Source organism: Phyllobates terribilis, unplaced genomic scaffold (genome assembly GCF_046119375.1).
Source record: "Phyllobates terribilis strain yellow unplaced genomic scaffold, ASM4611937v1 Scaffold_1__5_contigs__length_1240528914, whole genome shotgun sequence".
NCBI lineage: Eukaryota > Metazoa > Chordata > Amphibia > Anura > Dendrobatidae > Phyllobates > Phyllobates terribilis.
The window spans coordinates 773,290,653-773,434,831 of record NW_027362761.1 but is presented as its reverse complement, the minus strand read 5'-3'; positions in this window follow the sequence as shown (position 1 = coordinate 773,434,831).

Genomic DNA, 144,179 nt, shown 5'->3' with positions numbered 1-144,179 from the left:
AAGCTGGAGGAGGAGTCTTTCCGCCAGCTGAAGATGGCCCTCACGGGGGATGAGATCCTGGCCTACCCTAATTACGGCCAGCCTTTTATCCTCCACACCGACGCCAGTAACGTGGAGCTAGGAGCCATACTGTCCCAGATCCAGCAAGGCAGAGAAGGGGTAATTGCTTATGCTAGCAGAAGGCTGAGATCCACAGAGAGAAACCCTGAGAATTATAGCTCCTTCAAGCTAGAGTTCCTGGCAGTGGTATGGGCAGTCACTGAACGCTTCAAGCATTACCTGGCTTCTTCTAAGTTCACTGTGTACACGAACAACAACCCGTTGACACACCTGGACACTGCAAGACTTGGTGCCCTAGAGCAGAGATGGATGGCCCGGCTGTCCAATTATGAATTTACTATCAAATACCGGACAGGGCGCGCAAATGCCAACGCAGATGCATTGTCCAGAATGCCTCACTTGCAGGACGGGGGAGAGGATCCAGAAGAACTGGAAGAAATTGAACTTCCTGCATTCCACCATCATGGGATCACCCAGTGTTCCCATTGCGTAAAGGAGAGGTGCTCTGCCACGGCTACGTTCAATCCCTTACCCCACCACGGCTGGGCGGAGACACAAGATAGTGACACCGCAGTCCACCTGGTGAAAGAAATGCTGACCCAGGCTGATGCCCACCTTGATCCGGATGCTCCAGAAGAGACCAAACAGCTGTGGAAGGAGAGGAGCAAGCTATTTCTCTACGAGGGGAAGCTGTGCCGCAGGACCGTCAACTCTCGAACACACGAGCTGATCTGGCAGGTAGTGGTCCCAAGGCGGGATGCGGCTATGGTCCTAGAAGCATACCATGACGGAGCAGGGCACCTTGGATGGAAGAAGCTGGAGTTCCTGTTGCGGGAGCGGTTCTTCTGGGTAGGCATGAGAGGTGCTATAGAGAGATGGTGCAGAGACTGTGGCCCGTGCAACCTAAGGAGGAAGGACCGCGCCAGCCAGAAGACTCCCCTGCAGCCCATCATCACAAAGCAGCCCCTTGAGCTGGTGGCCCTGGACCACGTAAAGCTGGCTCTGAGCAGATCGGGATACATCTACGCCCTCACAATCGTAGATCACTACTCCCGGTTCCTAGTGGTGGTCCCTGTCAAAGACTTAACAGCTCAGACGGCCACCAGAGCCTTTCAGCAGCATATCTGCCGTCCACATGGGTATCCAGAGCAAGTGTTGACTGATCAAGGTCCAGCGTTCGAGGCTGAAGTCTTCCAGGAATTCTGCAACCTGTATGGCTGCAAGAAGATAAGGACAACGCCTTACCACCCCCAAACCAACAGGATGTGTGAGAAAATGAATCAGGTAGTAATAGACCTGCTCAAGACGTTGCCCCTGGAGGAACGCAGCCTGTGGCTTGAGAAACTGCCGGATCTGGTGGACTTGTATAATCATATCCCAGTGGGTTCTACCAACTGCACCCCAGCTTACCTAATGAGAGCAAGACTAGGTAAGCTGCCAATTGACCTGGAGATGGGAGTCCTGACACCCGAGGACACCTCACCAGAATCAGACTGGGACACAGAACGACAGCAGCAGTACCGGAAAGTACAGGAGAGTGTGGAGCGAAGTCTGTCTCGCGCAAGGGAGAGGCAAGAGAGGAACTACAACCAGCATGCTCCTGCTGCTCCCCTGGCACCTGGAGAGCAGATCTTGAAGAGGAAGAGACGGCTCCACAAGTTGGACGACCAGTGGGAGGAAGACCCGTACACCGTACTGACCTCAAGCCAAAAAAACCCAAAGGTATGTGTCATCAGTAAGGATGGAGGAGAGACCACAGCCACTGTCTCCAGAGACCACCTGAAGAAGTGTCCCGAGCAGCTGCAAGGTGCTGATGAAGACCAAGATAGCCCTCAACCCGCAGAGGAAAGGGAAGAAATGGTCTGTACAGTGCTCGGAGAATTTCCCCGGTCCTGGACACAAATCAACAACGCTATAGTGGTACCCGTCCTTACCTTTCTCCAGCCAGCCCCTCAAGGGCCTGCAGAAGAGCAAGTAGAGTTGGGAGAGCAACCGGCCCCAGAGGCAGAAGATTCCGTACCAGCAGCCCAGGTGAATCAACCCTCTGCTAGTAGTGAACCTGCCATGCCCGTGGTGAGCTAAAGAGTACGCAGAAAGCTGCCCAACCTACCCGTAACATCTGCAAACACCTCTAGTGCAGACGCGAGCACACCCAGTACACAGAGGATGGAAACAGGGGACCCGAGTAGAGTACCACCAGACAGTGGGTTACGTAGGTCCACCAGGAGCACTAAAGGTCAAATGCCCGCTCGCTGGAGAATTTAAATGCAAAGTATATATCTACCTGTATATTGCAAATGTTTTATGTTTGTTGCCTGGTTACTAATTATGTTTTTCTAGTTACCCGACACGGTTCGTGGACTAACAGGTTATGGACAATGAATAACCGGAACTGTACCTTGTACATAGTTGCACCTGGTAAGGTGCCCTCTTTTGAAGACGACCACAGACTACAAAACCCGTGGAGGTGGCTGAAGACGTGGTCCAGCTCGGGATCATCAAAGCCCTGTAGCCACCCCAGGGCCTACGTGGAGGGTTTGGGACGGGTCCCTCAAAGTGCATCTTGGGTGACAAGGACACCTGGTCACGGAAGCGCCGTGGCCTCTAAAGACTAAATTTCTTGTACATATGTTGTTGTATTATTGTTTATACCCTGTTTTGTTGTGTTTTTGCAAAATGTGTTTAGTCCCGGAGTACTAAATTTCACTAGGGGGGAATGTGGCACCCCAGGTCTGGTCGACACAGTGACAGCAATGTCATGTCTGAGAGCAGGAGGGAGGTTCCCTGGTTGGGGACAATTAGCATGCAGCACCTCCTGCCTCAGTCCAGGGAGGGGAGAAATCTGCCCTTTATAAACTGGATATGGGGCGGGGTTAGTGAGACCAGCCAGAGAGAGTTCCAGGAGTCCAGAGAGAGATAGGGACAGGTCAGCAGCAGGCTGAGGAGTCATTGTAGGCAGAGGAGGAACACGAGGCCAGGAGGGGAGCTAGCAGAAGCTCATCCTGGCTAGAGACTTACAAAGCCGGACACTGGAGTCCGAGGCTGCGAGGGTTATAAGCCCAGCAGCAGAAAACCACCACACAGGGGACTTCAAGTCCCCTGGCCCAAGGAAGCCGGGAGGCTCAGCCACACGAGAGGGACCACTACTACCCCGGAGGGGTGGAGGTACGGAAGGCCCGAGTCGCCAGTCATACGGGTGAGAACAACACGGTACACTCAGCGACGTGAGCTACCACCACACTACAGCGGGGTAGCCAAGAAAGAGTGAAGTCAGCACGGTAGGCCTACAAACTCCCCCTGACCGGCGGGATTTCCCAGTTGCTCTCAGACTGACCAGGCCTTCATTGTTAACCTGTATTCCGGACGGGTCCCTTAATACCACCAACAGTAAAGACCCTGACTTGCATGACAGACTCCATGTGGTTACTGCTGCTCCCGCGCACCATCACCACCAACATCCCTATTTACTGCCCTGAGGCTATACTCCTCCCGTGGGGAGTTGTACTATCCTCTGCTGCACCCACAACACCAGCCTCAGCGGTCTGCCTTGCAGCGGTGGTTCACTCTGACCGCAATCCACGGGTGGCGTAGTCGGACATTCAGCATACAGACTGCCATTTAGTTTGACCACCCTGAGCCACGGGACCGGGTCACTGCCACGGTGACTACAACCCCCAAGATCTACAAAAAGGCTCGGTTCCTGGTTCCCCACGCGGCCCAGGGGGCGCGTCACTTTTATGAGCTTGAAAGGGGTGCAATACAGTCCTAGGAGACCTCAGACTATTGCACATCTTTCTGGCAATTAGAGACTTTGTAGTATTGAAATTTGTGGCAGATCAATTTACAGGAAACCAAATTTTGGGGTAAAATTAATTGAACCCGGTGAATAAAAGTTTCAAAAGATTCTATCATCTTTACTGCCGGTCCTATTTGTTAATCCAGGGGCTCTCGGCTCCCTGAATTACAGTGACTGCACTCTGGAGCAACAGTGGTATGTGCAATAGGCATAGTGTGCCCCCTTTACAGTGTAACTATCCTTTCAGGTAAATTTGCGGTAGCATGCATGTCTCTGTCTCGCTAGCTCCCCCTTTCCCTATAGACCTACAGTGGGGAAAAAAAAGGATTTAGTCAGCCACCAATTGTGCAAGTTCTCCCACTTAAAAAGATTAGAGAGGCCTGTAATTGACATCATAGGTAGACCTCAACTATGAGAGATAAAATGAGAAAACAAATCCTGAAAATCACATTGTCTGATTTTGAAAGAAATTTTTTCAAATTTTGGTGGAAAATAAGTATTTGGTCACTTACAAACAAGCAAGATTTCTGGCTCTTACAGACCTGTAACTTCTTTAAGAGGCTCTTCTGTCCTCCACTCATTACCTGTAGTACTGGCACCTGTTTGAACGTGTTAACAGTATAAAAGACACCTGTCTGCAACCTCAAACAGTCACACTCCAAACTCCACTATGGTGAAGACCAAAGAGCTGTCGAAGGACACCATAAACAAAATTGTAGCCCTGCAGCAGGCTGGGAAGACTGAATCTGCAATAGGCAAGCAGCTTGGTGTGAAGAAATCAACTGTGGGAGCAACAATTAGAAAATGGAAGACATACAACACCACTGATAATCTCCCTCGATCTGGGGCTCCACACAAGATCTCACCCCGTGTGGTCAAAATGATCTCAAGAACGGTGAGCAAAAATCCCAGAACCACACGGGGGGACCTAGTGAATGACCTACAGAGAGCTGGGACCAACGTTACACAGGCTACCATCAGTAACACACTACGCCGCCAGAGACTCAGATCCTGCAGTTCCAGACGTGTCCCCCTACTTAAACCATTAAATGTCCGGGCCCATCTGAAGTTTGCTAGAGAGCATTTGGATGATCCAGAAGAGTATTGGGAGAATTTCATATGGTCAGATGAAACCAAAGTAGAACTGTTTGGTAGAAACACAACTCGTCGTGTTTGGAGGAGAAAGAATGCTGAGTTGCATCCAAAGAGAACCATACCTACTGTGAAGCATGGTGGTGGCAACATCATGCTTTGGGGCTGTTTCTCTGCCAAGGGACCAGGATGACTGATCCGCGTACATGAAAGAATGAATGGGGCCATGTATCGTGAGATTTTGAGTTTTAACCCCCATCCATCAGCAAGGGCATTGAAGATGAAACGTGGCTGGGTCTTTCAGCATGACAATGATCCCCAGCACACCGCCAGGGCAACGAAGGAGTGGCTTTGTAAGAAGCATTACAAGATCCTGGAGTGGCCTACCCAGTCTCCAGATCTAAACCCTAGAGAAAACCTTTGGAGGGAGTTGAAAGTCCTTGTTGCCCAGCAACAGCCCCAAAACATCACTGCTCTAGAGGAGATCTGCATGGAGGAATGGGCCAACATACCAGCAACAGTGTGTGCCAAACCTTGTGAAGACTTACAGAAAATGTTTGACCTCTGTCATTGCCAACAAAGGATATATAACAAAGTATTGAGATGAACTTTTGTAATTAACCAAATACTTATTTTCCACCAAAATGTGAAAAAAAATTCTTTCCAAATCAGACAATGGGATTTTCAGGATTTGCTTTCTCATTTTGTCTCTCATAGTTGAGGTCTACCTATGATGTCAATTACAGGCCTCTCTCATCTTTTTAAGTGGGAGAACTTGCACAATTGGTGGCTGACTAATTACTTTTTTCCCCCACTGTATAAGCAATAGCTGTCAACTGATTTCTGAGTGAGCTGAAACCAGTATTCACTGGAGACACATTTTACGAGTATATCAAAAAAATGATTATTTCAGGAGAAGAAAGGGGCACTTTTCTATAAAATGAAATACTACAAAGTTCCCTATCTGCACTTGTACGATTAATTTCTAAATATTAATTTAAATGCCGATTACTCATTTAAAGACTACACAGGTGTGAAAAATGCCAGAAAGATGACATCCTCATTACTATGCTAGTGCATTTGGTAACATTCTGGAGGTGTCGATATTGCCTGGTGTGGTACATTAAGACTCCAGAACACATGGTGAAGTCATTGGTGGGAATATGATAGTAAGTGATGTCATAAGGGATGCTGGCTCTATAAATTGAGCACTGTGAGTTATAATTGCTCAGCAGCTGCAGCCAGGAGCAATAGTGGTCCATGCCAGAGTTGGTCAAAACTATGGAGTTGAACATTTCCCCAAATCCCACCATTTTAGAAACCCACTATAGGTTTACTAGCCTGTCGTTGAAGCCTGGCTTCTCCTTGACCGCTGAGTAGTACCAATATGGGCGATCTGGCTTGCTGCATGAAAAATATTACAACTGCCAATGTCTTCAGTTGACAGTTGTAGTATTTTGTGACAAGTGGCTCATGCTTGACAGTCAGGTTGTCACAGACAATGAAGATTCAGGTCTCTATCGGTTGCCCATGCAAAAGGATCTGGTATTTCTTCCAAGGCAATAACACCATGTGGGCTGAAGTCAGTCCCTTGGTGATATCAAGTGGAGTTTTCAAATACATGCTGATTGGTCATCTGTAAGTTAGCTATGTTTGTGAGTGTAGTGCATGTTTATGTCATGTAGTGAGCTTACAGTGCTGGCCAAAAGTATTGGCACCCCTGCAATTCTGTCAGATAATACTCAGTTTCTTCCTGAAAATGATTGCAATCACAAATTTTTTGGTATTATTCTCTTCATTTAATTTGCTTGCAAGGAAAAAACACAAAAGAGAATGAAGCAAAAATCAAATCATTGATCATTTCACACAAAACTCCAAAAATGGGCCGGACAAAAGTATTGGCACCCTCAGCCTAATACTTGGTTGCACAACCTTTAGCCAAAATAACTGCGAACAACCGCATCCGGTAACCATCAATGAGTTTCTTACAATGCTCTGCTGGAATTGTAGACCATTCTTCTTTGGCAAACTGCTCCAGGTCCCTGATATTTGAAGGGTGCCTTCTCCAAACTGCCCTTTTGAGATCTCTCCACAGGTGTTCTATGGGATTTAGGTCTGGACTCAATGCTGGCCACCTTAAAAGTCTCCAGTGCTTTCTCTAAAACCATTTTATAGTGCTTTTGGAAGTGTGTTTTGGGTCATTGTCCTGATGGAAGACCCATGACCTCTGAGGGAGACCCAGCTTTCTCACACTGGGCCCTACATTATGCTGCAAAATTTGTTGGTAGTCTTCAGACTTCATAATGCCATGCACACGGTCAAGCAGTCCAGTGCCAGAGGCTGCAAAGCAACCCCAAAACATCAGGGAACCTCCGCCATGTTTGACTGTAGGGACCGTGTTCTTTTCTTTAAATGCCTCTTTTTTTTCCCTGTACACTGTATGTTGATGCTTTTTCCCAAAAAGCTCTACTTTTGTCTCATCTGACCAGAGAACATTCTTCCAAAACGTTTTAGGCTTTCTCGGGTAAGTTTTGGCAAACTCCAGCCTGGCTTTTTTATGTCTCGGGGTAAGAAGTGAGGTCTTCCTGGGTATCCTACCATAAGGTCCCTTTTCATTCAGACGTCGACGGATAGTACAGGTTGACACTGTTGTACCCTCGGACTGCAGGGCAGCTTGAACTTGTTTGGATGTTAGTCGAGGTTCTTTATCCACCATCCGCACAATCTTGCGTTGAAATCTCTCGTCAATTTTTCTTTTCCGTCCACATCTAGGGAGGTTAGCCACAGTGCCATGGGCTTTAAACTTCTTGATGACACTGCGCATGGAAGGCACAGGAACATTCAGGTCTTTGGAGATGGACTTGTAGCCTTGAGATTGCTCATGCTTCCTCACAATTTGGTTTCTCAAGTCCTCAGACAGTTCTTTGGTCTTCTTTCTTTTCTCCATGCTCAATGTGGTACACACAAGGACACAGGACAGAGGTTGAGTCAACTTTAATCCATGTTAACTGGCTGCAAGTGTGATTTAGTTATTGCCAATACCTGTTAGGTGCCACAGGTAAGTTACAGATGCTGTTAATTACACGAATTAGAGAAGCATCCCATGATTTTTCAAAGGGTGCCAATACTTTTGTCCACCCCCTTTTTTAGGTTTGGTGTGGAATTATATCCAATTTGGCTTTAGGACAATTCTTTTTGTGTTTTTTTCATTGAAGACAATTTAAATGAAGAGAATAATACCAAAGAATTTGTGATTGCAATCATTTTCAGGAAGAAACTGAGTATTATCTGACAGAATTGCAGGGGTGCCAATACTTTTGGCCAGCACTGTATATGTTAATCAATGGGACTTATAGCTGCCATTTAGTGAAGAGATTTATGCAGAAGGCATGGTGAATTCTATTTGAGGTTCCATTGCTAGTAAGGCATGATTCATCACCTTTACTTTTAAAGCTTTATTTTTGGTTAGGCATTGTGCATCCTCCTTAACACCTTAATGACTAGGCCTGAAAAGGGAAAAAGGAGTTGGTCCAGCACCTAAAATGCCCTTTCTAAATATCTACATTTACACCCTAACCTCTTTTGGAATTAGCTTTACGCCAGCAAATATCCCTAGATTATCAACAGCATCGCGGTAGGTAACTGACTAAATAGAAGACAGAAGTGGTAATAAACCTCTTCTGTCTTCTCCCCGAGGATTGCTACATAGCAGGAGCAAGCATATTAACTATGCAGCGTAAATTTACAATAGCGAGAGATTAAGGCCCAGGACCAGGGGCGGACATATCATTGGTGCAACCTGTGCCATCACACAAGGGCCCAAGAGTCAAGAGGGCCCACTTCCACCTGCAAAGCAGGTGGGATTGTGTATTATGATGATCTATTAGACTGCAAAAAGCTCATATATTGTTCTTAGACAGGGACCTTCTTCTGTCTGTGTCTGCCATTGCCCAAATCCAAGCACCATAAATTTACGACACTTGGTCGTTATGATTAATGGGTTATTCCCACAGAATAAGGGATAATTTGATGATCACTGGGAGTTTGACAGAGGGATTCTCACCCATCTCCAGACTGGGGAACTCAAACCCCATCTTTAATGGAGTAGAAGTGTGCATGCTCGGCCTCCGCTCCATTCATTGTCTATGATACTGCAGAAAATAGCCAGCATAGTCCCTTAGCCAGCATAGTTCCATAGACAATGAATAGAACAGAGGGTGAGCATACTCATCTCTACTCTACTAAGGACATATCTGCAAAGGATAGCTGGGCATCCCCCCAAGTGATCAGCAAATTAAAGTATAGTAAAAACACTAGTGTCCAAGGGGATAGGTACTGCTGAAAGCTGCTGACAGAAAAACGGGTCCTGTGTGGCAAACCCGGTGGAGAAAGGTAATCAGATAAAAATTGGATGCTGTCGCAAATTACCCCTATACTTTGAATAAGGGAAAACTTGTCCTCTTATGAATATCCCTTAGGCTCTGAATCCAGGCAACACAGACTTTTGCAATCATATTTACTAAGCTTTGTAGTAAGGTAGAGCTATACAGTGCTGCTGTAGGGACAGGTCTATCTAGCTTGCTTTTGTTTTCCAATGTTCCAATGTTACTATTTATTACTAAGGCCTCTTGCACACTGTGTATACATGTGGTATGGTTCCATAATATGCTATTCCTGTATTGTGGTTTCTAAAAAAAAAAGTGGCAAGCTCTTTCTGTTTTTGAAGTGCCTATAGTCTTGTAATAAGGAAGAACAGGTGTTCTTTTGTCAATTTGTAGGTGCCCGACCAAATAGTTCTAGAACGTACAATTTGTGCATTTTTTACCATTTTATTATAAATAAGCATTTTCGTTATACATAAGTATTTACATTTTAGAAATTATGCTGTTATTATGTTGAACTTTCATGCAAAATCTAAAAATAATTATAGTCATTCTGGCAAGAATTTTCAAAGTAAGTACACCAGCCACAAAGGGCAAAAAGAGCTATTTAATCATATGTGGCGTAAATGTTGCGAGTTCTGGTGGCAAATCCTTTTTAAATTGCCTATTTTAAGTTGTCGAGCTGGAGCTGCTAACCTGCAGAGTCACATTCTCTGCTTGATCTAGGTTCCTGAAACCAAAATATCTTATCATAAGCCAATTCTGAGGCTATGTGCCCACGATGCAGAAATGCTGCGGATTTTTCCTGAGTGTTTCTGCATCTCCCTGGCAGAAAAAACGCATGCGGATTGTACATGCGGATTGTACATGCATTTTTCCTGCCAGGGACATGCGGATGTGAAGCGTTCTTCACTTTCATTTCCGCATGCGGGTTGTCAGGCGCTTTCCAAGCGATTCTAGCATCACTTGGAAAGTGCTTGACAACTTGGTCACACTATATAAATCCATGCAAACGGCATGGATTTACATACTGTGACCGAAAGAATGTTTAAAAATAAAAAATAAATCTATACTTACCTTCTGATGGCCCCCGCAGTCTTGCTTCGCTCCGTCCTGGCTGCCGGCAGCGGTAAACTGAAGGACCTGCCGACGTCAGCGTCGCGTGACCCGTCACATGACTATGACGTCAGTGCAGGTCCTTCAGTCCATCGCGATCTGCCGGCAAGGGAGGACGAGCGCAGCAGGGGCCATCAGAAGATAAATATAATATTTTATTTTTTATTTTATTCTTTTTTGCTTTTACAGTTTCTATGGTACCTGGGTCCGGAGGAGAGTCTCCTCTCCTCTAGACCTGGGTACCATCCGCACATTGAACTCATGTAATCCGCATGTGTTTATCTAGTGAAGCGGAATCCATGCGTTCTAATTCAAGTCAATGGCGGCGAAAACTCAGCACTTCCACAAAATAATTGGTAGTGCTGCATTTTTTTCCGCAATGATAATCCGCAGTGGAAATTTCCGCAGCATGTGCACAGCACATGCGGATTATCATTGGGGAACATGGCAGGCCTTCTACCAAGCGTTTTTTAAGCGTTTCTGCAGCTTTTTTGCCGCTGCGGAAACGCTTAAAAAACGCATCGTGTTCAAACAGCCTAAATCCTGTGCATATGCCATTGTCTTCTAGTTTTTTGCATACTCAATGAAGCTTATGTACTAGCATCTAACATCAGAAATTCCTTTGTTTATGAGCTGGTGGCTTCTAGCACATGCGCTGTGCCCTGATGAAGCTGATGTAAGTACACATCATTTCATTGTGCATGCCAAGGAACTAAAAGACAATGGCACTGGAAGACAAAGTGCTTGTCATGTCAGGGATATCAATAAAATCAGAATGGGCATGTTTAGGGACAGGACACCAAATGAGCAGCCCCACGTACATACATGACTGTTTTATTTATTTTTTCATAATGCGTTTAGAGACTTGGTTAGAAAAGCTAATAAACTCTCCTATAAGGCAGTGGTGGTACTTTAACCCCTTTACCCTTGAGAGTGGTTTGCACGTTAATGACCAGTCCAATTATTACAATTCTGACCACTGTCACTTTATGAGGTAATTACTCTGGTACGCTTCAACAGATCCCCCTGATTCTGAGACTGTTTTTTTCGAGACATATTGCACTTCATGATAGTGGTAGCATTTCTTCGATATCACTTGCGTTTAATTTGTGAAAAAAAACGGAAATTTGGCAAAAATTGTGAAAATTTTGCAATTTTCAAACTTTGAATTTTCATGCCCTTAAATCAGAGAGATATGTCACACAAAATAGTTAATAACATTTCCCACATGTCTACTTTACATCAGCACAATTTTGGAACCAAAATATTTTTTTATTAGAAGGGAGCTGTAAGGGTTAAAAGTTGACCAGCGATTTCTCATTTTTCCAACAAAATTTACAAAACCATTTTTTTAGGGACCACATCACATTTGAAGTAACTTTGAGGGGCCTTTATAACAGAAAATACCCGAAAGTGACACCACTGCACCCCTCAAGGTGCTCAAAACCACATTCAAGAAGTTTATTAACCCTTTAGGTGCTTCACAGGAATTTTAGGAATGTGGAAGGAAAAAATTAACATTTATTTTTTTTCACAAAAATGTTACTTTAGACCCCAATTTTTTTATTTTTACAAGGGTATCATTAAAAAATGAACCCCAAAATATTTGTTGTGCAATTCCTCCTGAGCATGCTGATACCCCATATGTGGGGGAAAACCACTGTTTGGGCGCGCGGCAGGTTTCAGAAGGGAATTTGACTTTTTGAATGTAAAATTTGCTTGAATAATTAGCAGACGCCATGTTGCGTTTGGAGAGCCCCTGATGTGCCTAAACAGTAGAAACACCCTACAAGTGACCCCATTTTGGAAACTAGACCCCTCAGGGAACTTATCTAGATGTGTGGTTAGCACCCTGAACCCCCAGGTGCTTCACAGAAGTTTATAACATTGAGACATAAAAATTTAATTTTCACATTTTTCCAACAAAAATGTTTTTCAGCCTCCAATTTAGCATTTTCATAAGGGTAACAGGAGAAATTGCACCATGCAGTTTGTTGTGCAATTTCTCCTGAGCACGCCTATACCCCATATGTGGGGGAAAACCACTGTTTGTGTGCACAGTAGGGTTCGGAAGGAAAGAAGCACCATATGACTTTTTGAATGTAAAATTTGCTTGAATAATTAGCGGACGCCATGTTGCGTTTGGAGAGCCCCTGATGTGCCTAAACAGTGGAAGCCCCCCACAAGTGACCCCATTTTGGAAACTAGACCCCTCAGGGAACTTATCTAGATGTGTGGTGAGCACCCTGAACCCCCAAGTGCTTCACAGAAGTTTATAACATTGAGCCGTAAAAATAAAATGTTCACATTTTTCCAACAAAAATGTTTTTCAGCCCTCAATTTTGCATTTTTATAAGGGTAACAGGAGAAATTGCACCATGCGGGGGGGGGGGAACCACTGTTTGGGTGCATGGCAGGGTTCGTAAGTGAAGAAGCACCATTTGACATTTTGAATGTAAAATTTGCTTGAATAATTAGCGGATGCCATGTTGCGTTTGGAGATTCCCTGATGTGCTTAAACAGTGGAAAGGGGCTGTAACTAGTGCTCTCATTATGTATGCCTATCTCTGTCCTCTGACAGGTCACTGTGCTTTCAGTGACCTGCCTACTGTTTTAAATATTGCCTGTTTAATTTCTGGTCAAAAGTGAAAATTTACATCCTCCAATATGGCCGGCGGCGCCCGTGCATGCGCAGTAGCATCTTTTGGTTGCCGATATGCTACTGCGCACGCGCTGGTGCTATTTTGCTAATGGAAAAAGAAATTTACTTGCAGCAATATGGTCCCCGCCGCCCGTGCTTGCGCAGTAGCATTTCTCCATTGCCGAGAGATGCTGCTGCGCACGTGCGGCGCCATATTGCCGCACCTAAACGCAGTAGCATCTTGGCAACCAAAAGATGCTACTGCGCATGCTCGGGCGCCAGCGGCCATATTGGGGATGTAAATTTTCACTTTTGAACAGAAATTACACAGGCAATATTTAAAACAGTAGACAGGTCACTGAAAGCTCAGTGACCTGTCAGAGGCCTGAGATAGGCATACATAATAAAAGCACCAGTTACAGCCCCTCCCTAAAGTCCCACCCCAGAGCACGAAAATATCATTATGGCAGACATGAAAATAAAGATTACAAAAGAATCACTGAATGGATTTCATCTAGCAAGGTATCATATTAATCAGTATAACAGCGCCCACCTGACAGTGTATGTAGTTTACTAAGCACAATCCTGCTGACAGGTGCGCTTTAACAAATAACAAAGTGAATGAAATCTAATCAGTATTTGGTGTGACCACCAATTGACTTCAAAATGGCATCAAAGCATTAGTTCTAGATACACTTGCATACAGTTTTTGAAGTAACTCGGCAGGAAGTTTGTTCCAAACAACTTGGAGAACTAACCGCTGATCAAAGTGACAATCTGTTCAAAGTTATATGCGCATTTCAAAATGTACTGATGCACTGCTATGTATAGCACAAGTGATCGAATGATAAGGAATGATAACTATTTAATACAGTAAAAAAATATTTAAAAATATGAAAAAAGTACAAATCACCCCCTTTAGCCACATTAAACATAAAACAGTTTAAAAAATACACATATTTGGTATTGCTGCATTCGTAAAAGTCAGATCTATGAAAATATAAATTAAATTAATCTGATCGGTAAACGGCGAAACGAAAAAGAAAAAACAAAATCAAATCAATAAAAAAAACTATACATGTTTGTTATCTGCATACTCGTACTGACCTGGGGAATCTTATTGCCAGGTCAGTTTTACCATATAGTGATCATGGTAAATAAAACAACCATTTGTGGAATTGCACTTTTTTGCAATTTCACCACAGTTGGAATTTTTTTCCCTCCTTTCCAGTACATCACATGATAAAATGAATGATGTCATTCAAAAGTATAACTTGTCCCGCATAAAACAAGCCCTCATATGGCTATATTGACATAAAAATAATAAAGTTATGACTCTTGGAAGAAGCGGAGGAAAAAAAACGGAATTCGCCAGGGGGTGAAGGGGTTAATAGTTTAAAAGGGGTTAATAGTTTAAAATCATGTGGACAGGCCCTGGTCTAGACTATTGATGGTCTCATCGTATGGTAACTTGCCCTTGACGTCTATACAGTATATTTGCACTAATGCCTATCTTTTTTATACATCTGATACCATTTCATCATACCTTCTTTTTTTTCATTTCAGTTATGGGTCTTCATATTGAATGTTATTACTCACTGACAAAGTTATATTTGTTTTTGAGCTAATTTTTTTTTAAAAAAATTCTAATTTCATTTTTTATAGCTGTATGAATGATAGGAAGATAGCTGTTTGTGCACCAGTATTAAAGTTATATTTCATACCCCTTTTTTTTACTTTTGACTTTCTTCTGTACCTAGTGTACCTTAGCCTCAGTGAACTAAAACCATTAAGTTTCCTCCAGCATGTTATTTGTTGAGAGGGTTTAAGTTGAATAGTAAAAGGGAGTGGTTTTTGTGAATGGCCATTGTGAAGGGCGGGAGGCCATTCACCATATCTCCTCCTCAGAGTGTGGTCTGGCGGGTTTAAATATTCGGCCTGCAGAGGCATTCAATGTTCAGTAGGTCTGGAGAGAGGAACTCCAGACATGTTTGTGTTGAGTTGACCTGAACCACGTGCAGTTGCTGAACGCTGAGCAGGTGGATCCCTGCTACCACAAAGACTGTGCTTTGGGTTGCCATTTTGTTTTGTTTTCCTGTTTTGCCCAGTGGGTTGTGTTTTCTTTTATGAACTCATTGTTGGTTTATGCTGCATTTTAATAAACCAACCCAAAGTTTTAAAGAGACAGCGTACCTGTGTCTACCTCCGTGTGCAGCTGAGTGAGTGATCTACCACACTAGGAAAATCATATACGGCACTTCAGTAAGGAATGGTGAGGTGCCCAAGTACAGTTCCAATTTGTGAATGATAGTAATGCTACTGTCACACTATCAGTATTTGGTCAGTTTTTTTACCTCAGTATTTGTAAGCCAAAACCAGGAGTAGAACAATCAGAGAAAAAGTATAATAGAAATAAGTGCACCACTTCTTCATTTTTGACCTTCCTCGTTTTGGTTTACAAATACTGAGGTAAAACACCGACCAAATATTAATAGTGAGACCATAGCCTAAGGCCACGGCCACACTATCAATATTTGGTCAGTATTCGGTCAGTATTATTTCTCAGGAGTGGGAGCCAAAACCAGGAGTGGAACAATCAGAGAAAAGGTATAATAGAAACAAGTCACCAATTCTGCATTTATCACCCACTCCTGGTTTTGTCTCCTACTCCTGAAAAAAAAATACTGACCAAATACTGATAGTGGGGCCGTGGCCAAATACTGATAGTGGGGCCGTGGCCTAAGCCTAAGAGTAAAACTCAGTACTCAGTAGGAGGTATGGCAATAGATGTGATATTTATTTACAATTCAACCAGTCCAGAACATCAGCTTATGACGTTTCGGTCCAATACGGACCTTCTTCAGATAATTGCTGGGATGACATAGTATGCTGGTTGAGGTTCAATGGACTGTGTCAGCAGAGAGGATATCAGCGCCGTAGTATTGTGGCTATGTCACTATCTGGATAGGCACTATCCAGACAGCATTAGCCGAAGTCTACATCTACAGAAGATCTGTGGTTGTTTCTCGAAGATATTTGGTACAACCTCCCTGCCGAGTTCCTTCAAAACATGAGTGCAAATATACCTAGAGGAATGATGCTCTTTAATGCTGTTTTGAAAGAAAATGATGGTAATGATCACACAAAATATTGATTTTATTTAGATTTCTCTTTTGTCCATTTACTTTGTGTTTTGTTTCTTGATTGAGATAAGCCTTTAACACTTCTATTTTTTAAAACATTCTTACTCTGCAGCTTTTTTTCATACCTGTCTAAAACTTTTTCACCTAAGTGTATATAGTAAAAATTAGCTAATCGCTTCACACAGTTCTAGTCCACGGTCCAGGTCAGAGCTCTCTTGCAGTGGACAGTAGCTGCACAAATTTGCTGAACTTCCAAGTTGTTCAGTGTAGCGTTTGATTCGCTGGCCAGGCACGATGTCATCAGTACAGTGTGTTTCACAAAGGTCATACAGTAAGGAAATTTGCACAGCACTGACCTGGACCGGGGTTGCACTAAGATATCCAATGATCTTTAGTATATAAATACAGTGGCATGTAAAAGTTTCGACACCCCTGGTCAAAATTACTGTTATCGTGAACAGTTAAGCAAGTTGAAGATGAAATTATCTCTAAAAGGTCTAAAGTTAAAGATGACACATTTCCTTTGTATTTTAGGCAAAAATATATACGGTATATATTTTTCGTCTTTTACATTTTAAAAATTACAAAAAAGAAAATGGGACCCTTCCATGAAGGCCATATTTGTGCAACTGTCTCTGAATAGTAGAACAATGTACACAACTCCAGAGTCTGGAGGTCTTTTGCAGTCAAGTAGGGGTTCTGAATTACCTCTAATAATAATAATCTCTATTTATATAGCGCCAACATATTCCGCAGCGCTTTACAATTCAGAGGTTCATATACAACAGTCATATGTAACAGAGCTAAAGATAATACAATAATTAAAGCAAAAATAATGACGACCCTGCTCGTAAGAGCTTTCAATCTACAATGAGGTGGGGGTGACACAAAGTACAGGGGCTTATTTACAATGATGGTCCAGCCATCTTGAGGGGATGAGGGATAGATAAAGGCTGCACCAGCCAGTATCTGTAGTGCTTTTGGGTGCGGTGGAGTTTGGTGGAGGCTTATGTTTGGAGAAATAATGAATGGGCTATAAAAATATAAAAAGGACTTTGATTAGGGAACGTGATAGGCCGCCCTAAACAGGTGTGTTTTTAGAGAGCGCCTAAAACTGTGTAAGTTGTGGTTCGTCCTAATTTCTTGGAATAAAGCATTCCAAAGAATAGGTGCAGCTTGGGAGAAGTTTTGGAGCCGGTAGTGGGAGATACGGATTAGTGCGGATGTCAAAAGTCGCAAACGGAGCGTAGAGAACGGGTAGGCGGATAAACAGAAATGAGGGAAGAGATGTAGGGGGGTGCCGCACTGTGGAGAGCTTTGTGGATGAGAACAAGCAATTTAAATTGGATCCTGTAATTCATGGGCAGCCAGTTCACTGACTGGCATAGAGCGGAAGCGTCTGAGTAACGATTAACCATATAGATGACCCTGGCTGCAGCATTAAGGATAGACTGGAGAGGGGAAAGTTAAGTGAGGGGGAGGTCAATTAATAGAGAGTTACAGTAGTCATGGCGGGAGTGGATCAAGGCAACAATGAGGGTTTTTGTTGTTTCCAATGTGAGAAAGGGGCGGATTCTAGAGATGTTCTTCAGGTGAAAGTGACAAGAGCGGGCAAGAGATTGTATATGGGAGGTGAAGGAAAGATTGGTGTCAAACACAACGCCCAGACAGCGCGCCTGCTGGCTCGAGGTTATTGTGATGCAACACACGGAGAGGGAGATGTCAGATTTAGGGAGGTGAGTAGATGGCGGAAGCAGAAGAAGTTCAGTTTTGGAAAGGTTGAGTTTCCGATAGAGAGCGGACATGATGTTGGAAACTGCGGCCAGTGTTCTATAGTACAGGTCAGGGGATGAGATGTATAGTTGTGTGTCATCAAAATAAAGATGGTAATGAAAGCCAGATTTGCTGATGGTCTGTCCAATTGGCGCTGTGTAGAGAGAGAAGAGAAGAGGGCCAAGAACTGAACCCTGAGGAACCCCAATAGTGAGAGGAAGGGGGGAAGAAGTGGAGCCAGCTAACGATACACTGAAAGAGCGGTCAGATTGGTATGAAGAGAACCAGGAGAGAGCTGTGTCCTTTATGCCGATTGAGTGGAGCATAGAGTAGGAGGTGGTGGTCAACGGTGTCGAAAGCTGCAGAGAGGTCAAGAAGAATGAGCAGAGAGTAGTCACTATTACGTTTTGCTGTCAGAAGGTCATTGGTTACTTTGATGAGTGCTGTTTCTGTAGAATGTAGGGGGCGGAAGTCAGAATGTGATGGGTCTAGAAGAGAGTGAATGGAGAAGTAATGGGTAAGGCGGGAGTAGACCAGGCGCTCCAAGAGTTTAGAGATGAAGGGGAGATTGGAGACTGGTCTGTAGTTGTTTGTGCAGGAAGGGTCAAGAGAGGGATTTTTAATAATGGAGTAATGATGGAGTGTTTGAAGGAGGAGGGGAAGATACCAGAAGAGAGGGAGAGGTTGAAGATTTTAGTTAGGTGAGCAGTGACAACTGAAGAGAGAGACTGGAGTAGATGTGAGGGAATGGGGTCAGTGGTGCATGTAGTGGGATGAGAAGAAGAGAGGAGCCTGGAGACTTCTTCTGTGACTAGGTCAAATGTGGAGAGTGATCCAGAGGAGATGTGGGGAGGGATGGGAGTCACGGCACTTGGTGGATGGGAGTTGATTTCCTGATGGATGGTGTCTATTTTCTCTGTGAAGTAGGAGGCCAAGTCCTCAGCACAAATGTCCGTGATGGGGGCCTGCACATTAGGACTGAGGAGGGAGTGAAAGGTGTCGAAGAGTTTTTTGGGGTTGTTGGATAGTGAAGAGATCAGGGTGGTGAAGTAGGACTGTTTGGCGATGTGAAGGGCAGAGTTATAGGTTTTTAACATAAATTTATAGTGGATAAAGTTTTCTAGTGTGCGAGTTTTTCTCCATAGGCATTGGGCACTTCTAGAGCATCGCTGGAGAAGTCCGGTTTGTGGTGTGAGCCAGGGCTGTTTTACTCTGTGTTTATAGGTTCTGAGGGTGAGGGGCGCTACTTAGTCCAGGGTGCTTCTGAGAGTGTCATTGTTGTAATGTACAGCCAGATCAGGACAGGAAAAAGAGGATATTGGGGACAGTGATGAGTGAATGGAGTCTGTAAGTGTATGAGGGTTAATGGCTTGTAGATTTCTGAATGTGTAATAGGCAGGAGTGTGCTGGGGCGGGCGAGGATTTGTGAGCGTGAAGGAGAGAATGTTATGATCAGAGAGGGGAAGAGGGGAGTTATCTAGTTAGGGGATTGAACAAAGCCGGACAAAAAGCAGATCAAGGGGGTTTCCGTCTTTGTGTGTCTCAGAGGTTGAAAGCTGTGAGAGGCCAAGAGAAGTGGTTAAAGATAGAATCTGGGATGCGGATGAGGAGGTGAGGCTGTTTATGGGGATGTTGAAGTCTGCCAGGATAAGGGTTGGTAAATCTGAGGACATGAAGTGCGCCAGTCAGGCAGAAAAATGGTCAAGAAACTGGGTGGGTGAGCCTGGGGGGCGGTAATACGACCGCTATTCTGAGGGAGAGGGCGACCGCTACTCTGAGGGAGAGGGGATGGAAGAGCCTGATGGTGTGGACCTCAAAAGAAGGGAAGGAGAGTGATGGAACTGGGGGATGACCTGGAAGTTGCATTGTGGGGACAGGAGTAAGCCGACTCCACCACCAAGTCTGTTCGCAGGTCTTGGGGAATAGGAAAAATGCAAGCTGCCATGAGAAATAGCGGCAGGGGAGACAGTGGCAGAATCCTGGATCCAGGTTTCAGTGAGGGCCAGCAGATTGAGAGAGTTGGTCAGAAAGTAATTGTGCAGGAAAGAAAGCTTTTTGCATACAGACCGTGGATTCCACAGTGCACAATTGAAGAAGGGAGATGAAGGAGTACAACTGATGTTAATAAGGTTAGCAGGGTTTCGATGTGAGATGGGGGAGGGGTTGAGGTTGGCAGAGGGTGTACCGGGGTTAGAAGAGATATCCCCTGAAGTGAGTAGTAGCAGTAAAAAGAGAAAGAGCAGATAGTTTTTGGATTTGTGACATGGTTTCTTGTGCAATATCTTTGGATAAGATAGAGTGAGATTTTTCTGAAAATTAAAAAGAGCATGGGAGCTGTACATGGCAGAGGGCAGGAGAGAGGGGCAGATGTGGATGAGTGGTGATGGAGAGGGGATGGGGCAGTGAAATTGAGTGAAAAAAGGAAACAGGAATATGGACTCAGGAATAAAGTACATAATTAGAAGAGAGTACAAAGTGTGGGTTACCTATCTCCTGCCCTGAATGACTGCTATTGAAATGATTGTCAGACACTTGTCCAATAGGACACTTTGCTGAAGAGGACACGTGCATGCACCCCATACTGCTTGCACCCCTTATGATGCATCTAGATATATAGGAAGGACTATAGCATCAGGTGAGAGAGATTGTGGGAGCTGCTTGTGGATAAATTAGCAGCTGCTCAGCTCACCAGGGGGTGGAGAGCTGATCAAAGACTCTATGCCTGACACAGTATAACACCTTCCATCAGATAGAGTTTACAATGATGCAAGGACAGACATACTTCTCTAGCAATCCTACGAGCAACTCTCACTGAAATTTTGCTTGGTCTTCCAGACCTTACCTTGACCTCCACTGTTCCTGTTAACTGCCATTTCTTAATTACATTTCGAACTAAGGAAAGGGCAACTTGAAAACGCTTTGCTATCTTCTTATAGCTTTCTCCTGCTTTGTGTGCCTCCACTATTTTCATTTTCAGAGTGCTAGACAGCTGATTAGAAGAACCCATGGCTGCAGTTTTTTGGCACAAGGTTTGAGTTTCATAAAGCTGGGAAATTTGCATCACCTGGCATTTCCTAATGGTGATAGTGAACAAGTCATAATCATAACAGGCTAATTAAGGTCTGAAACCTTGGTCAAAGTTATCTGAGCACACAAATCACCTAGGGTGCCCACAATTTTGCATTGGCCCATTTTCCCTTTGTAGTTTTTAAAATGAAAAAAAAAAGACTATATGCATATATTTATTATTTTTTTTGCCTAAATTACAAAGGAATTATATCATCTTTAACTTTAGTCCTTTCAGAGATCATTTCATCTTCAACTTGCTTAACTGTTCACAATAACAGTAATTTTGACCAGTGTAGCCCAAACTCTAACATGCCAGTGTACATTATATATATAAATATACAATGGATATAAAGTCAAAAAACAAAACAGAAACAAAATAAATAAATATCCTGCTGTAAATAAATAATTAAAAGCAATAGTGCATATACAGTTGGTACGGAAAGTATTCAGACCCCTTTACATTTTTCACTCTTTGTTTCATTGCAGCCATTTGGTAAATTCTAAAAAGTTTTTTTTTCTCATTAAAGTACACTGCACCCCATCTTGACTGGAAAAAAAACAGAAATATAGAAATTTTTGCAAATTTATTAAAAAAGAAAAACTGAAATATCATATGGTCAATCAAACAACGCCAGAGATCCTCCCTGCGGAGATGCTGGGGGAGCTGTCTGGGCCCTGACAGTGAGTGGGACCCCTCTGATGGTCCAGGGCCTGTGATGGCCATCAGACACGCCGGCGGCCCTGCACAGCTGGACCGGACACAGGACAAGGGACAGGTAAGTGAGGCTTGTCGCCAGATTCCCCAATCCCCATATTAAATATATTTCTAATGTGTCTTGTGTGTATGACTGTGTATATATATATATATATATTTATGTCTGTTTTATGTGTTTTTAAGAATATGTTCAAATATGTACGTATATCTGTATGTGTACGTACAGTATCTGTGTATCTGTTTGTGTATGTGCGTGTCTGCGTAATGTATGTGTGCATATCTGTGTACCATGTGCATGTGTGTATGTCTGCTTACCATGTGTGTGCATGTTTGCGTACCGTGTGCGTGCATGTCTGCATACCGTGTGCGTGCATGTCTGCATACTGTGTGTGTGTGCACATGTCTGCATACTATGTGCATGTCTGCGTACTGTGTGTATGTGCATGTCTGCGTTCTGTGTGTGATCGCATGTCTGCGTACTGTGTGTGATCGCATGTCTGCGTACTGTGTGTGTGCATGTCTGCGTACTGTGTGTGTGCATGTCTGCCTACTGTGTGTGCATGTCTGCGTACTGTGTGTGATCGCATGTCTGCATACTGTGTGCATGTCTGCGTACCATGTGTGTGCATGTCTGCGTACTTTGTGTAATCGCATGTCTGCATACTGTGTGTGATCGCATGTCTGCGTACTGTGTGTGTGCATGTCTGCGTACTGTGTGTGATCGCATGTCTGCATACTGTGTGTGCATGTCTGCGTACTGTGTGTGTGCATGTCTGCCTACTGTGTGTGCATGTCTGCGTACTGTGTGTGTGTGTCTGCGTACTGTGTGTGTGTCTGTGTACTGTGTGTGTGTCTGCGTACTGTGTGTGTCTGCGTACTGTGTGTGTGCGCATATCTGCGTAATGTGTGTACACATGTGTCAGCGTACTGTGTGTGCATGCGCGCGTGTCTGCATACTGTGTGTGTGCGCGCGTGTCTGCGTACTGTGTGTGTGCATGTCGGCGTACTGTGTGTGATCGCATGTCTGCGTACTGTGTGTGCATGTCTGCGTACTGTGTGTGTGCATGTCTGCCTACTGTGTGTGCATGTCTGCGTACTGTGTGTGTGTCTGCGTACTGTGTGTGTGTCTGCGTACTGTGTGTGTGCGCGTATCTGAGTACTGTGTGTGCGCGCGTATCTGCGTAATGTGTGTACACATGTGTCAGCGTACTGTGTGTGCATGCGCTCGTGTCTGCATACTGTGTCCGCGCGTGTCTGCGTACTGTGTGTGTGCGCATGTCTGCGTACTGTGTGTGTACGTGCATATCTTCGCACTGTGTGTGCGTGCGTGTCTGCGTACTGTGTGTGTCTGTGTACTGTGTGCGTGTTTGCGTACTGTGTGTGTGCGCATGTCTGCATATGTGAAGGATGAGGGGACAGCCTGGGTCCTGTGTACTATACCTATATTTCTCCGCCGTATCTGTGCATCATGAATGTTGGTATGTATTAAGGGGCCCACTGAGACTCTTTTGGCCGTGGCCCATGAAATCCTGGAGACGGCCCTGGTTGAAAGCAATGATGGAGGAGGGAGCGTCATGTGACACTCCCTCTCCCATCATTTCTCCTCTGCATCTGACGCAGCGGCGTGATGACACGCCACGCTGTGTGAGACGGTGGAGCTGGCAGCTGCTGAGGTGATGAAAGAGACGAACTGCAGAGACTGAAGCAGCGGGGAAGGAGGAGCAGTAAGTATGTATTTATTTATTTTTAAATCAGTGTGTACTGATAATACTGGAGGACTGGGGCTGCATTTTAACCTATGGGGGGGGGAGCTGCATTTTACCCTATGGGGGGCTGCATCATACTGCGTACAGGACCATGGGGAGTGCCTTATAATGCGTGGAGGACCATGGGGTGCATTATACTTTGTTGAGGCCCATGGGGAGTGCATTATACTGTGTGGAGGACCATGGAGAGTGCATTATACTGTGTGGAGGACCAAGGGAAAAGCATTATATTGTGTGCAGGACCATGGAGTGCATTATACTGTGTTGAGGACCATGGGGTGCATTATACTGTGTTGAAGACCATGGGGAGTGCATTATACTGTGTTGAGGACCATGGGAAGTGCATTATACTGCGTGGAGGACCATGGGTAGTTCATTATACTGCGCGGAGGACCATGGGGAGTGCATTATACTGTGTGGAGGACCATAGGGAGCGCAATATACTGTGTGGAAGACCAAAGGGAGTGCATTATACTATGTGGAGGACCATAGAGAGTGCATTATACTGTGTGGAGGACCATGGCGAGTGCATTATACTGTGTGAAGGACCATGGCGAGTGCATTATACTGTATGGCAGATCATGGCGAGTGCATTATACTGTGTGGAGGACCATAGGGAGTGCATAATACTGCATGGAGGACCATGGGGAGTGCATTATGCTGTGTGGAGGACCATGGTGAATGCATTTTACTGTGTGGAGGACCATAGGGAGTGCATTATACTGTGGAGGACCATAGGGAGTGCATTATACTGCGTGGAGGACCATAGGGAGTACATAATACTGTATGCAGGACCATGGGGAGTGTCTTATACTGTGAGGAGGACCATGGCGAGTGTCTTATACTGTGAGGAGGACCATTGCGAGTGTCTTATACTGTGTGGAGGACCATGGCACGTGTCTTATACTGTGTGGAGGACCATGGGAACTGCATTATACTGTGTGGAGGACCATGGCGAGTGCATTATACTGTGTGAAGGACCATGGCGAGTGCATTATACTGTATGGCAGATCATGGCGAGTGCATTATACTGTGTGGAGGACCATAGGGAGTGCATAATACTGCGTGGAGGACCATGGGGAGTGCATTATGCTGTGTGGAGGACCATGGTGAATGCATTTTACTGTGTGGAGGACCATAGGGAGTGCATTATACTGTGGAGGACCATAGGGAGTGCATCATACTGCGTGGAGGACCATAGGGAGTACATAATACTGTATGCAGGACCATGGGGAGTGTCTTATACTGTAAGGAGGACCATGGCGAGTGTCTTATACTGTGAGGAGGACCATTGCGAGTGTCTTATACTGTGTGGAGGACCATGGCACGTGTCTTATACTGTGTGGAGGACCATGGGGACTGCATTATACTGTGTGGAGGACCATGGCGAGTGTCTTATACTGTGTGGAGGACCATGGCAAGTGCATTATTCTGTGTGGAGGACCATGGCGAGTGTCTTATACTGTATGGAGGATCATGGCGAGTGCATTATACTGTGTGGAGGACCATGGCGAATGCATTATACTGTGTAGAGTATCATGGTGAGTGCATTATATTTTGTGGAGGAGCATGGTGAATGCATTATTCTGTGTGGAGGACCATAGGGAGTGCATTATACTGCGTGGAGGACCATGGGGAGTGCATTATACTGTGTGGAGGACCATGGCGAATGCATTATACTGTATGGAGGACCATTGGGAGTGCATTATGCTGCGTGGAGGACCATGGGAAGTGCATTATACTGTATGGAAGACCATGTCGAATGCATTATACTGTGTGGAGGACCATAGGGAGTGCATTATACTGTGTGGAGGACCATGGCGAGTGTCTTATACTGTGTGGAAGACCATGGCGAGTGTTTTATACTGTGTGGAGGACCATAGGGAGCGCAATATACTGTGTGGAAGACCAAAGGAGTGCATTATACTGTGTGGAGGACCATAGAGAGTGCATTATACTGTGTGGAGGACCATGGGGAGTGCATTATACTGCGTGGAGGACAATAGGGAGTGCTTTATACTGCGTGGAGAACCATTGGGAATGCATTATACTGTGTGGAGGACCATGGCGAGTGCATTATACTGTGTGAAGGACCATGGCGAGTGTCTTATACTGTGTGGAGGACCATGGGGACTGCATTATACTGTGTGGAGGACCATGGGGAGTGCATTATACTGTGTGGAGGACCATAGGGAGTGCATTATACTGCGTGGAGGACCATGGGGACTGCATACTGTGTGGAGGACCATGGTGAATGCATTGTACTGTGTGGAGGACCATAGGGAGTGCATTATACTGTGGAGGACCATGGGGAGTGAATTATACTGCGTGGAGGACCATAGGGAGCACATTATACTTTATGCAGGACCATGGGGAGTGTCTTATACTGTGAGGAGGACCATGGCGAGTGTCTTATACTGTGAGGAGGACCATTGCGAGTGTCTTATACTGTGTGGAGGACCATGGCACGTGTCTTATACTGTGTGGAGGACCATGGGGACTGCATTATACTGTGTGGAGGACCATGGCGAGTGCATTATACTGTGTGGAGGACCATGGCAAGTTCATTATTCTGTGTGGAGGACCATGGCGAATGCATTATACTGTGTAGAGTATCATGGCGAGTGCATTATATTTTGTGGAGGACCATGGAGAATGCATTATTCTGTGTGGAGGACCATAGGGAGTGCATTATACCGCGTGGAGGACCATGGGGAGTGCATTATACTGTGTGGAGGACCATAGGGAATGCATTATACTGCATGGAGGACCATGGGGAGTGCATTATACTGTGTGGAGGACCATGGCAAATGCATTATACTGTGTGGAGGACCATTGGGAGTGCATTATGCTGCATGGAGGACCATGGGAAGTGCATTATACTGTATGGAAGACCATATCGAATGCATTATACTGTGTGGAGGACCATAGGGAGTGCATTATACTGCGTGGAGGACAATGGGGAGTGCATTATACTGTGTGCAGGACCATGGCGAGTGCATTATACTGTGTGGAGGACCATGGCGAGTGTCTTATACTGTGTGAAAGACCATGGCGAGTGTCTTATACTGTGTGGAAGACCATGGCGAGTGTTTTATACTGTGTGGAGGACCAAGGGGACTGCATTATACCGGATGGAGGACCATGGCGAGTGCATTATACTGTGTGGAGGACCATGGGGAGTGCATTATACTGTGTGGAGGACCATGGCGTGAGTCTTATACTGTATGGACGATCATGGTGAGTGCATTATACTGTGTGGAGGACCATGGCGAATGCATTATACTGCATGGAGGACCATAGGGAGTGCATTATACTGCATGGAGGACCATGGGGAGTGCATTATACTGTGTGGAGGACTATGGGAAATGCATTATACTGTGTGGAGAACCATAGGGAGTGCATTATACTGCGTGGAGGACCATGGGGAGTGCATTATACTGTGTGCAGGACCATGGCGAGTGCATTATACTGTGTGCAGGACCATGGGGAGTGCATTATACTGTGTGCAGGACCATGGCGAGTGCATTATACTGTGTGGAGGACCATGGCGAGTGTCTTATACTGTGTGAAGGACCATGGCGAGTGTCTTATACTGTGTGGACGACCATGGCGAGTGCATTATACTGTGTGGAGGACCATGGCGAGTGTCTTATACTGTGTGGCCGACCATGGCGAGTGCATTATACTGTGTGGAGGACCATGGCGAGTGCATTATACTGTATGGAGGACCATGGCGAGTGCATTATACTGTGTGGACGACCATGGCGAGTGCATTATACTGTGTGGAGGACCATGGCGAGTGCATTATACTGTATGGAGGACCATGGCGAGTGCATTATATTGTGTGGAGGACCATGGCGAGTGTCTTATACTGTATTGAGGATTATGGCAAGTGCATTATACTGTGTGGAGGACCATGGTGAATGCATTATACTGTATGGAGAACTATGGCGAGTGCATTATACTATATGGAGGATCATGGCGAGTGCATTATACTGTGTGGAGGACCATGGCGAATGCATTATACTGCGTGGAGGACCATAGGGAGTGCATTATACTCTGTGGAGTGTGGAGAGGTGTGGGGACCATTATACTGTATGTAGGCCCACTATACTGCATGGAGGGCTGTGTGGGGATCACAGTTTGGAGATCATACTGTGTTGGGGTCACCATACTTTGCCTTGGGAGTTGAGATGGGGTACAGTAGGGTCATCACACTGCACATGTGAAGGAATTCACAAGGGGGGGATCATACTGTGTTTGGGGGGCACTTTTGTTGGCATCTTACTTTATGGGGCAATGATAAAATAATCTAGGACTTGAGCAGGAGGAAAATTACTATGTAAAGGCTGGAAGGTTCTGAGATCTGCACTTCTGTGACCCCGACAATTATTTACATTTTTGTTTTGGGGGGGCCTAATTAGAACTTCTGCTATGGGGCCTCATGATTCCTATGTACACTCCTGGCGTAAAGCCAACACTATAAAGCCAACACTACCAAACCCACAGTGTAGTATGGTGAACGCAGCATTATACTCTGGGGCTCTTTTTCGGCAGCTGCAACTGGGGCCTTAATAAAGGTGGAAGGAATTATGAACAATTCCAAATATCAGTGAATTTCGCATCAGAACCTTCAGGCCTCTGCTAAAAAGCTGAAAATGAAGAAGAATTTCATCTTTCAGCATGAGACAACCATAAGTATACCTCCAAATCAACAAAAGAATGGCTTCATCAGTAGAAGATCAAAGTTTTGGAATGGGCCAGACAGAACCCAGAGCTCAATACAATTGAAAGTCTGTGGGTTGACCTGTAGTGTGCTGTACACAGGAGATGTCTTCGCAATCTGACAGATTTGGAACTACTGCAAGGAAGAGTGGGCAAAGATAGCCAATTCAAGATGTGCCTTACTGATAGCTGATAGACGCCTACTCCAAAAGACTAAATACTCTCATAAATTCAAAGGATTCTTCAATAAAGTATTAGATTACAGGTGTGCATATTTCTGTCATATTACTTTTTCCACCCGAAAATTTGTCAGTTTGTTTTTTAATTGAATTATACAGATACAATGTATGTGTGACATTAAAGGTGGAAAAAGTTCTGAAATTATTGTTCTGGATATGATTTTTTTTCCATGACAAAAACCTGGCATATTAACAAGGTGTGTAGACATTTTCTCACTATGGTATATAATGTGCAATCATTAGTACAGCTCATTGAGATAGTCACTTCAAAGTGACTGTAGTTTTCTGAAATGTTTGCTTAGAAAAGTGTGACTTTGACCCAAATAGATTTTATACAGCAAACACAACATACTATTGAAATCCACAAGCTAATTATTTCCTTCATGCAATTGTTGATGCTTTGTATCTCATGACTGGACTGAATAATGTGCTTATCAAATCTGTATTTTAAAGTGTAAAAGGCATAATTTAACAAGTTTTAGTTAGACGTTATCAGGCACTTTGGAAACAGTGATGTACCATAGAACACCCTAACAAACTTGATGTATCATGCAAGTATGTGCATCAGGGGCTATGCTATTATGGTAGCTTTCTGCACTGAATACTGGTTAGTAATTACTGTATAAGCTTAGTATTTGTACATATACTATTTATCATGTGTTGAAGCATGATATGATCTGTTTGTCTATTCTTTAATATACATTCTTATGTAACTATGTGTCATTTCAAGGTAATCACAATTCTGTCCCACCTCAACTCCACCCATTTTGGCGGAGCTAGGAGACACTTTTGTGAAGACAACAAAAGTTGCAAAATGTAGGCACCAGAATTCTGCCATGGCTTTGAAGAATATGACCCTATATGTTTTATTTTGAGGTATGCCGTAATTTTATTTAGAAGATAGAGGACCTTAGATTTATTTGTTCAATAAGTTTTAAAACTTCTTTGTTTAGTATGAAAATAAAGCTGAATGCGGTAAGCATTGGATCTAATCCAATGTGTTGGTGTGAAAGTTTTTTTTGTGCTAAACATCTATCCCAATAGATTGCAAACCTGAGAGCAATCCTGCCCCTCATTAAATGTTGTCACAAATGGACCTATAATGGACATTGTGTGAAAATAAAGATATTTAATATATATCCTTCCTTAAATTAAGTGGATAAGGAAGCTTAGACCATAATATGGTATTTTTTTTATGACTATTAACCACTTAACCCCTTCACGACCTTTGACGTACCTATACGTTATGGTCAGGAACGGGTTCCCGAACCTTGACATGTACACTGCTCAAAAAAATAAGGGAACACTTAACACAATGCAACTCCAAGTCAATCACACTTCTGTGAAATCAACTTGTCCAGTTATGAAGCAGCACTGATTGTGAATAGAGATGACCAAACCTCCCAAGGTTCAATTAGTTTCAGATCTGTGAACTTACCGTTGTTCTCCAAACAATTCGTCGAACAGTTCGACGAACATATCCTAATCCCATTGCATTTAATGGGAGTCAAAACCAAACTCATACACCTTCGAAGGGGCCCAAAAGCTGCCAAAACAACTCAAATTGAGGGCAGACACCAGAAAAAGTGGCATCAATTGACCCACAGTACAAATAGTATAATTATTATTTGTTATTATAGTGCCATTTATTCCATGGCCCTTTACATGTGCAAAGGGGTCACCGACTGGAACAGGAGGAGAGAGGACCCTTCCCGCGAGGGCTCACAAACAATCTACAAGTGATGGGTGAGGATACAGTAGGTGAGGGTAGAGCTGGTCGCCCAGCGGTATGGTGGAGCGAGGGTTACTACAGGTTGTACACTTGTCGGAAGAGGTGGGTCTTCAGTTTCCTTTTGAAGGTTTCCACAGTAGGCGAGAGTCTGATGTGTTGGGGTAGAGATTTCCAGAGTAGGGGAGATGTCACGGGTGTGTCAGGTGTTATAGACAGTCACAGGTTCTGGCTGTAGAACGTCACTGCTTTTGGCATTGCTGATGCCTTCTAAATCCTTCTCACTTTAAGACCTAGGGACGACCTCCCTCCTGTTGTCAATTAACACACCCTTGCAGGGGAGTTAAAAACCCTCAGTTTGCTGCAGGGAACTGTCGGTTATATTTCTATGTTCCTTGGTTTGGAGCGCTGGCAGTCGGCTGGCTTCTTCTGTGGTGCTCTTGGAGGACAGTTGGCGTTTCCCCTATGGTGTCTGCCCAAGCTAAGGTATCCCCTTTGTTTGTATTTCTTGTTGTATTTAGTTTGTAGTGGGGCCTGACCAGTGCTCACCCCTCCCCTCCCTATCTAGGGCCTAGCTCTAGGGATATATTATGTTTCCTGGTCAGCGATTGGTCTAAAACCAATATAGGGATGGTAGGGTAGGCAGAGTGTTATTAGATGTGCCTAGGAGTCTCCACTTCCCGTTTCCCTAGTGTTTGGGCTTCCTTCCCCTCTTTCCTTCTTGTCGCACTGAGTCTTTCCCACACCTTGCACATCTAGGAAAAAAAAACGTGGTTTTATTTGTGTGTGGGTTTTTTTTGTGTGTGGTCTTTTTTTTTTTCTCCCTGGGTTCATGGATCCTCTTGCAGAGCTTGCAGAGCAGCAGCGCAGGCTGTCTCTGGAGGTGACTGACCTCTGCTATAAGATTCAGCAGCAGCAACAGCGGCTTCAGGTCGCAAATGTTGGGGTCTCTGCAGTTAGGCCAGTCCAGCTTGAACCCAAGGTTGCCCTCCCGGACAGGTTTTCAGGAGATAGGGACAAGTTTTTGTGTTCAAGAAAGCTTGCAAACGGTAGAGGAGGAGATGAGGAGCTGCGGGTGGGAATTGTGATCTCACTGCCTCAAGATTTGGTTTGTCTCTAGTCTGTGGAGGGGTTTTTCAGGGCTCTAGCTCTCATTTCTGATGACCCTGACCTAATCTCCTTGGCTGAGTCCAGGCTGCGTCACCTTCAGCAGGGGAATCGGTCAGTAGAGACGTATAGCTCTGAATTCCACAGGTGGGCAACTGATACAAAATGGAATGACCCGGCTCTTATAAGCCAATTTTGTCAGGGGCTTATTGAAAGGTTGAAAGATGCTTTGGCAGTGTATGAGACCCCGGAGTCCTTGGAGGCTGCCATGTCATTGTCTATACGTGTTGATAGACGCCTTCGGGATAGGTGGGTGAGACCACCTTCTCCTGAGCCTTTTTTTTTGGGTAATGCTCCTTTGCTGGGAGAGCGGTCTGGCAGGGAACCAGTACTGGGGGATGTGGAAGAACTCATGCAGTTAGGAGGTCCCTTTGCATCTTACTTTTCCCCTGAGATCTGCAAAAAAAAGGGCGTATTTTTTTTTAGAAAAAAGGGACATTTTATTGGGGCCTGTCCTTCAATTCCTAAGCAAAAGGAGACTCGATTAACCATTGGTAGTGTGGAGTTGGATAAGCAACTGATGCATTTATCATCTACCTGCAGTTTTCAGTTTGTCCTGACAGCAGAGATGGTGCTAGAGAGCAAGACCGAGAAAATTTCTGTGTTTGTTGACAGTGAAGCTGGAGTCAGCATGGTTGATGCTGAGTTTGTGAGAACTCATGGCCTTGCTTGCTGTACTTTAGCTAAGCCCATTCCCATCTTCGCCATCGACTCAACGCCACTTGCACAGAAATCTGTGACTCAGATTGTTGATAATGTACGACTGAGGTTGGGGTCGGTTCATTGTGAGATAATTCCTTGCTATGTCCTGGACGGTCTTCCCACTCCAATTGTATTGGGTCTACCCTGGTTGGTGAAACATAATCCATTGGTGGATTGTCAATCCAGGGAGATCATTGAGTGGGGAGATTACTGCCATGAGAGCTGTTTAAATATTTTCCTTTCTACAGTTTCTAAAGATACCTTACCTGCATTTTTGTCTGGTTTTGTGGATGTTTTTTCTGACAGGGGGTGTCAGAATTTGCCTCCTCATCGTGCATATGACTGTCCTATTAACCTGACCACTGGAGCTAAACTACCAAAGTCCAGACTGTATAATCTTTCTGGCCCTCAGAGACAAGCCATGAAGGATTTCATTGCGGAAAGTCTGGAGAAGGGACATATCAGACCCTCATCTTCGCCCATGGTGGCAGGGTTCTTCGTTGTGAAGAAAAAAGATGGCGATCTACGTCCCTGTTTAGATTTCCAGGAATTAGATCAAATTACCATCGAGATCCATACCCTCTTCCTCTGATTCCGGATTTCTTCAGCCAGGTTGTGGAAGCTAAGGTGTTCTCCAAGTTGAATTTAAGGGGAGCCTACAAACTCAGCGTTCAATACCACTGAGGGGCATTTCGAGAGTCTGGTTATGCCTTTCAGTCTGACCAATGCACCTGCGGTATTCCAGCATTTCAGTAATGATATTTTCCTTCATTTGGTGGGCAGGTTTGTGGTAGTCTATCTGGATGATATTTTGGTTTACTCACCTGATTTTGAAACACATCGGGGGCATGTTAAACAGGTGCTTCAGATATTAAGACATAAAAAACTATATGCCAAACTAGAAAAATGTGTTTTCGCCGTCCAGGAGGTGCAGTTTTTGGGGTACCTGTTGTCATCTTCAGGTTTTTCAGATAGATCCGGAGAAGATCCGTGCTGTCCTTGATTGGGACCGTTCCGAGAACCTGAAGGCTCTCCAGCATTTTCTGGGCTTTACTAATTTTTACCGGAAATTCATCCAAAATTATTCAGTAATTGTGAAACCCCTCACTGACATGACAAGGAAGGGGTCTGATTTTTCTAAATGGTTGGATTCCGCCCTGCAGGCTTTTTCCTCCCTAAAGAGCTGTTTTGCCACTGCACTTATACTCAGTCAACCCGATGTTTGCCAATCCTTTATTGTAGAAGTTGATGCGTCGGAGGTGGGGGTTGGGGTTGTGCTGTCTCAGGGTCTGTCTCCTGGCAAATGGCGTCCATGCGCCTTCTTTTCTAAGAAATTGTCTTCGGCCGAGAGAAATTGTGGGTAACAGGGAACTTTTGGCAATCAAATTGGCGTTTGAAGAATGGCGACATTGGTTGGAGGGGGCTGTCCATCCTATTACTCTTATTACGGACCAGAAGAACCTGTCATATCTCCAATTGGCAAGCTAGATGGTCCCTATTTTTTACTAGGTTCAATTTTGTTGTCACTTTCTGTCCAGGGGTCAAAAATGTCAAGGCTGATGCTTTGTCCTAGAGCTTCCCTGTTGGAGGTAACCATGAGAATCCTGCCCTGATTTTGCAGAAGGGGCTTATTCATTTCAGCATTGTACCCTGAACTGGAGGGTGAGGTGTTGGAGGCTCAGAGGGATGCCCCTGCCTCCTGCCCTTCAGGGAGGTTATTTGTACCATCTAATCTGTGCCACAAAGTAATTAGAGAACATCACAACTCTGCTGGTCATCCAGGTGGTAAGGCAACTGCGGACCTCCTTTCTCATCGTTTTTGGTGGCCGGGGTTGCATCAGGATGTGGTTGAACATGTGTCTGCTTGTAGTATTTACGCGCGTTCTAAAGTATTGCATACCTGTCCGTCTGGTACTCTTCTTCCACTACCTATTCCTAGTAGGCCATGGACACACTTGTCCATGGATTTTATTACTGACCTACCGATATCTGTAGGCAAGACTGTGGTTTTGGTGGTTGTAGATAGGTTCAGTAAAATGTTTCACTTTGTTGCATTACCGGCATACCGAATGCCAAGATTCTTGCTCAGGTAATTATAAATCAGATTGTGAAGCTTCACGGGGTTCCCTCTGATGTGGTGTCAGATCAGGGGACCCAGTTTGTTTCTAAGTTCTGGAAAGCTTTCTGTTCTCGACTGGGGGTGCAGCTGTCCTTTTCCTCTGCCTTCCATCCTCAGTCCAATGGACAGACAGAGCGCATTAATCAGAACTTATAGACTTACCTCAGGTGTTTTGTCTCCGAAAACCAGGAGAATTAGGCATCTTACTTACCATTGGCAGAATTTGCTACTAATAATCATCACCAAGAATCTACCGGCAGGTCACCGTTGTTTGGTACATACGGTTTGGTACTTTTAGTGGGGGAGGGGCTCCAGGAGTTCCGGAGGAGGAACGTTTTGTTTCGTCGCTCTCCTATGTGTGGTTCTGAGTAATTTGAAAGTCATGGGAGACAGGTACAAATGTATGGCTGACAGGAAACGCTCACCAGGTCCGGATCTAAGTGTGAATGACTTTGTGTGGTTGTCTGCCAGGAATATCAAGTTGACGATTCCTTCTTGGAAGCTGGGACCTAGGTTTATTGATCCCTATAAAATTACCACCGTCATTAACCCAGCAGCATTTCGTCTTGACCTACCTCAGGCCCTTAAGATCCATAATGTGTTTCACAAGTCGCTGCTCAAGAAATATGTAGAACCTCTTGAGTCCTCTCCCCTGCCACCGCCCCAATCATGCTTGATGGTAATTTGGAGTTTGAGAATTCGAGGATTGTAGATTCTCGTCTTCAGTGTCGTTCTCTACAATACTTGGTGCACTGGAAGGGTTATGATCCAGAGGAAAGGATGTGGGTTTCGGCATCACAGGTGAATGCCCCCAAGGCTGGTTCGTTCGTTCCACACCTCCTATCCTGAGAAACCTGGTCCTGAGTGTCGAGAGGCCACTCATAGAAGGGGGGGCACTGTCACAGGTGTGTCAGGTGTGACAGACAGTCTCTCTGGAGCCGGCTGCAGAAGGTCACTGCACTTGGCATTGCAGATGCCTTCTTTATCCTCTCATCTCTTTGGTATTGTATCCTTCTTCCTTTAGGACCCAGCAGCTACCTCCACCTTCTGCTGCTGATTGACACACCCTTGCTTGGTAGTTAAAAACTCTGAGTTTCTCCAGAGAGGCGCCAGTGATAGTTCTATGTACCTCTGTGTTGGCTTGGAGCACTAGCAGTTGGCTAGTTTCTTCTCTGGTGCCCTTGGGGGACAGTTGGTGTTATCTCTCTGGTGTCTGCTCAAGCTAAGTGTATCCCCTTTGTTTGTCTACCTTGTTGTCTTTAGTTTGTAGTGGGGCTTGACTAGTGCTCATCCTGTCCCCTCCCTATCTAGGGCCAAGCTCTAGGGACATTCAGGGATTAGGTTCCTGCTCGGCGATAGGTGTGAAACCTATATAGGGATGGTAGGGTAGGCAGAGTGATATTAGATCTGCCTAGGGGGTCTCCAGTCCCCCTTTCTCTAGTGTTTGGGCTTCCTTCCCCTCTTCCCTTCTTATTGCACTTAGTCTTTCCCTCACCTTGCCTGACAGAATCACACTGCGCTAAAATGCAGACTAGTGGGCCTCGCTAGCCACTGGCTGCCCCATCAACCGCAACTGCTGCTTCTTTTTCCTCCGTCACTGTGACAAGTGTTCTCACACAGGTCTCTGGCCGCAGAACCTCCACTTGTTTACCTTCTACAGTCGGGGTGAGTGAGAGCCCGTCAGCTGTTATGGAAGTGTACATGCCTGCTGTTTTTGACCGATCTCAGACACCGAGCACAACACATCTTTTTCAATCCACCATAACATCTCCGCCTGCACTTCTCTCACAATCCAGCAGTTTGTCGTGTTCACCCTACTCCACCCTCTCTCAGCACAGCAGCCAGCCCTTGGTCCCGCAGTTGTGGTCACGTAAAAGATTGTTTCTTCCTACACTTGCCAAAGCAAAGAGCTTGAACTTCACCATCTTCAATCTGTTGGCCACGGAAATGCTGCCTTTCCACCTAGTGGATACAGATGGTTTCCGAAAGCTGATTGCCATCGCAGTCCTCCAGTACCAGTTGCCCAGTCGCCATTACTTCTCTAAGAAAGATGTGCCTGCGCTACACCAGCATGTTGCAGACAACATCACCCTTTCCATGAAAAAATCTATGTCTGACAGGGTGCATTTCACCACTGATACCTGGACAGCAAGTATGGCCAGGGGCATTACATCTTGCTTACTGGGCACTGGGTGACTGGTGTCTGTGGGGGCAGGTGGGAATGGGCTGCTCCACAAGTCTTGGAATCCCCAATGCTTACAGGGCGCTTGGGGATGGAGAACTAAACCACTACACACCAGAAGATGGAGAACTAAACTACTAAACATCAGGGTTTGGAGAACTAAACTACTAAACAGCTAGGGTTGAAGAACTAAACCACTACACACCAGAAGATGGAGAACTAAACTAATATACAACAAGGGTTGGAGAACTAAACTACTAAACACCTAGGGCTGGAGAACTAAACCATTACACAACAAGGTATGGAGAACTAAAACACCAAGTCTTGGAATCCCCAAGGCTTGCGGAACAAACCTCTGTATCTAACACTTCCTTCACTGCTTCTGCCTCCTCCACCGCCTCTAGGGCCTCCACCTGCACCCTCTGCCTTAATGAGACACGCATTCCAACAACGCAGAGAGAATCTCCCACACCTCCGTACTGCACAGCCAGGGCTCACCGCAATCAGGCAGTGTTTAAATTAATATGCCTTGGAGATCTCTGTCATACAGCTCAAGAGTTGTTGACAGTTATTCAGACCAAGTTTGAGTAATGGCTGTCTCCACTGAGCCTAGAGCCAGGGAAGGCCGTGTGCGATAATGGTGCGAACCTATTGGTGGCCCTATGGCAGGGCAACCTCACACACGTGGCTTGCATGGATTACATCCTCAACCTGGTGGTACAGCAATTTCTCCGCCACTATCCCGGCCTCAATGCGCTGCTACTGAAAGCACGGTCACTGTGTGCTCACTTCCGCCATTCGCAACCCACGGGTCAACGACTTGCATTGCTATAGAGATCTTTCGGCCTCCCGGTTAACCGGTTAATATGCGATGTGCCGACATGGTGTAATTCAACTCTGCACATGTTGCAGCGACTGTGGTAGTAGCGACGAGCCCTGACGCAGTATGTCATTTTGCATAGCCTGGGCCAATGCAGTACGCTGCAAATCACACTTGCAGAGTGGAAACAGATGAAGGACCTCTGCACCCTTCTGCACATGTTTGAAATGGCTACTAAGATGGTTAGCGCTGACGATGCCATCATCAGCATTACTATTCCGGGCATCTACATGCTGGAGCACACTTTGAATAGTCTGCGGGAGGAGGAGGTGGTCCCAGGGGAAGAGGAGGAAGCAGAGGAGGATGCGGAAGGATAACAGTATCTCTAAGTTCTGAACTGTTGTCGCACAGGCGGTTGCCATGGGAGGGTGTATTACAGTGATCAAGGGGGGCTCATGGTACCATACAAACTGTTGTTGAAGGTGCAGGAGCCAAGGAACAAATGGAGGAGGACACGGAGGAAGAGGTGATGGACGTGCAACAGTTAGGAGATGAAGAGGAAAATGATCCCCTCTCTGTTGTCCGTGATTGCCAGTAGGGGATGCAGGAAGCAAGCTTGAGTGTTATCACACCACTAACACACTATGGACTTGGACCTCATGAAAGAGACTGACCCATGAGCACCTTCTTGCAGCAGTATCTGCAACATGATTGTTGCCCATATTGTTAGGATTAGAAATAGCGCTGACTACTGGGTTGCCACTGTTCGATCCACGGTACAAGAATAAATTTTGCCAGATGCTTTTCCCCCTGGAAAGGGACGTGCCCATGATGGAGTATCAACACATGCTTGAAGACAATCTTGAGAGTGGTTTTCCCCAAGACAGCAGTGAGGCACACAGTGTGTTATAGACCTCAAACCCCGGGAACATCGAGTCGTCAATGCAAAAAAAGTACAGGTGCTTCTCACAAAATTAGAATATCATCAAAAAGTTAATTTATTTCAGTTCTTCAATTCAAAAAGTGAAACTCATATATTATATAGAGTCATTACAAACAGAGTGATCTATTTCAAGTGTTTATTTCTGTTAATGTTGATGATTATGGCTTACAGCCAATGAAAACACAAAAGTCATTATCTCAGTAAATTAGAATACTTTATAACAACAGCTTGAAAAAATGTTTTTAAAATCTGAAATGGCACCTGTGCACACTGCCATGGCTATTAATATCAGCCCACAGTTGTCTAGTTTAGCCTTTGCTGGCTAGATTTTATAGGGGGATCCCATGTCAATTTTTTTCTGGGGTTCCCCTGTAATCTAGCCAGTAAAGGCTAAACAAACAGCTGTGGGCTGATAGTAATAGCCATGGAACATTGTTGGCTAATGGCCCCTTCCGCGGCTACTAATATCAGCCCCCAGTGGTCGGCTTTCCCTCTGCTGATTATAAAAATGACGCGGGAGCCCACGGCTTTGTGCCCATAATTCAGACGTAGCAGTGCTTTGGACGCAAATTTTTGCTGCGTCCAAAATGTTGCATTCTATTGAATGCAGGTAAATCCACATGTGTTCACTGAACCATGCGGATTTACCACATTCAATACTTTCTAGTGGTCAAATTTCTGTTGTGGAGACTAACGACTCCGCAAGACAATTTAACATGCTGCAGTCCTGAAAGACACATCGTATGTCAGTGTTCGCGGGTGATTCACAGCCTCAGATGCACGCATAGCGGACATGGGATTTCTAGAGATCCCATCCACTATGCTGTAACCTCTGGTCGCTGCGGGTTTGATGCTGTATAAACATGCAGCATCAAACCTGTAGCGGCTACTGACCATGGCCACGTACCCAAACTCACCCGCAGCATGTCAATTTCTGTAGCGGACACGCTAGTCTCCTCTGCAGATTTTGACCAATTGAAGTGTCATTACAGTTATATGAAAAAGTTTGGGCACCCCTATTAATCTTAAGCTTAATGTTTTATAAAAATTGGTGTTTTTGCAACAGCTATTTCAGTTTGATATATGTAATAACTGTTGGACACAGTAATGTTTCTGCCTTGAAATGAGGTTTATTGTACTAACAGAAAATGTGCAATCTGCATTCAAACAAAATTTGACAGGTGCATAAGTATGGGCACCTCACCAGAAAAGTGACATTAATATTTAGTAGATCCTCCTTTTGCAAAAATAACAGCCTCTAGTCGCTTCCTGTAGCTTTTAATGAGTTCCTGGATCCTGGATGAAGGTATTTTTGACCATTCCTCTTTACAAAACAATTCCAGTTCAGTTAAGTTTGATGGTTGCTGAGCATGGACAGCCCTCTTCAAATGATCCCACAGATGTTCAATGATATTCAGGTCTGGGGACTGGGATGGCCATTCCAGAACATTGTAATTGTTCCTCTGCATGAATGCCTGAGTAGATTTGGAGCGGTGTTTTGGATCATTGTCTTGCTGAAAGATCCATCCCCTGCATAACATCAACTTTATCACTGATTCTTGAACATTATTGTCAAGAATCTGCTGATACTGAGTGGAATCCATGCGTCCCTCAACTTTAACAAGATTCCCAGTGCCGGCATTGGCCACACAGCCCCAAAGCATGATGGAACCTCCACCAAATTTTACTGTGGGTAGCAAGTGTTTTTCTTGGAATGCTGTGTTTTTTTGCCGCCATGCATAACGCCTTTTTGTATGACCAAACAACTCAATCTTGGTTTCATGAGTCCACAGGACCTTCTTCCACAAAGAAATTGGCTTCTCCAAATGTGCTTTTGCATACCTCAGCCGACTCTGTTTGTGGCGTGCTTGCAGAAACGGCTTCTTTCGCATCACTCTCTCATACAGCTTCTCCTTGTGCAAAGTGCGTTGTATAGTTGACCGATGCACAGTGACACCATCTGCAGCAAGTTGATGCTGCAGCTCTCTGGAGGTGGTCTGAGGATTGTCCTTGACTGATCTCACCATTCTTCTTCTCTGCCTTTCTGATGTTTTTCTTGGCCTGCCACTTCTGGCCTTAACAAGAACAGTCCCTGTGTTCTTCCATTTCCTTACTATGTTCCTCACAGTGGAAACTGACAGGTTAAATCTCTGAGACAGCTTTTTGCATCCTTCCCCTGAACAACTATGTTGAATAATCTTTGTTTTCAGATCATTTGACAGTTGTTTTGAGGAGCCCATGATGCCACTCTTCAGAGGAGATTCAAACAGGAGAACAACTTGCAAGTGGCCACTTTAAGTAGCTTTTCTCATGATTGCATACACCGGGCTATGAAGTTCAAAGCTCAATGAGGTTACAAAACAAAAAAAAAGTGCTTTAGTAAGTCAGTAAAAAGTAGGTATGAGTATTTAAAACAAGAAAATGATAAGGGTGCCCATACTTATGCACCTGTCAAATTTTGTTTGAATGCAGATTGCACATTTTCTGTTAGTACAATAAACCTCATTTCAAGGCAGAAACATTACTGTGTCCAACAGTTATTACATATATCAAACTGAAATAGCTGTTGCAAAAACACCAATTTTTATAAAACATTAAGCTTAAGATTAATAGGGGTGCCCAAACTTTTTCATATAACTGTATATGCGGTGGATTCACATTTACCAACAACAAGTGCATCATTATAACTCCGCGTTTTGGACGCAACATAAATACGTTGTGTCCAAAGTGCTGCTGAGTGCTGATCGGGGGATGTAGTGGCTAAGGAACCAGCTGAAGATGTTAATTATGGCCAGGGAAAATGTTTGCCTAGTGGCACATTTCCAGGCTAAAAAAACAGCTCACAGCAGTCGCATAAATGACGTGAATAGAAATGCTAATAAAGATTGGGTGAATGGGACTAGCTGACAGCCAGCTATTTGTTTGGTGATGTCAAGGTGTCAATCAGACCTTTTCATGACCAAACAAAGTAAAGAAACACACAGACACAGTGTAAGCATTTTATTTGAAATACAACAGACCTATTATTTAATCATTTAAATGAACCAATATACTCACCCCAGTTCTGATGGTAATCCAAGGACTTAAGCAATGTCCCACCAACTTTATTTAGCTCCAAAAATCATTCATTGATCCTCAAAAATGCTTCAAACAACGCTTAAAAAAACGCATGGAAAACACATCAAAAACGCATGTAAAAACCGCATGCGTTTTTTCTGTCAGAGAGAGACAAAAACGCTCAGGAAATTTCTGCTTCAAATCTGCATCGTGGGCACATAGCCTAAGTCACATTCATGCTTATGATATATAAATTAATGACATGGTATTCTCTATATATGCGTCATATGTAGTGATGAGCAAGCACTAAAATGCTTGGGTACTCGTTGATCGAATCAAGAAAATTGGAATGCTCGAGTGCTCAGTCCAAGTAACGAGCCCAATATAAGTCTATGGGAAACTCGAGCATTTTTCCAGCGGCTCCCCCCGGCGGTCTGCAGAGAGCCTAAAAATTGCCCAAATCGATGGGAACAGTGCTCAAATGACATGGGAACAGTATGGGGAAGACCCCTGGAACCATTTCTGACTCCAAGGTCACTGCTGTCAACAACGTTGTCAGAGGTATTACGCCACTTTTAAGGACTCACAATAAAACATACAAAAATGAAATTAAAATGGATTTTCTTGGGAAATATGTTAAGGAACATCCTTTCCAGGATAATGACTTGTATATAAGGCAAAATAAATAACCAAAAGCAAAAATGCTCCTGCACACCTTGGGCTATGTTCACACGTAGCATTTTTGATGCGTTTTTGAACTTTTGCATTGCTTTCAACCAAGACAAATGCATTCACCGGGAAATGTCATTTTAACATTTTACAACCTTATCTGGCCATGTGGTGTGTGACACATCATCAGACACATCCTGTTTCATTTATGAAGGAGGGATTGTGAAAGTCACAAACACTATTTTTACATCCTTAGTATTCTTAAAGGGCCAACAGTCGGCCCTCGCTATTGTTAGAGAGCCATCAGCCAGCTATGTTTTGTTGTTCCCATTATTAAAGAGTAGGTCTCCTATACTGTTATTGTGTATGCAGTGACTGCAAGGGCTGCCAAAAATTTGGACGCAACCCAATACCCCTTTGAAAAGACATAGCGGATGGTCTCAGTAAAAAAAAATGTTTCCATTATAAAGGAGCAGGTCTCCTATAGTGGTAATGCCCATGCTGTGACTGCAAGGGCTGCCAAAATTTGGGAAAAACCCCACTAACAATTTAAAGACACATAGAGCTGGGCCACAGTAACGAGTATGACATGTTCCTATTAGAAAGGAGAGGGTCTGCTATTCAGTTATAGGGTATGCAGTGAGTCCAACCGCTGTCAAAAGTTAGGAAAAACCCTACTAACAATTTAAAGACACATAGAGCTGGGCCACACTAATGACATATTGCCATTAGAAAGGAGAGAGTATCCCATACTATTTGACTATGCAGTGACTGCAATGGCTGTCAAAAATTTGGAGGCACTCCAATGCCCGTTGCAAGAGACGTAGAGGTCGGAGGGCCTCCTGAAAACAATGTTCCCATTATTATGAAGTGTGTCTCCCATACTGTTTGCCTAAGCAGTGAAGAAACAACTGACAAAAATTTGGAGGAACTCCAATGCCCATTGCAAGAGACGTAGAGGTCGGAGGGGCTACTGAAAACAATGTTCCCATTATTAGGAAGTGTGTCTCCCATACTGTTTGCCTATGCAGTGAAGCAAAGGCTGCCAAAAATTTCGAGGAGCTCCAATGCCCCTTGCAAGAGACGTAGAGATCAGAGGGGCTCCTGAAAACAATGTTCCCATTATTAGGAAGTGTGTATCCCATACTGTTTGCCTATGCAGTAAAGCAACGGCTGCCAAAAATTTGGAGGAACTCCAATGCCCCTTGCAAGAGACATAAAGGTCGGAGGGCCTCCTGAAAACAATGTTCCCATTATTCTGAATTGTGTCTCCCATACTGTTTGCCTATGCAGTGAAGCAACAGCTGGCAAAAATTTGGAGGAACTCCAATGCCCCTTGCAAGAGACGTAGATATGTTGGCATGGTACATATGGTGGTGATATGATGGTGGAGGATGAGGATGCGGAGAAGGAGGAGGAAAAGAGCAAATAGACAAAATCAGGAAGCGTATACCCATGTCTGGGTGTAGCATCGGCGTCTCTGCCCCCTGCCAGGCAGAGACGCCGTCCCACTCACCTCCTCGCTCCCCGCGCTCCCCGCTCTGTGTTCACCCACGCTCCTCTTCCTGCTGCCGGCGCGCGCAGTTCCCCGGGCACTGTGCTTAGGGCGCGCGCTCCCTCCCTCTTAAAGGGGCCAAGCGCGCCGTCCTAAGGAGTCCCCGGCCAATAGCCGAGGGTCCTCCCATATATAAGGCACCTCCTCCAAAATGGAGGTGCCCGAGCAATAGTTGTTGCACAGTGTTTCTGACCTCTGCTTCAGCCCTCAGGTCCCGCTGCTAGCCTGACTACCAGTCTTGCCCGCCAGCCTGTTACCAGCCTGTTACCTGCCGTGCCTGCCAGCCCGCTCACCTGTGAGCACTTTCCTGTTGCCTGCCTGTTACCTGCCGTGCCTGCCAGTCCGCTCACCTGGGAGCACTTGCCTGTTGCCTGCCTGTTACCTGCCGTGCCTGCCAGTCCGCTCACCTGGGAGCACTTGCCTGTTGCCTGCCTGTTACCTGCCGTGCCAGCCAGCCTGCTCACCTGGGAGCACTTGCCTGTGACCTGCCTGTTACCTGCTTGTCACTTGCCGTGACTACCTGCCAGCCCACCTAGAGACTCCTGCCGTCACTTGCTGTGACCACCTAGAGACTCCTGCCGTCACTTGCCGTGACCACCTGCCAGCCCACCTAGAGACTCCTGCCGTCACTTGCCGTGTCTACCTGATAGCCTACCTGGAGGCTTCTGCTCGCCCGCCTGCCTGCTGTGCCTACCAGCTATTCCGGTCAGTCCCTGCCATCTGTACAGTGGGAATCACCTGCTCCCTTACAAGGTCGTCCCCAGAGTAGCACCTGGTCCCTCGGCTCGATCCCTCCCTGGTCACGGAGTCGTTAGCCGCCGTACGACCAGGGTCGGTCCGAGTTGATACTTAGCTACGCCCTTCTGGGTCCCTCCTTGCACCGGAGAACAGAGGTTCCACCTCCCGGACCCGTAACACTGGGTTTGAAGACAGAGGTGCATGGGAATAGAGTTTGACCTCCCAAAAAAAGAGACTGTATTTGAGTTTGTTATGCTGCTATCATTCAGTGGTGTTGAGAAGTCTGGCCCTATCCAGCCCTTGTTCATTTTTATAAGAGTCAGCCTGTCATCATTTTCAGTTGACAGGTGGATGCGCCTATGGGTTATAATTCCTCCGGCTGCACTAAAACCCCACTCTGACAAAACACTAGCGGCAGGGTAGGCCAGGACCTCCAAGGCATAGAGAGCCAGTTCATGCCACGTGTCCAGCTTGCATACCCAATAATTATAAGGCACAGAGGAATCATGGAGGATGTTGATATGGTCGGCAAGGTACTCCCTCAGCATCTTCCGCAACTTTTCCCTCCATGGGAGAGTACCCCGCACCTCAGTGCTTGTGCGATCGGAGGGTCTGAGAAAACTGTCCCAGAACTTTGACAATGTTCCTCTGCCTCTGCTTGATTGCATTTGTGTCTTTCTCGCCTGTACTCCTTGGTTGTCCAACGAACTGTGACCTCTGCCGCCAGCGTTTTCAGATGGGAATTTTTTTAATAATTCTGCAACAAGGGCCTTCGCATACTGCCCCATTTTATTAGGCCTGTCCTGCGCAGGAATAAGAGACAGAAAGTTCTCCTTGTAGCTTGGGTCTAGAAGTGTCACCAACCAATAATGACTGTCACCCAAAATATGGACAACGCAAGTGTTACGGAAAAGGCAGCGTAACATAAACTCAGTGTTACCAGTCCAGGAGGTGGAACCTCTGTGCTTCGGTGCAAGGAGGGACCAGAGGGGCGTGACTAAGTGCCTACTCGGCCCGACCAAGGTTACACGGCGTCTTAGTCGTCTCCATGAACCAGGAAGGAACCGGGCAGGTGGACCAGGTGCCACTCTGGGACCGACCTTGTGTGAGAGCAGGTGACTCCCACGGGTCAGATGGCAGGAACTGACCGGTACAGCGGATGAGCACGGCAGGAAGGCTGACTGGTGGACCGGGTACATAAGGAGGCTTGTTCGGCAGATAGCCAGACTTGTGCTCCGGGTAGGCGAGCAGGCTGGCACGACAGGTAACTGGCAGGTGCTCCGGGTAGACTAACTGGCAGGTAACAGACAGGTACTCCAGGTAGGCTGGCTGGTGGGCATGACAGGTAACAGTCAGATGCTCCAGGTAGGCAGACTGGTGGGCACAACTGTAGACAGACTGGAGGACAAAACTGTTAGACAACCTGGAGGGCTGGACTGACAGACAGACTGGCAGGCAGGACTGACAGGCAGCGGGACCTGAGGGCTGGAGCAAGTGTTTAGCACACAGAACAACAACCTTGCACAGGCTCCTCCTTTTTGGAGGAGATGCCTTATATAGAGGAAGTTCTCCAGCCATAGACTGGGGATACTGTAGGACGGCGCCCCACAGCAGCACGGAAGTGGGACAACGCCTGACCAGGACCGCAGCGGTGAGGGGAACGGCGTCTCTGCCCAGCAGCCATGTGTGCCAGACTGCAAAGAGGCAAGACTTCCGTGACCTCACCAAAAGGATAACTGACCATGCTCTTCTCCTCATCCTCCTCCTCTTCCTCCTCCTCCCTGTCCTCAGGCCATCCACGCAGAACAGACAATACGACAGTTGTAATAGTACCTTCTATAGTGCAGGAAACTAGCTCCTGTTCTTCCTCCTCCTCCTCCTCTTCCTCATTGTCATCCAATCCATGTTGGGATGAGATGAGGCTGGGCTGTGTGGAATCACCCTGTATGGTTCCTTGCTCCATCTCATCGTGCTCCGCCTGCAATGCATCCTCTTTAATTGTGAGAAGAGAGCGTTTCAGAAGACAGAGAAGCGTCATCGCCGCTCACCATCTTGGTGGAGTCCTCAAAGTTTTGGAGGATGGTACATATGTCTGACAACCATGTCCACCCCTGAGGTTTTATGTGTGGAGTTTGACCTGAATACCGACTGCCTTGTTGACGCTGGAAGTTAGAAACTGCTCTCTTCTGCTCACAAATCCTTCCCAACATCTGCAATGTAGAGTTCCAACGCATAGGGACATCGCAGATCAGTCGGTGAGCTAAAAGCTGCAAACGCTGCTGAAGCACGGCAAGGGTGGCGGAAGCTATAGCTGACTTTATAAAATGGGCACACAGGCGGCGTACTTTGAGAAGCAGATCCAACAGATCCGGGTAGGTTTTGAGAAACTGCTGAACCACGAGGTTAAGCACATGGGCCAGGCATGGTGAGTGTTTGAGCTCGCCTCAAGTCAGAGCCGCAACCAGGTTCCAGCCATTGTCACACACGACCATGCCTGGCTGTAGGGTCAGCGGTGTCAGCCACATATCTTCCTGCTCTTTCAAAGCTGTCCACAACTCTTTAGCGTTGTGCGATTTGTCACCTAAGCATATTAGCTTCAGCACAGCCTGAAGCCACTTGGCCAAGGCACTGCTGCAGCGCTTCCAGCTTGTGACTAATGTGGTCATTTCGGAGATGGAGGCTGAAGAGGAGGAGGAGGTGCAGGAGCTGTAGAATGTGGGGGCAACCCTGATTGACCCAGGGCCCACAATCCTCGGCGTCGGGAGGACATGTTCCGTCCCAAGGTCGGACTGGTTCCCGGCTTCCACTATATTAACCCAGTGTGCCATCAGCGAGAAGTACCGTCCCTGCCCACAAGCACTTGTCCACGTGTCCGTGGTTAGGTGGACTTTCCCAGTGACTGCATTGTTGAGAGCATGTCTAATGTTGTGGGACACGTGCTTGTGTAATGTGGTGACGGCACACAGGGAGAAATAGGGGTGGCAGGGGACCGAGTACCAAGGGACAGCCGCTGCCATCAGGTTGCGGAAAGCTTCCGTCTCCACGAGCCTAAAAGGCAACATTTCGAGCACAAGCATTCGCGAAATGTGTGAATTTAGTAGTGTGGCCTGTGGGTCGTTGGCTGCATATTTGCGCTTGCGTTTCTAAGACTGGGGTAGGAACAGCTGAACGCTGCGCTGGGAAAAGGATGTGGATGTGCTTGCTGATGGTGCTAGTTGAGAGTGTTCAATGACAGGTGCAGGGCGTGAGGCATCTTGGCATGCGCCATGGACAGGGGATTGGCTAGCACGCACAACAGCGGAACAAGCAGTGGTGTCACCCGCAGACACTGTTGCTGGACACTGGGGTTCGGCCCACTTAGTCGGGTGCTTTGCTGCCATGTGCCTGATCATGCTGATGGCGGTCAGGCAGGTAGTTTAGATACCCCTTCTGATGCTGGCCTGGCAGGTGGTGCAAATGGCCTTTTTGGGGTTATCTGTAGAGTCTTCAAAAAATAACCAGACTCGGGTGGACCTAACAGTTGTACTGGCAACTTCCGTCGTGTTGGCTTTACGAGGAACACTTCCCGCCTTGTGTCTGCTGCCACCACACTGCTTCTTCCTGCCTGTGGTGGTGCTATGCCTCCCTCCCCCTGTGTGCTGCTGTCCTCACTCTTTATGTCCCCCTGCAAGTTGGGTCAGTTACTATATCATCCACCACCTCGTCTTCCACTTCCGCACCCTGGTCCTCCTCCTGACTTTCTGGCAATTGTGTCTCATCATCATCATCATCCACCTCTTGCGACAGTAATTGCACTTTTCCACCATCGCCTTCATGTGACCGTGGCTGCTCAAATATTTTGGCATCGCTACATGCATTCTCCTCTTGACTCACTTGAAGCTGGCCGGGTGAGAGGCCAGACTCTACAAATGGAAAAGTGAACAGCTCTTCTGAGTGTCCAACTGTTGGGTCAGTTGTCTCCGGGCACTTGGCATGGTGGGAGGAAGCAGGAGGATCAGGGTGAGCAATATGCGGTCCAGACTGACGGCTACTGAGACTTGACCGTGTGGAAGACAGGGTGGTGGTGGTGGTGGCAAAGTGACTGGAAGCATCTGCTATTCAACCAACAACATTTTGACACTGCTCTGGATTCAATAGCCGTGTACTGCGGTCTCCTAGTAATTAGGAAAGGAAGATCGAGTGACAAGATGTGGGTGTTTGTTGTGGCACAATTTCAGCTTCCCTATGGCCAGGTCCTCAGCCCATTTTTAAAGGAGGACAATATTTTCCACGTTCAGGAGAAATGGCTAATTTTGGAATGCTGTTATATGTGCTACATCTGACAGAGGATCACAATTTTAAATAGCAGGCCTGTAATTTACTAATATTATTCCACACAGAGACCTAGTGTGAATAGCTTGACCGACACACTGCAACAGAATGGGAATGGAAGAAATGGCTGATTTTGGAACAGTCTTATAGGTGATATGTCTGACAGAGTGTAATGGGTCTGGGAGGCGGAACCTCTGAGCTACTATACAAGGGGGCGGTCCTTGTAAGGGAGCGGGTGGCGACCAGGGTAGACGGGCAGGCAGTCACAGCAGGTGACTGGGACAGTCTCTGAATGAACGGGCAGGAGGTCACGGCAAGTGACCGGGGCAGTCTCTGGATGAACGGGCAGGAGGTCACGGCAAGTGACCGGGGCAGTCTCTGGATGAACGGGCAGGAGGTCACGGCAAGTGACCGGGGCAGTCTCTGGGTAAAGGATTGGTACGACCTGTGGCGGCAGATGATAGACGTGAGCTCCCAGGTGAGCAGGCGAGAGTCTCTGGATAATCGGGTGGTCACAGCATGTGACGGCGGAGCCTCCAGGAAGACCAACAGACAGGTAGCAGATGAGCGCTCCCAGGTGAGCGGGCAGGAGTCTCTGGACAGGCGGGTGGTCACAGCACGTGACGGCAGAGCCTCCTGGTAGGCTAGCAGACAGGCAGCAGATGAGCGCTCCCAGGTGAGCGGGCAAGCTGGTCCTTAGACAGACTGACAGGAGTTGGAAGGCAGACCGTCGGACCTCAGGCAAGCAGGCAGGTAGAAGATGTGCGCTCCCAGGTGAGCGGGCAAGCTGGTCCTTAGACAGACTGAGAGAAGTTGGAAGGCAGACCGTCGGACCTCAGGCTAGCAGGCAGGTAGCAGGATATCAGGCAGGAATTAGACAGCAGACTGGCAGGAATCTGGCAGGTATCTGGCAGGTAACTGGCAACGGGACCTGAGGGCTGAAGCAGAGTAGTGAACAGTGCTACAACATTGCTCGGGCACCTCCATTTTGGAGGAGGTGCCTTTTATATGGGAGGTCCTCCGGCAATTGGCCGGGGACTTCTTAGGACGGCGTGCGCGGTCCCTTTAAGAGAGGGGGAGCGCGCGCGCGCCCTAAGCACACTGCCAGGGAAGGAGCGCGTGCCGGAAGCAGCGGGGGGAGAAGCGCTGGAGGACGCCGCGCCAGGAGCGGGGAGGTGAGAGGGACGGCGTCTCTGCCTAGAACGGGGCAGAGACGCCGATGCTACACAGAGAACCACGTTTTTAAATAGCAGGCCAGTAATTTACTAATACTATTCTTCACAGACACCGAGTGTGAATAGCTTGACCAAGACACTGCAACGGAATGAAAATGGAAGAAATGTCTGATTTTGGAACAGTCTTATAGGTGATATGTCTGACAGAGAACCACAGTTTTAAATAGCAGGCCTGTAATTTACTAATACTATGCTACACAGAGACCTAGTGTGAATAGCTTGACTGACACACTGCAACGGAATGAAAATGGAATAAATGTCTGATTTTGGAACAGTCTTATAGGTGATATGTCTGGCAGTGAACCACGGTTTTAAATAGCAGGCCTGTAATTTACTTATACTATTTTTTACAGACACCTAGTGTGAATAGCTTGACCGCCACACTGCAACAGAATGAAATTGGAAGAAATGTCTGATTTTAGAACAGTCTTATAGGTGATATATCTGACAGAGAACCACGGTTTTAAATAGCAGACCTGTAATTTACTAATACTATTCTACACAGAGACCTAGCGTGAATAGCCTGACTGACACACTGCAACGTAATGAAAATGGAAGGAATGGCTGAATTTTGAACACTCTTCTAGGTGTTATGTCTGTCAGTTAACCACGGTTTTAAATAGCAGGCCTGTAATTTGCTAATACTATTCTTCACAGACACCTAGTGTGAATAGCTTGACCGACACACTGCAAAGGAATGAAAATGGAAGAAATATCTGATTTTGGAAGAGTCATATAGGTGATATGTCTGTCAGAGAACCATGGTTCTAAATAGCAGGTCTGTAATTTACTAATACTATTCTACACAGAGACCTAGTGTGAATAGCTTGACCGACACACTGAAACGAACTAAAAGTGGAAGAAATGGCTGATTTTGGAACACTCTTTTAGGTGTTATGTCTGACGTCTGACAGAGAACCACAGTTTTAAATAGCAGGCCTATAATTTGCTAATACTATTCTTTACAGACACCTAGTGTGAATAGCTTGACCAACACACTGCAATGGAATGAAAATGGAAGAAATGTCTGATTTTGGAACAATCTTATAGGTGATATGTCTGACAGAGAACCACGGTTTTAAATAGCAGGCCTGTAATTTACTATTACTATTCTACACAGAGACCTAGTGTGAATAGCTTGACTGACACACTTCAACGGAATGAAAATGGAAGAAATGTCTGATTTTGGTACAGTCTTATAGGTGTTATGTCTGACAGAGAACCATGGTTTTAAATAGCAGGCCTGTAATTTACTAATACTATTCTACACAGAGACATAGTGTGAATAGCTTGACCGACACACTGAAGCGAAATTAAAATGGATGAAATGTCTGATTTTGAAACAGTCTTATAGGTGATATGTCTGACAGAGAACCACGGTTTTATATGGTAGGCCTGTAATTTACTAATACTATTCTACACAGAGACCTAGTGTGAATAGCTTTACCCACACACTGCAACAAAATGAAAATGGAAGAAATGGCTGATTTTGGAACAGTCTTATAGGTGTTATGTCTGACAGAGAACCACGGTTTTACATAGCAGGCCTGTAATTTGCTAATAATATTCTTCACAGACACCTAGTGTGAATAGCTTGACTGACACACTGCAAAGCAATGAAAATGGAAGAAATGGCTGATTTTCGAACAGTCATGTAGGTGATGTGTCTGACACAGAACCACGGTTTTAAATAGCAGGCCTTTAATTTACTAATACTATTCTACACACAAACCTAGTGTGAATAGCCTGACCGACACACTGCAAGGAAATGAAAATGGAAGGAATGGCTGATTTTTGAACACTCTTCTAGGTGTTACAGCTATATGAAAAAGTTTGGGCACCCCTATTAATCTTAAGCTTCATGTTTTATAAAAATTGGTGGTTTTGCAACAGCTATTTCAGTTTCATATATGTAATAACTGTTGGACACAGTAATGATTCTGCCTTGAAATTAGGTTTATTGTACTAACAGAAAATGTGCCATCTGCATTCAAGCAAAATTTGACAGGTGCATAAGTATGGGCACCCTTATCATTTTCTTGTTTTAAATACTCCTACCTACTTTTTACTGACTTACTAAAGCACTTTTTTTGGTTTTGTAACCTCATTGAGCTTTGAACTTCATAGCCAGGTATATGCAATCATGAGAAAAGCTACTTAAAGTGGCCACTTGCAAGTTGGTCTCCTGTTTGAATCTCCTCTGAAGAGTGGCATCATGGGCTCCTCAAAACAACTGTCAAATGATCTGAAAACAAAGATTATTCAACATAGTTGTTCAGGGGAAGGATACAAAAAGCTGTCTCAGAGATTTAACCTGTCAGTTTCCACTGTGAGGAACATAGTAAGGAAATGGAAGAACACAGGGACAGTTCTTGTTAAGGCCAGAAGTGGCAGGCCAAGAAAAAAATCAGAAAGGCAGAGAAGAAGAATGGTGAGATCAGTCAAGGACAATCCTCAGACCACCTCCAGAGAGCTGCAGCATCAACTTGCTGCAGATGGTGTCACTGTGCATCGGTCAACTATACAACGCACTTTGCACAAGGAGAAGCTGTATGGGAGAGTGATGCGAAAGAAGCCGTTTCTACAAGCACGCCACAAACAGAGTCGGCTGAGGTATGCAAAAGCACATTTGGAGAAGCCAATTTCTTTTTGGAAGAAGGTCCTGTGGACTGATGAAACCAAGATTGAGTTGTTTGGTCATACAAAAAGGCGTCATGCATGGCGGCAAAAAAACACAGCATTCCAAGAAAAACATTTGCTACCCACAGTAAAATTTGGTTGAGGTTCCATCATGCTTTGGGGCTGTGTGGCCAATGCCGGCACCGGGAATCTTGTTAAAGTTGAGGGACGCATGGATTCCACTGAGTATCAGCAGATTCTTGACAATAATGTTCAAGAATCAGTGACAAAGTTGAAGTTACGCAGGGGATGGATATTTCAGCAAGACAATGATCCAAAACACCGCTCCAAATCTACTCAGGCATTCATGCAGAGGAACAATTACAATGTTTTGGAATGGCCATCCCAGTCCCCAGACCTGATTATCATTGAACATCTGTGGGATCATTTGAAGAGGGCTGTCCATGCTCGGCGACCATCAAACTTAACTGAACTGGAATTGTTTTGTAAAGAGGAATGGTTAAAAATACCTTCATCCAGGATCCAGGAAATCATTAAAAGCTACAGGAAGCGACTAGAGGCTGTTATTTTTGCAAAAGGAGGATCTACTAAATATTAATGTCACTTTTCTGGTGAGGTGCCCATACTTATGCACCTGTCAAATTTTGTTTGAATGCAGATTGCACATTTTCTGTTAGTACAATAAACCTCATTTCAAGGCAGAAACATTACTGTGTCCAACAGTTATTATATATATCAAACTGAAATAGCTGTTGCAAAAACACCAATTTTTATAAAACATTAAGCTTAAGATTAATAGGGGTGCCCAAACTTTTTCATATAACTGTATGTCTGTCAGTTAACCATGGTTTTAAATAGCAGGCAAGTAATTTGCTAATACTATTCTTCACAGACTCCTAGTGTGCATAGCTTGACCAACACACTGCAAAGGAATGAAAATGGAAGAAATATCTGATTTTGGAACAGTTATATAGGTGATATGTCTGTCAGAGAACCACGGTTTTAACTAGCAGGCCTGTAATTTACTAATACTATTCTACACAGAGACCTAGTGTGAATAACTTAACCGACACACTGAAACGAAATGAAAATGGAAGAAATGGCTGATTTTGGAACACTCTTATAGGTGTTATGTCTGACAGAGAACCACGTTTTTAAATAGCAGGCCTGTAATTTACTAATACTATTCTACCAGAGAACAAGTGTGAATAGCTTGACCGACACACTGAAACAAAATGAAAATGGAAGAAATGTCTGATTTTGGAACAGTCTTATAGGTGATATGTCTAACAGAGAACCTCGGTTTTAAATAGCAGGCCTATAATTTACTAATACTATTCTACACAGAGACCTAGTGTGAATAGCTTTACGGACACACTGAAACAAAATGAAAATGGAAAAAATGGCTGATTTTGGTACATTCTTATAGGTGATATGTCTGACAGAGAACGACGGTTTTATATAGCAGGCCTGTAATTTACTAATACTATTCTACACAGAGACCTAGTGTGAATAGCTTGACCGACACACTGAAACAAAATTAAAACGGATGAAATGTCTGATTTTGGAACAGTCTTATAGATGATATCTCTGACAGAGAACCACGGTTTTATATAGTAGGCCTGCAATTTACTAATACTATTCTACACAGAGACCTAGTGTGAATAGCTTTACCCACACACTGCAATGAAATGAAAATGGAAGAAATGGCTGATTTTGGAACAGTCTTATAGGTGTTATGTCTGACAGAGAACCACGGTTTTAAATAGCAGGCCTGTAATTTGCTAATACTATTCTTCACAGACACCTAGTGTGAATAGCTTTACCCACACACTGCAAAGCAATGAAAATGGAAGAAATGGCTAATTTTGGAACAGTCTTATAGGTGATATGTCTGACACAGAACCACGGTATTAAATAGCAGGCCTTTAATTTACTAATACTATTCTACGCACAGACCTAGTGTGAATAGCTTGACCGACACACTGCAACGAAATGAAAATGGAAGGAATGGCTGATTTTTGAACACTCTTCTAGGTGTTATGTCTGTCAGTTAACCACGGTTTTAAATAGCAGGCCTGTAATTTGCTAATACTATTCTTCACAGACACCTAGTGTGAATAGCTTGACCGACACACTGCAAAGAAATGAAAATGGAAGAAATATCTGATTTTGGAACAGTCATATAGGTGATATGTCTGTCAGAGAGCCACGGTTTTAACTAGCAGGCCTGTAATTTACTAATACTATTCTACACAGAAATTTAGTGTGAATACCTTGACCGACACACTGAAACGAAATGAAAATGGAAGAAATGGCTGATTTTGGAACACTCTTTTAGGTGTTATGTCTAACGTCTGACAGAGAACCACGGTTTTAAATAGCAGGCCTGTAATTTGCTAATGCTATTCTTCACAGACACCTAGTGTGAATAGCTTGACCGACACACTGCAACGGAATAAAAATGGAAAAAATGTCTGATTTTAGTACAGTCTTATAGGTGATATGAAAAATGAGAAAAAAAGAAAAGCGACAACAGAGCCCCAAATAAGCATAGAAGAAGTATAAATTTATTGAATACACATGACAGAAAGTGATTCATTTAAAGAGCTTAAAGGCACAGAGTGCCACATATGTAGTTAAAATACCAAGGACACCAAAAAGCCCCCACAACAATAACCTAATGTAGACAACAATAAAGGGTGTATATTAATACTACCATAAATATATGTATCTGTAACAACTCCAGAAAGGGACATTTCCCAGATATCTGAAAGTATGCAAAAGGAGGGTAAGTAAAGCCTATAAGGAATGAAAGGCAAAAGGATATATAAACAGCCAATAGTTACCCAAATTGCAAGTACCAATAGTGAGTTCAAATAGAGGGAAAAGAGGGGGGGCCTTATGGTGTCACCCCTACGCGCGTTTCGGCAGGCCTTCGTCAGGGGGCATGGAGGTAAAGAGCACTAAGGCCTCTTAAATAGCCAAACCAATGATTAGTAGATGGTGCACAGCTGCTGGGAACGTGTGTATGTGTGCCCAAGGACCTTAATGACGCTTCTCGCGTCATAGTGGGCGGGTCGAGCCGCGGCGTCCGCATCATGTGACGCCCACGTGACAGTCAGCTGACTGGCACACAGGTCCTCACATGGAGATGCAGAGAGCCGCGGCGCGCGCCGCCAGCATGACACGGAAGCGTTCACGGTCGCTAGGCAACCCAGTAAGGAATAAATATGTGTGTGTGATGGTAAGGCCTGCACATGATGAGCAGCATGTGAAACCAAACCAGCAGACACGCACATGGTATAAGGAACAAGGCAGTGAGCCAAGAGAAAAGGGAACAAAAATGTGCATAATAGCAGGTTCATACCCACCAAATAAGCATGGCAAAAAAACCTTACATAGTATTTTACAATCAGATATATAAATATAGTAGCAGTAGTATATAATTATTATATCAAGGACCAATGTAAATAGCATTATCCGGACAGAATTGTCATAATTAGGGCAAAGTGGCCCACAAGATTATCAAAAATAAATTTGCATAACAGCCATACATTGAATAGGATGATGAAATCAACATATCCGTAATGTACAAAAACACAAAAAAAGGTTATGTAGCAGCTGACATAGTTGACAAGAAGATGAATCCGCCTAGGAAGCATGAATGGAGAAACAGCAGGTGTGGAGTTTTGCACCAAATAAGGAGGCTAGAATGGAGACCACAGTGTGTTGACCACGTAAGTAGATGGGATAAAAATATCTAAAAAGTGGATAAAAATGTGGAACAAATTAGTAACACATAGCACATAGATTGCGACACAGGTGAGGTTATGAGAGGATGGCCACAACCAGGAGACAATCACAAAAAGGGAACAAAGCTAAGGGACTCGTTCAAGCCCTTGGGATGTACAGTATCTAATTGCCATATCCAGCGGGCCTCTAATTGGGCCAGCCGTTGGCTCATTTTGCCACTACGAATGGTGGAAGGAAGAAGGTCTATACCCCGAACTCTCAACGCAGAACTATCACAATTGTGATGAAGTTTGAAGTGACGAGGAATGGTCCTGAGCGTGGAAGCATCCGCGTGACCTGCCGCAGACTGGATGCCCAGAACATGCTCGCGAACTCGAATTTTAAGTTGGCGGGAAGTTAGTCCCACATATATAAGGCCACAAGGACAGGTGGCAAAGTAGATCACGTATCTTGACATACAGTTGATCGACTTACGTATGTCATATGTCCTTGTATGAGATGAATTAAAGAATTGGGTAGCATGTTCAATATTAGGGCAAGCAATGCAGCGGCCACACGGCCTGCATCCAGGCGCAGGACCAGACCCGTCAATAAAAGCCCTTTCCCGAGTGGGTTGATAGTGGCTACGGACCAAAAGGTCTCGAAGATTTCTAGACCTCCTAATGGTAATGTTGGGAGAAGGGGGTATAAATTTGGAAATGATAGGATCAGTTTGTAAGATGGGCCAAGCCTTGGTAAGGCAGGAACGCATGCGGGCAAATTGGGAGTGATATTGTGTGATAAATCTCACATGATTCTTCTGATTAACCTTAGCTGTATTTTTGTAAAGTAAATCATGTCGTTTAGACCATAGTGCCCGGTTGAACGCCTTTTTAACAGAGCGCCTACTGTAGCCTCTCTCGAGAAACCGTATTTTGAGATCATAAGCTTGCTTAATAAATTCCCGATCGTCGGAACAAATTCGACGTAATCTGAGAAACTGACCAATAGGTACTGAACGAATCATGTACCTTGGGTGTGCTGAAGAGGCATGTAGTAGGCAGTTGGTGGCCGTGGTTTTCCTGAAGATACTAGTCTGCAGGAATTCACGCTCATCTTTTTGAATGGTAACATCCAAGAACGGAATTTTATTTTTGTCGCATTGAAATGTAATAAATATATTGAGATCATTTAGATTGATGGACTGCATGAAAGATTGCAGTTGTTCCTCAGTTCCCTGCCAAATGAACAGTATGTCATCAATGTACCGCATCCAAAAGGGGATGAGGTCCATTGATGACAGCTGATCGTGTAGGGCAAGGTCCCTTTCCCACAGCCCCAGGAATAAATTAGCATAAGCCGGTGCAAAGGAGGCCCCCATGGCCGTTCCCTGGAGCTGGAGGTAGAAGGAGCCTTTGAAAATAAAAAAATTATGTGTGAGTGAGAACTCGAGGAGCTCAAGAATGAGTAGTACAATGTCGGCCGGCAAATTAGAATTAGTGAGGAAGAAGTGAGTGGCCTTGATGCCATCTGTATGTTTAATACTCGTATATAGTGACTCGACGTCACCTGTCACCAACAGCATATCCTCACTAAGGCTAAGACCATCCACCTTTTTAAGCAGATCCCCAGTATCCAGCTTATAGGTGATATGTCTGACAGAGAACCACGGTTTTAAATAGCAGCCCTTTAATTCACTAATACTATTCTGCACAGAGACCTATTGTGAATAGCTTGATCGACGCACTGAAACAAAATGAAAATGGAAGAAATCTCTGATTTTGAAACAGCCTTATAGGTGATATGTCTGACAGAGGACCATGGTTTTAAATAGCAGGCCTGTAATTTACTAATACTATTCTACACAGAGACCTAGTGTGAATAGCTTTACAGACACACTGAAGCGAAATGAAAATGGAAAAAATGGCTGATTTTGTTACAGTCTTATAGGTGATATGTCTGACAGAGAATGACAGTTTTATATAGCAGGCCTGTAATTTACTAATACTATTCTACACAGAGACCTAGTGTGAATAGCTTGACCGACACACTGAAACGAAATGAAAATGGAATAAGTGGCTGATTTTGGAACACTCTTACACTGTGTTCCAAATTATTATGCAAATAATATTTTCTCAGATTTTCCCAAATTACCTATATGAATTGCAGCCATTGTAATTTTGCAGTCAAATAACTATTAGAGTACAATTGAAAGGTTTTTGTACAAACTGCCTATAATAACAGTATATTTTTAAAAAAATAAAAAACTCAAACTGCACTCAAAATGCATGTTCCAAATTATTATGCAAAGCAGAGTTTTCAACCTTTTCATTTTAATAAAGAACAAAAAAATGGTCATTTTTGAAATTATAAGCATTAGCAGGTTATTACAAACTGAAATCAAACAGTTTTCAACTCAAAACTTTATTCTAGGTGATGTTACATTTGCACATAGGACCCCTTGTTCGAAAGGAGCTTCTGAACTCTCTCGTCCATTGAATTTGTCAGGTTTTGGATGGTTTCTGCTTTAATTGTTTTGCATGAGGACAGAATACCCTCCCAGAGCTGTTGCTTAGATGTGAACTGCCTCCCGCCATCGTAGACACTCCTTTTGATGATGCTCCAGAGGTTCTCAATGGGGTTGAGGTCAGGGGAGCATGGGTGCCACACCATAAGTTTGTCCCCTTTTATGCCCATAGCAGCCAGAGATGCAGATGTGTTATGTGCAGCATGAGACGGGGCATTATCAGGCATTAAATGATCTCGATGGTCCAGATGGATGGAGTGGAGGATGGCTGGTTGATGGACACCCCATGCAAACACGGCTGCGGTGCTAACAAGGAGGAGATGGAGTAATGTTTTGGGCTGGAATCATGGGGAGAGAGATTGTCAGCCCTTTTAGGATCCCTGAAGGGGTAAAGATGAACTCCATAATGTATGTTGAGTTTCTCAAACAGCACTTCCTTCCATGGTTCAAGAAGAAGAACCGTGCATTCCGCAGCAAGATAATTTTTATGCATGATAATGCCCCGTCTCATGCTGCACATAACACATCTGCATCTCTGGCTGCCATGGGCATAAAAGGGGACAAACTTATGGTGTGGCACCCATGCTCCCCTGACCTCAACCCCATTGAGAACCTCTGGAGCATCATCAAAAGGAGTGTCTATGATGGCAGGAGGCAGTTTACATCTAAGCAACAGTTCTGGGAGGGTATTCTGTCCTCATGCAAAACAATTAAAGCAGAAACCATCCAAAACCTGACAAATTCAATGGACGAGAGAGTTCAGAAGCTCCTTTCGAACAAGGGGTCCTATGTGCAAATGTAACATCACCTAGAATAAAGTTTTGAGTTGAAAACTGTTTGATTTCAGTTTGTAATAACCTGCTAATGTTTATAATTTCAAAAATGAGCATTTTTTTGTTCTTTATTAAAATGAAAAGGTTGAAAACTCTGCTGTGCATAATAATTTGGAACATGCATTTTGATTGCAGTTTGAGTTTTTTATTTTTTAAAAAATATACTGTTTTCATAGGCAGTTTGTACGAAAACCTTTCAATTGTACTCTAATAGTTATTTGACTGGAAAATTACAATGACTGCAATTCATATAGGTAATTTGGGAAAATCTGAGAAAATATTATTTGCATAATAATTTGGAACACAGTGTATAGGTGTTATGTCTGACAGAGAACCACGTTTTAAAATAGCAGGCCTGTAATTTGCTAATACTATTCTTCACAGACGCCTAGTGTGAATAGCTTGTCCGATACACTGCAATGGAATGAAAATGGAAGAAATGTCTGATTTTGGTGTAGTCTTATAGGTGTTATGTCTGACAGAGAACCCACGGTTTTAAATAGCAGGCCTGTAATTTACTAATATTATTCTACACAGAGACATAGTGTGAATAGCTTGACTGACACACTGAAGTGAATTGAAAATGGAAGAAATGTCTGATTTTTGAACAGTCTTATAGGTGATATGTCTGGCAGAGAACCACGGTTTTAAATAGCAGGCCTGTAATTTACTAATACTATTCTACACAGAGACCTAGTGTGAATAGCTTTACCCACACACTGACACGAAATGAAAATGGAAAAAATGGCTGATTTTATAACACTGTTATAGATATTATGTCTGACAGAGAACCACTGTTTTAAATAGCAGGCCTGTAATTTACTAATATTATTCTTTACAGACACCTAGTGTGAATAGCTTGGCCGACACACTGCAACGGACTGAAAATGGAAGAAATGTCTGATTTTGGAAAGTCTTATAGGTGATATGTCTGACAGAGAACAACGATTTTAAATAGCAGGCCTGTAATTTGCTAATACTATCCTTCACAGACATCTAGTGTAAATAGCTTGACCGACACACTGAAAAAGAATGAAAATGAAAGAAATGTCTGATTTTGGAACAGTCTTATACCTGATATGTCAGACAGAAAACCATGGTTTTAAATAGTAGGCCTGTAATTTACTAATGCTATTCTTCACAGAGACCTAGTGTGAATAGCTTGACCGACACACTGCAGCTAAATGAAAATGGAAGAAATGGCTGATTTTGGAACACTCTTATAGGTGATATGTCTGACAGAGAACCACTGTTTTAAATAGCAGGCCTGTAATTTACTAATACTGTTCTACACAGAGACATAATTTGAATAGCTTGACCGACACACTGTAATGAAATGAAAATGGAAGAAATGTCTGATTTTGGAACACTCTTATAGGTGTTATGTCTGACAGAGGACCACGGTTTTTTATAGCAGGCCTGTGATTTGCTAATACTATTCTTCACAGACACCTAGTGTGAATACCTTGACCGACACACTGCAACAGAATGGAAAAGGAGGCCAATATTTTCCACGTTCAGTTTACATTTCTGGATTTTTATCACTGAAATATGGAACAGATCTGGCTTTATTCTGCAGTCACAACAAGCAAATGGAGCAGAAAAATGGTGTACTCTGGATTGCTTTTTAAGCATATAACCAGGATTAAGATAAAAAAAAATTGCCCTGCCCCTGATATCTGAGGCTATGTCTACAAATATCTGTGATTATTACAGCAGCAGCAGACAGGACGTTCAGTGGATCCTCTTGTGCTGTATCATACACTGCAGTCTGCCACATACACTGCCTGCTTGCATAGCACTGATTATTTGCAGCTGGATTAGTCCTCAGAAGGACTGTTAGTCCAGATGGATATATATATATATATATATATAGTATGTTGTGAAATACCTATACTAACAGGAAGTTCAATGGACCCTCTTGCACTATATGCACTGCAGTTTGCCACATACACTGCCTGCCTGCCTAACTCCTGCTATCACCACTGAATATATGCAGCTGGATTAGTCCTCAGAAGGACTGTTAGTTCAGATTGATATATACTGTATATACAGTACAGACCAAAAGTTTGGACACACCTTCTCATTTAAAGATTTTTCTGTATTTTCATGACTATGAAAATTGTACATTCACACTGAAGGCATCAAAACTATGAATTAACACATGTGGAATTATATACTTAACAAAAAAGTGTGAAACAACTGAAAATATGTCTTATATTCTAGGTTCTTCAAAGTAGCCACCTTTTGCTTTGATGACTGCTTTGCACACTCTTGGCATTCTCTTGATGAGCTTCAAGAGGTAGTCACCGGAAATGGTCTTCCAACAAACTTGAAGGAGTTCCCAGAGATGCTTAGCACTTGTTGACCCTTTTGCCTTCACTCTGCGGTCCAGCTCACCCCAAACCATCTCGATTGGGTTCAGTTCTGGTGACTGTGTAGGCCAGGTCATCTGGGGAAGCACCCCATCACTCTCCTTCTTGGTCAAATAGCCCTTACACAGCCTGGAGGTGTGTTTGGGGTCATTATCCTGTTGAAAAATAGATGATGGTCAAACTAAACGCAAACCGGATGGAATAGCATGCCGCTGCAAGATGCTGTGGTAGCCATGCTGGTTCAGTATGCCTTCAATTTTGAATAAATCCCCAACAGTGTCACCAGTAAAGCACCCCCACACCATCACACCTCCTCCTCCATGCTTCATGGTGGGAACCAGGTATGTAGAGTTCATCCATTCACCTTTTCTGCGTCGCACAAAGACACGGTGGTTGGAACCAAAGATCTCAAATTTGGACTCATCATACCAAAGCACAGATTTCCACTGGTCTAATGTCCATTCCTTGTGTTCTTTAGCCCAAACAAGTCTCTTCTGCTTGTTGCCTGTCCTTAGCAGTGGTTTCCTAGCAGCTATTTTACCATGAAGGCCTGCTGCACAAAGTCTCCTCTTAACAGTTGTTGAAGCGATGTGTCTGCTGCTAAAACTCTGTGTGGCATTGACCTGGTCTCTAATCTGAGCTGCTGTTAACCTGTGATTTCTGAGGCTGGTGACTCAGATAAACTTATCCTCAGAAGCAGAGGTGACTCTTGGTCTTCCTTTCCTGGGGCGGTCCTCATGTGAGCCAGTTTCTTTGTAGCGCTTGATGGTTTTTGTAACTGCACTTTGGGACACTTTCAAAGTTTGCCCAATTTTTCGGACTGACTGACCTTCATTTCTTAAAGTAATGATGGCCACTTGTTTTTCTTTACTTAGCTGCTTTTTTCTTGCCATAATACAAATTCTAACAGTCTATTCAGTAGGAATATCAGCTGTGTATCCACCAGACTTCTGCACAACACAACTGATGGTCCCAACCCCATTTATAAGGCACGAAATCCCACTTATTAAACCTGACAGGGCACACCTGTGAAGTGAAAACCATTTCCGGTGATTACCTCTTGAAGCGCATCAAGAGAATGCCAAGAGTGTGCAAAGCAGTCATCAAAGCAAAAGGTGGCTACTTTGAAGAACCTAGAATATAAGACATATTTTCAGTTGTTTCACACTTTTTTGTTAAGTATATAATTCCACATGTGTTAATTAATAGTTTTGATGCCTTCAGTGTGAATGTATAATTTTCATAGTTATGAAAATACAGAAAAATCTTTAAATGAGAAGGTGTGTGCAAACTTTTGGTCTGTACTGTATGTTGTGGAATACCTATACTAACAATAAAGAAGCAAATTTCTCCCTGACGCAGCAGCTCCTCTCCCTACTCTGCCTGATTCCGGGGTACACTGTGACGAGCATTGCAGCGCCAGGTCTTATATAGTGCGGCCAGCCAATCACTGTAATGCCCACAACCAACATGGCTACGGCATTACAGTGCATGGCAGGCAATTCCTGCATGTTCATTGGTTCTCTATAGAGCTCCAAACATGTTGGAAGGGGACCCCAGTTCCCGCCCGAGCAACCCGGAAATACTCGCCGTGTGCTGAGCTCGTCGAGCACAGTGATGCTCGGGCAAGTACCGAGCAGTTGCGAGCACGTTTGCTCATCACTAGCAATATGCCATATATGAACAGACAAGTATTAATTCTCTAAAGGAGCTTATAAGCTCATTGGACGGCTGTCCCTCTGCATTCCTTCAATATATATAATTTTTCCTTCATGCTCATCCCCTATATATCTCTCACATGGTTATGATTGGTTAGAGACACATATGAATTTTCATCTGACAAACATTATAGTTACTTAGCTATACAATATCTATTTTACATATTACCGGTGGGTCCGGTTGCTAAGGTGATTTGATATATTACCTATACATGTGTTTAAGTCTTTTTATATGTTTTAATCTGTGTGTGTGCACTTTGGATACAGTGGCATTATTACCCATTGACTTTAAATAAAGGTTTTTTATTCTATACATTGAGTTTTGATTTTCCTTTATGACCAGTTGCTTCGGTTTTTTCTTCTTGGTATGTACTCGTATATTGTTTCGAGTGGTCTACCATTTTGTAAGTCCAGGCTAATATGTGTCATATACAATTTATGAGTTTGAGATACTATAGTAGCACTTTCTAACAAATAATATATGCCAAGTCCAGTGTCTGTTCTAATAACCAGCAGAGTGTGGGGTAGACCGCTTAACTTTCATAAAGATGAACAAGTCATGGATCTCTAATGACTTTTGCACCCCAGTCACAAACTGGGCAGACTGGCGATGGTGTAATTTGGTTGGTGGGTTGCCTGTAGTGGAAGAGGTGTCAGTGCCCCATTATACTATTTCTACTCTGGGGAAATTGATAATGTCTGTAAAGCGCTGTGGAATTAATGGTGCTATATAAGTGAATAAAATGAATAAATAAAAATTGAAGGTATTTTAGTGGTATCTTTCCATAATTCTTGGAAATGTTTGGTCTCCAAGTTGGGTCTCCTACATTAGTGTTGCCTGAATTTGGCAGAGCTCTCAGAGCACCAGGCCTACACCTGTCACTCATCCACCTGTTTCTGATCAAAGTTTAAGCTAGAAATGCTGCTCCAAGGCCTGTCCCATGTTGAAATGTGGCCTGCTATTAGCACAGCCGTGCTAACACGCTATTAGCACAACCAATGTAGATTCTGAAATTTGGACTCCTGGATACAGCACAATATTAGCGCAAAATATTTATCTGCTGAAATGTGGCCTGGTTTCTGGACCACACTATTTGCACAAAGAATTTAGATTGTGAATTGTGGACTCCTGGCTGGAGCACAATACTAGCACAAAATAATTAAAAGCTGAAATGTGGCATGATTTCTGTAGCAGAAATATTTTGATTTTCTAATGTGGAACCCTGAATAGAGTAGAATCTCAGCTTAAAACAATTAAAAGCTCAGATGTGGCCTGGTTTATGTAGCATGGTAGTAGCAGCAAAAATTTATATTTTATAATGTCAACCCATGGATGGAGCAGAATATCAGCACCAAAGAATTAAAAGATCAAATGTCTACTAGTTTCTGTATCACGGTAGTAACAGAATAAATTTAGATTTTGTAATGTAATCCCCTGGCTGGAGCTGAAAATCAGCACCAAAGAATTAAAAGTTCAAATGTGGCATGGTTTCTGTAGCACAGTAGTAACACAAAAAAATTAGATTTTATAATGTCAACTCCTGTATGGAGCAGAATATCAGCACCAAAGAATTAAAAGACCAAATGTGGCCTGCTTTATGTAGCACGGTAGTAAGACAACACATTTAGATTTTATCATGTGGACCCCTGTATGGAGAACAATATCAGTATCAAAGAATTTAAAAGCTCAAATGTGGCATGGTTTCTGTAGCACAGTAGTAAGACAACAAATTTAGATTATAACATGTGAACCCCTGTATGGAGAACAGTATCAGCACCAAAGAATTTTAAAGATCAAATGTGGCATGGTTTCTGTAGCAAAGTAGTAAGACAACAAATTAAGATTTTATCATGTGAACCTCTGTGTGGAGAACAATATCAGCACCAAAGAATTAAAAGCTCAAATGTGGCCTAGTTTGTATAGCACAAAAGTAGCAGCAAATATTGAGATTTAGTAATGTAAACTCCTGGATAGAGCAGAATGTCAGCACCAAAGAATTAAAAGCTCAAATATGGCATGTTTTTTGTAGCACGGTAGTAACAGAAAATATTTAGATTTAGTAATGTCAACCCCTGGATTGAACAGAATAACAGCACCAAAGAATTAAAAGCTCAAATATGGCATGGTTTCTGTAGCATGGTAGTAACAGAACAAATTAAGGTTTTTTAATGTGAATCACTGGATGGAGCAGAATATAAGCACCAAAAAATTAAAAGCCTGCTTTATGTAGCACGGTATTAAAACAACAATGTTAGATTTTATCATGTGAACCCCTGTATGCAGAACAATATCAGCACCAAAAAATTACAAGCAGAGATGTGGCCTGCTCTATATATCATGTTAGTAACAAAAGAAATTCGATTTTTTTACTGTGGATACAGCTGAATTTCACTGCCAAAAAATGACAAGCTGAGATGTGGCCTGCTATATGACATTAGCAACAGAAGAAATTAGATTTTTTTTTTACTGTGGATGAGGCCTGTGTACAGCAGAATATATGCTCCAAAAAATTACAAGGTGAGATGTGGCCTGCTGTATTACGTTAGTAACAGAATTTTTTTTTTACTGTGGATTGAGCTCTGGATTCAGCTGAATTTCACCCCCAAAAAATTACAAGCTGAGATGTGGCCTGATGTATCACGTTAGTAACAGAAGAAATTAGATTTTTTTTACTGTGGACGAGGCCTGTATACAGCAGAATATATGCGCCAAAAAATTACAAGCTGAGATGTGGTCTGATGTATCATGTTAGTAACAGAAAAAATTAGATTTTTTTACTGTGGACGAGCTCTGAATACAGCTGAATTTCACCGCCAAAAAATTACAAGCTGAGATGTGGCCTGTTGTCTGTAGCACAGTAGTAACAAAAAAAAATAGAGTTTCAAAGGTAAACTCCTGCATGGAGCACAATATCATCAGTGCACAACAGAGTTCTATGCTGAATTGTTGCCTGCTGTCTCTGTCTGAACGACATTAATAGCAAAAACGATTGATCTGCTGGAAGGTCGATTTCCCAGCCACACAGGATCCTATCTATCTACACTATCTGACTTAGAAGCAACTGCCTAGCTAACCATTTCAAATCTCTCATTATCCAGGACCAGCCTCAGGAGCAGCCTCTCTGCGCTGTTACACTGACAAAATGGCACTAAAACAACATGTCCGCTCTTTATATGAAGAGGGACATGTGACTTCAGCAGCCAATGACAGAAGCCCCTGTGTCTGGATGTGCATGGTTCCTGCGCTCTGATTAGCTTGCCGGAATCTGCACACATTGAGTTAAGGAAAAAATAAGAATAATAGCCCGCCGCTACTCTGAACACTCCCACCCCCTTCCCTCATCAAACACGTTTCCCCCGCTCATCATACAGTACCACTACCCTAGCCAAAGTCCTAATAAATACAGTAGTGGAACGTGATAATTTCCCTCACTTTTGTCGAATTGGGACGATTTTCAGTAAAAACACTCGGGTGTCCGATCACGAATCCAAATGTGCAATGTTCGTTCCGAATTTAAAAAAAAAAAAATGTTTTCCCAACATGTTCGCTCATCTTTGATTGTGAATCAATTTCTCCTGCTGTTGTGCAAATGGAACAGACAACAGATAGAAATGATAGGCAATTAGCAAGACACCCCTGATAAAAGAGTGGTTCTACAGCTGGTGACCACAGACCATTTCTCTGTTCTCATCCTTTTTGTCTGTTGCTTTGGTCACTTTTGCATTTTGTCTTGCTCTCACCCCTAGAGGTACAGTAGCATGAGGCGGTGTCTACAACCCACAGAAGTTGCTCAGGTAGTGCAGCTCATCCAGGATGGCACATCAATGAGAGCTGTGGCAAGAAGCGTAGCTGTGTCTGTCAGCACAGTGTCCAGAGCATGAAGCAGTTACTGTACCAGGAGACAGGCCAGTACACCAGGAGACATGGAAGGGGCCGTAGGAGAGCATCAGGACCGCTACATCCTCCTTTGTGCAAGGAGGAGCAGTGCCAGAGCCCTGCAAAATGACCTCTAGCAGGTCACTAACATAAATGTGTCTGCTCAAACTGTCAGAACCAAACTCTATGAGGGTCGTATGAGGGCCCGACGTCCACAAGTTGGTGTTGTGCTTACAGCCCAACACTGTGCAGGGCTATTGGCTTTTGCCAGAGAACACCAAGATTGGCAGATTCCACATTGGCACCTTGTGCTCTTTGCAGATGAGAGCAGGTTCACACTGAGCACATTTGACAGACGTGACAGAGTCTGGAGATTCCGTGGAGAGCATTCAGCTGCCTGCAACATCCTCCAGCACTGGTTTGGCTGTGGGTCAGTAATGGTGTTGGGAGGCATTTCTTTGGAGGGCCGCACAGCCCTACATGTGCTAACCAGAGGGAACCTGACTGCTATTAGGTACCAGGATGAGATCCTCAGACCCATTGTGAGACCATATGCAGGCACAGTGGGCCCTGGGTTCCTTCTGATGCATGATGCGAGGTCTCGTGGGGCTGAAGTGTGTCTGCAGTTCCTGCATGATGAAGGCATTGATGTTTTGTACTGGCCAGACCTGAATCCTATCGAGCCCATCTGGGACATCATGTCTCGTTCCATCCACCAAAGCCACATTGCACCACAGACTGTCCAGGAGGTGACTGATGCTTTAATCCAGGTCTGTAAGGAGATCCCACAGGAGAACATCCGCCGCCTTATCAGGAGCATACCCAGGCGTTGCAGGGAGGTCACACAGGCACGTTGAGGCATTTCCACTGAAGTTGGATCAGCCTGTAATTTGATTTTCCAATTTGATTTTGAGTATCATTCCAAATCCAGACCTCCATGAGGTATTAATTTTGATTTACATTGATCATTTTTTTGTTTTATTGTTCTCAACGCATGCCACTATGTAATGAATAAAGATTTGCAAATTAAATATTTCATTCAGTGATATCTAGGATGTGGTATTTTAGTGTTCTTTTTATTTTCTTTGAGCAGTGTAGATACATCATGGCGATTGTATGCGGCACATGAGTTTTGCCTGCGTGGTCACGGTCGGGAGCTCGGCTTACATGATAGCCAAGCCCCTACTGTCACAGCCAGGAGCGGTGCCCGCACCGCCACGGCTGTTTAACCCAATAAATGCTAGGCTGTTTAACCCAATAAATGCTAAAGGCTAGGAGAGGGGGCACCCCCGCGACGTCATGGCAACCCAACATCGTCATGACGACATCTGAGTCTGCCAACTATGGTAGCCTGTTTAGACCATGCCAGGAGTATTGTCTAAGAGGCTTCTGTCAGCGTAAAACTGACAGGTATAATGCTGGTGCAGTGCAATGCATTATAAAAGTGATCAGAATAATAAAAGTAGAAGAACTAAGCAAAAAAATAAAATAATATATAAAAATATTTAAACAATATCACCAAATAAAAAAAATATATATATATTATACCAATAAATAGGTATATTTTTGGAAAAAGAAACAAAAAAAAAGGTACACATATTTGGTATCGCCACATCCGGAACAATGTGACCTATACAACTGTCATACTGTTTAACCCCTTCAGTGAACACCGTAAAAAAAAAGAAAAGCATAGCAAAAAAACTATGATTTTTCATCATACTTCCAAATGAAAAGTGGAACAAAACGTGATAAAAAAGGTGAATGGAAATAAAAATAGCATTGCTGAAAACGTCATCTTGACCCTCAAAAAACAAGCCGCCATACAGCTCCATTAGCGGAGAAATAAAAAAAGCTATAGCTTTCAGAATATAGTGATGCAAAAACAATTATTTTTTTCTGTAAAATAGTTTTTATTGTGTAAAAGCAGAAAAACATAAAATTAATTAAATGTTCTATCGCTGTAATCGTACTGACTTGAAGAATAAAGCTGTCTTATCACATTTACCATACGGTGAACAGCATAAGTAAAAAACCCAAAAAACAATTCCTGAATTGCTGATTTTTGTTCATTCAAAAATCTCAAAAATCGGAATAGAAAGCGATTAAAAAAAGTTATGCGTTTTTTAGTGTGATTGTAGCCAAACATAAAAAGAACTGATATAAATCTGGTATCGCTGTAATCGCATTGACCCGAAGAATAAAGTCGTCTAATCACTTATACCGCAAGGTGAACAGCGTAAAAAATAAATAGAACAAACTCTTGACCTGCTGTTGATTTGTTCACTCTGCCTCCCAAAGACCGCAGTAAGTCTCGGCTCACATTTATCCTGCGCTCTACGCTGAGCGCTTACATAGGGGTTTCTGTGTAAATCTCTGAAATACTTGATTCAGATGGAACCCGCGGTGGATGATTCCCTGTAATGAAGCAGATGGAGACTCTGAGGATGCTGTCTGACCTATGATCCGGCGGTATTCGTCTTTTCAAGTGTTCATAAAAGCACACAATTTTGTGCACCTCTTAAAAGAAAAACACTGCTGAACAAAGGCCAGATGGAGTCCATAGTAACTTTGCTGCCTCATTATACTGAATGGATTCCTCAGGGGTTTCATATGAATCACGTCATTCGGAGATTTAGATGGAAACCCCAAAGTAAGTGCTGTGCTCTATGTTGAGCACTTACTTTGGGGTTTCCATCTAAATCTCCGAATGACGTGATTCATATGAAACCCCTGAGGAATCCATTCAGTATAATTTTTTACATATAAACTATGTAAAAAATTATACTGAATAGATTCCTCAGGGGTTTCATATGAATCACGTCATTCGGAGATTTAGATGGAAACCCCAAAGTAAGTGCTCAACGTAGAGCACAGGCTAAATGTGATCCAAAATATTATGTAAAATGTTCTCAATAAAAGCTTCAACTCAGTCCACAAAAAAAGCAAGTCCCCACTAAGGTCTGTCAATGGAAATATAGAGAGCTTCCACGTTACCGGTAGCACAAAGGCTCTTGAAAAGCGCTATGGCTCCTTGCCCCCCAAAAGAAATTCACCAAATTCTGCACTCCCAAATCCTAATGCCCCCCTTTTTTCTGAGCCCCACAGTGTGCCTAAACAACATTTAGCATCCACATGTTTGGCATTTCTTTAGCAATGAGAACCTGCTTAATTTACGGGCCCATGTCTCCAGATGCACAACGTATGGGCACTACAATATATGGGCGCTACACTGTACTGGGCACTACAATGGAAGATTTGCAATTTTCACTCAGCAACATTCAATGCTGATTGTTTCTGGAAAACACCCATGGAGTCAAAATCGTCACTACACCTCTAGATAAATTCCCAGAGGGGTGTAATTTACAAAATGAGGTCACCTGAATGGGGATTCTGCTCTTCTGGCACTTAGAAGCTCTGTACATGGGGTACGCAAACTATTCTACGATAATTTGTTCTCCAAGAGTCATATAGAGCTCCTTCCCTCCCGAGTCTCGTTGTGTGGCTAAGCAGTACTGTACAGCCACATATGGGTTTTTTCCCAATTCAGCAGAAATTGTGTGACAAATTTTAGCGCAATTTTTGCACATTTCCCAGTGTGAAAATGTAAAATCTGGGGCTAAAACAAAATGTTTCTGGTAAAAATGTAATTATTTATCTTCACTACCCAATGGTATAAAATTCTGTGACACACCCGTGGTGTCAATATGATCTCTGCACCCTTAGGGTATGTGCCCACGCTGCGGAAATGAAGCAGAAATTTTCTGCTTCATTTCTGCATGTCCTCTCCCGGATAAATGCATGCGGAATTCTGCACGCGTTTATCGTGCGTTTATCGCGCGATTTCCACATGCGGAATTGCCTTGCGTTTTTTATTGCACTGCAAAGGCAATTCCGCTTGTGGAAACGCAAAATTAATGAACATACTGCGTATTTTTCCCAGCAGCAAAAACGCTGCGGAAAAATCCGCAGCATGGGCGTTGAACTTGCGTAATCACATTGGGGACCATGGGGGGCGGATAACATAGCGTTTCACAATCGTTTACGCTGCGGAAATTCCGCAGCATATCCGCTTGAAAAACGCTACGTGGGCACATACCCTTAGAATGAATTTATTGAGAGATGTAGTTTGTTAAATGGGGTCACTTATGGGGTTCTGCTGTTCTGGCACCTCAAAGGCTCTTCCAGTGGGTCTTGGCACCCGCAAATCATAACAGCAAAATCTGTACTACAATATGGTGCTGCTTCCCTTCTGAGCTTTCCACTGTGCCTGAAAAGTATTTCCTGATTACATGTAGGGTATTGGCGCACTCAGGAGTAATAAGACAACAAATTGTGAGGTCCATTTTTTCCTATTAGCCCGTATAAAAATTAAACACCTGGGGCTAAAACAACATTTTAGTGGTAAAAATGTAATTATTCTTTCTTCACTGCCCAATGGTCTAAAATTCTGTGAGGCACGTGTGGTGTCAACATACTCACTGTACCCCTAAAATTAATTGAGAGGTGCAATTAGTAAAATGGGGTAACCCTTGGAGGAGTTCTGCTGTTTCAACATGTCAGGGGTTCTTCAAATGTGACATAGTATCTGCAATCTAATCCAGACCAAATTGCGCTCCTGAATTCAATTGGCACTCCTTCTCTTCTGAGCCCTGCCATGTGCCCAAACAGTAGTTTTCAACCACATATGGGGTATCAGCGTACTTAGCAGAAATTGCAGATTTTATGATCCATTTTTTCCTGTTACCCTTGTGAAAAGGAAAAATTAGGGACTAAAGCAACATTTTTGGGGGAAAAATTTATTTTTTCATTTTCACAGCTCAATGGTATAAAACTCTGTGAAGCACCTGTGGATTCAAGGTGCCAACCACACATCTAGATAAGTTCCTTGAGAGGTGTAGTTTCCAAAATGGGTTAACTTGTGTGGGTTTTCCACTGTTTAGGCACATCAGGGGCTCTGCAAACACAATATGGCGTCTGTTATCTATTCCAACCAATTTTGCACTCCAAAAGTTGAATGGTGCTCCTTCCCTTCCAAACCCTGCTGTGTGCCCAAAAGGTGGTTTTCCCCCACATATGGGGTATCGACATACTCAGGAGAAATTGCACAACAAAGTTTATGGTGAACTTTCCCCTGTTTGAGAAAAATGAAAAATTTGGGGCTGAAGCAACATTTTTGTGGGAAAAATGTATTTTTCATTTTTTTGGCTCAACGTTACAAAACAAAAAATTGCCATATTGCTCTTAAGTTAAGGATAAGGGCTTTTTTGGAACCCTGGCACAGATAAATTGCAGACAGTACATATTGCAGTGTTATATACTTTAGTGATAATCTACTATACAACCCATCAGAGCATACAACTCAGTATTACAGAACCAACTACTGTATAGTATTTCTAATTAAAGAGACTTACTGAAAAATTCACCCAAAATTGAGGAAGCAGGTCTCTGTGGTTCGCTCAACTGAACACCTATACAATTAAATTATGAATTAAATGAGGTTTCACTTTAGGATAGCCCAGGAAAATTAAAAATATTTTAACTAATGCTCTTTTTGTATACGCTAAGAAACTTTGGAAAATGTTGAGCAGCAGATGGGAGAAGGGACACTGGGGAGCTTGTCTATCAGGCTGGGTTGGTGGAGTTTGAACTACATTCACTTTGACATATGAGCACTCTCATTCTTTACCCGGACTCCATTTTAAGATCAGCATTATATGGCCATTCTAACATGAATTTTCAAATTAAGCCTTATTGAGTCTGGGAGATCTATTTTCTAGTTTGACTTGTGAAACCTGGTGACAGATTCAACATTGTAAGAGAAAGCAGAGATTTGCTTTCCCGGACAGTTTACACTTTAATGAAGACAGAATTTTGAATTCTAGCTCTATCTTTATTTCTATTTAACTATCTCTTGAAGTATTGGGACACACATCTTAATCATGGAATTCAGATTTTCTTTTAGTCCCATTTCCACAAGTGTATAAAATCAAACACCTATCCATGCAATCTCCCTTTAAAAACATTATGAAACAATGTGTCGTTATAAAGAGCTCACTCAATTCGAGTGTGGCGTCAAAATAGGATATCACCATTCAAGTCTGTTTGTGAAATTTCTTCCCTCCTAAATATTGCATGATCAACAAATGAAAGAGTTTAGAAACCACAACTTAACCACTAAGTGATAAACCACCTAAAGTTACAGAACTAGGTCACTGATGGCTGAGGACATAATGTGTAGTGCATAAATGTTGCGAACACTCTGCCGACTCAATGACTGCAGAGTTCCAAACCTTCTCCGGCATTAACATCAGGGCAAAAACTGTGCACTGTGTGCTTTCGGGCGTGGGTTTCCTTTACTAAGTAGCTTCATGCAAGCTTACATGACCAAGCACAATGCCAAGTGTCAGATGGAGTGGTGGAAAGCACACTGGATTCTGGAGCAGTGGAAACATGTTCTGTGAATCACGCTTCTCTATTTAGCAGTCTGTGTTTGTGGAATGCCAGGAGAACTTTATCTGCCTTGCTGCATTTTACCAAGTGTAAAGTTTGTGTAGGAGGGATAACTCTATAGTGATGTTTTGTTTTAGCTCCAGTGAAGGGAGTCTTAATACTTCAACATATGCAAATTGCCTCTTCAGGGAAAAAGAGGACTTGAACTCTATAGCGCCACCTATTGGAGGCAGCAATCTTACAAGTCACAATCAACCCTTTAACGAGTCTTGCAATATGACTTAGGATAATAGCCAAATCAGAATCTCAATTTGCAGACAAACACCGTGTCTGCCATCTATCTGTTCTATCTCTGCTCTGTCTCCTGATGACACTTTGTTTGAGTATCCCAGTGGAGGCATGCTGGTACCTGGTGGCTGGGGGCCTGGTACCTGGGGTGCTGGTGCTGGGGTCCAGGGGTGCTGGTGCTGGGGGCCAGGGGTGCTGGTGCTGTGGGCCTGGGGTGCTGGTGCTGTGGGCCTGGGGTGCTGGTGCCTGGCCTGGGGTGCCGGTGTATTGCTATGGTGGTGGAGCGGGATCGCAGGGCGGCGGTGGAACAAGAGGTGAGGCGGGCCGGTATCTGGCTGGGGGCCGGGCCTGGCCAGGTACCAGGGCCGGTGTATTGCTGTGAGTGGAGTTTGCACAGCAGAGTGTGCGGCTTCCGGTGGCCGCGGCCATGTTCCTCAAGCTGTGCTCTACAGGAAAATGGCCGCCAACTCGGCAGATCACATGCGCCGGCTCCACCACCACCGGTAAGTTGCATTCGTACCAAATTTGGGGGAAAAAGAGTGCATCTTATGGTCCGAAAAATACGGTAGTTTTTTTTGTAACTAGATGTATAACTATTACAGTTAAAGATATCCACTGTGACAGTAGACATTGGCTTTGAGTCATTAAAATGTAATACTCTATATGAATTCCTGTATTTTTATGTGGGTGTAGGTAAGCATTTATATAATGCTAAATTAAAAAACTAAAATTAACAATCTATTAATGTCAAATATATATTTTTCCTGCATGGAAATCTCTAAGGCAAGTAGGATAGTTGATTTCTAGAAAAAACACTGCTTGTCGTAGAGAAGGTCACATGAATTATTACATAGTTGCTTTCTCCTCTGCATCCATAACTGACTACTGTTGTTAGGGAAGAGTCATTACAAACGTGCTGTGACCAGGGCTATCAGTGTGAAGCTTCATCTTTGCTATTTTTAAAGGGGTTAATGAATAATACACCAACTTTACTAATAAATATACTGTATAATACACTCCAAAACCCGCCTTTATCAATTCTTCTGTTGTGATGTTATTGCTTCAGCACAGTTTCTAGGAGAAAAAACCCTGGGAATAACTGACAACTATACAGATGAAGGCATTTCTCACACGTTGCAATATGACGCTATTTTGCCACATTGGCCAGATCTTAAAGTGTAACCGTTGTTTTAATTTATATTTCATAAATCAATACTATGCATGGAAATAAGCAACTTTGTAATATAGCTTATCAGAGAAATTTGCTTCTTTCTCTGCCAGAATTGATCAGTCATTATCAAAATTCTCAATTGTGAGGTAAAATCTGTATTCAGGGAAGACAGACTCTTCCATTACTGAGATAGGAGATGGCAGCTGCTACTGGTAAGATTCTATGTACAGTAGACAGAAGAGTAGGAGGGTGGAGCTGTCATCTCCTATCTCAGTAATGGGAGAGTCTGTCTTCCTTGAATACAGATTTTGCCTCAGAATTGAGAATTATATAAAATCCTTTATAATATTATATAAATCCTTAGTATCTAATTGCAATTGTGTTGATGCAGCTGCACTTTTTAAATATATGATCTGACTATTCTGTTACAGCTCACTTGATGTAGATTTTCTAAACTAAAGTTTAGAAAGTTTTGCATGAACAGCTTGGATTAGAGACATTGGTGCAGAGAGATACAGTGAAGCAGGATAACAGTACAACCAGGGGTTTATTAAGAGTAGCAAGGGCCCCGGACAGTTTAGAAGGCCCCCCCCCCCCCCCACACACACACACACACCTGATGTATCACATGTCACATGATCCCCTGTGATAGATCATGTGATAGTTCACGTGAAATTAATTTGGCACAATATTAATATAGTTACATATATAGTTACATATAGTTTATAAGGCCGAAAAAAGACAAGCGTCCATCCAGTTCAGCCTATTTCTTGTGCACTGCAGCTATTCCGCAGCGTTGATCCAGGGGAACGCAAAAAAACAAAAAAAAAAAAAAAAAAAAACATGCGGTATAGGCCAATTGACGTCATTGAGGAAAAATTCACTTCCCGACACCAATCTGGATTAATTAACTATCACTAAGCATAAGATGTAATTTTATTGTTCTCAAGAAAGGCGTCCAGGCCTCTCTTGAACTCATTAAGTGAGTTGGACATCACCACTTCCTCTCCCAGAGAGTTCCAGAGTCTCACGGCTCTGACCGTAAAGAATCCCCTTCTATGCTGGTGCAGGAACCTCCTTTCCTCCAGACGCATAGTGTGCCCCCTCGTCTTAGTCACCATCCTTGGTATAAACAGGTCATGGGAGAGATCTCTGTACTGCCCCCTGATGTATTTATACATGTTTATGAGGTCTCCCCTAAGCCTTCTCTTTTCCAACGTAAATAGGCCTAATTTTGACAACCTCTCTGGGTATTCTAGTCCCTCCATTCCCTTTATTACCTTAGTCGCCCTCCTTTGTACCCTCTCTAGCTCCAATATGTCTTTCCTGAGCACCGGAGCCCAGAACTGTGCACAATATTCTAAGTGCGGCCTTACCAGCGCTTTATACAGAGGAAGAACAATGTTCTCCTATATATATTATATATATTATATATTAATTATAATACTTTTTTTTAGGCTGTGTGCCCACTATGCGTTTTTTAAGCGTTGCCGCAGCAGCAATTCCACTGCAGAAACACTTAAAAACGCTTGGTAGAAGGCCTGCCATGTTCCCCAATGATAATCCGCATGTGCTGTGCACATGCTGCGGAAATTTCCACTGCGGATTATCATTGCGGAAAAATCCGCAGCACTACCAATTATTTTGCGGAAGCGCGGCGTTTTCGCCGCCATTGACTTGCATGGGAACTCATGGAATCCGCATCACTGCATCTGTACATGCGGATTCCATGCGTTTCAATGTGCGGATGGTACCCGGGTCTGGAGAAGAGGAGACTCTCCTCCAGACCCGGGTACCATAAAACCTGTAAAAAATAGACTAAAATAAATATTATGCTTACCTTCTGATGGCCCCCGGTGTCTTTATCCGATGCGTCCTGGCTTGCCGGCAGCTGGCAGTAAACTAAAGGACCTGTGGTGACGTCATTTAGTCATGTGACGGGTCACGCGACCGCTGACGTCGGCAGGCCATCAGAAGGTAAGTATATATTTATTTTTTATTTTTTACCATTCTTTTACGGTCACACTATATAAATCCATGCTGTTTGCATGGATTTATATAGTGTGACCAAGTTGTCAAGTACTTTTCCAAGTGATGCTAAAATCGCTTGGAAAGCGCTTGACAACCCGCATGCGGAAATGCATGTGAAGAATGCTTCACATCCGCTTGTCCCTGGCAGGAAAAACGCATGTACAATCCGCATGCGTTTTTTCTGCCAGGGAGATGCAGAAATGCTCAAAAAAAATCCGTAGCATTTCTGCATCATGGGCACATAGCCTTACATTAATTGTATAGCTTAATATTGAGCACACGTAGCCATCTATACACAGCAGGAGGCTGCACGTAGCCATCTATACACAGCAGGAGGCCGCACATAGCCATCTATACACAGCAGGAGGTCGCACGGCGCCATCTATACACAGCGGGAGGCCGCCCGCAGTCACGCACACACACAGACATATACAGTACAGACCAAAAGTTTGGACACACCTTCTCATTTAAAGATTTTTCTGTACTTTCATGACTATGAAAACTGTACATTCACACTGAAGGCATCAAAACTATGAAATAACACATGTGGAATTATATACTTAACAAAAAAGTGTGAAACAACTGAAAATATGTCTTATCTTCTAGGTTCTTCAAAGTAGCCACCTTTTGCTTTGATGACTGCTTTGCACACTCTTGGCATTCTCTTGATGAGCTTCAAGAGGTAGTCACCGGAAATGGTCTTCCAACAATCTTGAAGGAGTTCCCAGAGATGCTTAGCACTTGTTGGCCCTTTTACCTTCACTCTGCGGTCCAGCTCACCCCAAACCATCTCGATTGGGTTCAGGTCTGGTGACTGTGGAGGCCAGGTCATCTGGCGTAGCACCCCATCACTTTCCTTCTTGGTCAAATAGCCCTTACACAGCCTGGAGGTGTGTTTGGGGTCATTGTCCTGTTGAAAAATAAATGATGGTCCAACTAAACGCAAACCAGATGGAATAGCATGCCGCTGCAAGATGCTGTGTTAGCCATGCTGGTTCAGTATGCCTTCAATTTTGAATAAATCCCCAACAGTGTCACCAGCAAAGCACCCCCACACCATCACACCTCCTCCTCCATGCTTCACAGTGGGAACCAGGCATGTAGAGTCCATCTGTTCACCTTTTCTGCGTCGCACAAAGACACAGTGGCTGGAACCAAAGATCTCAAATTTGGACTCATCAGACCAAAGCACAGATTTCCACTGGTCTAATGTCCACTCCTTGTGTTCTTTAGTCCAAACAAGTCTCTTCTGCTTGTTGCCTGTCCTTAGCAGTGGTTTCCTAGCAGCTATTTTACCATGAAGGCCTGCTGCACAAAGTCTCCTCTTAACAGTTGTTGAAGAGATGTGTCTGCTGCTAGAACTCTGTGTGGCATTGACCTGGTCTCTAATCTGAGCTGCTGTTAACCTGCGATTTCTGAGGCTGATGACTCGGATAAACTCATCCTCAGAAGCAGAGGTGACTCTTGTCTTCCTTTCCTGGGGCGGTCCTCATGTGAGACAGTTTCTTTGTAGCGCTTGATGGTTTTTGCAACTGCACTTGGGGACACTTTCAAAGTTTTCCCAATTTTTCGCATTGACTGACCTTCATTTCTTAAAGTAATGATGGCCACTCGTTTTTCTTTACTTAGCTGCTTTTTTCTTGCCATAATACAAATTCTAACAGTCTATTCAGTAGGACTATCAGCTGTGTATCCACCAGACTTCTGCACAACACAACTGATGCTCCCATCCCCATTTATAAGGCAAGAAATCCCACTTATTAAACCTGACAGGGCACACCTGTGAAGTGAAAACCATTTCCGGTGACTACCTCTTGAAGCTCATCAAGAGAATGCCAAGAGTTTGCAAAACAGTCATCAAAGCAAAAGGTGGCTACTTTGAAGAACCTAGAATATAAGACATATTTTCAGTTGTTTCACACTTTTTTTGTTAAGTATATAATTCCACATGTGTTAATTCATAGTTTTGATGCCTTCAGTGTGAATGTACAATTGTCATAGTCATGAAAATACAGAAAAATCTTTAAATGAGAAGGTGTGTCCAAACTTTTGGTCTGTACTGTATATACACGCATAAACGCATTTGAAACACAAAAATACATATAAACAGACATCACACAATGATATCTGCCTGAACACACACTCACTCACTCAATCACTCACACAGTCACACACACTCTCACACGCACACACACACACACACACTCTCTCACACACACACACACTCACCATCCCCCGGCTCCCATCGTCCAGCTCCTCTCAGGTGGTAAGTAGCAGTGCAGGGCGTGCACTGCGTGACGTCACACTAGCAGACACGGCCGCGCACAGGGCCGTGTCTCCTAGCAGTGACGCGGCCGGGCCAGCACACAAGGAAGTTAGCAGGTGCAGTGCTGGCCCAGCCAAAGAAGAAGTAGCGGCCGTGCGCCGCTGCTGGGGGAGCGGTCCGGTGGCCCCCCCGCCTCTGACTGCTGGTATGTGCCGCGGCGCCGCACATAATATAATGAGGGCAATCTGGCCATGGACCCCCAGGGGCCCCGGGCGGTAGCCCAGATTGCCCTCATTATAATCCGCCTATGGGTACAACACATGGAACATCAAAACTTGATTAGGAAGTTGACACCTGGTGTGAAGTGGAACTGAGGAGCTAGACAAGCTGGTCGGCATTTGGAACAGGGTGGATCACTGGAACTAGATATGCTGGACTGCACATGAACAGCATGAAAAATGGAGCAAAATATGTTAGATGACATGTGGAACAGTGGAGGTAAATACAGTGGGGGAAATAATTATTTGATCCCTTGCTGTTTTTGTAAGTTTGCCCACTGACAAAGACATGAACAGTCTACAATTTTAAGGGTAGGTTAATTTTAACATTGATAGATAGAATATCCAAAATAAAATCAAGAAAATCACATTGTATAAATTAGATCATTTTTTTCATTTTGCAGTGAGAAATAGGTATTTGATCTCCTAGAAACCATTATGAGTTCTGGCTCCTACACACCAGTTAGACGCTCAAAATCAACTCGTTACCTGCATTAAAAACAGCTGTCTTACATAGTCACCTGTATTAAAGACTCCTGTCCACAGACTCAATTAATCTGTCAGACTCTAACCTCTACAACATGGGCAAGACCAATGAGCTTTCTAATGATGTCAGGGGCAAGATCATACACCTGCACAAAGCTGGAATGGGCTACAAAACCATAGGTAAGATGCTGGGTGAGAAGGAGACAACTGTTGGTGCAATAGTAAGAAAATGGAAGAAATACAAAATGACTGTCAATCGACATCGATCTGGGGCACCATGCAAAATCTCACCTCGTGGGGTATCCTTGATCATGAGGAAGGTGAAAGATCAGCCTAAAAGTACAAGGGGGGAACTAGTTAATGATCTCAAGACAACTGGGACCACAGTCACCAAGAAAACCATTGGTAACACATTACATCTTAAAGGTTTAAAATCCTGCAGTGCCAAAAAGGTCCCCCTGCTCAAGAAGGCACATATGCAGGCCCATCTGAAGTTGGCTAATGAACAGCTGGATGATTCTGTGAGTTATTGGGAGCAGGTGCTGGGGTCAGATGAGACAAAAATTGAGCTCTTTGGCATCAACTCAACTCGCCGTGTTTGGAGGAAGAAGAAGGATGAGTACCACCCTAAGAACATCATCCCAACCGTGAAGCATGGTGGGGGAAACATTATACTTTGGGGGTGGTTTTCTGCAAAGGGGACATGACGACTGCACCGTACTGTAGGAGAGATGGATGGGGTCATGTATTGCAAGATTTTGGCCAACAACCTCCTTCCCTCAGTAAGAGCATTAAAGATGGGTCGTGGCTGGGTCTTCCAGCAAGACAAAGACCCAAAACATACAGCCAAGGCAACAAAGGAGTGGCTCAAAAAGAAGCACAGTAAGGTCATGGAGTGGCCTAGTCAGTCTCCAGACCTTAATCCCATAGAAAATGGAGGGAGGGAGAGAGTTGAAGCTCTGAGTTGCCAAGCGACAGCCTCAAAATCTTAATGATTTAGAGATAATCTGCAAAGAGGAGTGGACCAAAATTCCTCCTGACATGTGCGCAAACTTCATCATCAACTACAAAAAAGTCTGACTGCTGTGCTTGCCAACAAGGGTTTTGCCACCAAGTGTTAAGTGTTGTTTGCCAGAGGGATCAAATACTTGTTTCTCACTGCAAAATGCAAAAAAGTATCTAATTCATACAATGTGATTTTATGATTTTTTGGGGGGATATTCTATCTTTCAATGTTAAAATTAACCTACCCTTAAAATTATAGACTGTTCATGTTTTTGTCAGTGGGCAAACTTACAAAAACAGCAAGGGATCAAATACTTTTTTCCCCCACAGTATGCTCCACTGCACATGGAACAGTGGACCTGGGTGTGCGGACAGTCACCTTATAGTAGGAGAACCGTGTATCTAGTCAGACACCTTGGTACAATAGAGTTGAGTGCATGGACAGACACATTGCAGCAGAAGACCTCTGTAGTCAGGCACTTTGGTACTATGGAACAGTGGAACTGAATGTGCCAATAGCACCTGGGAACAGTAGACCCATGTAAACAGACAGGTTGTTGTTTTAGGCACTGGGGAACTGAATGTGTTGACAGGACCTAGAAACTGTAGAGCCATATGGGAAGACAAGCACCTTAGTAAAGCAGAGCTAAATGTTCGGACAGCATCTTGGAACAGTAGAACCATGTAGTCAGACAGGAAAATTGATATAACAGAGCTGAGTGTACAGACTTCAGAGGAGTATTTATAGCTGAGTGTACAAACTTCAGTGGAGTATTTATAATGAGGCACACAATCCAATCAATTGGTCCCAACATATTTCAAACTACCTGTAAATCAAAGGAGAATGAAATCACAGTTTTAAAGGCCTATGACAGTGACATCAGATATTCACAACAGGTTACCATGATAACCAGACATTCACAAGATCAGAGTGACATGACCACCAGGAAAGATGCACAGACAGGCACTGTGAAACGTCTGCCAGAGGCCGTAGGCTATAAAAGTTTACCTTAACAACAAAGAAAATGACGGCACTTCCACTACAAAAACTAGGTGTGAACAGGTGCTTACTAAGAGCAGCTACCTTCATATATAATGAACAAATAAAGTAGCACACTGTAACACTGAGTATATAGATGTGAAATATGAAATATGAATAGCATAACTTCTGTAAAAAATAGAAATAAATGAAAAATTTTTTGAAAATGCGCTAAGATTTCTCATTTATTTATAGCAGTAATGCTATTCATTTTCCATACTTCATATTTCATGCGCTAAAAAAAAAAAAAAAAAAAAAAAATTTCAAAAAATTTTTCATTTATTTCTATTTTTTACAGCAGTTATGCTATTCATATTTCATATTTCACATCTATATACTCAGTGTTACAGTGTGCTACTTTATTTGTTCATTATATATGGAGGTAGCTGCTCTTAGTAAGCACCTGTTCACACCTAGTTTTTGTAGTGGAAGTGCCGTCATTTTCTTTGTTACTAGATTTAGCGTTGACTGAGCACTCCACCCTCACCCCCATGCCGCAGGTGGTTTTAAATGCATCAAGATCTGTCTTTCCCACACATAAGCAGACGGAGGTCTCTTAGAGAGGTATTCACATTGGTAGGTCCTGACATCGAGAAACGCCTTACCGCGGCTGTCAGGTACACATGAATTGGCCAATTTATGCGCTAAGATTTCTCATTTATTTACAGCAGTAATGCTATTCATTTTCCATACTTCATATTTCATGCGCTAAAAAATTTTTCAAAAAATTTTTCATTTATTTCTATTTTTTACAGCAGTTATGCTATTCATATTTCATATTTCACATCTATATACTCAGTGTTACAGTGTGCTACTTTATTTGTTCATAAAAGTTTACCTTGGCCAAACTTTTCACTAGCCATTCTTTCTGGAAGATTACAGAGGAACCCTGACCTTCACCCTTTAACCACTGTACGGGGATCTGGTCTTACAACAGGCTCCACTGGATTTCTTCCACAGAAAGGCTGCTGGCAGGAGGAGCGAACCAGAGGTGAGAGAAGTCAATGTAGCTAGGTCCAAAGCAGGAGGGCAGCAAAGGTACAGAATCATCAGAAAGCAAACGGTTAGGAAACAGGTCGCGGTCAGATGTAAAAAAAATACCACATGTAAACTTATTGTCACGGGTGTGTCAGACACTTTTTAGATCTGTCTCACTCTAGGACCTAGCGGCTACCTCCCTCCTGCTAATTGACACCCAGGCCTGGGTGTTTAAATACTTTCTGTTTGCTACAGGTGATATTCACATGTTTCCTTGTGAAGGCTTGGAGCTACTGCAGTCTGTTTACTTCCTCTCTGGTGCTAGGAGGACGTGTGGTATAATCGCTCTGAAATTGGCTCAAGTTAAGTTACTTTCCCCCATGTTTGTCTCACTTGTTGTCTTTAGTTGTTAGTGGGGACTGACTAGTGCTCCCCCCCCCCTTCCCTATCCAGGGCCAAGCTCTAGGGAAATACAGGATTTAGGTTCCTGTGCGGTGATTGGTGCGGAACCAATGTAGGGACATTAGGGCAGACAGGGTGATATCAGATCAGCCTAGGAGGTCTCCACTCCCCCTTTCCCTAGTGTCTGGGCTCCCTTCCCTTCTTCTCTTTGTGTTCCACTTAGTCTTTCCCACACCTTGCGTGACATTTATATTGGGTACTGATGCTCAATCACACAGGTGATTGCTCTGGATACATCCAGCGATGCATTAAAGGGAATATATCAGCAGGATTTCACACCCTAAACTATATGCAAATGGCATGTAGCGCTTTCAAAGAAAAGTTCAGCCATACCTTTACATGGTCAGTCTGTTCCTCCATTCTTGAGAAATCAGCTTTAGAATTGATATGCAAATGAGGCTGTAAATCTGAAACCTCTGTCAATCCAGCTCTATTCCATGCAAAGCACTGCCTCTCCTTGCTTGACTAATGGCTAGTTTTCCTGAAGTCACATAGCATAGAGGCTGTCAATCAAGCATAAGGAGGCAGCACTGTGCAGGGAATAGAGCTGGAGTGACCTAGGCATCAGATTTATAGCCTAATTTGCATAGCAATTCAAATGCTGATTTCCCCCTAACTGAGAAACAGACTTAAACATGTAAAAGTATTGCATATGGACCATAGACTACAGTAGACTAGAGGTGTTGTCTGACCTCCATGGGAGGGAATTTTTGGCATGCTTTGTGACTTGTGCAAAGGTCATTCTGCAGAGGTGGGGAGCAGGGGAACTCTGAATGTTGGCTCATGTGCTTTATATATACAGTTGAAACCAGTAGTTTACATACGCTATATAAAAAGACACACATGCATGTTTTTCTCAATATCTGACATGAAATCAGAATAAACCTTTCCCGTTTTAGGTCAATTAGGATTACCTTAATTTTTAATATTTGCCAAATGCCAGAATAATGAGACACTGAGAATGTTTTAAGGCATTTTTATTACTTACTGCAAAGTCAAAAGTATACATACACTAAGATTACTATGCCTTTAAACAATTCTGGGCAGCCCATATGATGATGTCATGCGTTTGGAAGCTTCTGTTTTTTTTTGCAACATCTGAGTTAATTAGAGACACACTTGTGGATGTATTTTAATGCACACCTGAAACACACTGCTTCTTTGTGTAGCATCATGGGAAAGTCTAAAGAAATCAGCAAAGATATCAGGAAGAGAATTGTGGACTTGCACAAGTCTGGCACATTCTTGAGTACAATTTCAAGAAACCTTAAGGTGCCTTGTTCATCTGTACAAACAATTATATGCAAGTATAAACAAGATGGGAATGTCCAGCCATCATACCACTCAGGAAGGAGACGAGTTCTGTGTCCCAGAGATGAACGTGCTTTGGTCCAACATGTGTAAATCAACCCAAGGACAAAAGCAAAATACCCTGTGAAGATGATGGTGGAAGCTGGTAAGATTGTGTTAATATCCACAGTGAAATGAATCTGTATCAACATGGGCTGAAAGGCCACTCTGCCAGGAAGAAGTCTTTACTCCAAAAGAAACATAAAAAAGCCAGATTAAGGTTTACAAATGCACACAAGAACAGAGACCTTAATTTTTGGAGACATGTCCTGCGGTCTGATGAAACTAAAATTTAACTTTTTGGGCATAATGACCAACGTTACATTTGGAGGAAAAACGGAGAAGCATGGAAGCCTAAAAACACCATCCCAACTGTGAAACACAGGGGTGGCAGCCTTATGTTGTGGGGTTCTTTTGCTGTAGGGGGGACTGGTGCACTTCACAAAATAGATGGCATCATGAGAAAAGAACATTATGTGGCAATACTGAAGCAACATCTCAAGACTAGTGTTGAGCATTCCAATACCGAAATATCTGGTATCGGCCGATATTCTCGGTATCGGAATTCCGATACTTAATTCCAATACATTTAGAATATCGTATACCGGAATCGGAAGTTCCCATAATGCAATGAGCCAGTTTCATTTTATTCAGCCAATGAGGATCCTAAGAAGTGTGGGCACATCCTGTTAGGCATGTAGGCATGTTAACTAATGGCATGGCTGTGATTGGCTGCTGAAATGATGTCATGATGCACTATAAAAGCCGCCGCCGCCATTTTGAGCTCACTCTGCTGTGAATTCAGTTAGGGATAGGACGCTGTTGTTCTGAGGGACAGTTTTAGCTACCTATTTGCTCTATTCTGCTTTACCCAAGCTACTTTGTAAATCGCTGTGTCTTGCAGCGCTAGTGCACAGTTCTCTGTGCTGTTCGCCACTGTCTGCAAGGTCTCTGTGTGTGAGTGCAGCTCACGCTGTAGTGTGTGCTTCAGCCAAGTCTGGTTGTAGTGCGCTCAGCGTGCGTCACTGCCTCATACATTGTCCTTTTTTGCTAATTGATAATTTTTCCTGATTTCTCCTATTAGTGTGGTGGTTCCATCCATATTCAGCTAAATTGGTTCCAAAAACACTATATAGGAGTAGATAGAGAATTTTTTTTTGTCTTGCAGCGCTAGTGCACAGTGCTCTGCATCTGCACTGTTCACGCCTGTCTGCAAGGTCTCTGTGTGTGAGTGCAGCTCACGCTGTAGTGTGTGCTTCAGCCACGTCTGGTTGTAGTGCGCTCAGCGTGTGTCACTGCCTCATACATTGTCCTTTTTTGATAATTGATCATTTTTCCTGATTTCTCCTATTAGTGTGGTGGTTCCATCCGTATTAAGCTAAATTGGTTCCAAACACACTATATAGGAGTAGATAGAGAATTTTTTTTTGTCTTGCAGCGCTAGTGCACAGTGCTCTGCATCTGCACTGTTCACGCCTGTCTGCAAGGTCTCTGTGTGTGAGTGAAGCTCACGCTGTAGTGTGTGCTTCAGCCTCGTCTGGTTGTAGTGCGCTCAGCGTGCGTCACTGCCTCATACATTGTCCTTTTTTGCTAATTGATAATTTTTCCTGATTTCTCCTATTAGTGTGGTGGTTCCATCCGTATTCAGCTACATTGGTTCCAAACACACTATATAGGAGTAGATAGATTAGCCTTTCTGCAGCATTGTGCCCTGCAGCCCCAGCCAGATTAGTATTAGCCTATTTTTGTAGCCTCATCTATTGCATTGTAGATTACCTTCCTGCATTGTAATAGCTACAAAAAGTTTGTGATACTATCGGTATTACATCTTTTGGCACATCCAGTGTCTTTTTCTGACAAAAAAAAACCTAAATAAAGTTCACCAAACACTCCACTTTACAGTTGTGTAGGACACATTAGCTCATATTAAAGTCTAGTCCACACTTTATAAAATTAGTGTTTCTTATACCTGTTAGCAGCTGTTCAGGAATAAGCACACTAAGCCCTTAGTACTTTTCTGCCTATCTTTATCAGTCTACCAAGATGAAGAAGGCAGGGAGTAAGGCATGTGGTCGTGGTCGTGGGCGTGGGCGTGGAGTTTCTGCAGGGAGAGGGCGTGAGGATTCTGTGCCTGCAGGGAGAGGACGTGGGGATTCTGTGCCTGCTGCGGGCACCAGTGACTCAGCATCCCCCAGTTTTACCAGGGAACAGTCCTTTATGCGCAGCTTTGTAGGAGCTAGCCGTACCCCACTGCTGCGGGAGGACCAAATTGAAGCCGTTGTCGGATGGATGGCAGCTAATGCATCGACTTCAATTAGTTCCAGATCCTCTCAGGTCCTGAGCACTGAAGAGCACCCATCTGTCTCTTCACCACCTGCCAAATTGCCCAGGCAGTCAGAGAGCCCTGGACAGGAGCCATCTCTACTTCTGTTCTCTGAATCTCTTGGCTTGGAAAGAGGGGGCCAGCCAAGCAGAATTCGAGAATTTGAAGAAGAGGTAGTATGCAGTGATGCGCAACCATTTTGTCTCTCTGAATCTGAAGAGGCGGGTGGGCCAGTGCCTATGGTCAGCAGCACACCTCAGTACGCATCTGATGATGAGACTCAGGTGCCACTTTCTGGTGCGTACTGTGCTGTCGAGACTACCCAGGAGAAGCAGTTGTTTGAAGAGGGTGGTGTAGATGATGAGGTCCTTGACCCATCATGGCGTGAGGAACAGGAAGGTGGTGGGAGCAGCTCTGAGGAAGAGATTCCCCGAACATCCCAAAAAGGAGGGAGAGGGAGGGGGCAGACTTGGTTGTCTGTAGCCTCCACTTCGGCACCCATTAGGAGCATGGCTCTTCCAAAATCCAAAGCGGGCGCTCCCAAGACTTGCAGTGCCTGGTCCTTTTTTGACACAGTTGCAGATGACATTTGCTTTGTCAAATGCAAGCTGTGTAATCAGAAGGTGAAAAGAGGGAAAAGTGTCAGCAACCTCAATACCACAAATATGTGGAAACATGTGCGGACCAAGCACGTGGTGGAGTTACAAAAACACACGGAAGACCTAGGCCAACCTACAGTGCCACCTACCACCTCTTCAGCTCGTGTTGTAGCCTCTTCCTCCAGCTCACACACAGCTGGTTCGGCTTCCTCACAGGATCGCCATGGAAGAACCTCTGGCACTGTTGTACAGAGACACAGTGTAATTCCACCCACAGCACCACTTTCCCTGTCATCCTCACACTCCCAGGCCAGTCTACAGCCATCGTTAGCACAGGAATGGGAGAAAAGGTGCCCATACTCGGCAAACCACCCCCGAGCACAGGCTCTGAATGCTGGCATTGCTAAACTACTGGCCCTTGAAATGCTATCATTCAGGCTGGTGGAGACTGACACCTTCCGTAACTTTATGGCATTGGCAGTCCCACAATACAACGTGCCCAGCCGCTTTTATTTCAGCAGGCAAGCCGTCCCTGCCCTGCAACAGCATGTGGAGGGAAAAATTAAACATGCGCTACAAAACGCCATCAATAGCAAGGTCCACCTGACCACCGATGCGTGGACAAGTAAGCATGGACAGGGACGATACCTTTCCCTCACTGCCCATTGGGTAAATGTTGTGGAGCCGGGTACAGATCTTGAGAGTGGCGCTGTACGTGTTCTGCCAACTCCAAGGATTGCAGGAGTCCAGTCGGTACACATTGACTCCTCCTCATACTCCAGTTCCTCTGAATCAGCGCTGCAGGAGCCGTCACGGTCTACCTCCATATCGACCCGTGAACAGTTACCTGTTATGATGACCGATATGAGCACAGCCGTGGCCAAACGTCAACAGGCCATATTAAAATTAATTTCTTTGGGGAATTGAAGCCACACAGCGCAGGAGCTCTGGAATGCCATCAAGCAGCAGAGCGACGTGTGGTTTGTGCCAGCGAATCTCCAGCCAGGCATGGTAGTGTGTGACAATGGCCGAAATCTGGTGGCAGCTCTGGGCCTAGGCAACCTCACTCACATCCCATGTCTGGCACATGTGCTCAACTTGGTCGTGCAGAGTTTTTTGAGGGACTATCCGGATCTTGATGCACTGCTTCACAAGGTCCACATAGAGTGCGCTCACTTGCGGCGTTTCAGCAACGCAAGATCGCGCATTGCAGCTCTGCAGCGCCGATAACGTCTTCCGGAACATCATATGTGACCTACCCACCAGGTGGAATTCAATGTTACATATGTTGGAGAGGTTGTGTGAGCAGCAGGCAGCAGTAATGGAGTACCAGCTGCAGCAGGCGCAAACAAGTCGCAGTGCGCGCCGTTCACACTTCACCACCACTGAGTGGGCCTCTATGAAGGACATTTGCCACTTTTTGCGTGCCTTCGATTATTCCACGCGGATGGCGAGTGCAGATGATGCACTAGTCAGCATGACTATCCTCCTTATCTGCCTTCTTGAAAAAACACTGCAAGCACTAAGGGAGGAGGTTTTGGAAGAGGTGGAGGATGAGGAGTCACAAATGCCATCTGCTTCTGTACAGTCTGCGCAACGTGGTTCCTCACAAAGGCCTAGGCAGGGGACACTTTGTGAGGAGGATGAGGAGGAATCAATGGAGGAGGAAGACATCTGTCCAGAGGAGGGAGGTACACAATGCTCTAGTAGTCAGTATCTAGAGCGGGGGTGGGGTGATGCAGAGCAGGCAGAGATCACGCCTCAAGCAGGGGACAGCGTTTCTTGGCCAGTTGGCAGTCTGCAGCACATGGTTGATTTCATGCTGCAGTGCCTGAGAAACGACCGCCGCATCGCCCACATTCTCAACACGGCTGATTATTGGGTGTCCACCCTCCTAGATCCTCGCTACCGGGACAACTTACAAAGCCTCATAACACCGTTGAACTGGGAGCGTAAAATGTGGGAGTACCGAGACGCACTGGTGCATTCTATCATGTTCTCCATTCCAACCGAGAGCAGTGCTGCTAGTGCTTTACAAAGCAGCTCAGTGCGTTGAGGCAGTGGAGGAAGCTCTGCACAAAGAGGGAGCAGAAGCAGCGCCTCAGCACAAGGCAAGACCAGTATGGCCCAAATATGGCAAAGTTTTGTGTCCCCGCTGCCACAAACGTCTACACCATCACAGACGGCTCCAGTCAGCAGGAGGCAACGTTTCCATCAGATGGTGACAGACTACATGTCTTGCCCTCTCAGTGTACTCCCAGACGGCTCTTCCCCCTTCAAATTTTGGGTCTCTAAGCTGGATACATGGCCAGAGCTTAGCCAGTATGCATTGGAGGTGCTGGCTTGCCCTGCTGCTAGTGTATTATCGGAACGCGTCTTTAGTGCCGCAGGTGGTGTATTAACAGACTGTCGCATGCGCCTATCCTCCGATAACGTTGACCGGCTTACTTTTCTGAAAATGAACAAGGCCTGGATCTCGCATGAATTTGCCAGTCCTCTTCCAGAATAAATAATTGGTTGGCAACAGTATCCAGGTCTCCTGTTGTGTTCATGTTTCTACCACCTGAACTGTAATCCCTGAGCTCCAACACTGCCAGTTGCAGCTCAGAAGTGCCGTCTGCACAGTCAACGCTTGTTCCAATGTTATTGGGGTTCAGTAACGTCAGCTGATCCCCAGCTGTGTGTCCGGCAAATTCTCCTGCTCTGTCCACATCCACTGTACTACTAATTTAAAACTTGCTCCAATTACACCTCTGGCTCCTCTGTTTTTAGTATTTACCCTGGGCTCCAACACCGCTAGTTGCTGCTCAGAAGTGCTGTCTGCACAGTCAACGCTTGCTCCAGTGTTCTTGGGGTTCAGTAACGTCAGCTGATCCCCAGCTGTGTGTCTGGCAAATTCTCTTGCTCTGTCCACATCCACTGTACTACTAATTTAAAACTTGCTCCAATTACACCTCTGGCTCCTCTGTTTTTAGTATTTAACCTGGGCTCCAACACCGCTAGTTGCTGCTCAGAAGTGCCGTCTGCACAGTCAACGCTTCCTCCAGTGTTATTGGGGTTCAGTAACGTCAGCTGATCCCCAGCTGTGTGTCCGGCAAATTCTCCTGCTCTGTCCACATCCACTGTACTACTAATTTAAAACTTGCTCCAATTACACCTCTGGCTCCTCTGTTTTTAGTATTTACCCTGGGCTCCAACACCGCTAGTTGCTGCTCAGAAGTGCCGTCTGCACAGTCAACGCTTGCTCCAGTGTTATTGGGGTTCAGTAACGTCAGCTGATCCCCTGCTGTGTGTCCGGCAAATTCTCCTGCTCTGTCCACATTCACACTACTACAGATTTAAAACTTGCTCCAATTACACTTCTGGCTCCTCTGTTTTCAGTATTATCCCTGAGCTCCAACACCGCCAGTTGGCGCTCAGAAGTGCCGTCTGCACAGTTAACACTTGCTGCCGTGTTATTGGGATTCAGTAACGTCAGCTGTGTGTACGGCAATTTCTCCTGCTCTGTCCACATTCACACTACTACTGATTTTAAACTTGCTCCAATTAGGCCTCTGGCTCCACTCCGTTTTTAGTATTTACCCTGGGTTCCAGCACCGCCAGCTGTTTCCCAGCAGTGTGTTTGGCACGGGTACTCCCTCCTGCCCAGCCTGGTTCCAGCATGCCAGCTGTTTCCGGGTAGTGTCAACGTCACTTTGTCTCCAATGCGTTGTCCTGTCGTGTTGTGGTCGGGTTAGTCGACTCTATGGTGCCTGCAGTTTAGGTGACTCCTATGTGGGCTGCGGGATCTGGCAATGAAGGCTGGTTCCATAGTGCCAATAAGACAAGCACCCCCTGTAGGACTGTGGGTTTCGGTAACTGCGTACGGCTCGCAGCCTTGCAACTTTTTTTTTCATGGGTACCTTCTGCTACCCATCCGGGTTGCAGTACCGTCAGCTGGTTCTCGGCAGTACCTTTGGCTTAGGTGCCTCCTTCTCGGTATCCAAGTTCCACCAACGTCTGCTGGTCCTTGGTAGTGCTTTCTGGCACAGGTACCTCCTGCTTATTAACCGAGTTCCAGTACCGTCAGCTGGTCCTCGGTAGTTCCATTGGCTCTTGTACCTTCTGCTACCCATCCGGGTTCCAGTACCGTCAGCTGGTCCTCGGTAATTTCATTTCCACTTGTACCTTCTGCTACCCATCCGGGTTCCAGTACCGTCAGCTGGTTCTCGGCAGTGCCTTTGGCTTAGGTGCCTCCTTCTCGGTATCCAAGTTCCACCAACGTCTGCTGGTCCTTGGTAGTGCTTTCTGGCACAGGTACCTCCTGCTTAGTAACCGAGTTCCAGTACCGTCAGCTGGTCCTCGGTAGTTCCATCGGCTCTTGTACCTTCTGCTACCCATCCGGGTTCCAGTACCGTCAGCTGGTCCTCGGTAGTTCCATTTGCTCTTGTGCCTTCTGCTACCCATCCGGGTTCCAGTATCGTCAGCTGGTTCTCGGCAGTGCCTTTGGCTTAGGTGCCTCCTTCTCGGTATCCAAGTTCCACCAACGTCTGCTGGTCCTTGGTAGTGCTTTCTGGCACAGGTACCTCCTGCTTAGTAACCGAGTTCCAGTACTGTAAGCTGGTCCTCGGTAGTTCCATTGGCTCTTGTACCTTCTGCTACCCATCCGGGTTCCAGTATCGTCAGCTGGTCCTCGGTAGTTCCATTTGCTCTTGTACCTTCTGCTACCCATCCGGGTTCCAGTACCGTCAGCTGATTCTCGGCAGTGCCTTTGGCTTAGGTGCCTCCTTCTCGGTATCCAAGTTCCACCAACGTCTGCTGGTCCTTGGTAGTGCTTTCTGGCACAGGTACCTCCTGCTTATTAACCGAGTTCCAGTACCGTCAGCTGGTCCTCGGTAGTTCCATTGGCTCTTGTACCTTCTGCTACCCATCCGGGTTCCAGTACCGTCAGCTGGTCCTCGGTAATTTCATTTCCACTTGTACCTTCTGCTACCCATCCGGGTTCCAGTACCGTCAGCTGGTTCTCGGCAGTGCCTTTGGCTTAGGTGCCTCCTTCTCGGTATCCAAGTTCCACCAACGTCTGCTGGTCCTTGGTAGTGCTTTCTGGCACAGGTACCTCCTGCTTAGTAACCGAGTTCCAGTACCGTCAGCTGGTCCTCGGTAGTTCCATCGGCTCTTGTACCTTCTGCTACCCATCCGGGTTCCAGTACCGTCAGCTGGTCCTCGGTAGTTCCATTTGCTCTTGTGCCTTCTGCTACCCATCCGGGTTCCAGTATCGTCAGCTGGTTCTCGGCAGTGCCTTTGGCTTAGGTGCCTCCTTCTCGGTATCCAAGTTCCACCAACGTCTGCTGGTCCTTGGTAGTGCTTTCTGGCACAGGTACCTCCTGCTTAGTAACCGAGTTCCAGTACTGTAAGCTGGTCCTCGGTAGTTCCATTGGCTCTTGTACCTTCTGCTACCCATCCGGGTTCCAGTATCGTCAGCTGGTCCTCGGTAGTTCCATTTGCTCTTGTACCTTCTGCTACCCATCCGGGTTCCAGTACCGTCAGCTGATTCTCGGCAGTGCCTTTGGCTTAGGTGCCTCCTTCTCGGTATCCAAGTTCCACCAACGTCTGCTGGTCCTTGGTAGTGCTTTCTGGCACAGGTACCTCCTGCTTAGTAACCGAGTTCCAGTACCGTCAACTGGTCCTCGGTAGTTCCATTGGCTCTTGTACCTTCTGCTACCCATCCAGGTTCCAGTACCGTCAGCTGGTTCTAGGTAGTGTCTTTGGCATGGGTACTCCCTCCTGCCCAGCCTGGTTCCAGCACGCCAGCTGTTTCCGGGTAGTGTCAACGTCACTTTGCCTCCAATGCGTTGTCCTGTCGTGTTGCGGTCGGGTTAGCCGACTCTATGGTGGCTGCAGTTTAGGTGACTCCTATGTGGGCTGCGGGATCTGGCAATGAAGGCTGGTTCCATAGTGCCAATAAGACAAGCACCCCCTGTAGGACTGTGGGTTTCGGAAACTGCGGCCGGCTCGCGGCCTTGCAACTTTTTTTTTCATGGGTACCTTCTGCTACCCATCCAGGTTCCAGTACCATCAGCTGGTTCTCGGCAATGCCTTTGGCTTAGGTGCCTCCTTCTCGGTGTCCAAGTTCCACCAACGTCTGCTGGTCCTAGGTAGTGCTTTCTGGCACAGGTACCTCCTTCTTAGTAACCGAGTTCCAGTACCGTCAGCTGGTCCTCGGTAGTTCCATTGGCTCTTGTACCTTCTGCTACCCATCCGGGTTCCAGTACCATCAGCTGGTCCTCGGTAGTTCCATTTGCTCTTGTACCTTCTGCTACCCATCCGGGTTCCAGTACCGTCAGCTGGTTCTCTGCAGTGCCTTTGGCTTAGGTGCCTCCTTCTCGGTATCCAAGTTCCACCAACATCTGCTGGTCCTTGGTAGTGCCTTCTGGCACAGGTACCTCCTGCTTAGTAACCGAGTTCCAGTACCGTCAGCTGGTCCTCGGTAGTTCCATTGGCTCTTGTACCTTCTGCTACCCATCCGGGTTCCAGTACCATCAGCTGGTTCTCGGCAGTTCCTCAGCCTTCTTGTACCTTCTGCTACATTTCCAAGTTCAAGCTTTTTGAAATGGTTCTTGGTAATCACTCTGGATCTCCCTGACGAGGACCCTGAAGATGAGGACCCTGAAGACCACCCCGAAGAAGACGAGGACCCCGAAGACGAGGACCCTGAAGACCACCCCGAAGAAGATGAGGACCCCGAAGACAACGACCCTGAAGATGACGACCCTGATGACCACCCCGAAGAAGACGAGGACCCCGAAGACGAGGACCCTGAAGACGAGGACCCTGAAGACCACCCCGAAGAAGAGGAGGACCCCGAAGACGACGACCCTGAAGACCACCCCGAAGAAGACGAGGACCCTGAAGACGATGACCCCGAAGACGAGGACCCTGAAGATGACGACCCTGAAGACCACCCCGAAGAAGATGAGGACCCCGAAGACAACGACCCTGAAGACGAGGACCCTGAAGACCACCCCGAAGAAGACGAGGACCCCGAAGACGACGACCCTAAAGACGACGACCCTGAAGACCACCCCGAAGAAGACCAAGAAGATGACCCTGAAGAAGATGACCAAGAGGACAAAGAACAAGAAGACAACCACCAAGATACAGAAGAACAAGAGACAGAAAACCAAGAAGCAGAAGTACAAGAAGCTGCAGAACAAAAAGCGGAAGAACATTAAGCATAAGACTAAAAATCAGAGCAAAAGATATTATCTAAATTATAAGCAGAAGATGACTAAGCAATGTATGGGGGTGAGTCCGTTCCTCCTCGTGGTGCCCCTGGAAAAGACCTGCTGCTGCAGGCCAAACTGAACGCGGGCAAATCCTGTTGTAAATCTTTTGTGACGGGCAGAACGAAAGGTGTAATGTTCAAACTTTTATAGATAACAACTACAGGAATGCCTGTCACAAATAAGAATATGATGAAGAAGAAGAATATGAAGAAGATGAAGAAGTAGAATATGAAGAAGAATAATAGTTGAATAAGAAGAATATGAAGAATGTAAAAAAATAGAATAATACGAAGAAGGTGAAGAAGAAGAAGATGAAGAAGGTGAAGAAGAAGTTGATGAAAAAGATGCTGATGCTGAGGATGATGAAGGAGAAAGTGTGGGAGAAGTAAAAAAGAAGGTGAAGAGCATGGAAGTAGTGAAACATAAATATCTGACAAAATATAAAAAAACTTAACATAGTCAATATTTCCGTAACTCAGAACGTCTTAAAAAATATATTAATTCCTGCTATTCCATTTGATTGGGCTAACCCTCTATGCCTTTATTGTCTCCCCCACCTCCCCCAATACATTCTACATTATTCTTAGTTGTTTTCCTTCATGTAGAATTAACCTACAAGGAAAGAAAGGGTTTATTTCCATTCCGATATTTGTGTACCATTGACTTGCATTGGTTTCCGGTATCGGAATCGGCGATATCCGATATTTTTTGGGTATCGGTCCGATCCAATCCGATCCGATATTTCCCGATATCGGAAGGTATCGCTCAACACTACTCAAGACATCAGCCTGGAAATTAAAGCTTGGGTGGAAATGGGTCTTCCAAATGGACAATGACCCGACGCATACTGCGAAAATGGTAACCAAGTGGCTTAAGGATAACAAAGTCAATGTTTTGGAGTGGTCATCACAAAGCCCTGATCTCAATCCTATTGAAAATTTATGGGAAAAGCTGAAAAGTCAGGTGAGAGCAAAGCGACTTAAAAACTTGGACCAGTTACACCCCTTTTGTCAGGAGGAATGGGCCCAAATTCCGACCAACTATTGTGAGAAGCTTGTGGAAGGATATCCCAAACGTTTGACCCAAGTCATTCAGTTTAAGGGCAATGGTACCAAATACTAATGAAATGTATGTAAACTTTTAACTTTGCAGTAAGTAATAAAAATGCCTTATAACATTCTCTCTCTCATTATTCTGCCATTTGGAAAATATAAAAATTATGGTAATCCTAATTGACCTAACATAGGAAAGGTTTATTTTGATTTCATGTCATTAACTTAGAAAAACATGCATATGTGTCTTTTTATATAAAGTATGTAAACTTCTGGTTTCAACTATATGCTATCTTTTATTGCAATCCTGCTATTAATGATAATGGGATGACTGATGAAAAATTATCTCTACAGAACAGGAGGTGTCAGTCCATTATGAGGTGTCAGTCCATTATGAGGCTTAGTGGCTGCAGTGAAAATCACTACAACATTTTAGTTTATTATTTTGATGCAGATGAAAGTTAAATTAAAAAAAAAAAATTTATTATAGAAACCTGAAGTTTGTTTCAAGTATCTTTTCAGAATAAGCTGTCATGTGTATAAATCATTAATAGCAAAATTTCAGGCCATTATATGTCTTGTAACCGGCATTTTTCTCCTCATAGACTGTCTCTAGTTTTCAGTTCTCCCTTAGCTAGTGAGTGGAATCTAGCTGCTATGATGCGTCATATAGACTGCACACACAAAGAAATGCATTTCTGCTTTTCTTTCTCTGCAGCACACAGACAGAAACAGCAGCATGGAAGTCATTATACAGCATCACTGAGCTGTGTGGCTGTAAATCCAGCACTGAAATAAAATAAATTTGCTAGAAATTGTAGAATGATCTGCATGTTTCTGTCTATTCATTCATCCCCCCCCCCTTCCCTCTGCATAGCTGCATAGTTCTGTAACCTAACACCTCACTGTGCTAGAAGTCTGTCTTGCTTTGATTAAGATGGATTTGACCCTTTTTTCAGTGGATGGTGAATTTAGGAGACAGTGGTAAAAGGATGAAGTGGCTCATTAGTGGAGAAAAATGCAGATTTCTCTGAAAATATATATTACATAGATTCTAATTAGCTTGTTGCAATGACAGAGACCATATAATTTTAGGTAGTACATGATTTCCTAGTGATATATTCCTGCTAGTTCAAAAAATAGCAGTTCAGTCATGTATTAGTCTAAAAATTAAATTCTCCCGCACATTGTGCTTGAATCTTATATTTTAGCTATCAAGTAAAATTCTCAAGTAACATAAAAATGGCCCTTTTCAATAATAAACAGTTTAGTAAACTTTTCACTGGTACCATATGTGCTAATCTTCTTTTCCAAAGTCCCCAAGCATTGAAAATAAGCAGTATCTCTACTCGGGCAACATCTAGCTCTACTTTGCGTTTAACAAAGATTTATTTCCTCTATCTGTTCCAAATGGTATGATGCATCAGTCATGTGCTCTGTTGCATGCTGTACTGGGGCAAAGAACAGCACACTGTTCATAGGGTACACCTATATTAGCTTTCCTCTTTGTGTTTTTAGAGCATACATATATTATATAAAATTGTTTTCCTCCACTAATGCATGTAAACATAAAATTACATTTCCTAGAACTACTTATTTCCTCCTCCATACCCTTGCCAATTCCATACCCCAACACTGATATTTTAGAAGGGAAACATAAATGTGCATTGAATGCAGAAATAAGTTCCAGCATGGCAGTATACACATATTGCATATGACTGCATCTGCCCACAATCTAATTTGTTTGGGTCAGCAGTAACACTATCTCAACATGTTCTCTAAGGAAATAGAACTGAAATTATGACTATGTAATTATACATACTGTAAGAACTAGTTTAAGTGATTTCTTGACCATTTTACTTCAGGTTCCAATGGTGAGCTGTAGGCTTGATAATATGTCAGTGCTTGTTATGTCAGGTCATTGAATCTTTCCTCATGTTGAAGGGAGCTCTCGTCCTAAATTTCTCAATATGTCTTTGGTGTCTACCGGTCTATGAATTTGAATTGTTCTTCCTTAGTGAAGCATTAGGGTCTTAGTGGGGAAACCCAACTTGTATGGAAACTCTTCTTGTCTCAAAAATGCTGTGATTTCCCCAAATGTCTTTCTGAATGCCATAGTATCTTGTAAACAATCTGATATTTTAATTATATTATATGGAGTTTGTAGCTTGCTGTTCTCTTTCATGTAATTTTTTCTTTCGTTTGGAAAAAGCAAATCTCATAATTATGTCACATGGTAACTCTGGAGAAATATTTTTGAGTATTGGTAATCCGTGTATCCTGTCAATCATTGCATCAAGGTTTTGGATAGCTAAGAATGTCTTTTTATTAGGTCTTGAATGAATGGTTGCAGTCCTAATTCTCCTGTTCCTGTCTTCCAGGTCAGCTTTTTTAGCCCTAAGGTTTTTTACTTCATCAGTTAAGTATTTCTGCTCTTTAATGATTTTGACATTGTGATTGTTCAAAATTGACCATTTTTTTATCATATCCTTCAAATTAAATTTATGATTAAGATTTTCTATTGATTGTTGGATATTATTTAGCTGCTTGTCCAGACTATTGATTTACTAAAGACTTTTAGTAGGTTTGAAGAGGTAAAAAGAGATTCTTTTCATTTGTACACTTTCTTTACTCCATACTAATGGTTGTTACTTTTTGTTATTTTCCATTATATATAGCCTTTGGAAGCGTTGCAAATGATCAGTTAACTGCAGATCATCTTGCACATGTTGTCTACCTGTATATTCACGGACCTCTGCCTGCTGCGTTTTGCCCCATACGGAGCTGTATGACATCCCTCTGCGGCAGGCTCTGTGCAGGCGCTTTCTGGTGACTCATCATTGAGCTTGGTGTCCCCGTACTTTATCAGTGCTGGCTGTGAAGGAGCAGGTGGCTTGCTCCAGCTCCTAGTCAGTACCGCCAGTTTGAGCTAGCGTTTCCGCAGGTAAGTCAGGGATTTGTGACTGCGATCTCAGACATCGAGGTGGTTGCTTGGGAACCTTTTCCCCATTGGGTCTTTGTTGCGTTTTTCTTACCGGTATGACTGTTGGGAATGGGTCCGATGCAGGACCTTGGATAGACACTTTCCCCTTCTCCTGCTGGTCTCTTTGAGTGCGCTGTAGCTTCCCCTTAGGCTGGGGGAGTTTGCTCTGGGCCACAAGTTGCTCTCCCTTTGTCTTTGGACCTTGTACACACATCTCTGAGGTCCAGAAACTCTTACTGCTTCTACAGTGGATGAAATAATTATTGAACACGTCACCAATTTTCTAAGTAAATATATTTCAAAAAAGTGCTATTGACATGAAATTCTCACCAGATGTCGATAACAATCCACACAGGCAAAGAAATCAAACCATAGATGTCCATAAATTTTGTCAATAGCACCTTTAGAAATATATTTACATAGGAACTTGGTGAAGTGTTCAATACTTATTTCACCTACTGTATATATACAATTACTCAGTTATTTCTTCCTTTCTGTGGCTTTTAAGTTGCTTTTTGTGTTGTTTTCTAGGGAGCTCAGTCTCTCTGCGTCTACATAAACTGGGCACATGTCATGCCCCCAGAAACACAGTTTTTTAACAAATAGTTGGGCTAGTAAAAACAGAGAGGAGCACAAGGTCATTCAAACCCATAGCTTTCTTAGTTAAGAACATACTTCTATATTACACGTATATCTCTATTACACAAGTTATAAGGGATCTAAAATACAACTTTAGTCAAACAGAAGCGGATTCTGTCAAAATGAATTTCTGTTTGATAAATATTATTAGATATAGATATATTTTGTTGTTTTTGGTGTTTGGAGCGTGATATTACAGATGGATAATTGTGTACTATCACAATATTAGATCATGTATTTCTTTCAAAAATAGCAGCAAAAAAAGTATATATACTTGATTACATCAATTTATTTTTCTACACTGTGTGCAGAATTATTAGGCAAGTTGTATTTTAGAGGATTATTTTCATTATTGATCAACAACTATGTTCTCAATCAACCCAAAAGACTCCTAAATATCCAAGCTTAATATTTTTCGAAGTTGGAGTGGTTTTTTTTTTTAGATTTGACTATCTTAGGAGGATATCTGTTTGTGCAGGTAACTATTACTGTGCAGAATTATTAGGCAACTTAATAAAAACCAAATATAATCCCATCTCACTTGTTTCTTTTCACCAGGTAAACCAATATCAGTGCACAAAATTTAGAAATAAACATTTCTGACATGCAAAAACAAAAACCAAAAAAATTAGTGATCAGTATAGCCACCTTTCTTTATGATGACACTCAGCAGCCTCCATCCATAGATTCTGTCAGTAGCTTGATCTGTTTTCGATCAACATTGCGTGCAGCAGCCACCACAGCCTCTCAGACACTGTTCCGAGAGGTGTACTGTTTTCCCTCCCTGTAGATCTCACATTTTATGATGGACCACAGGTTCTCTATGGGGTTCAGATCAGGTGAACAAGGGGGCCATGTCATTATTTTTTCTTCTTTTAGACCTTTACTGGCCAGCCACGCTGTGGAGTAGTTGGATGCATGTGATGGAGCATTGTCCTGCATGAAAATCATGTTTTTCTTGAACGATACCGACTTCTTCCTGTACCACTACTTGAAGAAGTTGTCTTCCAGAAACTGGCAGTAGGTCTGGGAGTTGAGCTTCCTTCCATCCTCAACCCAAAAAGCTCCCACAAGTTCATCTTTGATGATACCAGCCCATACCAGTACCCCACCTCCACCTTGCTGGCGTCTGAGTCAGAGTGGAGCTCTCTGCCCTTTATTGGTCCAGCCTCTGGCCCATCCATCTGGCCCATCAAGAGTCACCTTCATTTCATCAGTCCATACAACCTTTGAAAAATCAGTCTTAAGATATTTCTTGGCCCATTCTTGACGTTTTATCTTATGTTTCTTGTTCAAAGGTGGTCATTTTTCAGCCTTCCTTACCTTGGCCATGTCCCTGAGTATCGCACACCTTGTGCTTTTTGATACTCCAGTAACGTTGCAACTCTGAAATATGGCAAAACTGGTGGCGAATGGCATCTTGGCAGCTTCACGCTTGATTTTCCTCAATTCATGGGCAGTTATTTTGCACCTTTTTGGGCCAACACGCTTCTTGCGACCCTGTTGGCTATTTGCCATGAAACGCTTGATTGTTTGGTGATTACGCTTCAAAAGTTTGGAAATTTCAAGACTGCTGCATCCCTCTGCAAGACATCTCACAATTTTGGACTTTTCAGAGCCCGTCAATTCTCTCTTCTAACCCATTTTGGCAAAGGAAAGGAAGTTGCCTAATAATTAAGCACACTTTATATAGGATGTTGATGTCATTAGTCATCACCCCTCCTCATTACAGAGATACACATCACCAGATTTACTTAATTGGCAGTTGGCTCTCAAGCCTATGCAGCTTGGAGTAGGACAACATGTATCAAAAGTATCGAAGTGATCAAAATACTCATTTGCCTAATAATTCTGCACGCGGTGTATAGTTATGATTTTGTTTATCTTGTTTATATAAATACACAAGAAAAGAATGACTATATTAAAATTATACAGTTATATGTTATTGTAGAGATTTGTTGGAAGCCTATTTCCTGCATCCTCCTATATGTTGTGTTTTATTCAATAGTCTAGGGAATACTGTAATTGTATAGATCATATTAATCCATCCATTTTAAAACTATTATAGGGATGCATACCAATTAATCTTCATTTACGACTTAGAGGGCAGCAGCAGCTTTGTTGCTACCACATCACTGAAATATTCTATAACATGAGGTATAAAATGATTCCCAAAGAGTGATTAATGCTTAGTGGACACATAGACATAAGAAGCTTTCACAAAAGGGTTTGTCATCACTTTGAATTTGATAGGATAGGTCATCTATATCTGATCGGTTGGGGGTCCAACGCTCGGCATCCCAAATGCTGTTTGCAGGACAAACAAAAGGCAGATGTATACTGTGTATGGAGCAGAACACCATTGCTCAGTCACATTTTTCATGGCCGTTGACGGGAACTGCAGACTAGATATGAAAAAAGGAAGCCAGCTCATTATAGCAGCACAGTTTGAGTCTGGAGCATGGAGTAGCGTCCCAGCTGAGACATATCCATAGAATACGGCACTGAACCTTTAATTTTGCTTGTGTTTCGCCCTTGCCGCATCATTACTAGCAGACACAGCGCACTGCCATGTCTGGTAAAGTGATGCCTATCAAACAGGGCCAGCAGCCCTGCACAGCTGCTGGGGGAGTGGTCTGGGCCCCGACAGCGAGTGGGTCCCCTGATGGTCCAGGGCCATGTCTGTGAAAGTGATGGCCATCAAACACGCACTGGCAGCCCTGCACAGCCACATGCCAGAGGAGCTGGACGAGACCCAGGCCGGGAGCAGGTGAGCTAGGCTTGTTGCCAGCTTTCCCAATCCCCTTATTAAAAATATTTCTAATGTGTGTGTGTACATGTATGATGTGAATATCTGTGTATGTCAGTGTGTATGACTGTGTATATATATTTGTCTGTTTTATATGTGTTTTTATGAATTTGTCTTCAAATATGTATGTATGCCTGTATGTGTACGTATGTGTGTATATGTTTGTGTATGTGCGTCTCTGCCTATTGTATGTGTGCATATCTGCGTACCATGTGCATGTGTGAGCATGTGTGCATGTCTGCTTAAGTCTGGGTTCTGTGTATACATGTCTGTGTACTGCATGTGTGCGCATGTCTGCGGCGTACCATATATACATGTCTGCGTACTGTATGTGTGTACATGTCTGCGTACTGAATGTGTATGCATGTCTGCATGTGTGCGCATGTCTGCGTAGTGCATGCGTGCGCATGTCTGCGTACTGTATGTGTGTGCATGTCTGCGTACTGCATGTGTGTGTATGTCTGTGTACTGTATGTGCGTGCATGTCTGGGTTCCGTGTATATGTGGCACACCCAGGGGTCTGGTTTCCACAGTAACAGCAATGTTATGTCTGAGAGCAGGTGGGAGGTCTCTTGGTCAGGAATCCTATGCATGCCACACCTCCTGCCCAGTCCTGGGAGGGGAAGAACTTCCCCTATATAAACCTGGGGCTGAGGCAGGGTTAGGGAGTTCAGAGGGAGAGTTCAGCCAGGAGGGCTGACAGGGAGCTGTGGCTCCGGCTGGGCCCAGCTCCTGGGCCATGCCAGAAGTAGAGACAGAGAAGAGAAGCAGCATAGGAAGAAACAACAGGAGCTCTGTGGGAGCAGTGTTACAAGGAGTCAGGGGCTGGCAGCTGCAGAGCTCGCCCTGACTGAGAAGATTTCTTACCGGACCCGGAGTCCGAGGCTGTGGGGACTAACTCCTACCCAGCAGCAGAATCCGTCAGGCAGGGGATTTCAGGTCCTCTGGCCAAGAAACCCGAAGGCACGGTCACACGCATGGGACCAGCACCGCCGTCGTGGAGCGGAAGCTACTAGAAGGCCCCGAGTCACCGGCCATACGGGTTAGCACCACACGGTACACTCAGGGACGTGGGCTACTTATACCCGCCTCTAGCAAGGTAGCCAGAAGAGTACAGTCAGTTTGGGAGGCCTACAACTCCGCCTGGCCAGGGGAGATCCCATCTGCTCAAGGACTGACCAGGCCCCAATCGCTAGCCAGTACTCCGGGAGGGTCTATCTTTGTCACCAGTAAAGACCCTGAACTACACCGTACCGTCTCCGAGTGGTTCCTGCTACCCCCATCATCCACGTCGGCTGCCCTGAGGCCATACCCCTCCCGTTGGGGGTTATACTATCACGCTGCACAATCCTACCACCGGCCTCAGCGGTCTGCCCTGCAGCAGCAGCTCCTCAGCTGTACTCAACGGGTGGCGTAGTCGTCCAACATCTACCGCTAATACAGCGCCACTTAGTCTGACTCCCTGGGCACGGACCGGATCACCGCCACGAGACTACAACCCTCAAGAGATCCGGCTCCGGGTAAGCTCCCGCATGCGCAACGCAGCGCGACACAGGCCCAGGGGCGCGTAAACTTTTGGCGTAGTCGGCAGGATTTCGTGCCCGCAACCACCGGGTACTGCGTGCCTGAAAAAGACTGTTCAAACTTACCAGTGGTGAAGATTCCCGCCATCCGGCGCCATCTTCAGCCTTCTTCCCGCCATCGGTGAAGATTCCCGCCATCCGGCGCCATTTTCAGCCTTCTTCCCGCCTTCCGTGGAGTTTTCCCGCCGTTGGACGCCATCTTGAAGACGCCACGCGGGAAGAAGAGGGGCGTGGACTCCAAAAGCGCGCGAGAACTGAAACCCGCCTCACGTCCAGACGTTGCGTAAGGTCCTGGAAGGAGCCCAGCAGACGCCGACGTCACAGGAGCGCGACGGAAGGTCCTCGACCCTGACGATCCACTGCGGAGCCGCGGCCTACGGAAGAGGATCATCGCAAGGTAGGCCACGGTCCACTAGGGGGGAGGAAGATGTCGGATACGGAGGAGAGCTTCACTGCCTCAACCCCCGCCAGCGCCAGCGCTGCTGCAGTCATGCCTTTTACCATGCCCCATATCCCGGGAGCAGCCTGGCTACCCCAGTACTCAGGGGAGTCACATACCCTGCATGACTTTAGAGAAAAGCTGGATAGCCTCTTCCAGGTGTACCCCCTCACAGAGGAGCAAAAAGTGAGCATCCTAGTGGCCCAATTAACCGGGGCAGCCCAAAGGGAGGTAAAGTCCTGGCCACCTGGGAGGAGGACTGTCGCAGAGATACTAACCCAGCTAACCGAGGAGGAGCTGCAGTACTACCAATACGAGGAAAGCCAAGAGGACCCGGACGGGTCTGAGGACTACCCTCAGGAGGGAGCACAAAGAGGACATAGCTACTGAAGGGAAGTAGTGTGAATAAAGAGCTGTAAATAGTTACCCGTAAGGGTACAAGGACTGCTGCTAATTAAAATATGGTCCCCGTTGGGATTAGTGAATTGTTCCCCATGTGCCCCTATCTTAAACCAGGCTGAGGACTGTGAGCAGCCATTCCTTATCCCCACTGGCCGAGGACTGAGAGCGGCCATATCCTGTAAATAATTATGTGTTTCTAGTAATTTATGGGAGTCTTTGGTGGATTTACCGGGAATCCTTTGTACATAGTTGGAGCGTAACCCAGGACGGACTAAAGACTGTTAAGGACTCGGGGCAGGACAGACCCCTACCTGGTTACGTCTCCCTGTTTTGGTGAAATGGACACCTTGCTTTTCTTTAAAAACTGCACCCGGTTGCGGACACGCCGTAACCATCTTTATGTGTTTTTCTTATTGTATTATTATTGTTTATACCTTGTTATGTTTTTCTAAAAATATGTTTAGTCCCGGAGTACTAAATTTCACTAGGGGGGAATGTGGCACCCCAGGGGTCTGGTTTCCACAGTAACAGCAATGTTATGTCTGAGAGCAGGTGGGAGGTCTCTTGGTCAGGAATCCTATGCATGCCACACCTCCTGCCCAGTCCTGGGAGGGGAAGAACTTCCCCTATATAAACCTGGGGCTGAGGCATGGTTAGGGAGTTCAGAGGGAGAGTTCAGCCAGGAGGGCTGACAGGGAGCTGTGGCTCCGGCTGGGCCCAGCTCCTGGGCCATGCCAGAAGTAGAGACAGAGAAGAGAAGCAGCATAGGAAGAAACAACAGGAGCTCTGTGGGAGCAGTGTTACAAGGAGTCAGGGGCTGGCAGCTGCAGAGCTCGCCCTGACTGAGAAGATTTCTTACCGGACCCGGAGTCCGAGGCTGTGGGGACTAACTCCTACCCAGCAGCAGAATCCGTCAGGCAGGGGATTTCAGGTCCTCTGGCCAAGAAACCCGAAGGCACGGTCACACGCATGGGACCAGCACCGCCGTCGTGGAGCGGAAGCTACTAGAAGGCCCCGAGTCACCGGCCATACGGGTGAGCACCACACGGTACACTCAGGGACGTGGGCTACTTATACCCGCCTCTAGCAAGGTAGCCAGAAGAGTACAGTCAGTTTGGGAGGCCTACAACTCCGCCTGGCCAGGGGAGATCCCATCTGCTCAAGGACTGACCAGGCCCCAATCGCTAGCCAGTACTCCGGGAGGGTCTATCTTTGTCACCAGTAAAGACCCTGAACTACACCGTACCGTCTCCGAGTGGTTCCTGCTACCCCCATCATCCACGTCGGCTGCCCTGAGGCCATACCCCTCCCATTGGGGGTTATACTATCACGCTGCACAATCCTACCACCGGCCTCAGCGGTCTGCCCTGCAGCAGCAGCTCCTCAGCTGTACTCAACGGGTGGCGTAGTCGTCCAACATCTACCGCTAATACAGCGCCACTTAGTCTGACTCCCTGGGCACGGACCGGATCACCGCCACGAGACTACAACCCTCAAGAGATCCGGCTCCGGGTAAGCTCCCGCGTGCGCAACGCAGCGCGACACAGGCCCAGGGGCGCGTCATATACATGTCTGTGTACTGCATGTGTATACATGTCTGCGTACCGTGTATACATGTCTGCGTACTGTATGTGTGTGCATGTCTGCATGTGTTAGAACTCTCCTGTTAGTTTTTTTTTAGTTTGCTGGTCACATGACCATTTTTGCCTATTTAATCCGGCTCCGCCCTCCTGGCCTTGCTGGACTTCATTGTATTTTCTACTCTTGAGCTAGCTTGGTACTCTGTTACCTTTCTCTGTTAGTTTTGCTAGGTCTTCTGACCTCTATGTTCTATGTTGTGTGTTTGTCTTTTACTGCTACAATTTCTGCTAGGAGGTGTCCAACTTTATCCCAGTCCCTAGTTCTTGTAGGGATCCCTCCCTTGCATCTATAGGTCTTCGTACAGACTAGCCGAGGACTTTAGCGGGTCTGATCGCAGGATCAGGTTCCCCGTTACATCGTAGGGATCCAGTTTAGTTCTATTGTAGGGACAGATCTCCTGTCTTTCCTTAGTGCTTGTAGCAGAACATAACACGTACTGCATGTGTGCGCATGTCTGCGTACTGTATGTGTGTGCATGTCTGCTTACTGCATGTGTGTATGTCTGTGTACTGTATGTGCGTGCATGTCTGGGTACTGTGTGTGCGTGTCTGCATACTGTGAGTGTGTGCATGTCTGCGTAGTGTGTGTGTGCATATCTGCGTACTATGTGTGTGCGCATGTCTGCATACTGTGTGCATGCATGTCTGCATACTGTGTGTGCACATGTCTGCATACTGTATGTGTGCGCATGTCTGAATACTATGTGTGTTCATGTCTGCGTACTGTATGTGTGTGCATGTCTGCATGTGTGCACATTTTTGCGTACTGTATGTGTGTGCATGTCTGCGTACTGCATGTGTGTGCATGTCTGCATACTGTATGTGTGTGCATGTCTGCGTACTGTGTATGTGCATGCCTGCGTGCTGTGTGTGTGTGCATTTCTGCATACTATGAGTGTGCACATGTCTGCATACTGTGTGTGCATGTCTGTACTGTATGTGTGTGCATGTCTGCGTACTATATGTGTGTGCATGGCTGCGTACTGCATGTGTGTGCATGTCTGCGTACTGCATGTGTGTGCATGTCTGCATACTGTATGTGTGTGCATGTCTGCGTACTGTGTTATGTGCATTTCTGCATACTCTGTGTGTGTGCATTTCTGCATACTATGAGTGTGCACATGTCTGCATACTGTGTGTGCATGTCTGTACTGTCTGTGTGTCCATGTCTGCGAACTGTGTGTGCGTGCATGTCTGCGTACTCTGTGAGCGCATATCTGCATACTGTGTGTGTGCATGTCTGCATACTTTGTATATGTCTGTGTACTGTATGTATGTACGTGTCTGCGTGTGTGTGCATATCTGCGTACTGTATGTGTGTGCATGTCTGCATACTGTGTGTGTGCATGTCTGCATACTGTGTATATGTCTGTGTACTGTATGTGTGTACGTGTCTGCGTGTGTGTGCATGTCTGCGTACTGCATGTGTGTGCATGTCTGAGTACTGTGTGTGTGTGCCTGGCTGTGTACTGCATGTGTGTGCATGTCTGCGTACTGCATGTGTGTGCATGTCTGCATACTGTATGTGTGTGCATGTCTGCGTACTGTGTTATGTGCATTTCTGCATACTGTGTATATGTCTGTCTACTGTATGTGTGTACGTGTCTGCGAACTGTGTGTGCGTGCATGTCTGCGTACTCTGTGAGGGCATATCTGCATACTGTGTGTGTGCATGTCTGCATACTGTGTATATGTCTGTGTACTGTATGTGTGTACGTGTCTGCGTGTGTGTGCATATCTGCGTACTGTATGTGTGTGCATGTCTGCATACTGTGTGTGTGCATGTCTGCATACTGTGTATATGTCTGTGTACTGTATGTGTGTACGTGTCTGCGTGTGTGTGCATGTCTGCGTACTGTATGTGTGTGCATGTCTGCGTACTGTATGTGTATGCATGTCTGCGTACTGCATGTGTGTGCATGTCTGCGTACTGTATGTGTGCGCATGTCTGCGAACTGTGTGTGCGTGCATGTCTGCGTACTGTGTGAGCGAATATCTGCATACTGTGTGTGTGCATGTCTGCGTACTGTGTATATGTCTGTGTACTGTGTGTGTACGTGTCTGCGTGTGTGTGCATGTCTGCGTACTGCATGTGTGTGCATGTCTGCGTACTGTGTGTATGTGCATTTCTGCGTACTCTGTGTGTGTGTATTTCTGCGTACTATTTGTGCGCGCATGTCTGCATACCGTGTGTACATGTCTGTGTACTGTCTGTGTGTGCATGTCTGTGACCTGTGTGTGCGCGCATACTGTGTGTGTGTGTGCATGTCTGCATACTGTGTGTGAATGTCTGCGTACTGTGTATGTGTGTGCATGTCTGCATACGGTATGCGTGTGCATGTCTGCATACGGTATGCGTGTGCATGTCTGCGTACTGTGTATGTGTGTGCATATCTACGTACTGTATATGTGTGCATGTCTGCGTATTGTATATGTGTGCATGTCTGCATATGTGAAGGATGAGAGGGCAGGCTGGGCCCTGTGTTGTATACCTATATTTCTCTGCCGTATCTGTGCATCATGAATCATGGTATGTGTTAAAGGGGCCCACTGAGGCTCTTTTGCCCGGGCCCCCGAAAACATGGAGCCGACCCTGATCATGTTGTACATATAGTCTGATCTATGGAAAACATGGTATAGAGAAGGAGAAGCTGAGCAGAATGTTATATAGGTTTGTGGGAAAGACTCAGTATAACTTGTATTTTATTCAATAAAATCCCTCTTGTTTGTATGCATGAGTCCAGTGGGTGGTCCTGGTAGAATCTAGTCCACTAGGACCATCCATTGGAATCATACGCACAGACACAAGGAATTTCAATTAATTAAATGCAATATTTACTGAAATTGTTCTCACAAAAATATCTATTGCTCTGATCAGCTCCTCCTGCTCTTTGAAACCCTGCCTGCAGATTAGATACCATTTTGAACATGAGTGGATCCTTTTAAAGAAGCACTCTGAGAAAGAAAAATGTATTATGTGGCTAAGTGCCCACGTTGCGGAAATGAAGCATATTTTTTACGCTTCTCCCTCGCGGGAAAATCGCATGCGGATTTTACATGCGGTTTTCCCGCCAGGTAGAAGCGTTTGTGAGGCGTCTTTGCAGCATCTTTGCATGCATTTCCGCATGCGGGTTATCAAGCACTTCTCCAAGTGATTTAAGCATCACTTGGAAAAGTGCTTGACAACTTGTTCACACTATATAAATCCATGCAACCAGCATGGATTTATATAGTGTGACCAAGTAATAGTTAAAAAAAAAGAATCAGAATGGTAAAAAATAAAAAAATAAAGTTTATACTCACCTTCCGATGCATTCTCTGCCCCGTCCGGAGTCTTGAGCGGCTCACGCTGTTGTGTGCAGGACCTGCGGTGACGTCATTGAGTCATGTGATGGGTCACATGACTCAATGACGTGGCAGGTCCTTCACACAACAGCGCGACGGAGGGAAAACATCAGAAGATAAGTATAAACTTTATTTTATTCTTTTTTTTACAGGTTCTTTGGTACCCAGGTCTGGAGGAGAGTCTCCTCTCCTCCAGACTTGGGTACCATCCGCACATTGATTCCGCATGCGGATACGCAAAATTAATGAACATGCTGCGGATTTTTGACCGCAGCATATACGCTGCAGAAAAATCCGCAGCATGGGCATTGACATTGCGGAATGCCATTGGGGACCATGGGGTGCGGATATACATGCGTTTTACAAGCGTTTACGCTGCGGAAATTCCGCAGCATATACGCTTGTAATACGCAACGTGGGCACGCAGCCTGTAACTAGTACTGAAGTTTCCTTACTTGTCATTGTAATGGAAAATTATTCCCTTGGTCATGGTGACATACTGTAACAATGCACACATCGTAAACACAGCAATCATTGTCATATTGTATCACTTTATAGGCAAATTGTACAACGTGATGTCACCAAACCTAATTACCAAACACAGTGATGTTATAGTACATGGCTAATAAACACTGTGAAATCACATGAAACAATTATTGTGCATAGTGATGCTACAAAATTGAGCAATGTCACAACTAAAGGAACATACTTACAACACATAGATAATACATTACCATGCAAGAATAAAAATAATGTGCATACTGATGTTGTAAGGTGAAATTCTTGAAACTGATTATAAGGGTTGTCAAGTAGAAATACTCAACTTCTTTCCTTTAAAACAGTGCCACACCTAACTCATAGGTAGTCTTTGTTATTCCAGTTAAGCCACATTGACTTTAATATAGCTGAGCTGCAATACCACACAAACATTAATACTAGAGGTGAGCGGATCGATCCACTCTGGGTCAACTTAGAGTCGAATTTCCTCAAATTCGAACAAATTGCAATTTAATTAGCAAAAATCACAAAAAAATGCTTGGTGCCATATAACATAGTGCTGAAGACTGCAACAGCTGGAGAGCGGGCTAATGATGTGAGGAATGACTAGGCTGCATGGTCATGCCTCTTCCTGGCCTTCTTTCTCTCTATTGACTTTCTTCCTTCATAGCCCTCATTGTTAGTACTGAATTCAGGTTACACTTTAACAGTATTTCTTGAACATTACCTTCTTTCTCTAGTTTGTGCATTTGTGCAACTTACAAATTACCCTCTCCCCCTGGATGGTGTAATAATCACCAAATGCTGCCATATTTCAACCTATAGGCAAACTGTCCTGCCTAGCCTTCTGCTTGTTCAAACTGCTACTCCAAATTTCAATTGGGTCAGCCTATCCTCTCTGTTCTGCATGCTTGGCTCTCAGAAAACCATCTATGGCACCACCACTTCTCGAGTAGCTTTGAACTAGGCAATTCTGAATGAGTATGCACTCTATCCCTGGCTGTGGCCAAATGCATCAAAATCTTCTAGTCCTCAATAGGCATTTTGGGTCATCTAGCCAGCCAATCCATTCTCTTGCAGATACTTTGATAAACTTACACACTCATGTGGTCTGATAGAGAGGTCTCAGACTCTTAACTCAGGTATTGATTTTGCACAAAGTTACAAAATGGCCTTTACGGTTTACAGCCTTGTTGTAGCAGTCCAAGAAATGCTACAAATGGATGAACCAGGATCCTCAACTAGCCCTGAAGGTCCCTGATTTCATAGAATAAATGCTTTCCGAAAGTCTTTCCCAATCTTTCAAATTTTGACAATGTCTTCAGTAAGAAGTGGAAGCACACACATAGGCAAGTAAAGAAATCAGTTGGTCTGACAACTTCTGACTGTTTAATTGTCAGACTGTTTTTTGTTTCTTTTGGAAAATATTTTGTCACATATTACCAGCAATAAAAGAAGAGAATAAATAAAGAGAGAGCAGAAAAATGTGTTCACTTTTTTTTTCATTGTTTTGCTTCCTTATGTCTTTAAAGTTTGGATCCAGACAATACCTTTGAGCAATCTGTTTGGTATCCGCTGCATTGGTTGTTTTAAGTGACTCTAACAGGTTTTAAAGACTATGAATTTGTTTTTACGGAAATGCCAAGTAATAAATATTAATTATTAACAGACTTTTATGAACTCTTTATGGGAAGGAATATAAATAAAACAGCTCTGCCACTGTTTTTTTTGTGTTTCAAATTTTACTCTAATCGCCATGCTGCACAAAGTGTTGACTTTATTCTGTAAGTCAGTATGAATATGGTAACACCAAATTTCTATAGTTTTATTTTGTGTTTTATTAATTTGAACTATATCTACGCACTCAAAAAAAAAAAAAAAAAGTTCTGCTTTTGTGTCTCCATATTCTGAGAGCCATAGTTTATACAATTTTGCATCATAACGCAGCCTTAGGACATGCTGATGTCACAGGTAACGAAGAGATATATGCGAATATAGCTATCAATTTACTTTTTATTAAAATAAAATTAAAAAAAAAATTATAAAACACTATTAGTACAAAGGGAAACCTCCACAAAAAGAGGGGTTCACATGTCAGGATGTAATTTAAAGCCAATACATAAGTGGACTATCAAGGTAGAAAGAGGTAATATACATATAATAAAGTGCATGTGCTATATAAATAGAATGATCCTGAATTCATTATCCTCACTCATAAAAAGCTAAAGAACACCAATGTTTGGGAATGACCAATCGAGCAACAGTCAAGCAATGACACAGAATTTCTTTTTTTTTTGTCTGAGTTCCTCTCTCTTAACTCGCCTAGTTCCTGTCTCCATTAATTCATCTGCGTCCAGTTAATGAGAGTCCTACTCTCAACTCACAGTTCCGCGTCCTCTTCTCTTTAGGGAACTAGCTTGCCAATATGGCCAGTATTTTGCTTTTCAGCTTGCTCCCACCCAGGGCAGTCTCTTTGTCTCACATTCTCTGTTCCATCATGGCCCGTTACCTCTCTGAGTTAAAAACTTGGGGCCGTACTGTTAGGTGCCCTGTCCCAGGACCTCTCTCCAGCACATCACTCTGTCATGGACACCCACGTCATGCGACTCTGCTTAGTACTCAGACGAAAGGTCTGCTCTAGCTGCAAGCTAGTTCTGAACTGACTTTCTAACAGGAAGCTGTCTCTGTCCCTTCACTTTAGTCCCTCTCACTCTGGGCTAGTCCCAACTATTAACACTGTCTCCTAATGCTAACTACCTGATGCTGGGCAGAGCACAACTCTATCACTAACAATGCATATTACTAAACACATTGCACATCTAAATACATTGAAACAATACACGTGTCTTCAAGGGGGAACGTGTGCAGCGTGTCCATCTCCTTACAGATACGTGAAGTAAGGAAAAAGAGCAGAGTAGATGACTGGTCAAGATTAAGTAAGGGAGGAAGGCAGGGAGTGGGAAGAGAGGAAAAAAAGGGGTCGACAAGGGATGTGGTGGGGCATGGATGAGGTTTGAGTATACTTGGAGATGGTGACCTAAAATGAATCACCACTTATGTAAAAAGAAAAAGCAGAAGTTCTCTATTGAGGCTTAGTTTAGCTCATTGCTGCAAATTTAGGCAAATAAAGTTTTGAACTTGGGTAAGTTCAACTTTTTATTTGCCTCAGTAGCCTCAGCAGACAGCAAATTCATTCTTAACAAGAAGGCCATTTCTCTTTGCCATTCCACCAAAGTTGACATGTGTGATGATCGCCCATGTGTTAAGCTGGGTATGGGGAGAACCCAGCGTATAATGACAGGAAAAAGGAAGGGTACCCTACAAGTGGGGAAATGGGGAGTGGAGACCCCTAAACAACTCAAATGACAAACCCTGACTCCCCTATGGACCCTATATAGGTTCTGCATCTATCGCTGAGCAGGAATCCTGGCCCTAGCTGACCCTAAAGCTAGGCCCTAGGTAGAGAGGGGGAGGGGTGAAAACTAGTCAGCCCCACTGCAGACTAAAGTACACACAAGGGAACACACTTAACTTAAAGATGACACCGTAGAAAATAAGGTAACAATCCACGAAGGAACTCCAAGAAAAGTCTAGCTGACAACTAGAATTCCAGGCCTGAATAGAAGAAGAATACTCTATCACCATCATCTCTCTGGAGAAAATGAATGTAGTTAAGGATACAGCAAGGGTGTGGTAATTAGCAGCAGAAGGTGAGGATCACCGCTGGGTCCTAAAGATATAATCCCCAAACAAGATGAGGATCACCGCTGGGTCCTGGAAAAAGAGGGATCATGAAAGGATCAGGAAGATGTTTGCAAGGCCAAACGCTGTGACCTTCTACAGCCGGATCCCGTATGACTGTCTGTCAAACCTGACACACCCGTGACATCATGTCAGGGAATGACCGATTGACTAGCAGTCAAGCAATTCACACAATTTCCAATGATGTTGGAATATGTTCATCAATAATCTCAAATACAGGAACCGTTCTTAGGTTAGCCCAACGGAGAAAGATGGGTTAGAGAATACACAATCATGGGATTAAACTGTCTAGATTGATAAAATGATAAAATGGAAAAATCTAAGAATCCCACCTTTTAAAGACATTTTTTTATTAAGAACCACTGCAGCAAATTTTGTGGTCTATCTGATGAATGTGGCCTTGGCAATGTCTCCAGAGGCAAGGGAGAACTCACTTGCCCTAAGACTACACATTGCTTAGATGTTTTGTGGAATTTCCAATCTATCATCATTATTAAGTGAGAAGCTGTGTGGTACATCCTGAAATCTGGTAAACCAGCCCCCTCACATGTTTTTGGGCATAAAAGGGTTGATAGACCTATCCGAGGTCTAAAGACCTCACCGTCCCCACAAATTTGATAGCTACTGATATGAGCTTCTAAAAAAAACTGAAAAGGAGGTAATTAAAGCCATCTAAAAAAAGTATAAAAAAAAATCCTATCCATTTGAGGAACCGTGTGAGTCATTTCTTATCATAGGTACCAAGATCTTTCAAAGTCTGCTCTAGTAAGGGTTTATAATTTAGTTTATATATTTTGGAGTGATTCAAGAGGATATGTACACTCAAATACTAAGAGCCCCCATTTTCCTATCTAAATGTAAAGGCTTGATTCTCAGAATTGGCGGGGTTACCAGCAGTCTGTCCCCCAACAATTGGAAACTTTTGCCCTATTCAATGGATGGGGGAAAACTTCAAGACTTGAGATTACCACTTTAATGGTATTATTTCTAGCTTTGCACCACTATACAAGGCCTACTTGGTCATATGTTATGATGGAGAGAAGTAAATGAGTCTATTAGCAACATTGTAGAAAATAATTTGACTTCTCTGTTAATTAGTGACATAAGCCCATAGTTGAATGAGACTGGAGGATCTTTCCAAGGCTTATGGATAACGATGGATTCGGTTACGAACAAAGTGTCTCCCACTTAACATTTTAGTGAGAAAAGGGGTGAGTTGCTAATGGAACATTAAATAAAATGCTAGAGTAAACCCACCAGGACATGGGCTCTTTCCTGCGAGGATTGATTTAAACACAATGCCAATCCCTATGTTAAATTTTTTTTCTAAGGAGTTCATAGAATTCAGTTTGGCACCCGCCCCCCAGCACATATGCGATTTGCACACTTTCAGTCACGTGCCGACAAGCTGCTCTCCCTAATTCTCTCAATGTTCAGTGAAAAACAGAGAAGCAGGAAGAGAAGCTCGTTGTCACATGACCGCGAGTATGAAAATCACATATGAGTGAAGTGGACATTGGATGACTACTGGAACCAGCAAGCAGAGCTGAATCCTGACAGTGAGGATATTACACGCTGTTAGGATTGGCTACAGGACTTCATTTTATAATTAAAGGGCTTGTCCAGGTGTGAGATGAAAGTCTACAGTCACTCTATGTGACTGCAGGCTTCTGAGTTCTTACAGCGCATGCACTGCACACTTTTAGGATTCTACCCTGCACAAGTATGCGATTCCCTTGGCTGGTGTTCCCAGTTTGGGACCGGAGCCTCAGTCTGCCCTTATTCACACAGAGGTCAACTTTGACACATGGCAAGGTTTTTAATATTAAACAGAGTAGGTTCTATCCTGAACGGGTTCACCTTATCGTGGTTACTAAGAACCCTATTTTATTTAAATGCACTTGCTTTTTATTTATTTACAGCAGGGTTTATTTTCATTTTGCTTCTTGTAGGTTTTTCTGATTCATGGCCATTGTGAAACATCCACTTATGTGCTGCATGTACACCATTTTAAACCAAGCTCAAATTTTGTGTTTTTTTTTTTTTTTTTTTAAGTATGCGATTTCTCTGGCCTCGCTCAATTCATTTTCATTGAGTGAGACCATGCATGTCTTGTCGGCACGTGACCACATGTATGGAAATCGCCAACACCAGAGAATCCTGACAGATTGCATTGTGCACTGTGAGAATTCAGAAGTCTTCAACACGAACTTGGACAATCGCTTTAATTCTCCAGTCCTAACATAAATAAAAATATGAGAATTAGTCAGTATCACAAAAAACATTTACATTCAGGTACATTATAGATGACCTGGTCTCTGGAGTCGTTCTTTCTTTTCTTCTTCATTTTGTCCAGACTCCATGATGATTTTTCTTACCCACAGCTTATCTCTGCAGACTTACATCTTCTCCAGTCTTCTGCAGCACATCCCCACACAATGCCCTTAGAGATAGCAGTGTCATTATAATGCTCCTGAATAAAAATATCTGCCCTAAGCTGAGTCCCTGAGTAAATAATTAAATAATTGCCCCTCACTATATTCCCTGCACAAAATATAACCCCCACACTGCCACCTCCTTATCATACTGGGCCCCCTCTTCACACTGTCATCTCACACTGTGTCCCTCCTACAGGGCCCAGTCTCTATACTGTGCCTCCTCATCACACTTCTCCTCCTTGGCTTACTATCCCCTCCTGGCTGTACCCTTACACTGTCCCCCCATGCTACCCTTCCCCACACACACACACTACTCAGTCTTTATTCTGTGCCCACTCACACTTTTCTCCCCTCATACTGTCTCCTCACACATTTCTCCCTCCTCATACATTTACTCCCTCGCTCTCCATACTGTCTCCTCACACATCCCCCAACTCCCTATACTGGGCGTCTGCACACATTCCATCACCCTCGCTCCCCATACTGTGTCCGCATACATTTTCCCCTCGCTCCCCATACTGTGTCTGCATATATTTTCCTCTCGCTCCTCATACTGTGTCTGCACTCATCCCCCTACTCACCATACTATCTCTGTACGCATCCTCCCATACATTACATGCCCCCCATGTTCGCCCTTGCTCCTCATATTGTTTCTTCAAATGTCTCCCACTCCCCATATTGTGTCTGCACGGATCCCTTCCTTGCTCCCCAAACTTGTGTCCTCGAATCATCCCCCTGTTACACTAAATCTCATCTCACCACAGCACCTTCCTCCATACATTTGGGGAGTCTCCCACATGTCTTTTGTCAAACTCAAAATGAGACTTACAATTTTTGTGTGTAAGTAAAGGCTTTTTTCTGCCCACTCTTCTATAAAGTCCACCTTTTTGGAGTGTATGGTTTATTGTGGTCTTATGGACAGATACTCCAGTCTCTGCTGCAGCTTCTTCAGGTTTACCTTTGGTCTTTGTGCTGCCTCTCTGATTAATGCTCTCCTTGCCCGGACTGAGAGTTTTGGTGGGTGGCCCTCTCTTGTCAGGTTTGTTGTGGTACCAGGTTCTTCGATTTGATGATAATGAATTGGATGGTGCATCAGAGATTGGGATATTTCTTTCTAACCGAACCCTGATTTGTACTTCTGAACAACTTTGCCCCTAACTTGTTTGGAGATCTCCTTGGTCTTCATGGCGTTGTTTTGTTAGTGGTGCCTCTTGCTTAATGGTGTTGCAGCCTCTGTGGCCTTTCAGAAAAGTTGGGTATATACTCACAGACCATGTAACACTTAGATTGCACACAGGTGGACTTTCTTAAACTAAGCTGTAGCTTATGAAGGTAATTGCTTGCAGCAGAATTTTTTAGGGGCTTCATAGCAAAAGGGGTGAAAACATATGCACATGGCAATTTTTAGTTATTTGATCCCATAAATTTAATTTATGCCTATATTTTTCTCACTTCACTTCACCAACTTAGACTATTTAGTGCTGATACATCACACACAAATCGGATTACAAAAATATTTAAACACAGGTTGTAATGCAACAAAATAGGTAAAAAGCCAAGGGGTGGAATACTTTTGCAAGCCACTGTATGTATGTATTTACCCTAATTACATTTATATCTAGTAATCCTATATCTAAAACACAGAATGCATATAAGTATAACTCTCAATGTTAGTGCACAAGATAGACATTCAAATAAAATACTATAATAGTCAAAGGGCAGTGCCTGTAAGTATAATGTGGTGCGACAAAAGATTATCCATTTGCAATGTCTTAATGTCAATCCAACAGAGGATCATAACATAGTGATAATGCATTCAATTGTGTCTATTACATTAACAATGCAACATAGGTGCCTATCAAATAAAATTCTACCACAAGCAAAAACAAGCAAAAATATTCAAAATATGTTTGTACCCACATTGATTCCAGTGGCATGCCACACCACTTCCACGACACGAGTTTCACATCTCACGCTTCCTCAAGGGGCTTGGTTACAAGAAACCCAGTGATGTGTTAAATATTCTGTTAACCATAATCATGTAATATGGTTTACTCTATTCCAGCACCATCTGTGCATTTGTGTCCATTGTCTCCAAACCCTCCCTTATTAATCAAGACCGATCGTCCTTGTGCGGAGCGAGCAGTTTGCATTGCTACCACACACATACTTCCGGCATAGAGACAATAGAGGACGGTAAGAAGAACTCAGGAGCCAGATGCACATGCGCACTAGCTGCTGAAGGCATACACCATACAGCCCTACCATTTAACAGGTATATTGAATGACCTGTGATAAAGAACATATACAGGTGCTTCTCACAAAATTAGAATATCGTCAAAAAGTTAATTTATTTCAGTTCTTCAATTCAAAAAGAGAAACTCATATATTATATAGGGTCATTACAAACAAAGTGATCTATTTCAAGTGTTTATTTCTGTTAATGTTGATGATTATGGCTTACAGCCAATGAAAACACAAAAGTCATTATCTCAGTAAATTAGAATAATTAAGAAAAAACATCTGCAAAGGCTTCCGAAGCATTTAAAAAAGGTCCATTAGTCTGTTTCAGTAGGCTCTACAATCATGGGAAGACTGCTGATTTGACTGATGTCCAGAAGGCAGTCATTGACACACTCCACAAGGAGGGTAAGCCACAAAAGGTCATTGCTAAAGAAGCTGGCTGTTCACAGAGTGCTGAATCCAAGCGTATTAATGGAAAGTTGAGTGGAAGGAAAAAGTGTGGTAGAAAAGGGTGCACAAGCAACCGGGATAACCGTAATCTTGAAAGGATTGTTAAGAGAAGGCCATTCAAAAATTTGGGAGAGATTCTGCTGGATTCATTGTTTCAAGAGCCACCACACACAGATGTGTCCAGGACATGGGGTACAAGTGTCGCATTCCTATTGTCAAGCCACTCATGACCAATAGACGACGCCAGAAGAGTCTTACCTGGGCCTAGGAGAAAAAGACCTGGACTGTTGCTCAGTTGTCCAAGGTGTTGTTTACAGATGAAAGTAAATTTTGCATTTCATTTGGAAATCAAGGCCCCAAAGTCTGGAGGAAGAGTGGAGAGGCTCACAATCCAAGCTGTTTGAGGTCTAGTGTGAAGTTTCCACAAGCAGTGATGGTTTGGGGAGCCATGTCATCTGCTGGTGTAGGTCCACTGTGTTTTATCAAGACCAAAGTCAGCGCAGCCGTCTACCAGGAAATTTTAGAGCACTTCATGCTTCCCTCTGCCGACAAGCTTTTTGGAGATGGAAATTTCACTCTCCAGCAGGACTTGGCACCTGTCCACACTGCCAAAAATACCAATACCTGGTTTATAAACAACAGTATCACTATCCTTGATTGGTCAGCAAACTTGCCTGACCTTAACCCCATATAGAATCTATGGGGTATTGTCAAGAGGATGATGAGAGACACCAGACCCAACAATGCAGACGAGCAGAAGGCTGCTATCAAGGCAACCTGGGCTTCCATAACACCTCAGCAGTGCCACAGGCTGATCGCCTCCATGCCACGCCGCATTGATGCAGTAATTGATGCACAAGGAGCCCCGGCAAAGTACTGAGTGCATTTACTGAACATACATTTCAGTAGGCCAACATTTCGGATTTTAAAAACATTTTTCAAGCTGTTGTTATAAAGTATTCTAATTTACTGAGATAGTGACTTTTGTGTTTTCATTGGCTGTAATCCATAATCATCAACATTAACAGAAATAAACACTTGAAATAGTTCACTCTGTTTGTAATGACTCTATATAATATGAATTTCACTTTTTGTATTAAAGAACTGAAATAAATTAACTTTTTGTTGATATTCTAATTTTGTGAGAAGCACCTGTATATATTATGTGCCAGCTCTAAAAAAAATGTTCAGCAAAAATATCATTAGCATTTAAATGAAAGGTGATAGTCATAAAATAATACATTGTTATAATATGAATACATATGTAGAAAAAAAATATTTAAAAAGAACAATAAACCACAATTGGATAAACATAAAATAATAGGAGTAAATAGCGATAATTAAAGTGCATAATTAAAGGCAGGACATGAGTTTCACATTGTCTTCTTATCAAATTATATTTCAGATAGTTTGTTTTCATGCAGCATATAACTGATGTGTAAAGGTTCTTTAATATCACAGGAATATTGTTATACAAGATGAACTTTAAAAATATAACCACACTGAAGATTTTTAGTATAAAACAAAATATTTAAAACCAAATAGAAAATAGCAGATAAGTTCATAGAGAGAGGGAAAAACTGATCATTTAGTTCAAGCCATGGGGAACAATAGTGCCTAAAATCATTATCCATTTACATTCACGCTGTGCTAAGAGTCGTTTAATGTTACCTTTTCTGATACCACATTGGACATGATCTATACCTGTGACCATAAAAGATTTAGGATTACAATCATGATGCAATTTAAATTGTGGAATCGTTTTAATTTGAGAAAAATCAGTGACGGTTTTGACCACAAGAGTGCCATGAACATGCTCATGTGTATGGATCTTAAGTTGTCTAATATATTTAAGAACAACCACATTTGGCATAGTAACTAGTGATGAGCGAGTATGCTTGTTTAACCTTTTCGCCGAGCATGCTTTGGTGCTTTCCGAGTATCTTCGGCGTGCTCGTATTTTAAGTTTGAGTCCCTGTGTCTGCATGATTTATGGCTGTTAGTCAGCCTCAACACATGCAGAGATTGCCTGTTTGTTAGGGAGTCCTCACATGAGTTGAGGCTGACTAACAGTCATAAATCATGCAGAAGCAGGGACTCGAACTAAATATACGAGCACGCCGAAGATACTTGGAAAGCACCCGAACGTGCTCAGCGAAAGGGTTAAAGGAACATGCTCGTTCATCACTAATAGTAACTTACTTGTGATGTATTGCACGAGATTTAATTATTAATGCAAAACTGATTTTTGCATCTGCAGCATGAAAAGAAAATACACAGTTACACTCTTTTTGTTTGCCTTTTGAATTAAATAGGTTGGTGTTTTGAGAGATGTTGTGACTTTGGACTAAAATTTCCTTCAAATTTTTACTTCTCTTTGAAGTAATTTGGGGAAATTCATGTGGACATATTGCTAAAGCAGGCTCGGTCCTTAGAAATGACCAATGTCACTTTGGCTCGATTATATCCATGCTTTAAGCAGCTATTACTATAGCCTATGGCCCGAAATCTCATTTTGAGATCCTCCGCTTGAGATTCAAATTAGGAATCAGATGAAAAAATCCCCCTCATCGTGACGGATTGTCCAATTGGGATAGCTTTGATCGTTGCATGATGATGACTGGATGTAGCATGTAATAAAGATTTCAAAGAAGTGAGTTTTTGGTAGACCGGTTTTTAGTTGTAAATTTGAAACTGTTTCAATAATGATGTCCAAAAATTCCACTTTCCTTTTATTATATGAATAGCTTAATTTAATATTGAACTCATTCACATTCAGCTGGTCCATGAGCTGGTGCAAATCACATTCCTCACTCTGCCAAATAATGAAAACATTTTCTATATACCATAACCAGCACTGCACATGGCTTGAGCATCTCCATCACCAAAAATTTGCCTCTCCCAGTATAACCCAGGAAAAGGTTGGTAAATGAAGGCGTACAGGCTGCACTTGTGGCAGTCCCACATTTTTCTAAATAAGAATTATCTTTAAATACAAAAAAATTATGGGTAAGGATTAGTGATGAGCAAGTACTAAAATGCTCGGGTGCTCGTTGTTTGAGTCGAGCAAATTGGAATGCTCGAGTGCTCGGACCGAGTAACGAGCTTAATGTAAGACTATGGGAAACTTGAGCATTTTTCCTGCGGCTCCCCCCGGCCGTCTGTAGAGGGCCTAAAAATTGCCCAAATCGATGGGAACATTGCTCAAATGACATGGGAACAGCATGGGGAACACCCCTGGAAGCATTTCTGACTCCCAGGTCACTGCTGTCAACAATGTTGTCAGAGGTATTACGCCACTTTTACAGACTCACAATAAAACGTACAAAAACGAAACCAAAATGGATTTTCCTGGGAAATAAGTTAAGGAACATCCTTCCCAGGGTAATGACTTGCATATAAGGCAAAATAAATAACCAAAAACAAAAATGCTCATCCACACCTTGGGCTATGTTCACACGTAGCGTTTTTGATGTGTTTTTGCACTTTTGCATTGCATACCTTATCTGGCCATGTGGTGTGTGACACATCATCAGACACATCCTGTTTCATTTATGATGGAGGGACTCTGAAAGTCACAAAGACTATTTTTATAGGGCCATCAGGTGGCCCTTACTATTCTTAAAGGGCCAGCAGTCAGCTATGCTTTGTTTTTCCCATTATTATCTAGTGGGTTTCCTATACTGTTATTGAGTATGCAGTGACTGCAACGGCTGCCAAAAATTTGGAGGAACTTCAATGCCCCTTGCAAGAGACGTAGAGGTTGCAGGGCCTCCTGCAAAAAATGCTCCCATTATTAGGAAGTGTGTCTCCCATACTGTTTGCCTATGCAGTGAATCAACAGCTGCCAAATATTTGGAGGAACTCCAATGTCCCTTGCAAGAGACGTAGACATTGGTGGTGATATGGTGGTGGAGGATGAGGATGCAGAGAAGGAGGAGGACAAGAGCAAATAGACAAAATGAAGACGCATATACCCATGTCTGAGTGTGAAGATAGATGTACATGGGAATAGAGTTAGACCTTCCAAAAAAAATACTCTGTGTTTGAGTTTATGTTACGCTGCTATCATTCAGTGATGTTGAGAAGTCTGGCCCAATCCAGCCCTTGTTCATTTTTATAAGAGTCAGCCTGTCAGCATTTTCAGTTGACAGGCAGTTGCGCCTATCGGTTATAATTCCACCAGCGGCACTAAAAACCCGCTCTGACAAAACGATAGCAGCAGGGCCGGCCAGGACCTCCAAGGCGTAGAGAGAAAGTTCATGCCACGTGTCCAGCTTGGATACCCAATAATTATAAGGCACAGAGGAATCACGGAGGATGTTGGTACGGTCGGCAAGGTACTTCCTCAGAATCTTCCGCAACTTTTCCCTCCTTGAGAGAGTACCTCGCGCATCAGGGCTTGTGCAATGGGAGGGTCTGAGAAAACTGTCCCAGAACTTTGACAGTGTTCCTCTGCCTCAGCTCGATTGCATTTGGGTCTCTCTCACCTGTACTCCTTGGTTGTCCAACGAACTGTGACCTCTGCCACCAACGTTTTCAGATGGGAATTTTTTTAATAAATCCGCAACAAGGGCCTTCTCATACTGCACCATTTTATTAGGCCTGTCCTTCAAGGGAATAAAACACAGAAAGTTCTCCTTGTAGCGTGGGTCTAGAAATGTCAATAACCAATAATGACTGTCACCCAAAATTTGGACAACGCGAGGGTCACGGGAAAGGCAGAGTAACATAAACTCAGCCATGTGTGCCAGACTGCAAAGAGGCAAGACTTCTGTGTCCTCACCAAGAGGATGACTGACAATGCTCTCTTCCTCATCCTCCTTCTCCTGTTCCTCCTCCTCTCTGTCCTCAGACCATCCACGCTGAACAGACGGTATGACAGTTGTGCAGGTAGTACCGTCTATAACGCAGGAAATTAGCTCCTGTTCTTTCTCTTCCTCCTCCTCCCCACTGTCAGCCAATCCACGTTGGGATGAGATGAGGCTGGGCTGTGTGGAATCACCCTGTATGGTTCCTTGCTCCATCTCATTGTGCTCCGCCTGCAATGCATCCTCTTTAATTGTGAGCAGAGAGAGTTTCAGAAGACAGAAAAGTGGGATGGTGAAGCTAAGTATGGTGTCATCACCGCTCACCATCTTGGTGGAGTCCTCAAAGTTTTGGAGGATGGTACATATGTCTGACATCCATGTCCACTTCTGAGGTTTTATGTGTGGAGTCTCACCTGAATACCGACGGCCTTGTTGATGCTGGTACTCAACAACTGCCCTCTTCTGCTCACAAATCCTTCCCAACATCTGCAATGTAGAGTTCCAACGTGTGGGGACATCTAAGATCAGTCGGTGAGCTGGAAGCTGCAAACGCTGCTGAAGCATGGCAATGGGCACACAGGCGGAGTACTTTGACAAGCAAATCCGACAGATCCTGGTAGGTTTTGAGAAACCGCTGAAGCACAAGGTTAAGCACATGGGCCAGGCATGGTACGTGTGTGAGCTCGCCTCGCCTCAGAGCCGCCACCAGGTTCCGGCCATTGTCACACACGACCATGCCTGGCTGTAGGTTCAGCGGTGTCAGCCACAGATCTGCCTGCTCTGTTAGAGCTGTCCACAACTTTTGAGCATTGTGCGGTTTGTCACCTAAGCATATTATCTTCAGCACAGCCTGTTGCCGCTTGGCTGAGGCAGTGCTGCAGTGCTTCCAGCTTGCAACTGATGTCATATCGGAGATGGAGGCTGGAGAGGAGGAGGAGGTGCAGGAGCTGTAGACTGTGGAGGCAACCCAGGGCCTGCAATCCTCCGCGTCGGGAGGACGTGTTCCGTCCCAAGGTCCGACTGTGTCCCGGCTTCCACTAAATTAACCCAGTGTGCCGTCAGCAAGATGTACCGTCCCTGCCCACAAGCACTTGTCCATGTGTCCGTGGTTAGGTGGACTTTCCCAGTAACTGTGTTGTTGAGGGCACATCTAATGTTGTGGGACACATGCTCGTGTAATGCGGGGACGGCACACCGAGAGAAATAGTGGCAGCTAGGGACCGAGTACCGAGGGACAGCCGCCGCCATCAGGTAGCGAAAGCTTCCGTCTCCACGAGCCTAAAAGGCAACATTTCGAGCACAAGCATTCGCGAAATGTGGAATTTAATAATGTGGTCTGCGGGGCGTTGGCTGCGTATTTGCGCTTGCGTTTCAAGGACTTGGGTAGGGACAACTGAACGCTGCGCTGGGACATGGACGTGGACGTGCTTGTTGATAGTGCTAGTTGAGAGTGTGCAATGACAGGTACAGGGCGGGAGGCATCCTGGCATGCGCCATGGACAGGGGATTGGCGTGCACGCACAACAGCGGAACAAACAGTGGTGTCACCTGCAAACACTGTTGCTGGAACCTGGGGTTCGGCCCACTTAGTCGGGTGCTTTGCTGCCATGTGCCTGATCATTCTGGTGGTGGTCAGGCTGCTAGTTTTGCTACCCCTGCTGATGCTGGCCTGGCAGATGGTGCAAATGGCCTTTTTGGGGTTATCTGCACAGTCTTTAAAAAATAATCAGACTCGGGAAGACCTAACAGTTGTACTGGCAACTTCCGTCGTGTTGGCTTTACGAGGAACGCTTTCCAGCCTTGTGTCTGCGGCCACCACACTGCTTCTTCCTGCCTGTTGTGGTGCTACGCCTCCCTCCCGCTGTGTGCTGCTGTCCTCGCTCTGTATGTCCCCCTGCCAGGTTGGGTCAGTTTCTATATCATCCATCACCTCGTCTTCTACTTCTGCACCCTGGTCCTCCTCCTGACTTTTTGGCAATTGTGTCTCCTCATCATCATCATCATCCACCTCTTGCGACAGTAATTGCACTTTCCCATCATCACCTTCATGTGACCGTGGCTGCTCCAATATTTGGGCATCGCTACACACGTTCTCTTGACTCGCTTGAAGCTGGCCGGGCGAGAGGCCCGAATCTACAAATGGAAAAGTGAACAGCTCTTCTGAGTGTCCAAGTGTGGGATCAGTTGTCTCCGTGCACTCGGCATGGTGGGAGGAAGGAGGATCAGGGTGAGGAATATGCTGTTCAGACTCACGGCTACTGAGACTTGACCGTGTGGAAGACAGGTTGGTGGTGGCGGTGGCTAAGTGACTGGAAGCATTATCTGCTATCCAACCAATTACCTTTTGACACTGCTCGGTGTTCAATAGTGGTGTTCTGCGGTCCCCTAGTAACTGGGACAGGAAGGTCGAGCGACAAGATGTGGGTGTTTGTTGTGGTACAATTTCAGCTTGCCCAAGGCCATGTCCTCAGCCTCTACATGCACTATCACCATCACGTCCACTTCCCCATCCCTTGCCACGCACCTTGCCCATTTTTAATGGAGGACAATATTTTCCACGTTCACGAGAAATGGCTGATTTTGGAACGCAGTTATATGTGATACATCTGACAGAGAACCACGGTTTTAAATAGCGGGCCTGTAGTTTACTAATATTATTCTACACAGAGACCTAGTGTGAATAGGTTGACCAACGCACTGCAACAGAATGAAAATGGAAGAAATATCTGATTTTGGAACACTCTTATAGGTGTTATGTCTGACTGAGAACCATGATTTTAAATAGCAGGCCTGTAATTTGCTAATGCTATCCTTCACAAACACCTAGTGTGAATAGCTTGGAAGACACACAGCAACAGATATGAAAAGGAGGCCAATATTTTCCACGTTCAGTTTAAATTTCTGGATTTTTATCGCTGAAATATGGAACAGATCTGGCTTTATTCTGCAGTGAGAACAAGCAAATGGAGCAGAAAAATGGTGTACTCTGGATTGCTTTTTAAGCAAATAACCAGGATTAAGATCAAAACATTTTTTTCCCTGGCCCCTGATATCTGGGGCTTTGTCTACAAATATCTGTAAGAACAGCAGCAGCAGGACTGTTCAATGGACCCTCTTGCACTATATTCACTGTTGTCTGCCACATACACTGGCTGCCTGTCTAATTCCTGCTATCATCACTGAATATATGCAGCTGGATTAGTCCTCAGAAGGACTGTTAGTTAAGATGGATATATATATACAGTACAGACCAAAAGTTTGGACACACCTTCTCATTTAAAGATTTTCCTGTATTTTCATGACTTTGAAAATTGTACATTCACACTGAAGGCATCAAAACTATGAATTAACACATGTGGAATTATATACTTAACAAAAAACAACTGGAAATATATCTTATATTCTTGGTTCTTCAAAGTAGCCACCTTTTGCTTTGATGACTGCTTTGCACACTCTTGGCATTCTCTTGATGAGCTTCAAGAGGTAGTCACCGGAAATGGTTTTCACTTCACAGGTGTGCCCTGTCAGGTTTAATAAGTGGGATTTCTTGCCTTATAAATGGGGTTAGGACCATCAGTTGTGTTGTGCAGAAGTCAGGTGGATACACAGCTTGTAGTCCTACTGAATAACTGTGAGAATTAGTATTATGGCAAGAAAAAAGCTGCTAAGTAAAGAAAAACAAGTGGCCATCATTACTTTAAGAAATGAAGGTCAGTCCGAAAAATTGGGCAAACTTTAAAAGTGTCCCCAAGTGCAGTTGCAAAAACCATCAAGCGCTACAAAGAAACTGGCTCACATGAGGACCGCCCCAGGAAAGGAAGACCAAGAGTCACCTCTGCTTTTGAGGATAAGTTTATTCGAGTCACCAGCCTCAGAAATCGCAGGTTAACAGCAGCTCAGATTAGAGACCAGGTCAATGCCACACAGAGTTCTAGCAGCAGACACATCTCTACAACAACTGTTAAGAGGAGACTTTGTGCAGCAAGCCTTCATAGTAAAATAGCTGCAAGGAAACCACTGCTAAGGACAGGCAACAAGCAGAAGAGACTTGTTTGGGCTAAAGAACACAAGGACATTAGACCAGTGGAAATCTGTGCTTTGGTCTGATGAGTCCAAATTTGAGATCTTTGGTTCCAACCACCATGTCTTTGTGCGACACAGAAAAGGTGAAAGGATGGACTCTACATGCCTAGTTCCCACCGTGAAGCATGGAGGAGGAGGTGTGATGGTGTGGGGGTGCTTTGATGGTGACACTGTTGGGGATTTATTCAAAATTGAAGGCATACTGAACCAGCATGGCTACCACAGCATCTTGCAGCGGCATGCTATTCCATCCGGTTTGCGTTTAGTTGGTCCCTCATTTATTTTTCAACAGGACAATGACCCCAAACACACCTCCAGGCTGTGTAAGGGCTATTTGACCAAGAAGGAGAGTGATGGGGTGCTATGCCAGATGACCTGGTCTCCGCAGTCACCAGACGCCATCTGTCAAGCATGGTGGAGGTAATGTGATGGTTTGGGGTTGCTTTGGTGCTGGTAAAGTGGGAGATTTGTACAAGGTAAATGGGATTTTGAATAAGGAATGCTATCACTCCATTTTGCAACGCCATGCCATACCCTGTGGACAGGGCTTGATTGGAGTCAATTTCTTCCTACAACAGGACAATGACCCAAAGCACACCTCCAAATTATGCATTAACTATTTAGGGAAGAAGCAGGCAGCTGGTATTCTATCTGTAATGTGGCCAGCGCAGTCACCAGATCTCAACCCTATTGAGCTGTTGTGGGAACAGCTTGACTGTATGGTACGCAAAAAGTGCCCATCAAGCCAATCCAACTTGTGGGAGGGGCTTCAGGAAGCATGGGGTGAAATTTCTCAACATTACCTCAGCAAATTAACAGCTAGAATGCCAAAGGTCTACAATGCTGTAATTGCTGCAAAGGGAGCATTCTTTGACGAAAGCAAAGTTTGAAGGGGAAAATTATTCTTTCAAATAAAAATCATTATTTCTAACCATGTCAATGTCTGGACTATATTTTCTATTCATTTTGCAACTCATTTGATAAATGAAAGTATGAGTTTTCATGGAAAACACAAAATTGTCTTGGTGACCCAAAACTTTTGAACGGTAGTGTATACCAACAGGACGGTCAATGGACCCTCTGTTGCTGTATCATTCACTGCAGTCTGCCACATACACTGCCTGCCTGCCTAACTCCTGCTATCACCACTGAATATATGCAGCTGGATTAGTCCTCAGAAGGACTGTTAGTTCAGTTGGATAAATATATATATATGTTGTGGAATACCTATACTAACTATGAAGAAGCAAATCTCTCCCTGATGCAGCAGCAGCTCTCCCTACTCTGCCTGGTTCCTGAGTAGACTGTGACTAACATGGCGGCGCCCGGTCTTATATACACCTGATGATGTTGTGCGGCCAGCTAATCACTGTAATGCCCACAACCAACATGGCTACGGCATTACAGTGCATGGCAGGCAATCCCTGCATGTTGACTGGCTCTCTAAAGAGCGCCAAACATGCAGGGAGGGGACCCGATTTCCTGCCCAAGCAACCCGGAAATACTCTCGGAGCGCCGAGCTCGTTGAGCACAGTGATGCTCGTTCATCACTAGTGAGGATAAATTCCAGCATCTCAAGGACCAGCTCACAAATTGGGCCATCCCAGTTGCTAGTCCCCAGGAAGAAGTGGACTACCCTCCAGTCCATCAGAATATCGTATACAAGTGTATAAAGATTCGACATCAGCTGTTACAAGACACATATCCTCATCAAGGCAAATGACAAATTCTAGTCAAAACATCTGTCTTATCATGAATGTAAGCTGGTAATGTTTCAACCAGGGGCTTTAAATAGTAGACAATAAATTTACATATTGGATTGCACAATGCTGCGATGCCTGAGATGATAAGATGTCTTAGCGGTTCAGATGGATTTTTATGTACTTTTGGAATAAAATATAGTGTTAGTATTTTGTGATATTTGACTATAAGTCCATCAAGTATTTGTTTAGGAATAATTCCCTGGTGAAAAGCCTCAAAGAATGATCTTCAACTCAGCCGAGAAGGAGGACAGAGGGTTAAAGGTCATTTTTTGGTACACCTTCTTATCTCTCAATTGTCGGAAGGCTTCATTTTCATACATGGTTTCATATAGAATGGAAAGACAATATTTCCCCTTTGTCTGGAGCTCTAATAATGATGTCACCATAATACTGTGATTCTTTTAAAGCATTAAGTTGTTTTCCCGTTAAATTGTCTAATCTGCACTTAGTGGAGATCTTTTTGAAATCTTGTACGACTAGCTCAGTAATGATCTCCACAGCGAGACTTAAAGACAGACGAGGAAATTTGTAGATTTAGGTATGATCGACTGAGGGATCGTACCTTATGATTTAGAGACAACCAGAAAAAAGGAAGCCTAAAGCCTAAGAATAAAAGCATAATGATCTTTATTAAATTACAAAACAATATTAAGCACACATAAAAAGTAGAGAATCAATGCAGAGATACCCGTCACTAAATAACCCCATTATCAGATCAAGACAAAATGTCACAAATATGTCTAAAAAAATCCCAAAGAGCAAATATACATTCAAAATAAAGGCAAATGCTGCTAAAAAGCAATAAAGTGGCTGATGGTGGTAGTAATATTTCCTGAAAATCTGGAGATTGAGGTGAAATGGCCAAGTAGAGATAAGAAACACACTTCAAAACCGTTGGACATAAATTGGTATGGTTGATGTTTTAGTACAAGACTAATGAACAGTGAAGGAAATAATTATTATTTTATATAATTATTTGATCCCTTACTGTTTTTGTAAGTTTGCCCACTGACAAAGACAGTCTGTAATTTTAAGGGTAGGTTAATTTTAACATTGAGAGATAGAATATCCAACAAAAATCAAGAAAATCACATTGCATAAATCAGATACATATTTTTTTCATTTTGCAGTGAAAAATAAGTATTTGATCCCCTACAAACCATTATGAGTTCTGGCTCCTAAAGACCAGTTAGATCCTCCTAATCAACTCGTTACCTGCATTAAGACAGTTGTCTTACATAGTCTCCTGTATAAAAGACTCCTGTCCACAGACTCAATCAATCAGTCAGACTCTAACCTCTACAACAACGGCAAGACCAAAGAGCTTTCTAAGGATGTTAGGGACAAGATCATAGACCTGCAATAAGCTGGAATTGCCTACAAAACCATAAGTAAGACGATAGGGTGAGAAAGAGAAACTGTTGGTGCAATAGTAAGAAGATGGAAGAAATACAAAATGACTGTCAACGGACATCGATCTGGGGCACCATGCAAAATCTCACCTCGTGGGGTATCCTTGATCATGAGGAAGGTGAGAGATCAGCCTAAAACTACACAGGGGGGAACTTGTTAATGATCTCAAGGCAGCTGGGACCATAGTCACCAAGAAAACCATTGGTAACACATTACGCCTCAAAGGTTTAAAATCCTGCAGTGCCCGCAAGGTCCCCCTGGTCAAGAAGGCACATGTGCAGGATCGTCTGAAGTTTGCCAATGAACACCTGAATGATTCTGTGAGTTATTGGGAGAAGGTGCTGTGGTCAGATGAGACAAAAATTGAGCTATTTGGCATTAACTCAACTCGCCAAGTTTGGAGGAAGAGAAATGCTGCCTATGACCCAAAGAACACCTTCCCCCACTGTCAAGCATGGAGGTGGAAACATTATGTTTTGGGGGTGTTTCTCTGCTAAGGGCACAGGACTACTTCACTGCATCAATGGGAGAATGGATGGAGTCATGTACCGTAAAATCCTGAGTAACAGCTTCCTTCCCTCTGCCACAACATTAAAAATGGGTCATGGCTGGGTCTTCCAGCAAGACAATGACCCAATACATACAGCCAAGGCAACAAAGGAGTGGCTCAAAAAGAAGCACATTAAGGTTATGGAGTGGCCTAGCCAGTCTCCAGACCTTAATCCCATAGAAAACTTATGGAGGGAGTTGAAGCTCCAAGTTGCCAAGCGAGAGACTCAAAATCTGAATGATATAGAGATGATCTGCAAAGAGGAGTGGACCAAAATTCCTCCTGACATGTGCGCAACCCTCATCATCAACTACAAAAAAAGTCTGACTGGTGTGCTTGCCAACAAGGGTTTTGGCACCAAGTATTTAGTGTTGTTTGCTAGAGTAATCAAATACTTATTTCACACTGCCAAATGCAATACATTTATCTAATTTATACAATGTGATTTTCTTGATTTTTTTTATTGGGTATTCTATCTCTCAACTTAAAATTAACCTACCGTTAAAATTATAGACTGTTCATGTTTTTGTCAATGGGAAACTTACAAAAACAGCAAGGGATCAAATAATTATTTCCTTCACTGTATATACCAGATTTTAGGCTGCGTGCCCACTATGCGTTTTTCAAGCGTTTTTGCTGTGGAATTTCCGCAGCGAAAATGCTTAAAAATTGTGTGGTAATACGTGCCCCATGGTCCCCAATGATAATCCGCATGTGCTGTGCACATGAAGTGGAAATTTCCGTTGCAGATTATCATTGCGGAAAAATACGCAGCATGTCCATTAATTTTGCAGACACGCAGCGTAATTGCCGCCATTGACTTGCATTGAATCGCTTAATATCCGCATGGCTACATGTGCACAAGCGTATATTAAGCGATTCAATGTGCGGATGGTACACGGGTCTGGAGAAGAGGAGACTCTCATCCAGACCCGGGTACCATGGTACCTGTTAAAATAAGAATTTAAAATAAAAAATAAAGATTATACTTACCTTCCGATGGCCCCCAGTCTCCTCAGCGATGCGTCCGGTCTCTTGTACTGCTCGCGATGGTCTAAAAGGATCTTCCATGACGTAATTTAGTCATGTGACAGGTCACGCGACCGCTGTCGTCGTCGACGGTCGCGTGACCTGTCACATGACTAAGGCTGAGTGCCCACGTAGCGTTTTTCAAGCGTTTATGCTGCGGAATTTCCGCAGCATAAACGCTTGTGAAACGCTAGGTAATCCGCACTCCATGGTCCCCAAGGGGATTCCGCATCTTCTATGCACATGCTGCGGATTTTTCCGCAGCGTTTATGCTGCGTACAAAAATCCGCAGCATGTCATTTAATTTTGCGGAAGCGCAGCGGAACTCCCGCCATTGACTTGCATTGAGACGCATAGAAACCGCGACTGTACATTTGTACAAGCGGCTTCTATGCGTCTCTATGTGCGGATGGTACCCAGTTCTGGAGGAGAGGAGACTCTCATCCAGACCTGGGTACCATTGTACCTGTAAAAAAAGAATAAAATAACAAATAAAGTTTATACTCACCTTTCCGAAGGCTTTTCTCTGAATGCCGGCATCGCTGAAGGACCTGCGGTGACGTCACAGTCATGTGACCGCAGGCCCTTCACCGCTCTGTCTCGCGATATGCCGGCATCCAGGAACCAGACAGGAACGAGCGCTGCAGCCACGCCGGGCATCGGGGGTGAGTATAGCTTTATTTGTTTTAATTTTTACGGTTCACACTGTATAAATCCATGCTGTTTGCATGGATTTATATAGTGTGACCTAGTTGCCAAGCACTTTCCAAGTGATGCTATCGCCTGGAAAGCGCTTGTCAATCTGCATGCGGAAAAGCATGTGAATCCGCATGTGGATCCGCACGTATTCTGCAGGAAAAACGCATGCACAATCTGCATGCGTTTTTTCTGCCAGGGAGATGCAGAAATTTTCTGCTTCATTTCTGCATCGTGGGCACATAGCCTTATAATCATAATGATTTATTATGGTTTTCCAATGTTTCCATTAAAAATATTGTCTGTCTGTGATTCTTTTGATTAGTAGCCAAGTATAAAAACAAAAAGTCAAGTTGGCAACGCTGAACGAAGACCAAAATTGTACACAGTATTTTAAGTATTGCTGTACTAGTGACTTGTATAGAGGCAAAACTATCCTCTTCCACCATTTTCCCCCAGACTATTTATGAGGCAGTCAGCACTATCAATTTTAAGTTTCTAAGGCTGAGTTCACACGATGCGTATTTCATGCGTTTCCGCGGCGTTTTTGCAGTTGCGTAAACGCCGCGGAAACGCATGAAAAACGCATGGTAGAAGGGCAGCAATGTTCCCCAATTGAAATCCGCATGTGCTGTGCCCATGATGCGGATTTTTCCGCAGCGGAAACGCTGCGCTCAAAAATCCGCAGCATGTCATTTAATTTTGCGGAAACGCGGCGTTTTCGCCGCCATTGACTTGCATTAGAACGCGCCAATTCCGCAAGACTGCATCTGTACTTGCGTTATTGGCGCGTTCTAATGTGCGGATGGTACCCGAGTGTGGAGGAGAGGAGAGTCTCATCCACACCCAGGTACCATTAAAAAAGCTGTAAAAACAAGAATAAAATAAAAAATATATATATACTTACCATCTGTCGGCCCGCGCACCGCTCCTGCTTGCTTCCCGGCACTTGCAGTGAGTTGTAGGACCTGCGGTGACGTCAGAGTCATGTGACGGGTCACGTGACGCTGACGTCGGCAGGTCTTTCAATTCAAAGTTGCCGGCAGCCGGGAGAACGGAGTGAGCAGGACAGCGCGGGCCATCGGAGGTAAGTATATACACTCTCTCGGGTCACACTATATAAATCCATGCTGTTTGCATGGATTTATATAGTGTGACCTAGTTGTCAAGCACTTTCCAGGTGATGCTAAAATCGCCTGGAAAGCGCTTGTCAATCTGCATGCGGAAACGCATGTGAATCTGCATGTGGATCCGCATGTATTCTGCAGGAAAAACGCATGCACAATCTGCATGCGTTTTTTCTGCCAGGGAGATGCAGAAATGATGCAGAAATTTTCTGCTTCATTTCTGCATCGTGTGTACATAGCCTTACTGTTTATATCAGGGGTCCTCAAACTTTTTAAACAGGGGGCCAGTTCACTGTCCCTCAGACCATTGGAGGGCCGGAATATAATTTTTAAAAAAAAACTATGAACAAATTCCTATGCACACTGCACATATCTTGTTTTGAAGTAAAAAAAAACAATACAGGAACAAATACAATATTTAAAATGAAGAACAAGTAAAGTTAAATCAACCGGTATTTCAATAGGCAGCATGGGTCCCCAATAGGCAGGTAAATATCCTCAATAGGCAGGTAAATGTCCCCAATAGGCAGGTAAATGTCCCCAATAGGCAGCATAGGTCCCCAATAGGCAGGTAAATGTCCCCAATAGGCAGCATAGGTCCTCAATTGGCAGGTAAATGTCCCCAATAGGCAGCATAGGTCCCCAATAGGCAGGTAAATGTCCCCAATAGGCAGGAAAATCTCCCCAATAGGCAGCATAGGTCCTCAATGGGCAGGTAAATGTCCCCAATAGGCAGCATAGGTCCTCAATAGGCAGGCTGTTTCCCCCTAATAATGCCCTATGCAGGCTGTTCACCCTCATAATGCCCCATGCAGGCTGTTCCCCCCTTATAATGCCCTGCAGGATGTCACCCCCCACATAATGCCCCATGCAGGATGTCCCTTTCTCCCACCATATAATGCCCCATGCAAGATATCACTCCCCTGTCTTTATAATGCCCCATGCAGGATGTCCCCCCCCCATATAATGCCCCATGCAGGATGTCACCCCCCATATAATGCCCCATGCAGGATGTCACCCCCCCATATAATGCCCCATGCAGGATATCACTCCCCTGTCTTTATAATGCCCCATTCAGGATGTCACCCCCCCATATAATGCCCCATGCTGGATGTCACCCCCCATATAATGCCCCATGCAGCAGGTCACCCCCCCATATAATGCCCCATTCAGGATGTCACCCCCCCATATAATGCCCCATGCAGGATATCACTCCCCTGTCGTTATAATGCCCCATTCAGGATGTCACCCCCCCATATAATGCCCCATGCAGGATATCACTCCCCTGTCGTTATAATGCACCATCCAGGATATCACCCCCCTCTCTTTATAATGCCCCATGCAGCATGTCATTCCCCCATATTATGCCCCATGCAGGATGTCACCCCTAATATTATGCCCCATGCCTCCATACATTAAAAAAAAATAAAAATACTCACCTCACTTCTCACCTGCTGCCGCCGCTCGGGTCCGGACTCCAGCGTCGCCGGCGTCTTCCCGCTCTGCGCTGCCTGTGACGGCTCAGGGGAGGGCGCGGTGGAAAGACGTCACAGCACCCTCTGACCTGAGATGTCACAGGGAGCGCACAGCAGGAAGACAGCGGATCTGCAGAGGCATGGGGAGAGGTAAGTATCCGGCTGCCGGGGCCCTGAGCAAGCGGGAGGAAGCAGGCGCTGACACCGCTCTCCTCCGCCCACAGCCCGGCGGGCCGGATAAAAATCCTCCGCGGGCTGCATGTGGCCCGCGGGCCGTAGTTTGAGGACCCCTGGTTTATATAGTTGTGGAATATTTTTGGATTATTTTTTCGGCAATGAACTTCTCTGTCTCTATCTTTGCTGACTTGACTTGATGTTTACAAAATTTATTTTTTCTATAATTATTTAACCCCTTTCTGACATGATACATACTAATATATATCTGCGCCCTGGGCCTTATGGACCAGATACGTATTAGTACGCACGATCTTTAATGCGGCACCATGATTTCCGTTTCAGTGATCGCATTAAATTTACGGCGCCATCTTACCTCAGGGTAGATGGCGTCGGCATCCCCGGGGGTGTCGCTGCTCCCCGGTAACCACAATTGCTATGATTGGCTGTTCGATTCTGAACAGCCAATCACAGCATTTATCACTGTTTCCGGCAATCTGATTGCCGGAAACCATGATGTGCAGCCTATGATCGGTGCTCCTATGAGCACCGATCCTAGGCTGTTGCCTAGCAATGCCAGCCCTCTCCCCAACCTGCTCTGATTGGTGTGATTGCCGATTATATCAATCGCACCAATCAGAGCGCCGACCGCAAGGTGACCGGGCGGTTACAGGGTGGTGATCAGCTTGTGACCTGCTTGTCACCTCCCTGTGACCCCCTGTAGTGTCTATCCAGGCCCCAGTCGGCTCTGATTGGAGCGATCAATGATGACATCGATCGCTCCAATCAGAGTGCCTGACCGGGAGGTGACCGGGTGGTGACCAGCCTGTGACCTGCCTGTCACCACCCTATCACTCCCGTGTGCCCGCCCTGCTGCTCATCACACTTGGTGAGGATTTGTACAGAGCTTATGTGCTGGGCCTTTTGCCACAGAAGCCTCTGTGACATCACAAGATCATCTCTTACCTGCTCTGGTCGCTGCTCCTGCTGGGCCTGCTGCTGCTCCCATTGCTGATAGACTGCTCCGGTCTCCTGCTTCTGGGCTCCTGCTGGTAAACTGCTCCCACTGCTGATCCTGCTACAGAGACTGTTCATGCTGCTGATCCTGCTCCAGAGTCTTAAAGGAGAACAGAAAAGACTTTGGTAAGTCCATCTCTGATCTCCCATCATCCACCCCCAATCGCCCTCTCCCCACTCCCCCCTCTTCTTACTACCTCCACCACTTTTTTACCCCTCTTCCTACCCCCCAGTTTTGTTTTTCTTCCGTGCATCCTGCAGCGGCCGGGCACCGACCAGTGACTACATCACTGATCAACGTCCATTCTCGACTTTTTTTTTGTCCCTGTCCATTTTTCTTCCCCCCCTCCACTGTGCACCACCTCCATGCGTGCACCTAGCAGCCGCCGAGAGTTGATCGATGACGCAAATCACCGATCAGCACTCGCGCTCGCTATTTTACACTTTTTTTTCCACTAACCTTTTTTCTTTTGTAGAGGGCGGACGCGCTGTCCGATTGTGCGCTGTGCTGGGCTTTGCGGTGCTACAGAAGCCTGTGACACTACAATCGCCACTCCTGCTCCAGAAGACATCTTACAGATGACAACTGTAAGTAGGATTTATTGATCCATCCTCATCCACCCCAATCCCCCTCTCCCACTTCCCCCCTTTCCATCCACCTTTCTGCCACCAAGTGCTGATCATTACTTGATCAATATCTGATCGCTCGACTTTTGTCCGTTTTTTTTTTGTGCTTCCTGCAGAGGCCAAGCGCTGATCAGTGACCACAGATCACTGATCCGCACTCGTGCTCGCTGTTTTACACCCCCCCCCCACCTTTGCACCACATCCGTGCGCACATCCAGCAGCCGCCGAGCGTTGATCGGTGACATAGTTCACTGATCTGCACTCGTGTTCGCTGTTTGCACCACCTACGGCTGTTCCTTTTTTTTCTCTTTTTTTTTCAGAAAAAAAAAGTTCACACCAAGCACACTGACACACACACACCCACTCTAAATAAAGTCCTGACACACACGCACCACATTCATAACAAAAAATCTCCCGCTCATCCCAAACTCGCTATTCAGCAGAGGAGCCATACGCTTTTCTTGCCTCCGACATTGACAGCGAGGGCGAGGATCCCACATTTCTTTATTTTTCAGACTCCTCGTCGTCTTTATCCTCCTCCTCTTCCTCCTCAGGTGCCGTGGAACCGCCACACAGTCGTCCCAGGAGAGAAGATGAACTAACGCCCCCCACTACTGACCCCATATTGACCTTGCCCCCCGAAAATTATGAGCAATTGATTCCTGATTTCGTGGCGGAATCAGGAATCAAGTTTGACACCACGGGCCTCACAAAACTAGACTTTTTCAAAGTCTTTTTGCCTGAGGATTTTGTAAACCTCATGGTGGGCCAAACTAATTTGTACGCTCATCAATTTTTGGAACAAAACCCCTCTTCATCATTTTCTAACTTGTCTCCTGTAGATGCAGAAGAAATGATGAAGTTTTGGGGCCTGGTAATTCATATCGGGATCCTGAAGAAGCCAGAACTTCGCAAATACTGTTGACGCTTTGTATAAGACTCCAGTGTTCCGAATGGTCATGACCCGGAAACGTTTTCAGGCCATCCACAAGTTCTTGTCCTGCACGCGATGACCCGAACTTTGATTGTTTTTTCAAAGTTCGGCCGGAGATCGACCACTTTAACAACAAGTTTGCTGAAGTGAACGTGCCCCAAAGGGACATCTGCGTGGATGAGTCCTTAATCGCTTTTAAGGGGTGGCTTGGATTCCAGCAGGACCTGCCCAGTAAAAGGGCCAGGTACGGAATCAAGCTGTATAAACTATGTGAGAGTACTTCAGGGTATATAGAAAGGAATAAGTCCAGAGCTATAAGTCCATAAAAAATCCATTCTTCATTTATTTCATAGCTTCAAATAGTATAAAATACATTAAGTCACAGTCCAGACATTAAAAACATACGCTTTTCGACGCAAAGCAGTGCGTCTTAATCATTGACAAGGATCTGATGGCGACTGAACATTTTAAACTAGTTCACAATTCAGTCCCCACTCACCAGATCCCACCACTAGATGGGAACAGCTATGCAGAGAAACCTGACTGAAAACATACATTACACCAAATATGCATTTCTCTATTCATAACGGTAAATTAGATCCTGTCTGGTATTGATACCATGTGGCATCCTAGTGTTCCGCTGGTAGATCCAACAGATTTCCCGGCTTATTAGTTTTCTTTTAATATCACCACCCCTGGATGGAATTTTAACCCTTTCTATGCCTGACACTTCAAAAGAAGACACATCACCTCCATGGATATTAATAAAATGTTTGGAAATTGCTGAAATTTTATTAATGATTTTGCTGATGGAGTCTGAGAGGTGACGTCTTATCCTAATTTTCCGAGGCCCCCCTGTACAGCCGACATATTGAAGGTCACACAAACCGCATCGCACAGTATACACCACGTTGCTTGTGTTGCAGTTTATGTAGGAATTAATCATATACTTTATTTTCACAAGAGACAAATGTTTTAGTATTCTTCATATACAGGCAACAGGCATATATTGTGACCGCACTTGTATGACCCTCTAGTACGGAGCCAATTCTCCTTTTTATTATTGTTATCTTTGAGATAGAGGCTGAGGGACAGGATATCTCCTAAAGTGGAGGCTTTTTTGCAATAAATTTCACAGGATTTGTCAGGATTTTCTCTAGTTTTTTATCTTCATATAATATAGGTAATCTTTTTTTAATAATGTTAGTAATATTTGAGAAGTGTGGACTATATATGGTAGAAAAAACTACTCCATTTTTATCTATATGATATGACCTATATCTATGACACTTTTTCCTTTCTCCTGTTTCTTTCAGCATCTCTGCTCTGTCTTTGTGACTGATTATGTTTTCAGCCCTGTCTAACATCCACTTGGAGTATCCCCTTTGTAACGGGGAGGAGGAACCTCTGAGCTACTATACAAAGGGCAGTCCTTGTAAGGAAGCGGGTGGCTCCCTAGGGAAGGCGGGTAGGTAGACACGGCAAGTGACAAGGACAGTCTCAGGCTAGAAGGGCAGGGCGGTCACAGCAAGTGACGGGGACAGACTCTTGACAGGCGGGTGGTCACGGCAAGTGACAACAGGGTAAGAGTCTCGGCAAGTGACGGCAGAACCTCCAGGTAGGCTAGCAGGCAGGTAGCAGGTGAGCACTCCCAGGTGAGCGAGTAAGAGTCTCTGGACAGGCAGGTGGTCACAGCAAGTGACGGCTAAGCCTCCAGGTAGGCTAGCAGGCAGGTAGCAGGAGAGCGCTCCCAGGTGAGCGGGTGAGAGTCTCGGGACAGGCAGGTGGTCACAGCAAGTGACGGCTAAGCCTCCAGGTAGGCTAGCAGGCGGGTAGCAGGAGAGCGCTCCCAGGTGAACGGGTGAGAGTCTCTGGCAGGCAGGTGGTCACAGCAAGTGACGGCTAAGCCTCCAGGTAGGCTAGCAGGCGGGTAGCAGGTGAGCGCTCCCAGGTGAGCGGGTCAGAGTCTCTGGACAGGCAGGCAGACAGGTATCAGGCAGGTATCTGGCAGGTACTTCCTGGTCCACGAGCGGACTGATCCATAGACAGACTGGCAGGTGCTGGTAGGCAGACTGTTGGACCACAGGATTGCAAGCAGGTAGACAGAAATCAGGCAGATATCAGACAGGTATCAGGCAGGTATCAGGCAACGGGACCTGAGGGCTGAAGCAGAGTTGAAAGGCTTTGCAACAACATTGCTCGGGCACCTCCATTTTGGAGGAGGTGCCTTATATATGGTGAGGTCCTCCGGCCATTGGCTGGGGACTCCTTAGGACGGCGCGCGCGGCCCCTTTAAGAGAGCGGGAGAGCGCGCGCGCCCTAAGCACAGTGACCGGGAAGCAGCGAGCGCTGCCAGCAGAGCGGGAGGAAGACGCCGGGCACGGAGTGGAGAGGTGAGGGGAACGGCGTCCCTGCCTCCTGCTAGTACCCCCCCTTTAGGCCCCCCCTTTTTTAGGCCAGAGAGAAATTTATCAAGGATGAGAGGGGCATGGATGTTCTCCCGAGGCTCCCATGTTCTCTCCTCAGGACCAAACCCTTTCCAATCCACTAGAAAAAAGGTCTTTCCTCTTACCCTTTTGGTGGCCAGAATGTTCACTACCTCAAACTCGTCTTCGGCGGAAACCGGAGCAGGAGGCGTACCTGTAGACTTGGAAAAAGAGTTATGTACCACGGGTTTGAGTAGAGATACATGGAAGGAGTTAGGGATCCGCAAGTTGGCCGGGAGTTTCAATTTATAGGCCACCGGCTTGATTTGCTTGATAACTTCCAGTGGGCCGATGAACCGAGGCCCTAACTTGTAGGAAGGAATCTTGAGCCGGACATATTTGGACGAGAGCCAGACTTTATCTCCAGGATGGAAATGCGGTGGATCCAGACGTCTTTTGTCAGCCTGTTTTTTCATCCGCTCGGGTGACTGAAGAAGTGCGGATCTGGTACTCTCCCAAATGGAGGAAAATTTGCTAACAATAGATTCCGCAGCCGGGTTGTCCACCGAGGTGGAGACGGGAAACGGGATCCGAGGATGCTGACCGTAGACTACAAAAAACGGGGATTTGGAGGAAGATTCGCTCTCGTGATTATTGTAGGAAAATTCGGCCCACGGTAAAAGATCCACCCAGTCGGAATGGTGAGCATTAATAAAGTGCCGGAGGTAACTGGTTAAATTTTGGTTGATCCATTCTACTTGACCATTGGACTGTGGGTGATAAGCAGAAGAAAAGTCCAAGGTGACCCCCAGCAATTTACACATGGCTCGCCAAAAGCGAGAGGTGAACTGAACCCCTCGGTCACATACAATGTGGAGAGGAAGACCATGAAGACGAAAAATATGATGTATAAAGTCTTTAGCCAACTCAGATGCAGACGGGAGGCCCGGCAGGGGAATGAAGTGAGCCATCTTAGAAAAGCGGTCAGCGACCACCCAAATGACCGTACAACCGGCAGAGACAGGGAGGTCCGTTATAAAGTCCATAGCTATATGCTGCCACGGGGCAGCAGCTACAGGAAGAGGAAGGAGACGGCCGGCTGGCAGGTGTCTCGGAACCTTGTTGCGGGCGCAGGACACACAGGCTGAAACAAAGTCTATTACGTCCTTGTGCAGGGTAGGCCACCAGTAATGCCGGGTAATAGACGAGTGTCCCCAGTGTAGGACCTTCTCACGATCAGGTACTGTTACAAACGTCTTACCGGGTGGAAGATGATTTAGATTCACGGGGGCCACCTGCATTACTTTGGCGGGGTAGATGATGTGCTTAGGCTCCTCCTCTAGATCAGAGACCAAAAAGGATCGGGACAAGGCATCAGCTTTGATGTTTTTGTCTGCTGGACGAAAATGAAGAATGAAATCAATGCGGGCGAAGAACAAGGACCACCGGGCTTGGCGCGGATTAAGTCTCTGGGCACTCTGGAGGTAAGCCAAGTTCTTGTGGTCCGTGTAAATTATTACCGGGTGAAGAGCCCCTTCGAGCAGGTAACGCCACTCCTCCAGCGCCAGCTTAATGGCCAATAATTCTCGGTCTCCTATAGAATAATTGCGCTCAGAAGAGGAGAAGAGTTTGGAGAAGAAGCCGCAGGTTACCTTTCTTCCGGAAGACCACTTTTGAGTGAGTACCGCTCCGGCTCCGGAGGAGGAAGCGTCAACTTCTAGGAAGAATTGTTTGTTGCCGTCCAGACGATGCAGCACAGGGGCGGAGGAGAAAGCTTGAAGGCCTCCTCAGCTTCGGGCGGCCATTCTCTGGGATTAGCGCCCTTACGGGTGAGCGCAGAGATAGGGGCAGTCCGGGAAGAGAAGTGCGGAATGAAGAGGCGGTAGTAGTTGGCGAAGCCCAGGAACCGCTGAATAGCCTTCAACCCCTCCGGTCGGGGCCACTTCTGGATGGCAGACAGTTTCTCAGGATCCATTCGTAGGCCGGTCTGAGAGATTATGTAGCCCAAAAACGGAAGCGAGGTCTGCTCAAAGAGGCACTTCTCATATTTTGCGTAGAGGTGGTTCTGCCTGAGCCTGAGCAGAACCTGACGAACGTCCCTCCGGTGAGTGAGAAGATCCGGAGAGAAGACCAAGATGTCGTCCAGGTACACCACCACGCAGGAGTAGAGAAGGTCACGGAAGATGTCATTGACCAACTCTTGAAAGACGGCGAGAGCGTTACAGAGACCGAAGGGCATTACAAGGTATTCATAGTGGCCGTCCCGGGTGTTGAATGCCGTCTTCCAATTGCAAAAAGAACTTCGGCACTCCATACATGAAAATATA